Source organism: Calypte anna, chromosome 2 (genome assembly GCF_003957555.1).
Source record: "Calypte anna isolate BGI_N300 chromosome 2, bCalAnn1_v1.p, whole genome shotgun sequence".
NCBI lineage: Eukaryota > Metazoa > Chordata > Aves > Apodiformes > Trochilidae > Calypte > Calypte anna.
In genome coordinates, this window is record NC_044245.1 from 146219262 (window position 1) to 146363440 (window position 144179).

The 144179-nt window shown below is 43.4% G+C and overlaps 1 protein-coding gene across 1 annotated transcript; it reads right to left on the reverse strand.

Moving 5' to 3' along the window:
- Nucleotides 1-27168: 27168 nt before the first annotated feature.
- KCNK9 (potassium two pore domain channel subfamily K member 9) lies at nt 27169-111855 on the reverse strand. Its single transcript, XM_008505304.2, has 2 exons — nt 111270-111855; nt 27169-28010 (listed from the first exon to the last, which is right to left on the reverse strand). Exons 1-2 carry the CDS (start codon nt 111853-111855, stop codon nt 27169-27171), a joined length of 1428 nt encoding a protein of 475 aa, XP_008503526.2.
- Nucleotides 111856-144179: the final 32324 nt, after the last annotated feature.

Sequence of the window (144179 nt, forward strand, 5' to 3'; positions counted from 1 at the left end):
TGGCCTTTTTCTGTAGAAAAAGCAGTAGCTTTTGCCTTGATTTTAAACATCATGACTGTTTTTAAGGGAATGAATCTCAAAAAAACCTCCAGAAGCAGCAATTCTCTGCAGTAACCATGTCACTCCCACTTTCATAGCAGTTCTCCATCCCTGTTTATAAACCTGCTCTGGCCCTGAGTGGTGATCACCTGGCAGAAGAGTCCAGTTATACCCTGACCTACCGCACAGAGCAACCTTTTCTTGTACCACTGGATTTCCAGATCAGGTTTGTGTTTGTAGAACCAGGATGCTGCTGTATCAGGGGCTAAAAAAAAAAAAAGGTTCATCTGCCTTGCTCCTCTCTCCATCCTGACAGAGCACAGAGATGCTGGGTTGTCCACCAAGGATAGTGTGTTTCCTTGGGAAGGCCCCCCCTCAGTTGCACTTGCTTTGAGATGTAAGGAGATGCTCTCTGGGCCCTGGTACATCCTTCCACACCCCATCTAACCACACACCCCATCACCCTGTGTACTGAGTCTTACACACCTCTCCCTGCATAAGGAGATGACCCCCCCATCCAGTTTTTAAGATCTCAGGAGCTCTGCCTCCCTGGGGGTTATTGCTCAGGTGAATTAACCTCTCTTCCAGGACATTGAGCTTACTACACTTTTAGTGAGTTGCCCATCCCCTGAGGACCATGGGAATTAGTTTTACTTTTCTGCAGTGGTGTGGACCTTTGCTGGGGCTAATCCTCTGCTTTACACTGATCTGTGTCTCTCTGAATAGGCTTTGATGGATTAAGGACATAACTGTTCCTCACACTATCAGTAACCTTCTTAACTCTGGCATCAAGGAAAATACCAAGACACTCAGGGAAAGATCTAAAAGCCTGACAGCATAAACTTCCATAATCAGGCCCAATAAGCTCAACTACTTTGTTTTCCTGGAACCAATATCTTCTACAAAACTGCATTATGAAAAAAAAGCAGGACTGTTTCTGTGGAAGGTGCTGCACTTGCTGATGCTGGCTCTCTGGCAAATTGAAATAAATGAACTCTTGCCTTTCCAAACCCAGACTGATCATGGGCTACAACTGTAACCTCAGCAGCTGGGCTCTGGGCTAAACAATTCTTCCAGGGAGATGACCATCTTCCCAGGGCACAGTCTTTGTCTGTTCCTGCCATACGAACCTGTGGTCTATGTCTCTGAAGTGTTACTTAGAGCCCTTGCAAAATCAGTGGTCTCAGCATGAAGCTCCTGGGGCTGCTGAACATCAGAGACCTTCTGGTTTAATGGTGGCCATGAGAAGATTCTCCTTTCTCCCAAGTACCATCCTGACAGACATCCTGTGGGTTGTGAGGAGATGTAAACATCCATTCCCTTGGGATTTTCTGGGAACTGAGCACAGCTGGAGTATCTCAGCAATTTCATTTTAAGGACTGGCATGCCAAAAGGATGAAAAGACTTGGTATTAGCCCATTATGTCTAAATAACTTTATTTCGAACTGGGCTGAGATAAGAGCAAATAGTAGTAATACCTGATAGAGTATGCAGTGTAGGAATATATAATACAGCTCACAGAGATGTTTCTATAAATATGCTATTTTATAGTCTAGCAGGTTTCAACATTTCTTTCACACTCTGTGATTCAGCTAATAAGCTGAAAGATGCTTCTCAGCCTTCTTATTCGAGGACACAACCCATTCACCATCTGGCTGCCTCACAAAAGGCAACCCATGCATAGAGCCCTTCACTCTTTTATAATTTAGATTTCTTCAGATCCAATGATTTCTTACTCAATCAAGAAGAGTGTTGCAGCATCCTATCCCTATGGCCTGGCCTGGCCTTGCAAGCATTTGAAAGAGTAATGTCTTTTGGATATAGCCTACTGCAATTTCTGTTTGCCCAGACGGTCAATAAAGATACTTAATGAATATTCCTGTGGTCAGGGGATAAATTATTAAGTCACTATAAAAGAAAATGATCTTCCTCACTGCAAGGGCTATAGTCAAATGCCAGAGTGAAGCCTCATTATTCATCTTCACATTCCACAGAGACATGTAAATTGACAGCCACATTTTACTCAGCTAAATAAATGGTACTGCTGCCTGTGGCCTGTTGCTGGAGTTTGATCAAGGCTATGCTGGGATGGTGAGGAATTTGTGATTAAATGATCCATGATTTCTCGTGTTGAGGGAAATATCAGCAAAACCATTCTAGTCCCACCCTGCCCCTAATTATGCAGCACCCCACTAGGTGAGGTTCTTTAGGGCAAATATGAGAATGCCATTAGAAAAAAAATGGGTCTGAAGAGGGACTCAGCTCTGCAGTGTAACTGGACGGAGACATTCAGTTCTTTGAAGACTGAGTGCAGAGCATCCCCTTACTGGTTCTGTGGGCATGACTCCCTCTTTGGCACGATTTACCAGTGGATATCCTTTTATATCTCCTCATTTAAGAGTATTTTTTAAAGTCTTGGATTTTACTTTCTTTCCCAGTTTCAAAAGCTCATTTGTCTAATTTGTCAAGAGGAGTTTGGTCATGGCCATGTCCATTCAGGTTTTGAATACCTCCAAGGACAGAGACTCCACAAACTCTCTGGGTGACCAATTCCAGTCCCTCCACCCCCACCTCCACCCAATCTCCACTCTTCAAATACAAGTGGGTTTTTTCTTTCTTACTTTCAAAAGGAATTTCCTCTTTTTCAGTTTCTGTCATTTCTTTTTTGTCCTACCACTGGACACTACATCTCAGACATTGCAATATTGCTCCCTGTTCTGTAATTCATCCCATGAGATATTTATCCACTTGGATAAGATCTGCCTGAATCTTCTCTTCTTGAGGCTGAGTTGTCCCAGCTCTCTCACCTTCTTCTCCTATGTCAGATGCTCCAATACCTGAACCATCTTTGTGGCCCTTCACTGGATTCCCTCCACCATAACCCTGTCCTTCTTGTCCTAAGGAGCCCAACACCAGGCACAGCACTCCTGATGGGTCTCACCAGTGCTGGGAAGAGATGAAGATTCATCTCCCTTGATCTGCTAGCAACACTCCACCTCCTAACACACAGCCCAGGAGGGCTTTTTTTGTCACAAGGGCACATTGCCAGCTCCTGTGCAACTTGTTGTACACCAGGACCTCTTTTTCTGCAAAGCTGCTTTCCAGCTATTTGCTCCCAAGCCTTTACAGTGTCTGGGATTATTTCTTCCCAGGAGTAGGACATGGCATTTCCCTTTGATGAACTTCATGAAGTCAATCCATTTTTCCATCCTGTTGAGGTCCCTCTTAAAGATAACACAAGCTTCTGGTCTCACAATTTTGTACTCTCTACATAATATAGGACACCCAGAAATCTCACACAGGGCATCTCAGTTCTATTCTTAGAGCCAGAAGAGTGTAAATTAGGTGTCACAGAAAGTAACTTCAGGGATCTAAGTTCCTTTTTAGTTTTGTGTCTGAGAGCTTCTCTCCCTGTCATATCACATTATCCTCCACTGCTCACTGAAAAGGCCATATTTAAATATCACAGCCTTGTTACATACACTTTATTTTAGCCTCCCTGTGTGTTGATATTATTAGTATTGATTTTCTGAGATTTTGCAGCAGAGGAGGTGAAGGGATCACTCTGCCTTACGCTCTCTGCACAGTGCTCAACTCACACGTCATTGCTTCTGCAAATATAAAAGCTCCATCCCAGTTCTCCACACACCACAAAAAATGACTAACAATGAACCTTGAAAACAAGCCACCTTACAGCTCATGTCTTTTTTTTTAAAAAATTTGCTCAGATTTGAATTTGTCTTGTTGGCTCGACTTTGCTGACTGAGATTTGTCTCTGCAAGGTGGCAGAGACATCCTGCTCCTTCCCCTACAGCTGATCAGAGAAGGACAGCATGATTGTGGATGAACATTTCTGTGAATCTAGGGCACATTTCTCTCCCTCCTCTGCCCTTTGCAGGACCTCCACTAGAAGGACCTCATTAGGAATTCTTGTTCTCTGCAGCTTGCAGCCATCTGCTGCTAAAGCTTGTTGAAAGACTTTCTTTTCAAATGGTTCCTGAACAGTTGGTGCTGTCTGGTGTTTGAGGTACTCCTGGAGGATGGTCAGTGTTCAAACAGGATCTGTCTTGCCACTTTCAGTCATGGTTTTTTGCTAAAGAATAATCGGCCTCAGGATCTGGCTGGATCCTGGCTGATGTCAGCTGAATCTATTAAATTACTTTCCCAGAGCTGGAACTAGACTTGTGCACCTTCTAAATTTCTTCTCATCTAAAGTGGTCTCAACCAAATGATTTGCAGAGCTCATACATCCTCAGTGTCATGAATCACTGCCCACTCATATGTTTTTTTTCTTTTGCACTACAGAAGGTGTTTTTCCTGCATTAAGAGGTGAGGCTGTGCCAAGTGGGTTTCTGTCTCACTTTTCTGATGGGTTATTGTGCAAGCCAAGTACCTTGTTTTTGACTCTTTGAGTGTTGGACCCATGGGGATGCTTTAGCCCTTCCTGTGATGGGATAAAACACCTCTAGGACCTGAAAGTCCAGCTAGGGCCTCCCTCTCTCTCTGGGAAGGTAGGCACAGCTTTTACATAAACTCTTCACTATAATTAATGCTATTTGGTTCAGGATCCACTTCCAGCAGAGAGCATTCACAGCCCTATATGTCAACCTTAGATAAAACCACTGAGAAGGTGGAGAACATCACAACCATCTTTCTTTCAGGATTACCTAAAGAGGCAAGAAAGCTCAGTGATCAGTCACTGTTCAAAGTAACTATTTCACTGCTGAGACTGATGGGAGAGGTATTGCACAGGACCTCTGTTAACAGAAGCAGTCACAAGATGACAGATGAAAGGGCTGGAAAAGAAGGTGAACCAAAAGAAATACTGATAGTAAGACCCTTAGAGAAATAAGGACAAATCTGTGTTGCAGTGAAATCTTGACCATTTGAAATCTCGGCCACACTCAAAAATGGTGAAAAAACAGATATTTATCAGTACAACCCATTTAAAACAGAACTTTCAGGTTTACCACGTGAAGACAGGGATAAAAAAAGAGATCTCATTTGCTTTCCCAAGCCACAGTCAATATCCTTCTCTTACCCTCTTCCTTTCTGATGATAATGATACTTGGGCTATGCATTTTATTTGAAGGGCTGTCTTGGTTCTGGCTGTTGTGGTCTCCAGTTACTGAAGTAAATAGTAAATACAGAGCTCAGTGAAAGGTACTTCAGCCAAGAACACTAAAACTGAGGAGAAATGATCACTGAGGAAATTTAGTTTACCTGTTCACTATAAGCAAAATCTATGAAATTGCAGAATGCAACAGAAGAAGCATCATTTCAGTTACCTCCAGTACAGACTAGACTGAAAACACAGTGCAATAGGAAAAAACAAAAACAATGAGGCCTGAAGTGCCTGTGACAGAAAATCATAAAAAACCAAACCAATTTATGTGAGAAGCAGGACTTGATCATCTAATATCTGAATAAAGAAGAGGCAACTTGAAAGTTAGGTCAAGCTGCTAAAGAGCTTTTCCAGTCAGGCTTTGTTTATTTCAAGGTTAGTACTGGGGCGAACTGTCCCAGGGTTTATCCATTCTCACTGTGATTCTGTTTTCCCTGGTACCTCATGCTTCAGCTCGTTTCTGTTGCTGCTCATCCTTTGTCTCCACAGCTCCAAGTAGAGTCTTCCCCATCTTCTCTGTAATCACCCATATGATGTGGGAATAGTCCCATCTTTCTAGTGCTGGTACAATTCTACTGAAAAACAATTGAGCTGCAGTAGGCTAAACCAAAGAGACAAATCTAGCTCATCCTTCTGTGGATTCAGAGAGTGCTGAAATTTTCTCATCCACAGTGTAACACTTCTTCAACATCCCTGCATCATTTCCTGACTTGGTTATGGTTTGTTTTGGTTTTCTTTCACATGTAGATCTCAGAATTGCCTTTCATGATGCAGAGAAAAAAAACTCTCTAATACCTCACACTCCAGCATCTACTCTTGGCACCTCACTGGGCTATTACCATGGAAACAGGGAAAGTTTGAAATAAAAGTGAATACTATCGCTTTTCTTATTTTTCAGTAGGGACTTCAAAACTTACTGCTGTAGAAAACAAGCCGTGTACCATCTGCCTATTGAAAATTGACTGCAAATGTTTCTTTTCTTTCTTCTGGAGTTCTAAATCACTGCCTCAGAGTTTCCCTCAGAAGCATCCTCAGAGGTGGTGTGTGAGTTCAAGTAACTTCCTGTCCAAAAGTTAAATAGGTGAGAAATATCATTGCCCTTCAGCCATGGATGTCAGAGATAAAGAGCAGACTGAACCCAAATAGAAAGCAACATGTACTGGAGACAAGCAGAGCCATGAATTCAGCTGCTGGAAGAAAATCTAGGCTGTATAAGTCACACAACCTCCCAGCTATATTTTGGAAAAGGTTATTTTTTACATACGATAGGAGTGTGTAAAAGAGGCTACACAAACTCACCAGCATCATTTTTTTTTCCCTCTGTGGTCACTTCCTCTGTGAATCAATTGAGTCAAGCACCACTGAACTGGAGAGTCGAGTCCTCTGTTTGCAGAGGCAGCAGCATGAGCCTCCCAGCTGATGTGACTGTGATTTATTCAGGTTGCCTTCTAATAAGGGGCACCAGAGCATGGCTTTCAATAAAGTCAATGGAGATAAGTAGTTACAACTTCTCAGTCAGGTACCTGGAGGAGCCAAAGGGGCTATGTATGGTACCATTTCTCCCTGCTGATTGCTGAGGTCTATAAAGGATCTGTCTCCAATTATTCCACAGCAGAGAGACATAAGCCAATCTTCAGAGATGGCTACAGGGCAGCTCATTTCTTTTCATGTCCTCAGTCTCCCTCGTTGTAGTGAGGTGTTCACTGAGGAAAACTTTTGGCATTTGAATGCTGCTTTTAGGACTCAGACACTTGCCTGTCAACAACCTGTCTCTCTGAGGTGGGTAAGTTCTCTCTGCACTAGTGCCAGGGTTGTGGCACACAGCAAAATTCCCCCTGACTTGAGGAGATTGCTCAGACCCACCACTGAGATACTGGCAGCTTCCCAGGGAACAGGCACAGTGTGGAAACACTAATGAGTGCAGTTGGTTTTTGGCCCCAGCTTTTCCCAGCTCTTCCCCAAGTCAGTAGTCCAAGAGCTTGCATTTCTTCAAGGATTTCCACTGAGTAAGGAGTCAGGTTGGCAAGTGAAGGCTGACTTGCTACTGTCCTGCTTTACAGGGTCTCCTCTTCATCTAGGAGCAGAGGGAACAATCCAGCTCCCTTTGCCTTGCACTCTGCTCAGCATACACCACCACTTCACAAGCAACTCATTGGGCTGCAACCATTGCAGGGCCATCCATCTCCTGCATGACCTCACTTTCCCCTGAGATGTCAAGTGGCAGAGCTTGGTCTGGTAGCAGTTGCAGCCAGATTTTGTTTTCTGTTGCTGTTTCTCTGGTAATCAGGCAGCTACACTAATAATCATGTCCTTACAACCCCAGCTCCTGCTTATCACAGCCTTCTTTGAGAGCAAAAGCACACTGCGCTCTGTTCACTCAGCCATCCATCACTTCACCGTCCTAAATGATTAATGTCTGCCTACCCAAGCCTGCACACAGCTCTCCCCGGGAGGCAGTGAAGCTTCACATATGATGTTTTGGACCCAGTGGAAGATGAGTATGAATGTGTAATCATTAGCAGGGAAGTCCAGGGTGCTACAAAAACATCGGCGAGAGAAAGCGCTTTGCGGGAGATTTATTTTAAGAGTGCTAAGATTTATGCTTCATTTAAGATTCCTCCTCATTCATGGGCATCAGGTCAAATCTTACATTGTGCCTGTCTGGGGTAACAGATCTATTGTCTCTGGAGAAGTATTGTTGATATTGAGTGATGATGTTTAAATAGCTGTTGTGTCACTGCTGTTGTATCTATGGGAAAAGTCTTGATTCCAGGTGCCTACGTCGTGTTGTACTGATTCAAACACAGATTTACAGTCTAGTTCAGGCTGAGGGGGACCTCAGGAGGTCTCTGGCCAACAGTAAGGTCAGACTGGGTTGTTTAGGCCTTTTTCCACTTCACAGAATCACAGAATGTTTTAGGTTGGAAGAGACCTCCAAGTCCAACCACTGACCAACACCATCATCTAACTACTAAACCATGTCCTTAAGGACCAGGTCCAAACACCTTTTAAATACCTCCAGGGATGGTGACTCAGCCACTGTCCTGGGCCATTCCAGTGCCAGCACTTGGGTGCTGTGGTGGGTTAAACTTGACCAAGAGACAAAATCCCACTCAGATGCTCTCTCACTCCCACTCCTCAATGGAACAAATAAGAGCAAAAATAAGAGCGAAAATCTTGAGGATCGAGATAAAGACAGGAATATTCTATACCATTTACTGTCATGGGAAAAACAGACACCAACCAAGGAAATTTAATTTATTGCAAATTAAAATTAATTTGGATTCTGAGAAACTAAAATAACAACTTCCCTCCTTACTTTCGCCCCCTTTCCACCCTCACCCCTTCCCTCCTGGATCCTCTTCCCCAGGGTATGATAAACATTTCCCCTGAACCCTGTGTCTCTACACAAGGTGCTTTATGAGCAAACTTTCACTTTTCTGAGTGCCTTTACATTAACACAACTAAGATCCTCCCCAGCCATTACATCTTAGGACACTGAGGAGCCAACAGAAGAGTGGACACTGGGGAATTTTACTGGAGTTTTGCACATGCAGTCATAAGGAAAGGTATTGCATAAGAAGAAAATAAAATCAATAGATAGTTTTAATTACATTAGAAACTCTCACTTTTCTGAGTGCCTTTACATTAACACAACTAAGGTCCTCCCCTATTTCATAAGAAGAAAATAAAATTATTTTATAGTTTTAATTACATTACAAACTTCCACTTTTCTGAGTGCCTTTACATTAACACAGCTAAGATCCTCCCCGGCCATTACATCGTAGGACACAGAAGTCCAACAGAAGAGTGGACACTGGGGAATTTTACTGGAGTTTTGCACATGCAGTCATAAGGAAAGGTATTGCATAAGAAGAAAGTAAAATGAGCAGATAGTTTTAATTCCATGAGCAACTTCTTGTGATGTGGCAGGTTAGCCCTGTCTACAAGTCTAAATTCCACCCAGCTGCTCATTCATTCTCCTTCAACAAGGCAGGAGAAAATGGGATGAGAAACCTCATGACTCAGGAGAGAGAGCTCACTTACCAGTAACTGTCATGGGAAAACCAGATGCCAACCAAACCGAGGAAATTTAGTTTATTGCAAATGTCAGTGAATTTGGATTCTGAGAAACAAAAATAACAATTTCCCTCTGTACTTTTGCCCCCTTCCTGTCCTCACCCCTTCCCTCCCGGCTCCTCTCCCCCAGGGCCGCAGGGCTGGGCTGGGGGTTGCGCTCAGTCCATCCCAGCCCCTCTCGGCCGCTCCTCCCTCCTCACACCTCTCCCTGCTCCAGCGCCGGCCCTTCCCCGGGCTGCAGTCCTTCAGGGACAGCCTGCTCCCGCCTGGGCTCTCCACGGCCGCAGCTCCTGCAGGAAATATCCCCCTGCTGCGGCCTGGGGCCCTCCCCGGGCTGCAGGGTGGGTCTCTGCTCCAGCGGGGGCTCTCCAGGGCTGCAGGGGATCCCTGCTCCGAGACTGCAGCACCTCCTGCCCTCCTATTCCACCTCAGGAATGGACACATAAAACAGGGACTGCTCTGGACAATTCCTCTCCCAACCCGTTTGATCCCTGCGATGCCTTCCTTACATGTGCTTTCCCTTCTTGGATTTGGAATTTTGATCTCCACAAACAGCCCTCGGGTGGTGTTTGCTTCCTCTCTGACACAGCAGCAGCAGTAGGGAGCTGCTTGTGACTGCCTGGTGTACTGGGGCAGGAAAATATAGGGGTTATTTTTCTCCATTGATTCATGGTAACAGTCCCCGGGGATATATTAAGGTGTTGGATTACAAACACTCTGAGGAAGCAATTTCCCTCAGTGTTTTCTTTGTACAATCTGAATGGCCCCCTTTTTACTTGGCTATGAGCAGAATTACAGTCAAAATAATATGTAATCACGAATATAGCCCCAAAGTAAGAATAAGAGGCATTTTTTCGCAGTCTGTTTGGGTCTGCCATGAAGAGCTGGGTGTTCAAAACAACCTTGGAATCAGAGACTACCTCAAGTTGGAAGGGACCCAATAAGGATCATTAAGTCCAACTCCCTGCTTCTTGCAGGACTGCCCAAAACTAAATTAGATGACTAAGAGCATTGTCCAGATACTCCTTGAATTCTGACAGGCTTTCTGCCACAAACACATCCCTGGGGAGCCTATTCCAGTGCCTGACCACCCTCCCAGTGAAGAACCTTTTAGTAATGTCCATTTCAAACTTCCCCTGACATAGTTTCGTTCCATTTCCTTGTGTCCTATCAGTACTCACCAAAGAAAGGAGATCAGCACTTCCCCCTCCAACAGCCCTTAGTTCTGCTGGTTCCTCAAAATTGTCTTTATTTGGGCATCCCAAACCTGTTAGGACCTGGCAGCACTTGAAATGGAAAGAGTTCCTCATCCTGACCAAAATGGGGTTTAACCTGGCTTCCCTATGTGAAGGTTTTGACTGGATCTGGGAGGACACCAGTTTCCTACAGAGACTTAACTGGGGTGGAGCAGGTCAGATAGCTCCCTAATAAATATCCAATAGAATAAATGTCTCTGTGTATGTGTCCAGAAACATAGACTCCACAACAGACTGCAACCTCCACACAGCAGGGCTGGGGGCTGAGGAGAGACCTGAGACCAGGTTTTACAACTCACCTGATATGTGACAGCTTGTTAAGACACTAACTTTGTGATGGATGGTAACTCTTGTGCTATCTGGTTGACTGTGAAGTCTGTAAAGCTCATGAAACTCTCCAGACCATTTCTTTCTTCAGCTGTTCCACTAAAGGCCCATTTTAGGCCTTAGATCATTTTCAAGGAGCCTGGAGAAGTAATGACAAAACTGATGCTACAAGGAACTAGGTGATTACTCAGTGGTGAGACCTTTGATCTTGATATCAACATGGCATGGACTTAAATGATAAAAAAGCAGGCCAAAATAATCTTGAAGTTACCCAACTGTAATTGCCACAGACTCTTTGGGATTCCACTTACCAAGTGAGTTCCCAGCACTCTTCTTTTTACTAAAACAGCACCTGGTCGCCTCTGTTCTCCTTGATGGTGGAACTGTCAGACTTGTTTGACTTGTTTGCATCTGAGAGTCCTGATGAGATGACATCTTGCAAAGCTACATTGGCCTGCAGGCTGCAGCAAAGAGGTGAAGGATGTCCACAGGACAACAAACATGGCATGATTTCCCTTCCATATTTCTCCCTTGGGAAAGCAGACACTAATCATTGCCCGTAACAGCACTGGGTGATTAATTCAAGTGATTTAGCACCTGGGGATTCACCTTCACACAGAGATCGATGGTTTGGATATTTCCTACGTTATTATCCCTACAGCAATTACCTCCCACAGATACTTGGCTCTTGTGCTAATGAGCCAGAAGCTATTAGCATCTACACCCACTGTCTACAGATTTTACAGTTGCTGGAGGACTCTTCTTGGTGACCACATCTCCTGTGTAGGCAAATATACAACAGTGATCAGAACCCCCTTTTCTACAGACATTTTTGTAAAAAAAAAACAAGTAAATTTTATTAGCATTAGGCCCAGACAGACAGACCCAGAGGAAGAACAAGCGAAGTGTTACAAGTTGCATCAATTTGCCGGTCTGACTGAAATGAGCGAAGTTCAGCCCCTGTGTGGGCTATGCCTAGCTTAAACCTCTTACGGCAATGCTGCAAAATTGAGGTAAACTCTCTTATTCAATCTGACTAGTTGAATAATTCAGGCTCTATTAATTGCTGCTCTAAACTTTCTCTTCTTTTTCACCACATCCATAGGCAGCTAAGTCCCAACTCAGTGATGTCAGCTTTTATACTACCACCCAACATTTTGGTTTATACCATCCCACCAAAATATAAGTAAATCCATCAGTCCAAACATTCCTCTTGTTTACAGTAATATAAATTCAGTGATCTGACATCAGTTTTTTTCTGAAATGCAGAGTCCATACCATGATAGTCAGAGCCCGTGTGCATCATGGGAAGAGAATACACAGAATATACAAGCTGGGATCACTTGTACTGTGCAGTGTTTCACAATAACAACCTGAGTCTGGAATGGAGGGAGATTTCCATCTTGATCCATCTCTACTCCTTGTTTTTTTTTGTCTCTTGGGAAAATTATTTCAACTCACAACGCTGAAGAAAGGGACAACATTCCCAATGAAATATGAAGAGTAGCAAGGGTGATCGATGTTTTAGCAGCCTCCTTTTTATACATGTAGGGTTTCTACATTTTATGAAGTAGAAATGAAGAAAGAAAAGCACAGCAATAGCACTAAATGTGAGAAGCATCGAGGCATAACTTATAGTTTGAGATCAAGGTCACTCACATTGTGAGTTGGCCTCTTTTCCTCTCACTTCTGTGTACAACACATCAAACCTCTGCCCTAAAACTCCACAGATTTGTCAGCATCTTGTAGTTTGTCTCTGCACCTTACTGCTCAAACTGCAGATGGTAACACTTATCAGACACAACAGTGAAATGCAAGATAAAAGCTGTTGCTTATGATGCACCGTGCAGCACAGGACACCAAAGGATGGTGCAAAATGTTCTTCCTTTCCTAAAAAGTCAGCTGCTAGATTGTGTCTAGAGGACACCAGATTAAGTTGATTATGGAATATCACTGAGGAGATGTTCTTCTTTCCCTTTGGCATAAGCAATCATAGAAATGGTTTGTGTCAGAAGGGACCTTAAAGATCATCCAGTTCCAACCCCCCTGCCATGGACAGGGACAACTCCCACCAGACCAGGTTGACCCAGGCCCCATCCAACCTGGCTTTGAACACTTCCATGAAGGGATCAAGTGTCTCCTGTTCATAGATCCTCTCCAGCAGGTCAATGCAAAGGCAAACAGGGTCAGGGTCTGGTCTGAAATTCCCTGTGATCAAAAAGTACTGTGCTTTCCTTTTATTCAAACCTATGTCTAATGTCACTGCAGTGGCTTGTTCCTTGTTCATTTGTGTGAAACTGGAGTCTGTTGTGACACAAGGCCACTCATGTATGAGATATGTAGATGCAATGTGGCTATCAAAGGGTTTTTTCCTCTCAGCCTTAACTAGGAAGCAGAAGAGAAAGATTAATCTCCAGGTAGAGTTGCTATAATTTAAGGTGCTATAGGTCAGTAGTTTCTGCCACTAGCATTAGATTAGATTACATTACCCTATTAAAAAAGAAGTGACACAGTCCCACCCCAGCCAGACCTGGCAGAAAGAATCACAGAGCTAAGACAGGGCAGCTCTTCTGAATCCATACCAAGTGTTAAAGCCAAGGTTTCCATTAATAGCCACTAAGTAAGTGGTACAATACACTCACTTCATATATAGGAACATATTCTTCCTTTGCTTCAGCAGGCAAAATTTCCCAGCAGTAAAATGCTGGAGCCAAGGATAGTCTGAATATAAGCAGCAACTCATCTTTTATACCTCCTTCAGTGGCTGAACTTGGACTGATGCACTGATTGCAGGACTTCCAGCACTTTTTTTCCCTGCCTTTTAATCAAGTAAGTGGGTTTTTTTCCCTGACTCTGAAGATCCTAGAAATATTCCTTTAAAAAAAAAACCCAACAAAAAAGAAACAAAGCAAAACCCACAGCTCCTTCCTTCCTGTCCCTTCCTTTCCCTTCCTTCCCTTCCTCCTTCCTTCCTTCCTTCCTCCTTCCTTCCTTCCTTCCTTCCTTCCTTCCTTCCTCCTTCCTTCCTCCTTCCTTCCTTCCTTCCTTCCTTCCTTCCTTCCTTCCTTCCTTCCTTCCTTCCTTCCTTCCTTCCTTCCTTCCTTCCTTCCTTCCTTCCTTCCTTCCTTCCTTCCTTCCTTCCTTTCCTTCCTTCCTTCCTTCCTTCCTTCCTTCCTTCCTTCCTTCCTTCCTTCCTTCTCCTTCCTTCCTTCCTTCCTTCCTTCCTTCCTTCCTTCCTTCCTTCCTTCCTCCTTCCTTCCTTCCTTCCTTCCTTCCTTCCTTCCTTCCTTCCTTCCTTCCTTCCTTCCTTCCTTTCCTTCCTTCCTTTTTCTTCCTTTTTCTTCCTTTTTCTTCCTTCCCCTTCTTTGCTTCTTTCCTTCTTTCTTCAGAAATACAAATATTTCCTTGTCTCAGTTATAAATGTTTCAGTTTCTGTTTAATTGGGTATTACTTTGTCCTGGGAGAGTGAGAAAGCACAACAGGGAAGAGCTCATTTACCTTTTCTCTTCTGCTCATTATTTTGTTCACTTCCAGTACAATTCTCTTATTTGTCCCCTCTCAACAATCACTGTTCCTACAGTGGAGAAGCTGAACTGAAGACATTGCCTTAGGTGAGAAAGATGCAGAGATCTGGTCACAGCATGATTACAGACACAAACTGGTTTTCAGTGACTAGAATACTTTGTTTGCTGTCAACTGAGCAAGCAGCTGATGTGGACTGAGCAGGCTTTTGTGTTTTGCAGCAGGATGCTTCATTTATTTTGTTCTCTGAGACAGGCAGCAGCAAAACCCTGAAAAATCAAGGGATCTGTGAATTTGGTTCAACTCTATGAATGTATTTATATGATTACAGATGAAAGATTGGAGGGTTTTTCCTGCATTTTTTCCCTCATTTCCTGAAGTCTAGCATTCCTGTGGTTGTTAAGTGAAGTTCAACACACAAGCTCCTCTTCAAATTCTCCTGGGCCACTGCACTACCTGGAGCCCTTTAAAACAGGGTCTTCTAATTTACATTACTGATTGCTTCATTAATTACTCTAAAAGGGTTTTTTGTTTGCAAAAGGGATGGATGGGGTTCAGCAACACTTTGGCTTGTCTGTGCATGCTACATAAATTGAGATGATAAATATGCTGACAAATACCACTCCAAAAAGGAAGGAATTGTTGATCTTAGTTGCTAATAGAGATGTTATCTCATGCAGCGCAGAACACACATGTGAGATTGCTCAGGTATATTTATCTCTATTGTTAAAGCTGTTTTTCTCATTTCTGTGCCACAATAACTCCTCTTCATGATCAGAAAATGAATTTCATGTGTTTTTTGTTATTTATTTAATGTATGCCAGGCACTAAATATAGGGTGTATACAAGACAACACAAGAGATGTGGTCTCTTCCCTCATTTGTGAGTCTCATAAACAGAAAAAACAAATGAAGGCTCTGACAACAAACTAATCACTTGATACAACAGAGAACTGTGACTTCCACCAAGTAATTCCTGCATTAAGGCAATGGCTGCTTCCTGTAACAGTGCACAAGGTTGGTCTTTGTTTCACCACTTCATGTCATGGCAAATGTTATGCAGCCAGTTTTTTATTCTAATGGTTAATTATTCTCATTGGTCATGGAGACATTTTCTTTCACCAAGGCTGATGGAAGGAAAATAGAAAACCTCACATTTTTTGTCACTCTGCAGCTGGGATCAGCTTCTGGCCATAGCATCGACAGGAAAAAAAAAAAAAAAAAAAAAGAAAAAAGAAAAAAAAGAGTGGATTCTTTCTCTTCCTGTTGGTAAGATGTTCCTCATCTATGAACTGTTAACTCTGGAAACTTTTAGAATGCTTCCATGAGTAGCAGTCTGTTGAAAACACATCACAGGGACAAAGTGAAATCCTGGACCTGACTTCATTTGTGACTTACCTGGATGGCAACAGGGATGCAAGTTCCCCACTGCTCCACCCCCGAATGAGAAATGGTGCTTGTGGCCTACAGCAACACCAACAGTGAAAACTGGTGTTGAAATCCACTTCCCCTTATTTTTTAGGAAGCACTAGATTAATAGTCTTGTGAGTGAAGTGCTGACCTTCTCAAGTCAGAAGTTGTGCTGTCCACTGTGGTATCCTGAGCTCTTGCCCTTCAGGTCCACGAAGTTAAGGAGGGGGTGGGGATGGATTAACCACTGCTAACTCCAGTCCACCATACAATGACTCTGTTCTAATGTCTCATTTACACACTTTCCTTTTACTTATTCTGTACTGTAGTCTTCTGGGGGCAGCATGGTTGGGTATTTGATGAAGGCTCATACTTCACTCTGCACGTACTTTTGTCAAAAAAGCTTTTATTGCAATGCAAAATATCTTCTGTATATGACATCTTTCTCCCACCCCCCCCCCCAGCTCCCTTTAAATTTAATGAGTAATCCTTTCTGGGTTTGTACATTGTGATTCTTGTGTGTATGTATGAATATATATACATATCTATATAGCTGTCAATCTATAGATATTATATTAATACAATCATATATAAATCCGGACCTATATCATTTTATATATATATACACATATCACTAGATGTATGTGTGTGCATATACATATATATATACATTACATATACACTATATACACGTATATGCACAAACATACATATCATATAATCATAAACATCTGTTGGTCATCAAGGGACTTTTCTTTAACAAAATAAGTTCCATCAGTGGATTTTACTTCTGTAGTGCAATTTTACAGGAAGTTAACATTTCCACATTCAATATAAAAGAAACAATGTACATTTGAAAACGTGCCATAGGATTTTTAATGAAAAAATTAGAAAAGTGCATTATTTTACAACACTACAGTAAATGATTCTTTTTTTTTTTTCTCTGTAAAGACATTGTAAAATATATACAGGGTTGCTTAGTGCATTCATTACAAAAGAAAGATGCAATCCCTTGCATAAATTACATATTGTACAGGGGTTCGCTGTCTACTTGGACTTGTAAACATTTGTGTGATACAGTTTTCATTCTTCATGTAAGCTGCAATACATCTCATTTTCATTTGACTGTTGTTGCATTCTGACTCCAGTACGGCATTCTAAGGCCATGTGTGAAGGCATCCTCTCCCATTACAGAGAAGGCCATAAAAAGAAATGAAAACACAAGAGAGTCTTTTAATTTGGTTCTTCATAATCAAGTTATCACTGGTTTAACAAATCACATCTTGATGTTTATGACCTGCTCTTTCTCCTTTGCTAGGACCAGCTCAACAAATATGTTGAAGTTAGAGGTCTGAAATGAGCAGAGAAAACAGCTTCCAGGAGGTCAATTCCCAGTGCAGTCCCCACAGCCAAGCAGCTCCTCTTTCTAGATGACCATTGCTCTCAATGCTTTGAGTGCTGCACAGAAAATGTATCAACCAGGCTGGAAATTTAGAGAGTTTTGCTTTGTCTCAGGCTGTTGAGGGCCTTTAGAATGCCGTCCATACACCACTGGTAAGTCCACAGATGCACATTCAAAGAAGTACAAAAATGCACCAAAAAGTGTCAAGAGATCCAAAAGAGACAGAGCATCAGCACACACTCACAAACACACACAGACACACACGCTTCTGTCTGAGCAGGAAGGCTCAGTCTCCAAAGTAGGATTCACAATTGAATTTTCAACATGTATGTGTGTTTGAAAGAGATCCAAGAATTTCCATATAAACTCCTTAGGTCCCAAATTGAACACTTTTATCCCTGTTTCTCATTGATGAACAGTTTGTTGAAGTAAGAAATTGCACCTTGAAGAGACAGTATCCACATTCTTTTGGCCTACTGGAAACAAAGTTAAGCCTCCCCTCCCATTCCTCATTGACCTATCCAGCTCCAAATAACTTCCTTTGCCATCATTCCACTAAGATCAAAACTTTTAGTCAATACTCCTCAATGGCAACAAACAGCCACACAAATCTTAACAAGTCAAGGGAAAAGGAAAAAGAAGATGTTGGGGTTTTTTTCTTCCACAGTTCACTCCTGACCTTGCAGAAAAGGAACAGATGGATTATTGGTTGTAGAGCATATTATAGGAAATTTACATTCTGTAAAAGAAAGACATTAGGTTGGCATTCTAAAGAATGAGCCAGTCTCATAATATCTTCTCATTAGTTAGTTGTTAAAGGGTTTGTAGTAGACAGGGATCTTTCTGAAGCACACACTGGTTCTTTTTTCATCCAGGGTCATCCCAAAAGTATTTACACCCAAACTAACTTTGTGTGGATTGGACAAATTTGTTGAAGTCCAAAAGAGCAGTGCTCAGAGAGGCACCCAGAAAATGACTGAATAAAGCCAACTGCTACATTAATAGTTCTAAACCTGTTGTAACCTGGATGTTGTGATCCATCTCATGTTATGCAGGTTGTGTTCTTGTTCTCCAAGATGGGAATATTATTCTTGCACTAAAAACTTACACTGAAAGTATCTCCTAAAATGTAAATGCATCTGAGCAGTCAAAAAGGAGGTAAACTGGCATGAGAAGATCACTAACTTGTGTTGAGCATGCCAGATGTCTTGGTCAGTGAAGACCACATTGAGCTCTGCTGTACTGATCTTCCCAGGAGAATAAAAAGGGCACAGTACCAATGATGGAGATGAATTTCCTACTGCTGGCTCTCCATGCTGGGAATAGAAAAGCTAAGCTAAAAAGCATCAATGTGGCATCCATATTTTCTGAAAAATGTGTGTGACAGTAAGGAATTCTTCAAAGAAAAGACAAGTTACATGGAAAGATAACTCAACTGGGGCTTAGATGCTGAAGAACAGGAAAGGAATATACAGTGAAGTTAGAAAACCAACAACCACAACTGAATGTGCATTGCTAAGAGGATCTCACATGTGGTTTTGATCCCATGTGGCATTTGGCCAATCTTTTGGCAAAATGACAGCTGCCAGAGCAACCAGAAGAAATCTGAAGGTCACCATCACCATTCAGAAGGGGATCTCATATGAGGAGCTTCAAATCAGAGAGATCAGAGAAATGGGCTGGGGACTTTAAAGGAAACATTAGAAGAAATGGCTACAGAGCTATCTAAAGGCCCTACAACCAAAGTTCCTTGTCTTGGTTACTAATGAGAATGCTGCCCTGAGCTGTGCAAATTAGAAATCAGCCCTGTCCTCTATCATCCTCACCCAGAGTCCAAGAAGAAATTCATTCTTTTGCTCTGCCTTTTTAAATCTTGCTTAGAGAGGGTCTGGTAGAAGGATATGTCAGAGCATCAGTGTCCTCATCAATCCAGATTAGGATGCAGAAACTGAAGTGCATCTTCCCCACTCCCCATGTGGTCCAGCCATGTTTGGACACATATCCATCAACACTCCTTCCTAGAAGCATAATAAATCTCACAGCACAGCTAAGACACTTTGGCCATTTCATCAAATGAGTACTTGAGCCATTCCCTATCCTGAAACTCAGCCCCTTTCTCATCCATCTGCATCATCCCATCTCTCTAAGGCTCCACATTAGTTCTTTTCTCTACAGCTGAGACAAAATTCTGGCCCAAATTCTATCTCCACAAAGACATTTCAGCACTTAATTAGTTCAGTGGGAATTAAGAGCCCCACTGCTCTCAATATTGAATCTGAGCTGAAACCCTTTGCCAAGATACTTCCATGACCAGCTCCAGCCAACGTGCCAAGATGATGTTTGTCAATAGAACAGCCATGGCATGACCCCCATGTCAGCAGTGATATTACCAAACAGGCCTTTTGGAATTCGTTTTATAGATTTTTAATTTCAGACTCTGGGAGGCCAAAATCATTTACACTCTCTACTTCAGCTAATCTAATTAAATACTGTTATCAGATTAATTAGACTTTTAACAATAATTATGATTAAGGACCTGAATAGCCAAGCTGGAGGCAGAGCCACCAAATGTCACTTCTCTAAAGGTCAGTTTTGATTATGTAGAAACTGTCCAAACACAGTCAATGTGAAGAGGTTTCTTTGCTATATTTTGACCTCCTGAACCCAACAGAAGCAGCTCAGCATTTCTCATTCATTTCTGTGGCAAATTCTGGGGAGAAGCTATCAATGATGGGCAAGGATACCACAACCCAGGTCTTCCTGAGCCACAGTATGAATTTGCTGCAGGCAATAAGGATGGAGTAACTGATCTTGTCCAAGAAATAGTAGAGAGAAGATGTTTTTGAAAACATAATTTTCCCAGCTTCCTGTTTGACACCAACATTGGAAGGGTGGTCCCACCAAAGACAAGGTACTCCACTGTGAACCACTCTTCCCACAGCTCCTACCACTCCTGCTTAGGATGATGCTGGCAGGGACTGGCAAGCAGACTAAAGCCAGAAGACCCATGGCTCTTCCTTAATTTGAAGCTGTGCCACAGACCTCAGCAAGGAGCTACAGACAATGAGCCAAACCACTCTGTTTCTTTTCCTGCTCACATCATTCCTGCTGCCCTTTCTCCTGGTGGCCTTCTCCCAGACACTCCCACTCCCAAATTCTTCCTGCAGGCTAAAGGACTGCATCCCAGACAAGGGAGAAGTGGAACTCCCCCCTGCAGGTTTACACACTTTGCATTTCTTATTTGATTCCTTGCATTCCTTGTTTTTAATCAATCTGTAGATTTCTTTTGTCAGTACTAATTAGAGTGGGAGATTTCTTTCCCCAGGGTGCAGTTGTGTAGCAAAATGCTTTTCATTAAGAGATGAGGGGGGTGAGTACAGAGTGTGGTGATCTTGGGTCTGAACATCCACCTAGGAAATGGCAAGCTAATGTCTGGGTAGGAAAGGAGGGAGGGAATATGGAGAAAGATGAAGAGCTGCTTCTTGGGAAATGGATCTCTTTTCTAGCCTCAACTGTACTGCTCTGGATACAGCAATTACTGAAAGCTGCTCCGTAGACTAGAGAAACCCTGAATCAAAGCCAGGCCAGTGGTATCAGAATTCATGCATGAAGAAGATGCATTATAGAGCACAGTTTCAATTATTATATTTGCCAGCCCTGTGTACAAATTAGCCAGTTATGATAAATGTTATCATGCTGTTGTTTGCTCTGCATTTCTCAAAGTGAACTTAAAGGCAACACAGCCTGGAACTGTAGATATTAATTACCAATAAAATTGCAGCATTAACCTTTCTTTTTCCCTACACAAAATCTGTTGTGGCTGTTACTGTATGGCAGCACTCTTTAGATGGCCAGAAGCAAGGTGAAGGAGGGCTCTGAGATATTTTTTAATTACAAGATACACAGAAGGAGAGACAACTGAAGGCTAAAGGCTCCAGTTATAGTATTTCCAGCCTAAAATTAGCAGGGAGGTTAGGATGAATAGATTCCCTAATGCAAACTACAGTTGCATAAACGATAGAGATTACCTGTTGCCTTTAGATCTTTCTGCTCTTCATTAAGTGTAGGAAAAGTTGTTCATGGAAAGCACTAGTTGGAGATACCAATATTTTATCTAGCAGTAAATAGGAAAAGGCTCACAGCCCAGTGTCAGTAAAGGAATTTAAATCAGGACCCCTTGTGTCACAGCCAGATCAGTTAGGTAATCAGATTAAAAATCACTGGGAGAAAAAACATAGCTTTAGAGTGCTTTGATTTCTCTGTAGCTTCCCAGCTCACAGCAGTATAAAACCACCAGCTTCAGAAAACAGTCCAGCAAGAGTCAGCTCAGCAGCTGCAACATCCACCCAGGTTAAGTGCAAAGCCAGCCATAGATACTTTTTCCAGCATACAAGGAGAAACTCTGTGGAGCTCCCAGAGTGACAGGGATGCAAAAGCTTCAGTTTGAAGCTTTTTGTTGGACTTTCCCTCCCTAAGGAATACCAGTGTGTACATGACCTGGGAATCTGTGCAATGGGCAATGTAGTTTGACTGTGAATCAGACTGGGCCTCTTCAGGGGAAAAAAAAAAAAAAAAAAGTAATAATCACCAAGCAATTTCCAGTTAAATGAAAGACTTGGCCTATTCTGGACAAGCTTTAGTAAAGTGTCTGTTGGCTTTAGAGGAAGGTCCTATCTCTCCAGCCTTTAGAGAAGGAGCTTGCTTATATTCTACTGATCCATTGCACTTGGGAGCACCTGTAAAGGAAACAGCATCACTAATATAAGATATCACAGGGACCAGCACTGCTCAGGATCAGCTGACTGAATATAAACTTTTTTTTCAATGAAGACAACAGCAAAAGCCTGACTGGAGAAACACGAACCCCATGTCTTATCTGCATTAACCACTGAAACACTCTGTTGAAGACCTTCAATGGGAAGAGGACATATCCCAGACTGATTCTATCCAGACCAAAGCACAACAGATCTTCAGCATCACCACACAGGGATTTCAGCTGAAAACAACCCTTTTCCTGCTGTTGAGAACAATTTATTTATTTACATCTTTCTTTTGCCTCTGAGCTCAGATTAACTAGGGTAAGAGTCCCTGAGCACCTTCCACCTGTATTCAGTTTCTCCACATACAATTCCACTAGTCCATTTGTTTTGATTTTGGTTCATCCTTTTCATATGCTTTATATTGCTGAAGTTCCCAAAATAAGGTTTAATGTCAAAGTTAGATGACAGGCAGGTTAGTCAGAAAGGCAGTATTTCCTTTTCAATTCTGCAAGTGTTATGCACTTCTAGTTAATGAAAGTAGTGGAGGTGTGATTGTCGTTGTAATTTGGGCAATATTCCAATCATTAATATAATCATTAATAGTGTTTTGTTGATACATGCATCAAAAATCCCTGAACATGGTGTAATGGAAACACTTCAACACATCTCTCTGGCCTTGCTTCCTCATAAAGTTTCTAAATTACTGTCTTAATTAGCTGCTAATATTAACAGGATTATTACAGAAAGCTAAATTAAGTTATAAACTTCAAATGAAAACTGTGTCCACACCAGCTCTTGCCCTCTGGTCTTCACAATCTAAATCTTTCTGGAACGTTTTCATTCTCCATCTTGGGTCATTGAATGCTCTTTTTAAAGTTTTTATCAACAAATTATGCCTTTTTTTCATAACAAAATCTTTCAAATCTGTCAGAGAAAACGAGAAATTACCTTGCTCAGGTTTGATTCACAATAATGTTGATTACTGCCCTGGTATTTCTTTGATTGAAGCACTAGGAACTACCAAGACAATCTACTGTAGATTAACTTGGTCACTTCCCTCTTTTCTTCTTTTTAATGTTGTGGATTTTGTGCTTATGACCTGTTTTAAGGGAGTCCAACCAAAAGTCTGTTGTTGAAGGTCACTGCACACCTTCTCCATTCATTAACAGCCAAGAAGCTGTCTTGGACACTTGGAGTAATATCCAAACATCTCTTCTACCTTACGTTGTACTGAAGACAAAGCAGAGTGGTGCCTGCATTGTTCTATGAATTTTCCTCTTTCATTTCCATATCACAGCATGCTCAGTCAAAGCTATTTTGGTGCTTCACTGATCAAACTGGTTTTTTGGTTTTTTTTTTTCTCTGTTTGATGATGATGTGAAATATGATAGGATAATAGGGTTGTTATGTAATCAAAGTTGACAGCAGGGAGTAAATTTGCGGGGGTTTTTTGATGAAGAGCATGTTCATGTGACATAAATAGACTAATCTGATTTATTATTATTATTTCTAATGCTTAATAATAGGGAAGGGCAGGGGAATTGAGACTCTGGGGAACCTGCAGAGTGGTAGCAGATGTCTGTGTGCTACAGAAACACGGGTTACATATTTTGAGTATTAGGATGTCATGTCACAAGCAGCATCACTACTACCTGCTTCTATATGAACTTCAAAAGAGCTGGTAGCAAGCAGGACAGATTGAGCTGAAGGAAATAATGTCTTAAGCAGAATAAAACTAACAATATACTAAAGAAAAGCAGTGTCATGGGAGGAGAGGCAGTATTAATGTAGGACAATAAGAAGTCAGCCACAGAGAAGACGAAAATGAGCTCACCTTTCACTGACTGACTTTTCATGTGTAACTGAAAAGCTGGGATTAACTTTGGACAAAAGGTTCCCTTTCACAACACTGCCTGTTCCAATTCCAGACAGCCCAAGCCATTACTCACTCCTCAGTCAAGAACTAAAAAAACAAGAAAAGGTAGAAGCAGAATATTTGCCTGGTGTACTGATGGGTGCACGCTGAGGGTTTTTGTGTCTGTGGCTGCTCACAAAGCAAAGTCCTGCAAGAGCTCCTGCAAATTTCTGAACATGTGCAGGCTGGCAAAGGAAATATCTTGTGCCTCTAAAATCTCACATATAACAAAAATATAGATTGGACGGAATTGCAGGTTTTTCAGGCAGAAAATAAACATATTTTAAAATGCTAAGGAATGCAGATTCCAGCAAAACACTTCCCACATACACAGTTTTTAGACTTAAAAGTATCACTATGGCCAGTTACTTTGGCTCCTTCAGAAGAGCATAGATAGATTGCTTCAACTGCATCCATAAACTCTGAGCTAAAGCAGAGATTTGGTAAAGCCATTGAGTTTAAATGCAGAGACACAATATGGCAGATAAACCATGACATGCTGAGATTAGTTGCTCCCCTGGTTAGATACCCCATGTATTAAAATATTTTCTTAATTTATAGTTCCAGAGGGAAGATGCAGTAACAAATCAGCTACAGTATGTAAAAGCTTTGAATTTCTGGAGTTTAACATGATTTATATGATATTTAAAGATTATTTTTATATGAACCATAATTTTCCACTTTTCTTAAAGGGAATATAATGGCAAATACTAATCAATGTTTTATACAATGTAACCTTTTTCATCAAACTGTTTAATTTTTTTTCTAGAATTCCTGTTAAAAAGTTCTCCTTTGCTAGACAGGCAGAATTTCACTTGAGTTCTGTAAAAGCCCAAACTTGTCCTGCTTTTCTCCAGTGTCAAACATACCCAGCAGCTGCACATAATATAGGTGTGCATATCCCAGGCATACTTTTTCTTATCTTCTTAGCAGGAAAAGAAACCTACATTTATTTGCACTTCTGGGATGCCACAAGCAAAGGGCAGGAAAGTGAATTTGGACATTAGTGTGCTCCCTGTGGGATACACTCATGGAAAGCAGCTTCTAGATGGCAGCCACTGAGGTGGTTTAACACATTCTGGAACTATTTTTCTAGGTGTTCTTGTTCCAATACTTCTGCCCTCAGCATTTGCCTTAGGACATAGTACCAGCACATCCTTAATGCATCCAGCATGCTCCCCTGCTGTGCTGGAGGATGTTATCCCCACATTAGACTGAAAAATTCCATCCTCATCCATCCTTATTAAGTGTCCTGAATTATTTCTGCTCTAATCTTAATGGAGGTTTTCATGCCAAAGCAGTTTATAATCCCAAAGGAATCTGCATAGGGGAGTCAAAGTCATGGATACTCACTTTTCATTTATTGTTGAAACACAGATATGGAAATTAGGAGAACATGAACATATTGATACAGCTAATAATTTAAAGCCAGGGAGAAGAGAACAGAGGAGGAATGATATTCCTTATTTCTCCCTATTAAAGCTTTTTATAGATGCCCCTTTGAAAGGATATCAACATCCATCAGCACACAGAGCTCAGAGCTGGAGCTTGTACAAAAAACACACCATTGAGTTTAAGGGGAAAAAAAAAAAAAAGGATTATTGCTTTTACACTGAGAGCACAAAATGGCAGAATCAGATGGAGGAGATTAGTGCCAAAAAAAGACAGGGTTTGTATGGCAAGTTAACACGGAAGGCAGTTTAAAAGATAGGATTAAATGAGAGACAAAGGTGCAGCTTTATAGAACTCTCAGTCCTACCCTTGTCAAATCAAAGATAAATCTCCCAAAAGCACTAAATCCCATGTAATCATTGCAAATTCCTATTGTCTTGAAAGGGAGCTGGATTAGGCCTCTAATGCAGTTCTCTAAAGTCTGTTTGGTTCAGATGTACAACTGAGAGATGGACACTCTCCAAGGAACAACTCTACAACGTGGTCTCCACAGCCTCCACTACAACTTGCCCACACAAATCACCCCCAAACTGGAGTAAAACTGCTTTTGCCCACCAATGCTAAATGCATTTTGCCTTTCTGCCTATCAAAAAAAGCAATATCACAGCTAATCTCACAAGTTCCCAGTGAGCCAAACACAAGATACTGTCCCTTGAATTCTTCCTGAGACCAACAAAGGCTTTCCATTATTTACAAATCAAAAGCATTTAGAGACAATCATCTTTATTTTTTTATTTAAAACAAGGAATGCTCTGCCACTATTATATAAGAAAAAAATATACATCCACCTATTTATACCCATCCTAATCCAAGCATTCCAAAAAATAGAATTCTTATTCATGCAGGTAATTGCTGCACAAAATAATAATAATAATAATAATAATAATAATAATAATAATAATAATAATAATAATTTTATAAATAAAATTAAAATAACAAAATACACTCTTTCGTTCCAACAATTTTCCCAATTTCTCTTAAAATTCCACTTTCAAATTGTTGGAACACTGAAAATGAGAAAAGTAAAAATGGTTAAATCAATTGGATTATTTGCTTTTGATTACTGATTCCATTGTTAGTTTTTTCTTGTGTTTTTATTACGCATACCAGTTTTACAAAGTGCATGCTTGATTTTATTTTTTAAATTTTGAACTGGCAAGCTAAAATGATCCATCTTTTCCTGCCTTTTTATTATTTTTTTTCCTTTTTTTTTTTTTTTTTGTAATGTTAATACAATCTAAAATCTAGCATTAAAAAATTCACCATGGTACACCTGGTATATTGACTGCTTATGGCGCATGCTCGTCTTGGCAAAAAAAAGAAACTGGCTCCCCTTCCCCCCCTTCCCCCTCCCTTGTTTTTTTGGAAGCAATCAAAAAGTTAAAAGCAGGCTGGAACACAATTGCTTCGAGGGAAAAAAACCCAAAAAATAAAATAAAATAATACCTGATGCTGTAATTTTTGTCACATGGCACTAGTTGAGGAACGGCACACTCGCAGGCAGCCTCTCACACCCAACACACACCCAAGCACGCACGCCCGTGAGGAAAAAGAGTTTATTAGGTCAGGAGTGCCAGTGGCACATGAAGGCTCCCAGCTGTGTGTGCAACTTTGGATTTGGTACCCACTTCACGTCACCTTGAATCCTCTGACATCCACCGAGGGGGTAATGTAAGGCATACTTTGCTGGAACGGCAAGAATCCATGCTTCATGCTCGAGAGCTGAGTCTCAGAGGAGGGCTGACTTTCTCTGCTCCCTTTGGCCTCGCTCTGTCTCACTCAAGGAAGGAAAGGAAAAAAAAAACCAAAAAAACAAAAAAACCCAACCCCACGGAGAAGTACTGGGGGGAAAACAAGGAAAGCAAAAGAAGACAAATCCCTTTAAATGGACTTTCGCCTTCTCATCAGCCTGTGGTTATCTGTAAAGCTGTGCAACCCAGGTGAGATGGAGCTGACGGGAGATGGGAAAAGGCTGTTTTTCAATGTGCTTGGCGAGATCTCCTCTATCTTGTAAGAGATGGAGTGAAAGTACTGGGGGTTCAGCTTCGAGCTGAAGGAATTTTGGTGGGACACCACCCGGCTGGTGTACTCGTGGGACCTGTAACACATGCAGGAACAAACTGACTGGAGGTCTGTTACTTCGGCCTTGTACCGTGGCCGACCGTGCTGGGAGTCCTCTTGGATGTGGATAATCATGCTGTTGCGGTTCCCTGCCAGGGATGCCCTTTCCTCAGCATCCCGCCTCTCGTCCTCGCTGTTCATGGTTAAGAACCTGAGAACAACCAGATTTAGAAATGCCCCAATGACTGTCAACCCCACTAGAATGTACATAAAGCTAAAAGCCACGTAGAGAGGCTTCTTTTGAAGGGCCCCTTTGGTCTGCAGGGCCACGTAGTCTCCAAACCCTATCGTAGTCAATGTTATAAAGCAGTAATAGTAAGCATGGAAGAAGCTCCACTCTTCATACTGGGAAAAGGCTGCTGCTCCAATGCAGAGTGTTCCCATGCAGGAGAAGAAACCCACAGTGACCATGTTTTCCATGGAGACCTCGGTGCTCCTCATCCCACAGCACTTTTTGATGCGTTTCAGGAGGTACTTGACAAAGGTGTTCATGCGCTCACCCAAGCTCTGGAACATGACGAGTGTCAGTGGGATTCCTAGGACTGCATAGAACATGCAGAAGGCCTTCCCTGCATCCGTCCCTGGGGCAGCGTGTCCATAACCTGGGAGAGGGAATGAAAAAACAGGAAAGTCAGCAAGGCAGGTAGGTGATGACCACAGCTCCCCCTCCATGCAAGCCACATGAATCACACAGATTCTGATGCTGCAGCCTGACCCCAGGTTACAGGAACACTGCAGACACACAGTCTTCCTATCTCCTTGTCCAAGTCCTACATCTGAAGTAAGTAAGACACAGAGGAACCAAGTGTACACACAGGAGTGGGAAAGTTGAAAAAAACCTGGCAATCCATCTGAACTCAAACAACTGCACAGACTCCTCAACACGATTATCACATTCATTCACTAAAAAAATTTCACATCCCTCCTGCATCACATGCAATAGTGGAGACTTGGGGGATACATTGATTTTTCCACAGTATTTTTCAGAAGAGTTTGTGTTGCCCTGTTCTAAAACCAGAGAACTCTGAGGGCATGCAGATTTTGTCTCCTAGCAATATAGAGTTAACAACATTGATAGATGCACCAACCAAAAAATTCCTTTCCAAATACTTTCTTTCTGAACAAACCTTTCTCTTAGACACCCTCTGAAAGACACTAACTGCTGGAACACCACAGGGATTTAAGCACTTAAGTCTTGCTCTATCTTTAATTATTGAAGGCTAAACAACTTACCAGTTTCTTTCATAGTTTTTACAGATTATAAAGCTGGTTTGGCAAAGGCAATTTTGCCAGGGTATTGAACTAATCAAAGTCAGAGGATGTAGTATGTTTCACAGCATAGTTCACAGACACTAAAATCATGGCTAAACCTTTACTCAAAATCAAATCATAGTGTGTGTAAGGTGTCTGTTTTGAAATTATAATTTCACTTTTCCACATCAAACTGCTTGCATTTTTTACAGCTATGAGTCTAAGTGATAGTATTGAAGTCTCCAAAATGGGATGGGGTAATGGGTGTGCACTGACCACAATGGGTGCCACTATCTAGACTCACCTCAAGTCAATGAATTGAAATATACACTTCCCAAGTGGAGTTTATCTAATCTCCACCTAGGTGTCTAAAACAGGTCAGTTACTTGTTCCCAAGAGACACCTATTTCCCTAAAGTCATGACACAGATCTCAGGGCAAAACACAGTTCAAGATTAATATACCTAACTTATGGTATCTACATGTGTGCTAGGTGTCCAACCTCCCATTATAACGTCAACGAAGATCTAATAAAAGCAGCCAGTAGTGAGTTACTCAGCTGACCATCCCAAATCTACCTTATGGTGGGGTTAATGACAGTAGTGATGACTGTTCCACTGCCTCTATCCATCAGGTCCTCATCAGACTGACTTGACATCTGTTGGCTACAGAAGATTTTAGGTACCTGCTGCACAGGTAGACAACTACATGCAAACATCTGAATGCAGGCATCTTAATCATGAGAAGAGTTCCACCTTGCTTGACTATCTCTTCTGTAGATGTCTGCACCGTCTGGACACAGAGGGTTTAAAAAAGCTTTCCAGAAAGAGGCATCTAGCATCATCTGAGACCCCTGAGATACCAGGATATCCACAGAGGGCTGGCAGATGAAACACAGGGCATAGAGCAGACCCATACTCTTACAGAAGATCAGAAGCTGGAAGCAAGACAGTACCTAAGATGGTTCTGAGGTAGATCAGAAGAGCACGAGCATTCTTTGCAGACCATTCCTGTTGTACTGCCTCAGCTTGCCCATCACATTTAGACTCAGGTTATGGACCTGCTGCTCTGAATTAAAATTTTTCTTAACCTGTTGACACTGTTCACCACCTCAACCTCCTGTGGAAATAGATTCCAGAAGTTCACTATCTGCTGTGTTAAAAGGTAATATACAATTTCAAGCAGATCTCCTTGTTTCAGCTAAAGCCCACTACCTCTATTATTAAAGTTCTATGTCTAGGTTACCCATCACCTGCATGACTTCTCCCTTCTGACAGCTCCTTACTTTAGGTGACCCTACCCTGGCAGGGGGGTTGGACTCAATGGTCTCTCAAGGTCCCTTCCAACCCCTGACATTCTGTGATTCTGTGACTTCAGCTAAACTTGTCTTGACCTCTGCCCTCAGTTGTCTCTCCTGTCTGAACTGGAGCCACAACCTTTTTAGGTCCTATAACAGAAATCACATTCCTTTGAACATTTCAGTGTCTTTCTCTGGACCCTCTCTAGCTGTACCAAATCATTTTGAGTTGCAGAGACCAGAACTCTGCATAGCCCTCAGGACATGCATGCACCAGAGTATGCAGCTTTACTAGAAAAAAAAATATGAATATGAGGCAACCTTCAAAATGAAAAACAACAGCAGGCAGCAAAATAAAATGAGAAAACTAGCAAGAATGCCTTCCAAAAAGCAACAGGTATTTCCTAGGCTCAGTTGCTAATTGTTGGCAGATGGATGGGATGCAAAAACCAGTTTACAAAAGAAGCACATAACTCAAAATAGAAAGTTCTTCTCAGGTTACAAAACAAAGAGATCCTCCTGAGGTACTGGGCCAGGTAGCCTGTTAATCATAAAAAGCCATTTCCAAATTACCTGGAAAGGGAAGTGTCTTCAACAGATTGATGCTGGGTTTGTTCCACCTGACTGTCCCTCAATAAAGGCTGTAATTGCCTCTCATTACTAAGATCAGCTTTTGAACTACGGGGGTGTTAATTAAACCAGGGACATCTTTCCATTTTATAGCTTTAGTTACAGCTGATAAAGAGAAGGGAAGCTTCAGAAAATCTGATTTTCCAGATGGTTGCAGAAATGGCAGTTGGTGGAAACAGCTTTCACTTTGGGTTCTAAAGAAAATGGGTGGGGTGAAAAAAGATTTCTTTTGATATCACTATATCCCTCTCACTAAAGATATCCACAGAGATGGTTTAGGGAGATTAAAAAACATTACTGTTATATGCTTACACACTATATCACAACTGAGTTTCTAAGATTTGTCACAGACTTTGTAGTTAATTTGAGGCTCACAGCTCTTCCATAAGACAGGAATATATCCCTACCTCTGTTTTTAACAGGCAGGAAAGCACAGGCTTTGGCAGGCTGTAATTTTTCTGCAGTTCACATCAGTAGACAGAATATCCAGAAATTCTAATTCCATTCTGTCCCATGTCATACCCACTTTCCGCAATATCAGATAAATGTCTTTTACTGCACTTTACACATTTTTCCATGGGGTAAAAAAAGGATTTTATTCATAAAGCTGGAATAAGACTTTAAAAATAGATTCCTGTATAGGGGATGTATTTCTGCAGTACAACATGGCTTTCAGGACTAGGCACCTTAGTCATTGCCTTCAGCACTCTGAAATGAGGGGTTTCAAAATACACCAAGGAAAGATTTTAACTCTCCCATTACTTCAGCATTACAGAAAATATCCAGTAATACCCAGAGCAATGCATGAAAAGAAAATTCCAGCCCTGAATGTTCTCTGAAATTCAGTAAATCTCAAATTTAAAACAAACCACTGTCTTCCTAACTTCAGAGACTGCCTCTGGGAAATATGTGAAGGTCAGCAATAGCCAGAGGAAGAGGGGCACAGAGATCATTAATGCCAGGAAATAGCCTTCCACAGTGCTCAGGCTCCAATTAGTTGGGTCTTACTTGTGTCAAGTAAAGGCAGAAGCAGAAGCAAGTGCCTTGGTAGAAGACTTCAGCTACCAAAACCCAGCCTAACCTGAATGTCACTGCCCTTTGCCAGAGTATAAAGAGATGAATCTGTGTGAACCATAAGGAACACAAGGCATAAAGAGGAATAAAGGAATAAATAGAAGAATGAAAGGTTATGTAAGCTATGGACATTTTTCTCTCTTAGAAGGTGAGGAAGCAAGATAAAACAGAAGATCTTAAACTTATATATAGCGAATGTACCCCTTGACAAGCCATGGGGCTGACATATCAGTGGGAAGGATATAGAAGCTTCACTGGACCACATCTATGCTACCTACACTACTTTAGTATCCTAACCAGTTTGTTGTGGTCCCTTAATACATCAATATGACCACAGCAGGCAGGTTTGTCTGACATTCAGTGAGATACACTTCGAGTGATCAAGGGCAGTCTAAATAATTTTCACTTTGATTACTACACTCTCTCTCTTTGATAATACTTCCCAGATGCTTAAGCTTTTAAGACAGAGCTCATCTGGATTGGCACCAAAACCAGTTTGGCATGAAGAAATGTCATGTCTCTGAGTGTTGCTCCAATTCTGGACTTTTCAAAAGTATTAAGCATATCCATGTTCTAGCTTTAGGTGAGTGAAAGATGATGTTTCTTTCGCAGACACTGAGAAATAGGAATTATTTACAAAATTCATGTTCTCTCACCGTCAAGAAGTATCTTCTACCCAGCAAGTATAGTTAGTTGGCAAACAGGATGATATTGTATAAGTAAAAAACTTTTCTAATTAGCAAAATTTTCTACCTGGCTACCTGTACCTGTGCAAAGCATTCAACACTGTCCTGCACAACATTCTGATCTCCTCCAATGCATCACAAAAGCCACCTCCTCCTGGAAGGGCTGGGTTACAGACATCAAGCAGAACTGCAGGGAGGTAGAGGCAAGGGAGGCAAAGGGTCATAAGGGCTGATGCCAAAGGAGTAGTACTCTGTAGAAGTCTTCCCTGCCTTGGATTTTTCCAGGCTTTGTTCATTCTTCAGGGAAAAACTCTCAAAGACCATGTGCATCTATATGTAACTCTAGGAAAAAAAGGGACTACTATTTACTTGTTTGCCAGAGTGTAGCTATTAAAGTCTGGGGAAAACCCACTCAGCCTCCTTCAAAGCTTATTTTTCCATGGTGTATTTGAGATGAGACACAGAGATAAACTCCTCACGACAATCTATGTGAGGACCATTTGGGAGGACAACTCAAAAAGCTTTTTCTTTCTTCTGAAGGGACATAGTGCTGCCCCACAGGCTCACCATAGTGTGCAGCTGAACACAGTGTATAGCTACCCCAAATCTAACTGACCACAAGCAGATGGCTGGGGAAGAGTGTAGAAATGAGTATATTTATATGTGACATTTCCCCCAAGTTTTCATGTAATCAGCTTCATCCCTTCATCAGGAATTTCTGAAGCCAGATGTGGTTTCACTGGCTTTAGTAGCACATAATAGGTTTTTTCTCCATAAGCTTGGCCACTATCCCTTGAAGGCACATAAACTTTTAGCACTTGCAGCATCCTGTGGCAAGAAGGTCCATGGGCTCTTTTAAAAAAATTACCATCACTTCTTTACTTTTCTCTCATTACTGTCATCTGATGTCCTCACTTCCTCTATGGAAAAGACCAGGAACAATCATTCCCTGTTTCCCTTCTTTGTGTTGCTCATGATTTTATGGACATGTTATCAACAAAAATGCTGTGCCTGCATTCAGGCCCCAAGCAAGTATCTTTGGCACCATATGGCCTCACGTGGACAGACCAGCTTGCTTTGATCTACATCAGTGATCTTTGTGCCACACTCAGCTGCAGGGTTCAGACAGGCCCATAAAGTCTGTCTTATCCTCCAACACAAATTCTCTTGAATAACATTTTTCTTCTAGGGCAAAAAGTGTCTCAATAAACAATTTAATTCTATTACAATGATGCAGACTGCCCAGAATAAGTAAATCCATAACAAAAAAACCCCACACATGGGAAAACCCCCTGAATACTACATAGTGACCACCTCCTATACTGCAAGGCAGTATCTACTGTAGCAAACTAAACTGGAGCAAGGGATGGATTCCACCAGTCCATGATTATACATATTCTTAAATCATTTGCACAGTTCCAATTGTGGCTTTAGAATCATAGAATGGTTTGGGTTGGAAGGGACCTTAAAGATCATCCAGTACCAACACCTCCCGCTAGACCAGGTTGCTCCAATCTTGTCCTTGAATGCTTACAGGGAGGAGACATCAACAGCTCCTCTGGGAAACCTGTGCTAGCACTTCAGCACCCTCATAGTGAAGAACTTCTTCCTAATATCTACTCTGCATCTCCCCTTTCAGCTTGAAACCATTCCCCCTTAGCCTATCACACCATAACTTTACAAAAAGTCCATCCCCAGCTTTCTTGTATACCCTTTAGGTAATGGAAGGTGCTCTAAGGTCTCCACAGAGCCATCTCTTCAGGCAGAACCACCCCAGCTCTCTCAGCCTGTATGCAATGGAGCACCACATCAGAGGTGTTCCAGCCCTCTGATTATCTTCATGGCCCTACCCTGGACCAACCAGCACTGTCCTATGCCTTGTCCACCTATGAAAGTTAACACTAGCCAAGGACCACTGCAGCTAAGGACCACTCTGAGTGTTGTTACTGGCATTCTCCATGCCACGTCTGATGCCCTTTTCATGTCTTATACAGGTCCTGCTCTACTTAAGTGGAAGAGGTGGAGCATGTGTGACATGAAGCAAAGGGTGTTTGGGCTCTGTTAGAGACTGAGAGAGATTTTTCTCCAGATGTGCATTGGTACCAGGTCAAAAATATGGTCACTATTAAAAATAAAAATTACACATGGCACTGGAAAGTTATTTATAGGTTGTGTCCAGGCCAGCGTGGAGCTGCAGAGTGGCAAAGCCTCATTCACATTCAATATACAAGAGGTTTAAGATGTCTTGAATATCGAAACAACTGTGTTATTCATGAGAGACTCTTTGTTTCTCTCAGGAGTAGGTTTCTCCCCTCCCATTCATCATCCCTGTGATGGACATTTAGGCCTGGTTGCATCAGACAACTTCTGGAAAGAAATTAACTACTCCATCCTGTGACTCAAACCTCTCTTACTCATGCTGGTGGCAGCCCTGGCCATGAGATAATGAAAAGAAGATAACAGCACCTGTTCCTGAGATGAGCAAGCATAATTCAGATTAAAACATCTTCCTGATGTCACACACTTCACTTCAGAGGTTCATTGACGTCAGAGAGACTGCCACAAAGAACCGGCAGGCACAGGCACTGCGCTGGATCTTCTGCTCAAGCTTTCAGCAAAGAGAAGAAACAACGTGGCCTTCGCCAAGCAGATGAAAGAGTTTTCAGTACGGGATCAGGGAGATACTTCATCTAACTGGTAGTAACTCATTTACCAGGACAAAAGCATTCCCCTGTAAGGAAATCAAGAGCACAACACGGTTGCTATTGTGCCTCCTGGCACACTGACCACAGCATCACTGACCACTGCCTCTTCTCTCTCCCAGATGTCTGGGTTCTCCATTAATCCTGCTGCCTTTCTCCCCAGACATCTCCAGCACTCCCTTTTTATTTCATTCCCTCGTTATTCAAACTCACTGCAGGACACACTGACTGAATGATTTCTCTTTGCACAGATTCCCTTTCTATCCTCAAAGACGTCGTCCCCTTCCATCCTTAAGAGATGGTCTCCAGTGTCAGCTGAGAGCATGGCACAGTGCTAAAGGAACAGATAGTGATGAGGGCTGAGATCACCCTAAGTTGTGACAACAAGGACAGTGTGAAAGAAAGAAGGACATGCCAACACTCAGGTGTAGCCTCAAATCTGAAATCCCTCCACAAATTTGGCACAGCCTCTCGCCTTGGTTGGGCTATGACTGCTTCCACATCCTGGCTCTGGCAGAGGTAAGGCCATGCTACCTTGGAACTTAGACTCATTGCTTTGTATTGTATCGAGACCTGCAAAAAACCTGAGCAACAGGGGTGCAGGAGGCTTTCCTCACTTTATTTTCACCACTATGAACACAGAGATCTCTTCTTGGGCTTAGAACCCAGATTTTAAAATGTTCAAGGAAAACAGCTTCAGAAGTGGCTCTTACCAGGGAGGCAGGAATATAGAGATAGGCAGTGTCCAAGGAAAGAAGGAGGGGAAGCCAAATCTTCTCACAGGTGGGAGGCCAGCCCTGACCCATGTGCATCTTGAGTCAAGACAGAAAACTGCCCTGGCCTCAGAAATGACCCCTGGCATGGAACACTGAGTCCACTCCCTGTCAGCAAACTCAATGTATGACAACCCAGAAGTAGAGCTGAGGGCTACATCCTAAATAACTGTTAAGACTGAAAATTACTGCTGAGCCAACCCAGTGCCACTCATACCTCCACCACATTTCCTCACTCCCTCCATTGGTCTGTCCTGCAGCCAGCACACAGTACCTTCTGCCTTGTGAAACCTGAACCTCTTGCTCTGGGACACTACTGATAATATTTTCTTTCCATAGCTTCTCTTCCAACCACACCAGGTTACTGTGACTACTAGCAGGGTGAATTCCTTGTGTTGCCCAAACTCCCTGTTGGCATCAATTCCCTCCCCTGGGCATTACCAGATGTTGCTGAACCATGTTCCATTGGAGGACACAACTACAGAAGAACTGCTACATCTAGTATGGTTGGCCAGCTGCTGAAGAAACACAAATCCAAACTCTTACAGCCATGGTAGAGCAAGATCAGAGGCCATCAGCTGTTACACCCTTCTGAGCAGTCCTCCTGTGGGCCCACCTTGGAAAGAAAACATGTTTCTGACACAAATTTAAATAACAATGGCCCAAAGGCAGCAAACTTCAACTTTGTGAAATACATCCATGCACTACCACCCTCGCTTCTGAATCAGGGCAAGACTTAGGACTTCAGGTTAGGCTGGTTTCATCTGGAGATCACATGCAATGTGGTCAAGACATTTCCCTTAAGAAGCTGACCTACTTAAGGAGACTTCTCTTGGATTCTTAGAGGACTGAGGGAAATCCCAGTCCCAGTTAAGCTCTTAGTAAAGACTTTTCCATGCAACATGGGGGAGAACTGTTTCAGATTGGTCTTTCCTTCTTCCTCCTGCCTGGACTTGACCATCAGCATGTACACAGATGTACAAGAATGGTCTTTCTTCTGTGCTATTGGATAAATCAGTTCATTGGGCAGAGCAGTCAAGGCACTCATCAGAGATATGAACTCAGGCAGCTTCCACCTTCCCACAGCTGAAGAGACCTGGTAGCTTCTCTGATTCCCCTGGAAAAGGTCCTGTATTCCTCCTGAACTTATATCCCAATGGGACACAGCTCCCTGCTTTTGAGATATATTCTTTTGCCTAAGGAGGAAGCAGAGGTTTGGTCTCAACATTTAGGAGAAAGGATTGTCAGTCACTGGAACAGGCTGCCCAGAGGAGTGGTGGAGACACCATCCCTGGAGGTATTTCAGAGACATGTAGATGTGGTGCTGAGGGACATGGTTTAGTGGTGGACTTGGCAGTGTTAGAATAATAATTGGACTTGATCTTAAAGGTCTTTTCCAACAAAAAGGATTCTATGATTTTATGATTTGGTCCTCTCAGATACCCACTGTGTTACTGCATGAAGGAATGGGTTTACAAATTTAAACCAAGACATAAGAAACTCTTCTTTTCTGAATACTTTTGCTTTTTATTCTCATTTCCTGATAAGGATGAGCCACCTATATCTGTTTCTCTGCCCATCTGTCTTTCCTCCCCAGTAGCTTTGAAGCTGCTCACCAATTTCCACCACTTAGAAGAAGCTGTAATGTGAACTTGATAGTAATCTGTTCTGCTGGGCCTGCCATCTGGCCAATCTGTGAAAATACATAAAAGGGCCAAAAAAACAACACACATAGAGTGCAGACTCAGCAGCAATGTGATCAACTCTTTCTCTGGCCAATTACAGGAAAGAAACAGGAACTGAGGGGCTTGCAAGGTGGAGTGAGATGTAGGGACATGGGAGAGAACTGCAGGAATAGGATTATAAGGCAGCCTGTGATGAAATCCCTATCTGCCTGTGAGGATAAGGATGCAGATCAGGGTTCAAGAGGACTGGGAGATGTTTTGGAGTTCATAGGAAAAACAGGCTTGCCTACTGCTGCTGCTCAAGGAACTACTCTTTTCCAGCAAAATACAAAATTTGGAAAATATTGCTTTAAAAAATGAAGTATTTCAGAGTTCTATGATTGCATTTGCTCTTTTTTTTCCTCTGGCATATAAACCTTTTCCATTTTTATCAGTGTAAAATTTAGACTATTTCATTATAGTCTGGGATTTCATTAAAAAAGTAAACAAGGGAAAATGGAAATTTTCAAGTAGACACATGAAATCACTGACAGTCTTCCTGCTCATCTATATGACACAGAACACCTGATTGTCTCAAACCACCTTGTGTTGAACTTAGGCAGTCTCTACTGTCACTGCCTAAATAAGAGATGCCCACAATCACTGCCTACAAATAAGGTGACAGAACACCTGAGGTAGTTACCACCTGGTGTATCATCCCCTCTCCAGGAAAACTGCCAGATAATTTTGTCCAGACATCACAACATTATCTCTGCTCATCTCTGTGACGTCCTCTGCTCCAGAAAAGAGACTGAGAAAAAGGGAGAGATTCCTCTCCAGCTCTGTGAGGATGCATTGAAAAAAGCAGCAATTTGGGCCATGTTTCTGGTATACCATAGACCAACTCCTCCCCAGATCATCAGTAATTCTTGCTCTGGATTTCCAGCTGGGTGGGAGTTAACAGTTCCCTGGACTGCAGCTGATCCTGGGCACCTTTCTGAAGAAATCAGCAGCAGGCACAACCCCAGGAGAGTGTGTGCACCACAGGGATGCAGCAAGACAGACCATCCAACAAGCTGGGTTCTTGTAACATCAAGAAAAAGATCCCTCCAAAGTCCAGGGACAAGAAGGTGGACTGTAAGTCTCAAAGTTCATACAGCTTGGGAACTTTGTGGTAAGCACCAAATGATCAGGTTTTCTGGAGCCTGCACATCACCAGCTCAGAATAAAATACTTGCATCTGGACCATCTTTGTATCTCTTTGGCACTGACATACCTGACTGCACAAAATCCTCTAGCAATTCTGAGTAAACATTTCCCCTTGCTCTCTACTTCTGACTTTTTTGCATGTCTTTCCTCCCCTTCTTCCTGTCCATTTTGTTCTCTGAAACAGTCAGAGGACTGACCTGAGGCTCACATCACATCTAGTCCCTGGATAAATCATGCCCAGAACAAGTTCTCAATCTGAGGAAAATCGTAGCAACCACTGGGAAAAGACTTATCAGGTCATGTTATCCATTCCTGAGGGCCAGCATATTTTGTTTGTTGCCAGATTGTTCCCTACAACATATTCTCCAGGGCTTTGTCCAGTTTTGTTTAAATGATTGAAATAACATGATTTCTGCTCTCTCCCTTAGGAAATTATTCCCCCATCTAGCAGATCCAGCTATTAGGAAGGGGTTTTTGATACAAAGCCTGTATTTTTCTATGCTGCCTTTTATCACAGTGTTCTTTTATAGCCTTCAATCCAACACACCCCATTTCTCTCCACCATCACTTGCTCCTTTATGCTTCTTGGAGACAGTCACAGCTTCATCCCTTAGTCAACATTAGCTATAAACAGAGCCCTTTGGCACAGAGTCCTGCAGCAAAAAAAGGCAGTGGGTGCTTTACAACATATACCTACATTCAGATTTTAAATGTTGTTTCAGAAGCATCTTCCCTTTTACTGTGTTTTTTTGAGATACCTCTTGCTCTTCAGAAACTTTCAGGTTCTTTGCTAGAGCTGTGCAGAGTTCTTCAAGATGCAGGACGATAGCATCAGGGTTATCAGTTCCCTGGATGGCAAAATATCCTCTTTTTAGGTCTGACTGGATGATAACATTAACTCCTCATTGTACAGCATACTTCCTGATGCTGTAATTTCTTTTTATCCCCAAGGCTTTTTCTACTGCATGTATATGACTGCAATAAGCATTGCTTTCCCCCAGGCTCCTCTGTAATTGGCCTTCTTGGGTAAGCAAGGTCTCCAGTGGTGATTCCTCCCCTCCACTCTGCTCTTGTGAGGCTCCTCTGTATTAATGTGTCCAGTTCTGGAGCCCCCAACACAAGAAGGACCTGATGCTCCTGGACTGAGTCCAGAGGAGGTCACAAAGATGATCAGAAGGCTGAAGAAGCACCTATGCTATGGAGACAGAGCTGGGTTTGTTCAGCCTAGAGAAGGTTCCTCCAAGACCTTTTAGTACCTTCCAGTACCTGAAGGGGCTACAGGAAAGCTGGAGACTTTTTTTGTATCATGCTGTGATAGGATGAGGGATAATGGTTTCAAATTGAAAGAAAGGAGATTTAGATTAGATATTAGGAAGAAATTTTCTCCTGTGAGGATGGTGAGACACTGGCACAGGTTGCCCAGAGAAGCTGTGGCTGCCCCATCCTTGGAAGTGTTGAAGTCCAGGTTGTATGTAGCGTGGAGCAACCTGGTCTAGTGGAAGATGTCCCTGACCATGGCAGGGGGGCTGGAGTTAGATATCTTTAAGGTTCCTTCCAACTCAAACCATTCTATGATTCTATAATTCTAATTTTTTTTTCTGGAATTTTGGTTGCTCTTGGTTTTTTGGCAATGATCTGAGATCTCTCCATGAAGAGGGAAGATGAAGGACTCACCACCTGCAGACCTGACAGGGTGACCCAATCATCACTATGGGAAATTAGGGAAAAATACATCAGGAAGAAAGGTAGGGACTCATGTCTTAACAGGAGGCCAAGAATGAAGGGGTTTCTTCTTCCTTTACTATGCTGTGATGACAGAAAAGGGGCGTGAGAAATTTCTGCCTTCTCTTTGTTCGAAGGTTTAGTTATTTTCAATCTAAAATCACATCAAGTCTGAGCCTTCATGGGGTTAACAGGATTCTGCTCTCAGATTAATGAAAGCCTGAGACAGCTCTAGGTCATGGCTTGAGAAGCTGGATCTCAACAAAACCCCCTGCTAAACAAACATTACCAAAGGCCAGCAGACAGCAGAGAGGCTTGAATCATCAATGACGTAGTTACCATGTCCTTTGAACTTGTGATATCATTGGCCACTGAGCTCTGTTTGCAAATCAGATTTTTTTTTTTTATTTCTGTTGTTCTTATTCCCAAAACTGGCTTATGCTTGAAAATACAATCAAAAAGAGATTTGTTATTTATATTCCTTTACAATTTTTGAGTGTGCTCTGTCCATTGTCTTGCAAAACCTGAGATAATGCAACCAAAAATTCTGTGAAGTAAGAAGCTGAATTTTGATTGAGAAAGCATTTTTAGACGTTGAAACCAGGGAATTTAATGGAAATATATTGCCCAACTCTAGTGTCCTGTTGAGTTTTCTACTGAGTCAATACTGACTTTGAGGTACATTTATCCTTGCACTTTGAAGACAGAAGAGCTGAGTTAAAATGTGAAGGTCAAAGTTTTGCAACATGGTTCAAGGTTGTCTAGGGGAAGATTTGCTGGAATTGCAGTATCAGGGTAATTACACCACTGGAGGTGGACCAGTCTAACCCACTGGCATTTTCAAATTAAGCTACTTCATCCTTTTTTTTGTTTTTTCTTTTTTCCTTTTTCTTTTTTCCTGACAGCAAAACGTATCTCAAATAATCAAGCACAGACAAGGAGCAGGCTGTCAGTACCTCTTCCCACCAAGATGAAACCAGGAGGGTTTCTCATGGGATGCTCATGGGATGGGATTCTCATGAACAGCAGAAACTGTACAAGGTAAGTGAGGTGTTTTAGGAACCCAAGCCTAAGGGATATTCAGCTCAGAACTTGAGCTCACACACATTGAAAATCTCCCTCCTGAAAAGCTGGTTGCTCACCTCAGTAAGGGCTTCCATGTCCACTCATTGAGCTGAAAGGCTGTCCCTAAACACAGTGCTCTTACAGCTAGAAGTCTTCAATTTACAAACTCAATTCATTCATGGCCTGTTTATTCTCATAAAAATTAAGTCCTTCACTCAAGGATCACAGAATCAGCTGGGTTGGAAAGGACCTCTGAGATCATCAAGTCCAACCCTTAATCCACTACCAGTGGGGTTCTCAGACTGAGAGACTCTCAGACTGAGTGCCACATCCAGTCTCTTCTTAAAAAACTCCAGGGATGAAGAATCCACCACCTCCCTGGGCAGCCCATTCCAATGCCTCGTCACCCTTTCTGTAAAGCATTTCTTCCTACTGCTATCCTGTTGCATTAGACAGCTTCAACTTTACTGCTTTTGCATCTTTCCAGCCTGAATTCAATTTTCTTTTATATTAACAACTCAAATTTAGATGCAGAAATACAGAAATCCAATGCTCCATTTGCACCGACTTTGAATAGTATTCTGTGCAATTTTAGGTAGGTCTTGTAGACAGCACTGACATTAGACTTGAAACAAAGTACTGCACCTCAAACCTACCTATCTTTGGTTCACAGTATGAAAAAAACATTGAACCTTATTTTGCCTCACTCTGATAGAAACAAAGTACTTTCCTGGTGACAACAGACTCACAAAATAAGTTAAGTAGACACAAGTTCATGGCTTAGCTGGAGACAAGTGTTTGAGCTGAGCTCCATGTTAGCATTAGACAGATGGATGCTAAAAAGAAACTTTCCTGATACTGCAAGCATCTCTCCAACAACCTTCCAAAAGCAGGAGGGGGTTACCTGTGAGCTGCTGAGTCCTGAAGCTGACAGGCATATATCCCAACTAGTTACTCTAAAAGTAGCTTGGTTTAATCTCCTCAACACATTTCATGTTCCCAACAAATCCTTTTGCTGAGACCATTATGAGGTCTTTGCCCTCCCCTTATTTGTTTGTTGTTCAGAGACATCCACCTTTTCCTTTTCAGCCCTGATAAGCACATGGAGCAGCAAGATTGCAGGAGGCAGCAGAGTGAGACACCACCTAATGGACCTGACCAGGCATAATCAGAGCAATCCATCACTTCAGTTTTCTACTCTCAGCCAACAGGAACAGTCAAACAGAGCAGGAAGAACTGGGAAGCCACTTAACAAAACTTCTTTAGACCTCTACCCCTGGCCATTTCTCTTTTGCTGGATAGGAAACTGTCAGTTTTCATTTTTTAATATCATAACCAAGTGTTTTTCATTTAATTTCATCTCCAAACTCTTCCATTAAATGTAGCTCAAGAAATCACACTGACAAAATAATTCATGTGGTGTTTCTGAGCAGTCTCAACCATCATTTGCACAGTTTTTATACATGAGAACCTCCACAGTGATCCAAGACCCCACAGTGACAGGGGCTACATAAATTGCAGAATAACTTGAGGTGGTCCCTGATTATTCACAGTTCTCCTCTGACACTGAAACACATTTCTGCTCTGACACCGAAAATTATCACCTACACTTTCCAGATGTGGAAATCAGGGAGGTAGAGTGCCTAGTCATGAAGGATACAGATCAGAATAAGAGTCTGATATCCCCCCCTATTTAAAAAGTACCAAGTAATGAGCAAAATTGTCAGTCTGTTCAACAAGGTCAAAAACCCAGCAGAAGGGTTATTCAAACCTGCCTTGGACAAAACCTTGGCTAACATCCTCCTGATCTATTCCTGGAGTGATTTAAATCCCAGTTTCAGCTTCCCTTGCAAGTTTTGAAACATATAAATTAGGAGCAGCACTGCTGAAAGTCCAGTAGGGTTCCTGTCCATAAATCATAATGATCTCCATTGCACTCCCCCTCCCATGCATGCCCTACACTGCATTTCCAGTGTAGCCATCATCTCACAAGGCTTAGCTTGGGACTGGTGTTGGAGACACATGGTCAATTATGGACTCTCAGTAAGGATCTTAACAGAGTTTTGTGGAAGTCAAGTTTCCTCAACTGCACATTTCTGAGAATCAACATGTGTATCATCACAGGGTGGGTTGACCTTGGCTGGCAACCAAGTCACTCTTTGACTTCCTCTCCATCAACAGGCCAGGGGGAAGTAGGAGGATGGGAAAACTTAAGTTAAGAACAGTGAGATTGCTCAATAGTTACCATCATGGGCAAAACAGACTCATTTTGGGGAAGATTAATTTATTACCAATTAATAAGAGAGTAGGACAGTGAGGAACAAAGGCAAAACTAAAATCCCCTTTCCCCCTGCCTCCCTTCTTCCCAGGTTCAACTTCTCCTTCATTCCCAACTCTTCCATCTCCCTCTCCCTTTTTCATTCAGCATAGGGTGGTGGGGAACAGGATTTGTTGTCCATAGCACTTTGTCTCTGCTGCTCCTTCCTCTTGGCACTCTTCACTTGCTCCAGCGTGGGGTTCCTCCCACAGTCCATCATGAACTCCTCCAACATAGGTCCTTCCCAGAGGATGAAATTCTTCAAGAACTTTTGTAGCATGGGTCATTTTTACAGGGTAGAATCCTTCAGAAACAGACTGCTCCAGTGTGAATCCCTCATGGCCCACAGATCCTGCCAGAAAACCTGTTTCAGAATGAGCTCCTCTCCATGGGACACCATTTCTGCCAGGAGTCTGCTCTTGAGAGGGCTTTCTGAGAGTGGCAGTCTATTCTGGTGTAGGGCCCTCCACATGCTGCAGTGTGGATATCTGCTCTGGCATGGTCCTCCATGGGCTACAAGGGGACAACTTGCTTCACCATGATTCTCCAGAAGCTTTTCTGGTGCCTAAAGCACCTCAACCACCTTCTTTGGCCATCAGTGGCTCCATCTTGGAGCCAAGTGGAGCTGGCTCTTTCCAACACGGGGACAGCTTCTGGTGTCTTCTCACAGAAGCCACCACTGCAGCCCCTGGCTACCAAAACCTCACCAAGTAAACCCAATACAGATCAAGACCTATTTTTCATTTGATTGCTTGGTTGCTTGTAAGTAACAACTCCTCTTCCAGACTTGCTACCTCATTTGCTGATGGGTCTCACTGGCTTTGCAAATCTATGAGCAGTCTGATGGAGCTATTGTCAGCAGCTTCCAGTGCTCACCAAGGCTAAAGCTGTTCCTGAAGACCTCCTGACTTCTGAGATGTGAAGCAGCAGCAGAATTATAAACCTGGCAATGTGTTTTTCTTCTCCACAGGGGACTAGATCTCAGCTTGAAAGGACCTGTCTCAGGGAGAAGACTCCAGTAAGCATCAGCACATCTACTGGGTAACCAAGTTGCTTTTTTCACTAGATAGATAGGTGGTATGTGGTCTACTGACAGAGGAGTTGAAAAGACCCTTAAAAATAAAAAGAAATAATATTCTGTGACTACACTGAATAGGCACTGGCCTATTTCTCCCATAATTTTTTTCTATTTCTTTTCCATACCATTTCTCTTCTTGTTGTCCATATCCATTCCTCTTCTTCCCCTGCTCCATGTATATGTCATTCCCATGCTTTCCTCATGCCTTCACCCAGCTTGTTTTCCTCTGCTGTTTTCTTTGGTCCTATTTCCTTCTTCTCTCTTGTCCACTTCCATTCTCATCTGCTCCTTCTGCATTCTCTGTCTTGACTCTGGCAAACACTCGACTCCGTAGGGAATGCACAACAGTTAAAAGAACTTCATAGTCTGTAACTGCCCTGTACAACAGTTGTACTTTGCCTACTCTAAACCACCAGCCTTAGCTTTGCAGTCAAAATTAATTCCAGTATGGTGTATCCTTGGCAAAGCTAGTGTTCCTTAGTTTTCAGATGAACACAACTAAAATACAGGGTGAGAAAGTTGGGGTTGCTCAGCCTGGAGAAGAAAAGGCTCTGAGGAGACCTTATAGTGGCTTTCCAGTACCCAGAGGGGCTATAGGAAAGCTGAGGAGGGACTTTTTACAGTGCATGGAGTGATGGGACAAGAGGGAATGGCTTGAAACAGGCATAGAGGAGTTTTAGGCTAGACATTAGGAAGAAATTATTTAGTGTGAGGGTTGTGAGACACTGGTACAGGTTGCCCAGGGAGGTTGTGGCTGCCCCAGAAGTGTTCAAAGCCAGGTTAAATGGGGCTTGGAGCAACTTGGTCCAGTAGAAGGTGTCCCTGCCCTAGGCAAAGAGGTTGGAACTAGATGATCTTTCATATCCCTTCCAACCCAAACCATTCTATGATGGCAGCCAGGCCACGGGGAAGCATATGGAGAAACAGCAAATGATTAAGGTCTCTACCAGCTTTCCAGATTCTGGATTTACTCAGAAGGAAACTTTTGCCACACCAGTGAAAAGTTTAACTCGGTGGGGACTCCAGAGCATGCTCACAGCTTGCAGTCTTTCCTAATTAAACACCTACACATAGATCATAATCAGAGCTGCTCCCTCACCCCAGGGCTGGGCTTGTATAAGTCAGCAGAATGCCCCAAAGGAGCTACTTTGATTTATGTTGGCTAAAAATCCAGCCCCAGAGCCTCTGTGAGTACAATAGGATGTGTTACCCTGACTGGTGAGTATCTGCCCTTCAAGAAGCCTTGTTCACACACAGGTTTTCACCATGCAGATAGGTTCTTGCCCATATGTCATCAGTAACCCAAGTCTCACCTCTTCTCCAAATTAGCATTAGTGATGGGCAATTTTTTATACCTGGTTATCCACAAGCTCTGTCCTGCTGGGGTGATCTCCCCCCCCATCAGGAAAACTGCCCAAAGGAAACAAAATCAAGCAGATTTGCAGAGCATACCCTACTTCATCATCACAGCAGTTACTGTGATCACCAGTCACATCATCACCCCAGATCACCGCATTTGGCATGATTTTGGAAGAAAGCTCTAAGACACAGAACTGTTTTGACTCACTATTTTTTTTCTTACTTTTTTTCTTTTTCCAGCCTGTGATGTGGTTTGCTCACATAAATTGGAAAAGTGAAAAATTTGTCCAGCCCCCTTTAAACATCTATGACATGTCAAAACCTTAGGTATCAATATTCCCATTAGGAAGCCAACGATTCTAATGATATTCTTTAGAGGAAGGGATTTAAGAGATGTAGGTTTAGGGTAAGATCAGTACTCCTTTGGAGTCTGTCAAGGCCAAGTGTCTTAAGAACTACAATGATTACACTATGATAACACAGTTTCTGGGAACTGGGGTAAACTTTTAACAACTCACTCAAGTTTTATGTTTGAAACAGCTCAGTTCTGTCTCTCCACCCACCTGCAGCCAAAGGAACAGACTGGCTTAATCTACTGCTGTTAAGAAACAGACACTGGCCTTCAGTTTATCTCCATCAAGAGAAAAAAATACCCAAACACCTCAAATGAAAGGCCTTGATAGATTTTTCCTGTGCAAATATGAGATGGAGATTTGACAGTAAAAGACATTTCATTTGTCTTATTAGGGGCTGACTACTGTGGAAGGTGTTCTATCAATTAGGTTGATCTTGGACTCCTGAATTATTGATAGGGAGAGCTGGATTATACTCTCAAATGCTTTTAGCTTAATTGCCCAACTCATCATTGCTTCATTTTCCTTTTCCTATGTATATATATTTTTTTCTTGTTTTGTTTTTTAGTTACAGCAGCTTGCCAGAGGCTGACCGTGTTCCTTTGCTGCTGCTGCCAGTGCTACTGATACTGATCCAGGGAGCAAGGGTGGAAGCCTTGGCCTGGCAGAGTCCTTAGGGTGCAGCTGGCAGGCAATGTCCAGCTGGTACCAGCATCCCCCAGAGACCAAATGAGGCTCAAGGGGGGTGAACAGCAGCTTCCTGCATGAGAGGAAGCATGGGTGATCAGGGGTGCCCTTCTCCCATGTACATTTTGTAGCTCTCAGTCCCCTCCCATGCCTTTCTCTTCACACAGCTGCTCCTCCTCACTTTGTGGCCCCTTTCCTTTTCTCCCCTTGCATGCAGAAATGCAACACAGCCCAGGTCTGGAGTTTATCCTGGCCAGTGTACCATCTCCACCCTGATTACCATGGATACCTCCAAATCTTCTTAACTTTCTCCTCCTCAGTACATTCCAGCCTCTTCTCATACCCCCCTCATCACCATGTCTCAGCTCTTACACCCTCTCCTGTATTTTATAGTATCACAGAATGGTTTGGGCTAGAAGGGACCTCCAAAGGTCATCTAGTTCCAACCCCCCTGACACAGGCAGGAACATCTTCCACTAGACCAGGTTGCTCAAGGCTCATCTAACCTGGCCTTGAACACTTCCAGGGATGGGGCAGCCACAGTTTCTTTGGGCAACCTGTGCCAGTGTCTCACCACCTGCACAGTAAAGAATTCATCCCTAGTGTCTAACCTAAATCTGCCCTTTTCCAGTTTAAAGCCATTTCTCCTTGTCCCATCACTCCATGTCCTTGCAAGAAGTCCCTTCCCAGCTTTCCTGTAGGTCCCCTTCAGTACTAGAAAGCCCAGAGATATTTCCCAGACTGAACCCATCATCTCCTTCCTCCACTTGGAGTAGACAGTTCAACATAAAAATCATCAGGATTTGGGAACAGAAGCAAACAGTTCAATGTGGCTGGCAGAGATAGCAAGTGTCATTATGTGCAGGGTTTGGAGTAATCCAGTGTGTACACAAACCCTGAGCTGCACTGATCCTGACTCTTTGGCTCTCACTGATGTACCAGGACACTGGGACATTACCAGAGACAGGTTCACTGTATAATAAGATAAGATGGGAAAGGGTATGAAAAAGAGATGAAATGAGCAGAGGGAAAAGGTAAAAAGAGAAAGGAAGATATGATGGAAGATAAAGGGGAGAGAACAGGTGAAAAGATAAAAATACGAGGATAAGGTTCCCAGGGAGAATGGCAGGTACACAGCATGAATAAGAATTCCTGGTGCCAGATGTGAAACCAAATGATATTTCTGTGATAATAGGAATGTGATGTGATCAGAGGAAATGATCTGAGAGAGAAATCAAAGTTGTAATAGTAAAACTGAGGTGCAAGTGAATAACACAGTAGCTCATAAGGATTTTTAAAATGTGATCGTGCACGTAACAGGATCCATCTGAATACATTTCATTTTCTAGGAAGCTATTTCAGATCTCTACCATTGGATCCAGACATAAGAAGAGATCTCTGGGGAATTATTAGGATGATAAATAATACTGGGAAAAGTGTCAGTTTGCAATTTTCCGGATGATAAGTGGGAATTACTGTTACCAGCAATACCTGAACTCCTGTCTTCCTGGATTTAATAGGCAATAGATTCCACCATCACCTCCCTCCCACCTCAGAAATAGTCATCAGAGAAACAAAGAGCAATTTTATTTTGTACCTGGTTTAGAAGAACAGTGAGGACACTATGGAGAAGTGTTTGATTGAGTGCTTACCAGTACTGCTTAAATTAAAAATAAGGATAAGCAAAAGCAGGTATCCAAGTCCTTAATTTCCAAAGGACACCGGGGAAAAAATAAAGGGATTATTAAATGAATCACTTGGTATGAAGAACACAGGTATGATAAAAAAACCAGCTTGAAATTTCTTCATGACAAATGCACAAAGAAGATCAGGTTACAATAATGCTTATTGCAATAGGTCTTACATCTTACTCTAAGATTACAATAGTACTTTTAGCTAGGGAAGAACTTACAGGGACATTTTCATGACAAGGGAGAAGGACAGATCCATGTCTGCTATGTTTCTGTATGTAAGGGTAAGATGAGAAATGCTTAAGGAACATTACAAAAAAAAAATAGAAGAGGTTTTTCTGGATGTGTAAGGAAAGAGGGCAGCAAGGGAGTGAGGGGAGGATGAGGATGAGACACACATTAGAAGAACATTGCTTTGATTTTCAGCAGAAAGGTTACTTAATGCTCAGGCAAAGTCCAGATAGAGACTGATAACTGGAATACAGAACTGGTAAGAAGCCCTGAACAAGTCCCCACACCCTCAAATGTAGAAACCAAATATCTCTATAGCAAAATAAATAAATAAATAAATAAATAAATAAAATTGCAGGTGTGTTTTTTGTTGCTCTCCACTGAGATTAATTAATATGCCCCACAGGGAATCCCTTTTGAAAATGAGGAATGCTGAGGGAGTAAACAAGAAATGACAGCACATTATGTGGGATGAGAGAAGATGGGCCCAGAAAGAGTTCATGGCTGTGTTTGATCACTGTGGTTCAAGAGATGTCTGTGGCAGCTCATGAGTAAGAAAAGCCTTTAGTACAGCAATGGGAAATTGAAGAAAAAGTGAAGGAGCAGGTGAGGCAGGGGCAGATGTCTCAGCATGGGATGGTGGCTGGGAAATTGGCAGAAGCTCCCAAGTCAAATCCTTGCTGGAAAGTGGTCCCATCCCTGTTAGCACACATGGAGCTCCTCATAATGGGGCTGATCATAATTTAATATTTCTATTCCTGGGACAGAAGCAGGGTGCCAGGGATGGGATTAGCCAGATAGTAAGCCATGAACAAATAGAATCATAGAATGGTTCAGGTTGGAAGGGACCTTTAAAGGTCTTATTGTCCAAACCCCTGCAGTGAGCAGGGACATCTTCAACTAGGTCAGGTTTGCTCAGAGCCCTGTACAATCTGACATTGAATCTTTCCAGGGATGGGGCATCTGCCACCTCTCTGGACAACCTGTGCTTGTGTTTCATCACCCTTATCCTAAAAAAAATTCTGCCTTACATCCAGTCAAAATTTTCCCTCTTTTACTTTAAAACCATTACCCCTTGTCCTATTACAACAGGCTCTACTAAAATGTCTGTCCCCATTTCATCCATAATAAAGCAGGCCTGTAGGTGATGCCACAAAAAAAAAAAAAAAAAGTGGGAGCACTCAAGTGGGAGCACTGGAAAGGTTTGCACAGCCACCAAGCAGGTCTGTAATTACCAGAGCCAAGTGTCTTTGGAGGCAAGGGCTTCCAGCCCCTTTCCAGAGGGCTGGGAAAGAGATGAAATGAAAGGACTATGTTATCCTTGAAAGGCTTCAGTCTCCCCAGACACCAAGCATGGACCTGGCCCCCATTCCCCCATGCAACCCTGGCCCATTCCCACCTCTCCAGCATCCCAAGGTACTGAGTGTGTCCCTGCCTGCAAGGCCAATCCCACCTGCTGATGTGGAGGAGATCCAGAGCTGCCTTCCAACAGGTCAGTGCAAGCAGAGACAAACTGTACAGAAACAAGGAGACACTTTGCCTGCACTGAAGCATCCTGGAGAATGATTTCATTCACAATAAATTTCCTTTCTCACCAGTGGTGATCGCAAGGGACTGGGCTGCTCTTGCATTTAATTCCCCTGACTGACATTAGTCCCAATTTACTGCCTTTTAAGCACAGAACTGAGTCCAAATTTCCTTTGCTACTGCTTCGCTGTCTCCTCCTATTTAAATTCTTCTCTGCCTAAGTTTGCCATGGTGCCTGGATGCCTCCTGAGAGATTCAGTTCTATACTGCAGTGACCTTGGCCACTCCTTTGGGCCAAGAATGTGCAGTCTCTTGGCCACCAAGACACTTCCCCACTCTCCAGAAAGAGGTGCCAGAGAGCCCCAGTGAGCTGAACCTGCTGAAAACATCTGGATGGTCGCAGTTTTAGAGCAAAGTAGGAGATCCATGCTGTGGCAACACCACCAGATCTATGCTCTCATTGCTCTTTCGTGGCCTCCTTCCAGACCAAAAGCGGGTGAGACCCTGGTGCATGCCCAGATCTCGTAGCCCAGCATGCTCCCAAGTCCATGCCTTTGCCAAAGAACGAAGTTCATATCCCAGGGATCAGAACATTCTCTGCATTCTGGTTTTGAGGTCCTCAGACTTCAGTTCAGCGGGGTAGAGATGTTTGTGAGTTTAAAGACATTTGAAATTATTTTGGCAACGGTTTATTAAGACAGTAACAAAGATGAACCTGAATGAATAAATGCAAGTTTGGGTTAAAAAAGACCCAAAACATACAGCTTCTATTTTTAAAAAGATGAATTTTAAAGAAAATTAAACCACTTTCTCTACAGCATCTTCAAGTGTTCAGTTTCCCCCACCCCTGGAAGTGTTCCTGACGAGTCTGGATGGCACTTCGAGCAACCTCCTCTAGTGTGAGGTGTCCCTGCCCATGCAGGAATGTTGGAACTGGGTTATCTTTAAAGTCCTTTCCATCCCAAACCATTCTATGATTCTATGACCTTTCAGAAGTGACTATAATTCCCATTTTACCGGTTTGGGGTTGAATTATTTTGTAAACCAGGAAAATCCACACAGAAGCACAAATCTTTTTAGCCCTTTACATGCAAACTGAAGCCCTGATCTTGCCACAGTGTTGCAGGAAGGACCAATAACAGATCCCTCTGCAATTAGCAGAAGCATTAATAAAGCAATTGGCTGTCACCACACGGCAGTGTAGCACCCAACACCACCAGGCCTCAGTATGGGTGCAGTATTAGCACCTCAGACCCTCCTATCCACTCACTCACCCTGATAACCCACAGAGAGGTAGCCTGATACAGAAGCAAACCCCTGAGCATTGTACTCAAAATGTCAGTGCAGCCGTGCAGAAGCAGTTTTCTTATAAGAAGCTACTGCCAAGCATTTTCCAACACATTTCTTCATATTATTTAAGCTATTATGACCATGACTGAAGGCATTTCCTGGGGACCAGAGAATAGCTGAAAGTACCAGGCACGCAGCCCATTAACCCCAGGGCTGTTGTTACCTGCCAGCTTGAGCATCACAGCATGCAAGTCCCTCTACAACCCCAGTCAGGGTCTCCAGCTGCTCCCACAGTATATATAAATACTAAAAAAGCTCATTTTGCACAAGCAAACATGGACAAAATGAGGAAAAAAGTTTTCAGCAAGAGAACTCTCTGGCCTTTGTGGCTGAAATGAGAGGTACCCAATAGACTGGGATAGAGGAAAAGGTACCACAAGTCCTAAATACTCCAGGCAAGGTCCAGGTTTCCTTCCTACACCAATCCTCAGCCCTCTCCCAGCCTTGTTCATCACCCTCCCAGGATGCCAGGGGAAGCAGATTCCTGCCAGGAACAGGAGCCATCTGGGCCTGCACTGTGCTGTGCTCCTTCAGCTCGAGTCCCTGTCACTGCCATGCCTGGATGAGAAAGCTGAGTTTGATAAAGTCCCAAGGGCTGAGATGAGGTGTCCTGCAGTCAGCCTTAGATTTTATGCTTGCCCTCAAACCAGGAGGGTGGAAATATCAGACAAGTGAAACTATTACCTGCAACTGCTCAATGAAGCTTTTATGATATCTCGTCTCCCTCAGAGTGGTGCTTAGTATACTCTGGGGTGTTGAGATAAATTCATTCCCATTTCCAACTCCCTTTTATTAATGATCCATCTCCCAGCTGCTATACCCACATGCTCTCTTCTTTCCACAAGCAGAGCCTCCCTCCCCAGGCCTTCCTTCACAAAATTGCCTCCCATTGACACCCAACTGACTGCTCTGAGCTTCCTTAGCACTCATGGGGTAGGAGCTCAGCTTTTCAGATCAGCCCTTCAGCTTCTCCATCACCTCAAACAACATTGTACCTACTTGTGCTGGAGCACCTAGTGTCACCCATAAACACTACTTTCAGCCCCCTTTTCAACAGAGACATGGTTTATTATCCCCTAAGTAGCCCTTTACAGTTCCCCTTCTCCATCAGCACTGGGTAATGGTTTCCCAGGGACCATAATACTTAGCAGCACAGTAATTGAATGATATTATTAACAGCAGCAGCATCTGTGTTGTCTGTTTAATTATCTGGAGAGCAAATGAGGCCCTAAGAGTCATTAGTCTGATCCTTTATTGTTTTCCTAATGATCTGCAGCTTCTCTTATTTGATTATTGGCTAAGGATCCCCTTTACCAAAAAATGCACTTTTAATAAAATAATAACAAAACAACTCTCTATAATCCTAAATGACATGTATTTCTTCTCTCAAGCTGCAGGTTAGATTAACTGTAAACTTCTACTCTAAATGCTACAAACACACTATTTGAAAAGAAAGGAAAGAGGAGTCACTAGGCTACATTTCAAGGAAAGAAAGAACAAAGCCACATAAACATGGTATTGCTGCAAAGCTGCAAAGCAAAGCTCACCCTGGTATCAATCATGGGAGCTCTCTGGGGGTTGAAGGAGGCAGGACCACCTTTAAGGGAAGAGCTGATAACCCAGCAGTGCTGATCCCTGCCTTTCATTCTGCTTTTGCAGTGAGAAAGGGACGGGGAGAAAACCAAGATGTTCTCTTCATCCCTAATTGGGCTGGATTTATGGGCAGTCCAACAGCAGCAGTTCCTGTATCTCCACCTGGGAGCTCCTTGCACAGCAGGGACAGGCACTCTGCAGCAGCCCAAGCCCACTGTGCATGCAGCCATGCAACCCCATCCTCACCCAGAGGCAGGAGTTGGATGTGGAGTCATCACTCCCTCCATAGCCATTTAGCAGCCGTCCTGGTCGGCTGAGGTTCATTGCCTGACAGCTGGTTATTGGCTTCTCTGCAAGGGGCAGATGGCAATTTCCACGAAGATGATCCCAACTGCAGTTATTGAGCTTCTCAGGAAGCAAAAGCAATTGGCATTAACCAATTTAGAAAAAAAAAAAAAAAATCTCAGACAAGAAGAAGGTCTTGCTGTTAGCATGCCTAAGATATTAGAGCCTTCAAAGCCTGGAAGTTAAGTTAAGCAGTCAAATATCAGATATAATCATATACAGATGTGGAAACGTACCAACATAAATTATATATCCTCTTCAATGGCCAATCCTGGAAGTTTTACCTCCATATAGCTTTTCTTTAGGCTTATCTTGTGGAGCTGGTTGAACTCCTGGTGTTCTAGCCATGACACCTCCAACCATCACCCTGCAGCAGGTACCTGGGCTGCCATCTCTATGCATGTCAAAGCCTGTCCAGTGCCTTTAGATGGCCTTGGAGGCACTGTCCCTTCAGATACTAATCTGGAGACCACTGTTATCAGACTTTGGTTTAGGTAAGAGAGATAACACCTCCTTCATTGACATCAATCACAACTGCACAGAGATTGCCAGGAATTTGTTCAGGTTTAGAGGTTGATACTTGGGTAGTACTTTTTTACTGACATTTGTGGGTCTGATAATCATCATGGGGACTTTGAACACTAACTCCTTCCTGGCTGCTCTGTTCCAAGTCCCAAATGCATCTCACTATATAACATCATCAGTACCAAGGGGTGAAAGCACATGAACATGACAGATTAGGACCAATGCTCTGAGAGCAACTATGGAAGAAGAGCTGACTGAAAGTTACAGAGTCATAGAATCATACAATGGTTTGGGTTGCAAGGAACCTTTGAAGACCATCTAGTTCCAACCCACCTGCCATGCACAGGAACATCTCCCACTAGACCAGGTTGCTCCAAGCCTCATCCAACCTGGAACACTTCCAGGGATGGGGCAGCCACAGTTTCTCTGGGCAACCTGTGTCAGTGTCTCACCACACTCATAGTAAAGAAGTTCTTCCTTCATGATCTCAATACAAAATCCTCCAGGAATCATTGCCTACTTATCTGAATTGTGATTAAAGAGAAAAATAAACCCATTTTATTCTTTAATGGCCTCGTTCAGTTCAGTAGTATGTTTTATCAGCCAGCTTCTGCTTGCACATATTAATTAAATATGGAATGAAGAATGAGAAGAACTAGATCCTAGGGCTTTAAAAAGATTGGGAAAATGACTCTGTCTTGTATGTGATGTTAAGAATAAACAGGAAAATCAAATGATCAAGGAAAGAAAATAAAATGTAATGATTCTTGTCACCACTGGACTTCTCTGTCTCAGGACAAATTCACAATTTGATCCCAAATTTGCAGACTTTAAAAGGTTTTGGTTCTCTGGACATTTCTTCAGAGCTTTTCACTAGATCAGCTTCTCAGCTAGAAATCAGCTCCTTAGCAATTACAGATGTCTTTAGGTCAGAGTTGTTCACCTGGAAATTCTACACGTCCAACTGGAGGAGAAGCCTATTTGTAACCCCTGGTTTGCTGCCACTTCCTTCCTCCCTGAATCCTGGTGCAACAGCTGTTGGCAGCCTCCTGCTCAGTGCAGGATGAAAAATAAATGAATGAACGTGTGAACTTTGTGGCTTTCTGTAAAAATTGAGTATGGCAGCTCCTTGACACTGGGCGTTAAAATAGGCACATTACTGAGTCAAAAAACTGCTGTTTCCTGGATGAAATTACCAGTCTGATGGCTGAAAGGACCTCAGACATCATTCCCTTTGGGTCTGGAGAGCCCTCTGCAGCTTCAAATATTTTTAAAAAGCATTTCAAGAGGTCTCAAAAGTTATGCTGGAAATCTGACAGGTACAATCTTTCTTGTGATTCAGTAGAAGATACCCCCCCCCTCCAAGAAACAGCTTCTCAGCAGCACTTTGGTACAGCAGGTAAAAGGACCAGTGGAAATTGGAAAATAAAAAAAGATAGGAGCTTCAGAGATGGCATGCTTCAGAGAAAAGCCTAAATGATAAGAAATAATAACTTTTTTTTCAGGCCAGCTGTCAAACAACTAAATGACTGCAGAGAATCTTGGCATTCCAAGTCTTCTCCTTACTGCCTTTGTAAATTTGGAATAGTGGTGTCTGTCCATCAATAAGTGAAAATGGTTGTGAGATCTCTGAACAGCAAGCACTGGACATAAAAATGTTTCAATAAACCCTGCTGATTTGTCATTTTTTCCATAAGAGCCTTCCTTGGGATAGATGCTTGGGAATCCATCTCACTGGGATTCTCCCAGTTCTTCTGTTATTATTTATAGGCAAAATACTCACGGGTCCTCACAATCAGGCTTCACATGCATTCAGATCTCAACAAGACCTGCTCAAACATCAAATCCTTTCCCCAGATGCCCACTGCCTTCACATCCCTTCTGTGAACTTTCCTTGTTACAAAATGCCAGCCAAGAGCCACACATCTCCATGGGAGGTTATTCTCTAAACTAACATCTAACTGCGAATTTTTACTGTACTCAACCTGGATTTTAACCTTCCATGATCTTCCCCATCACTGCTACATGTTATTGCCCTTTGACTAAGCCAAATCATTCCCCTCTTTCTTTGCTTTTTAAAATCCATGAAACTTTTGTAGGTAGGTAGCACAAGCCTGTTTACTCATCCCTTGGACAAAGTCTGCAGATTTAACCCTCCAAACCCTCCATTAGTGTTTTGCACTGCCTTCCCACTGCTGTTTGTGCATTTCATGCTAATTTACTTTTTTTTTTTTTTGGTAATAGTATAACAACATCTGAATATTTGCCCTCACTGAAGCCATGAGTAGGGGCCTCTCCTTTGTTAATAGGAACGACATGTTCAGTCTCTTCTGCTGCTTTACGGGAAGTGTTACATGTTTTAGGTCATGGCATGAAGCCATCTACTCATTTCCTAGCACCTACAGCATCTCTGGAGGTCATGGAAAGAGTCCAGGAGAATTCACACTCATGTACAATCTCTAAGTTCTTTCACATCTTTCCAGTTGCATTCTGCAGATGTAAAGACTGAAGCATCTTTTAAAAATCAGAAAGAAATGACAGGGAAGAAATCCAGCTCTGCGGGAGGGATCTAAGACAGGCTCCTAGGAAGGTCTGTTCCATGAAAGCCCCAGATTTCTACTAAATATTAAAACAGGTGGCCATGCCATACACTGCAGAAGGGCCTGGACATTGCCAACAGGCAGTGTTGGGAACTCTAAATTTTGGCTCCTGGTCTCTGCTCTCCACGTGAAACCACTGAGCAAAACTACATAATCCACTTAAGCATGAGTCTTATTTTTTGATCACTGGATGTAAGAAGATGGCAATATCAACAGCCTCATTGTCTGTATTTGAAAGGTGCCTCAGGGAAGAGCTGCCAAGCTTGTTTTTAAAGGGTGTTGCTTGCTGCCTTTGTTTGAAGTGGCTGCAATTAAAATGAGGAGAGAGCAATCCCCAACCAAGAAATCCATCAGACAATGCAAATGCTATACTGGAACCTGCAGGCCCTTACCCAGCCAGAGGCTGAATTTTAGGTAACTGGTTTCCAGAAAACTTTTTTTTTTTTTTTTTTTTTTTTGGCCACAATTACTATTACAGTGGCTTTTGTAGTCAAACAAAAAAAAATACAAAACCAAAAAACAATATTCAGTTTATGCAGCAGATCTTCTCTGGTACATCTGTGGGAAGGGGAACCACTAGGAAACAACTGATGCAGACCAGGGCTGAAGACATCCACATTCCTCCCTAATGGTGGCTATGCCATGGGGTGTCACCTCCCAGTCCTCCTGTCACCAGAGCTCTGACTGACTGACAGAATAGGAACAATGCTCCTTGCATTTTCGTGTGTTTTAGCTACAAAGACTGACTCAGGGTAGAGAAGCTCAGACTATGGCCTGCTACAGCTGATGATGCTCATCTGGAGGCTCCTGAGATGGCATGAAGTCAGTGAACCTCCTATTTGTCCTTCCACAGAGAAATGACTGACAAGGGATCCCAGGTATGTTTTAATGGATGGTCATGACCTCTGTTTCCTCCCGATATGTTTTGGATACCAAGTTTTGCCACCACTGGCTCCCATTCTGTCCATTTTCTCCCACTTGCCACTTTCTCCCTCATCTGTCCCTCCTTTTTCCCTTCCCCCTTCCACAGCAAACTGTGCTTCTAGAGAGATTTCTGTGTGCAGGAGACAACCATGAGTCACTCTGAATTGTCTTAGGTCATTGTGAGAAAGGTTTCATCCCCTCCACGATGCTGATGAGCTGTGGCAGAAGACTGGCCAGCTCCAAAGATCAGTGCCAGCTCTTGTGACCCTGGGCTCTACTGGCACCAGGGATGTGCTAGAAAACCCAGAAACTCCCCAAATGCAGAACACTGACTCAGACACTTTGGCATGAGCCCTACTGGCAAGTGCTTCCTTTTGAGAAGGTAATTGATCTATTTTCCCAATATGGGTCTGCCACACACCAGAGGTATTTATAGATTCATTGAATCAGTTTGGTTGGAAAAGATTCTTAAGATCATCAAGCCCAAGCACACTGCCAAGACCCCCACTAAACCATGTCCCTCAGCACCATATCTACACAGCTTCTAAATACCTCCAGGGATGGTGAGTCCACCACAGCCCTGGGCAGACTGTTCCAGCCCCTGAGAAACCTTTCATTGAAGAATTTTTTCCTAATATACAATCTAAACCTCCCCTTGCACAACTTGAGGCCATTTCCTCTTCTCAAATTGCTTTTTCCTTGGCATAAGAGACCAACCCCCACCTCATTACAACGTCCTTTCAGGTAGTTGTAGAGAGCTAGGTCTCCTTTCAGCCTCCTTTTCTCCAGGCTAAGCAGCCCCAGTTCCCTCAGCTGCTCTTCATAAGATTTGTGCTCCAGACTCCTCACCAGCTTGGCTGCCTTTCTTTGGTCATGCTTTTTAAAGGGGCCACCATTCTGCTAGACAATCCCAGTGAGCAGTTTTCTCTACCCAATAGGCCACCAACTCCTTCTTTTACAATACTTTTTGCTATAAATCAGACAGTCTTAACTTTTGCTTTAGCCTGCTGGAGTCCTTGGTGCAGCTCTCCTCATCTTCCCTCCATTTCCAGCAAGGAAGATCAGGAGAGATCAGGATGGAGAAGGAGAGGGGACAGCTATGGCCCTACCTCCCCTATCAGCTCCTAAAAAGCTCTTCTAAGTCTGCGATAGGCAGAGGCAAGAATGACAGCTTTACAGCTACACACATTGCATACATGGCTTTCTATAGGAACCATCCTTAGCACCAGCATCTCTCTCACAACCCAGACCTGACTGTCTTTGCAATAAGCTCAAAGACTTCAGCAAAATATTCCACTCCCCGTTTGACCACCCCCGTCCTTCAGCAGCTCCAAAGCAGAGAAAAAGACTGTGTTGTAAAGGGGGTATGTTGGGAAGCTGTGTGGGGAGGTCCCAGATGATTGGAAGTTGGGGAATGTCACACCAATCCACAAAAAGGGACGAAAGGAGGACCCAGAAAACTCCAGGGCTGTCAGCCTGACCTCAGTTCCTGGCGGGATCATAAAGCAGATCATCCTGGGGGTGATCACACAGCTCCTACAGGATGGACAGGGGATCAGACCTAGCCAGCACGGGGTTAGGAAGGGCAGGTCCTGTCTGACCAACCTGAGCTCCTTTTATCATCAGGTGACTGCCTGGGGGATGAGAGGAAGGCTGTAGATGGATGGAGTCTACCTGGACTTCAGCAAGGCCTTTGACACCATCTCCCATAGGATTCTCATGGAAAAGCTGTCAGTCCAGGGCTCAGACAGGAGCACTCTGTGCTGGGTTAGGAACTGCCTGGAGGCCCCCAGAGAGTGGTGCTGAACGGTGCTGATCCAATCGGTGTCCCTCAGGGATCAGTGCTGGGCCCAGTTCTGTTTAATATCTTCATAGATGATTTAGATGAGGGGATTGAGTCCACAATTAGCAAATTCACAGATGACATCAAGTTGTGGGGGAGTGTGGATCTGCTGGAAGGCAGGAAGGCTCTGCAGAGGGACCTGGACAGACTGGAGAGTTGGGCTGATTCCAATGGGATGAGGTTCAACACAGCCAAGTGCCGGGTCCTGCACTTTGGCCACAACAACCCCATGGGGAGCTCCAGGCTGGGCACAGAGTGGCTGAGAGCAGCCAGGCAGAAAGGGACCTGGGAGTTTGGGTCGACAGGAAGCTGAACATGAGCCAGCAGTGTGCCCAGGTGGCCAAGAAGGCCAATGGCATCCTGGCCTGGATCAGGAACAATGTGGCCAGCAGGTCCAGGGAAGGGATTCTGCCCCTGTACTCAGCCCTGGGGAGGCCACAGCTTGAGTCCTGTGTCCAGTTCTGGGCCCCTCAGTTCAGGAAGGAGATTGAGGTGCTGGGGCAGGTCCAGAGAAGAGCAAGGAGGCTGTGAAGGGATCCAGCACAAGTCCTGTGAGGGAGGGCTGAGGGAGCTGGGGGTGTTCAGCCTGGAGAAGAGGAGGCTCAGAGGAGACCTCCTCACTCTCTACAACTCCCTGAAAGGAGGTTGGAGCCGGGAGGGTTGGGCTCTTCTCCCAAGTAACTACCAGTAAGACAAGAGGGCATGGACTTAAGCTCTGCCAGGGGAGGTTTAGGTTGGATATTGGGAAGAAATTCTTTCTAAAGAGGGTGATCAGGCATTGGAATGGGCTGCCCAGGGAAGTAGTGGATTCTCCATTCCTGGAGGTTTTTAAGAAGATACTGGATGTGGTACTCAGTGCCATGGCCTGGGAACCACAGTGGTAGTGGATCAAGGGTTGGACTTGATGATCTCAGAGGTCCTTTCCAACGTGGATGATTCTATGATTCTGTGATTCTTTGTTGGGAAAGCATCAATAGAAACCAAAAGAGCCTGTGGCAGTCAGGAGCTGAACCACAACCTGAGAGCTCTGCTGGTGTTTTAATCACACAACCATCTCCTTCTGCTCAGCCACAGCCTAATTGTCTACTAAGCTGGTTGTTCTTGCTTTTTGCCCATGGCCTGACTCCACACGACTGTCTCTTGCACAAAGCAACACGTCTCAGCTCTCAGCTTGCGTTCTGATTGCCTCTTCCATGCTGGTTTTTAAGCTGCTCTCAGTGACTGCTGATCTTGTTCAGCTTTACCAAATCACTTTGTGATGCTGAGTGCTCTTTGCTTGGTAACCTCATAGCCATCTCAGTAGGAATAAACCCAATTTCTTAATCTTTGCTGATATATAAATTATGTTTTTATAGACCGAATGGAATGAACCCCATTGTCAGGTACCAGCCACCAGGTTCTCTATAGTAGAATGAATGTCTCCCCAGTAAAAAGCAACCAGTTTGCACGTAAAGTCCCCCAAAAACTTAGCTGTATGGTATCATAGGGTAGATTGGGATTTCTAGACTTTCCCTCCACAGGAAAAGCATCAATCACCTCTCTCCAGCTCTACCTGATCTGCACCACATAACACACCAAGGACAACCATGGGGCAACCCTCAGTGCTCAGCACTCTTGCCAAAACCTGCCAAATGTTGGTATTAACAGCCACAGAGGGCCAAGGACTATATGCCATCACTATTTCTCAGTTGTATAGCAACAGCCCCCAAAGGCCATGGGCATAAACCAAGACCCTTTAGGGGGTCTGGGGTTTGGTAGGTGTTAGAGCACGGTGTACTTTGGATTAATACCCATCAGTTGTGACTGGCACATACCAAGAGATGCTGGCAGATGAGACAACAGAAATCACTCCTGTTTTCAAAGCAGGAAATATCTTTTTTCCTGCTTTAAGAAAAGTTCAGCGAACTAAATCAGTCACACTGTGTGTACAGAACTCTTATCACAGTCAGGCTTAAAGATCTAAGAAGGGTTTGCAGAGCACTATCATTGACTGGAGGCTAAGTAGAGCACTAAATTTGCCCTGGCTAACACCTTCCCAACATGTGTTTTTTGACTTTGATAAATGTTGTTACATGTCTGCAGGGAAGCAGAGACACAGTATTCACATAACAGCACAGAATTACATGTCATGGAAACAGGGTCAAGCCCTGTAAACTGGATGATTTCTCCTAAAACCTATGAAAGGCAAAATTTTGCACAAAAAAGAAAAAAGAAAAAGGAAAAAAAAAAAAAAAGGCAGAGCTGTCTCAGTGCCATGCTTCTAGTAGTACCATTATTTGATGGTTCAAAGAAAGTCTTCGAAAAAACACCTCCATAATTGGGTAATCAGTATTTTACCTGGCAGAGATGTCATCTTTCTTGACCTATGTTGAAAACATTTAATGTTCTGAAATTCCTAACCAGAATTATTATTGCTGCCCTCCAAATTAGTCAGCTACAACCCTAAAAAGCTGGCCTCATCCACTGAGCCACTTTGCATACTCATCAAAGGAGGTAACAGGAGGTAACAGACTGATTTCAGCACCTACCATGACAGGAGAGTAACATTTAATTTCCCTGGCCCCTGATGAGCCAGATTCCTTCCCCTGTCATATCATCTGCAATAAATAACCCATCAATCTTTTCATCAGGTGCCTGGCTGCAGAGTTGCTCAGTTTAACACATGCACTTCACTATCCTCATTGTATTGCTTGACAGTGGCCCACATTTAATCTGTATTTCTACTGAAAATATCACTCAGAAAAAAAAAAAAAAAAAAAAAAAAAAGAGGCACATCTCTGGCCATCTCCCTTTGCCACCACCACCAGCGTCTCATCTCCTGGCAGCAAACCCAAAAATCTTGTCCTGGATAATCCCTTTTCTTCTCCCTGTCATCTCTGTATCTCTGCATTGCCCTGCCCTTCTTAATAACCATTTACATTGCTGCCCCTCTGTGTTAATTTTTTGGGTATTAGTCTGAATAGCCTCTCTTTACTGACTGAATGAGGACATGAGGCAAAACAAAGCAAATTTATATTTCAGGAGCTGAAAGGAACATCCCCACTGTGCATCCACCAACTGACTGTAGGAAGTGAGATGTTGGACTTCCTCTGAAGCAGGGAAGGTACCACTTTATCACTGGCACTTATCAATAGAAACTTAGCAGTGCTGAGGGCAGTGCAGGTCCCCTGCCAAGAAACACACTGAGTTTGCCTCCAAACACATTATAAATTTTATATTAAAATTAAATATGACTTGATCACCTTCAAGCTTGCAACAGGCAAGGAGAAACTCGTGGCTGGCAAGCTCTGTGTGCCATAGACACCCTCAATAGATTACACTCCACTGAAGGAGGAGATGGCAAAGCACCTAAATTTCCTTGCAAGCATCAGATGCATCCACCAGCCCCTCAAGCCCTCCCAGGAGGGAGCAAGGAGGCTGGGGAGGAGTGGGGAAATGTGCTCTCTTTTTTGGAATGAGTAGATTAGTGAAGCACGACTTACCAAGCAGGAGAAATGTATCACTGAGACAAATCTATTACCTCTGCACTCTCCCTGAGACTGAAGGAGCCAGCACCAGGAGCAGCTGTTAACACCAATATGTTTTCCACCTTTACCTTGGGTAACCTTGTGATCCTCACAAGCTGGTGCTTGGAGAGAAGAGAGGATGTCAAGGCTAGGACCAGTCTGTTGTGCTCTGAGTGACTGATCAGACACTTCCAGTTTGCTCCAAGTAGGAATTTGGTGATAAAAAATCCTAACAATATCTAATAACAATATCTATCTAATATCTAATCTAATATCTAATTACAATATCTAATATCCTAACAAAATCCTGTCCCTTCCATCTGAATACACTATAATATTATTTATCATATTGGGTAAAAAAAAGAAAGAAGTTCTTGTAGTGAGCAGGCATCAGAGGGATTTTGGGATAGAAAAGGATATGACAATATCACTTTGGAGTGCACCATAAATATATCTTCACCCAGGATGGGTAGGCAGATCAGTGCAGCACTCCACACAAAACTACATCACTCTACAAGACAGTGACTCACCAACTTCTCCACTTCTGATAATCAGTCCAACCAGGCTTTCATTACAGTGAGGAAGATAAGCCAGAGAAAGGAACCATCTCCAAGCTGGATAGAAAACATGTCCTTGCTGTCAAAGCAGAAAGCTGAGACATAAAGGTCCAGATCCTACCTGCCTTGGTCATTTTCTGATGGGCAGTGTGGATGCTCTTCAAAGGACAGCACTTGTAGCCAAGGCATCCAGTGCTGGGCTCCCCATTATAAGAGAGACATGGACACACTGGAGGAAGTAGCCAGGTGGGGGTTGGGCTCTTTTACCAAACGACTTTCAACAAGACAAGAGGGCATGGACTTAAGTTGTGCCAGGGGAAGTTTAGGTTAGATATTAGAAAGAATTTCTTTACGGAAAGAGTGATCCGTCATTGGAATGGGCTGCCCACTGAAGTGGTGGATTCTCCATCCCTGGAGATATTTAAAAAAAGACTGGATGTGGCACTCAGTGCCATGGTCTAGCAACCGCAACGGTGGTTCAAGGGTTGGACTCAATGATCTCTGAGGTCCCTTCCAACCCAGCCAATTCTATGATTCTATGATTCTATGATTCTAAGTCCAGGAAAGGGCCATGAAGATAAGTAAGGCATGGGAGTCTCAGTCACAAAAGAAGAGGCTAAGATCTGGGACTGTTCAGCCTAGAGAAGAGAAGGTTCAGGAGGACCTTATGCCTGTGTATAAATATCTGTGAGGAGAATGTAAAGAAAACAGACTCTTCTCTGTGTTACTCACTGACAGGACAATGGTGACACAGAGAAAATGTCATTGAAATATAAAGGACTTTTTTACAGTGAGAGTAGCCAACAATTGAGCAGACTTCTCAAAGAGGTTGTGGACCTTCCTTCCTTGGAGACATCCAACCCCCAGCTGGACATGGCCCTCAGCAAACCCACTTCTGATGACACTGCTTGAGCTGGGAACAAGATGATCTCCAGAGATCCCTTCAGAACTCCATGACTCTTTGATGCCTTGAGTCTCACCTCAGTTTAAGGTTACTGATATCACCTGTATCGTGGCTTTAGCTGTTTAAAAGCAGATACATGTTTAAATACCCGATGGGCCTCACTGAATGTAAAATCCAGACTATTTACTCAGGTTTCTGTAAGTTTCAAAGCCCATGTCTAGCCATATGCCACTGAAGACATTAGCTGCACAAGTCAGGTGTTCAAAGCTCATATTATTTCTCTTAAAAAATATAAATTTAACATATGAATCAAAGGCCTCAGTGAAAACCCACTAGTTCCTGTAGGGATGTCTCTAGAGGCAATCCATTTGGCAAAGACCCCCTCTCAGAGCACTCTCTCTCCCCACCATATTACAAAGAGTCAAAGAGTCCATATGAAAGCTTTCTATAGTGCCCATGACCAAAGGAACCAGGCATTGTTCAGGTATAAATATACAAAGCAACACCCTTGGTGAATATCCCAGATGGAACTGATTTTCTGGTGTAATTATAGGATGTTCCCTGCATAAGATGGCTGATAGGTAGACTGAAGCCTCCCAAGACAACCTGTATGCCCTCAATTTATTGCCCACTTGGATTTGATCCCTCTTGTATACTCTCTGATAGAACTTTTCAGTTTTTTGGCTCCACAATAGGAAGTTATTGCTTGTTTTCCATTTAGTGTCCTTTCTCTTTTATCTAATGATCACCAGCATCAATTTGTAGAACTGGAGCTGGCTCCTCTGCTCCTTGCACTATTTTACATTGCTTCTAAATTCAGGTTTGAGCAGGAGTGCAACAGGCAAAGCCAAGCATTTAATCCTCATCCTTTACAGACAACTCCATCCAATTTCCCCGAATTCATTATTTGGTTTTGGTTGTGATTTTTTTTTTTAATAATTTCCCTTAAGGCAAACATCATTATTTTGTCTCTCCATGAACCTAGACAGGTAATTGCATCTCTGAAGAGCCCAGGATAAATGTGCATTCTGCAGGTCTAATGCTTGTTATCATTTTCCTTTCCTCTTCCCATGATCTACCTCTTGCTTAGAAGGAAGAGACACAGAAGCCAGTCAGAGGTTTTCTATTGATTTCAAAGGCCACTGGGTTAGGCCTCCATTTCACAATAAACTCCAACTATTCACCTGCTCAGGCTGCCAAGCAAAATCCCATCATTCTTTCCCTATTTGTCTTTTCCACCCTTTTTCCCCAGGCTGGGAAATTATTGCAATTAGCCTCCAGGACACCAGGCAACCAGCCCCTTCCCCAGCAGCTTTTCCTCCTCAGAACCAGCATTGACCCCAGGGCTCAGAAGGCTCCTCAGGAGAAACTACACCATGTAAACTAAGGGGAAAGCTACAACTAGGCCTGTTCATGAGCATTTGCTGGCTTAATCCCACCATCCTGGAAGATGCCAGCCATGGTGAGTGCTTTTTGTATTATTTCTGCTTTCTCTAAAATCTCCCTTGGATGCAGAGCTCTGTACTCAGCCACCTTGAACCAAAGTGTGGGGCATTTTATGGCAATCAGACAATAAACCTGGAATAAATGTAGCTCATGTAGATCTGACATTCCACACCAGATGAAGACACATCTTAGGTTTCAGGGTGCTCTTTAAAATAACTGGTCTACTTCATATCTGGGGAAATGATGCCTCTCTGATGAGCTGGAGAGCCATTAGGGTAACACTGATGATTACAAGAACACTGATAAATTGTGATGTAACCCTTCCACCATCCCATAAGGACATCTCCAAGAAATTAGCACTGGTTATTATTTTTTTTAAATCCTCTGAAGATTGTTTCCTTCTATTTTATTTTTTTCTCCAATAGGACATTTTTTCTCTCTTACCCAGTTACACCTTCCACTAAATGGAGAAGGAACATTTGACCAGACACAAGTATGTAACACAAAAACTGCCACTCTGTGCCCTGGTCCATGCTCTTCAACCAAAGAACTGGACAACTCACACCCAGGGAAGGAGAGAGCTGTGCACAGCAGCACCTATCACTTGCTCTGGAAGTTAGGTAGTTGATTTCAAAGGAGCAGCACTTCTACGTGCAGAACAGCTATTTAAGGATGTTCACAGATGCTTTACAGTTGTCTACAAGCTCTGGTGAGCTCAACTCATGGTAAGTAAAGCACCTGGGTTTCCAGGTGGGAGGATTCTAATCTAAACCTGATTTCAATATATTACAGCAATCTATATAAAATTTGAAGAACAGTGCTCTGTAAGAGAGCATGTATAGAACAAAGGTTAGAGGATGGGATAGGAAGAATGTGTCAGCAGATGTCTGCCTTCTGCAATTCTAAGCCCCCAGCAATACTTAACCCACAACTTTCATCCAGAGAGTAATTGTCTCTTGCATCCTATGGGGCCAATTTTGGGTCTTCCTCAGGTAGAGGGTAATTTTCAGTCAAAGTATCCCACTAACTCTGCATAGCTGAAGTTCCTCTTCATCACAGGCAGGGTGAGAGCAGGAAGAGAGCAGGCCCAGGTGGAGAACCCACAAGAACCCCAGGGACTGCAATCCTCCAGCAAGGGAACAGATTTGCAAGAGGACAGGGAATGAACGAGGATGAAGAACAGAGAAGGACAGGGATGGAGTGTCTGCACACTCCACAGCACAGAGAAGTAAACAAAAATGAAGCAGCAGCAAATTGAAAACAAAAGAGCAGCTGTTGTTTAACTGCAGCAAACTGCTACAAAATCAGCTGGGTTATCCTAAAGGATAAGGGGAATAAATCCTGATACACGAACGCTGAAGGGAGCAGTTCCATCTGACAACATTTCCAAAGGCAAATCCAGTTCCAGATCTCCATGCTCCCAACCAAAAGCTTCTCCCTGCCTGCCTTCATTCATCCACTTTTCTGCTGCCATATACACCACAGGTCATCTCTCCAGCACCCATGATTCTAGAAGGCTAAGTAAAGGAGTATGTTAAAAAAAAATGTCAACCACACCAAGAGACTTCACCACAAGCTACTTACCTTCCCTACCCTTAAACATAGTGGTGTGATTTTCTTAAGCTTCCTTTCACTTTTCTATGGCTTATTTATCAATGGCTCCCAGTTCCAGTGACCCAAGATGACCAAGACATCCACCCAACCCTGGACAGGCTAGAATGGCAGTAAGTTCCCTGTGTTTGGATGTTCAGCAACAGCTCTGTGTTCGGATGTTCATTTCCCTTTCTCTCCTTGCTTCTGAATGCTGTCCATCAGCTCTTCAGAGGGACTTTTTCTTCACATCACCATGAAAGATGCTTAAACTTCAGTAGGGACATAGAGGGAAGCTCAAACTCACATTTCTGGCTCTGTAACATGAGGCCATATCCCTCCTACCTACATACTCTTCATGCAAGTGTGAACTATACTACATAGAGCAAGACTTAAAATCTAATGCTGCATCCCCATGTAAAGATGTCACTGCTATCTATGGGTCAGCCTTGAAAACTGAGAAGAAAAAAGCACAATCATGCTCATGCTGGGTATTTAGTGCAACCATGCTGCAAGAGCAGGAAGTTTGCAGCCTTGGCAATGGGCTTATGGCACAGCACACTGGGACATGCTCTCAGTTCCTGGTGAAACACATTCCTGAAAGGAATAAAGGTTAATTGCACACCTTCTTACTTCTGACTTAACAAAAATAAGTTCTTAAAATAACTACTGTGCCAAGTGGTCAGGGCATCCAATGGGAAAGGTATGGATACAAGCACTAGGAACTCCTGAGTGTAACTCTGTCTTCCTGAAGATGGGACTGAGTGTTCCCAACTGCAGCACTCAAGAACTTGCCCAGTGGGCACATCAGTGGGGAACAGCATGAAATCATGCCTCCCCAAGCATTGGGGCAGCTGCCATGTTGGTGCACACAGGAATTTTGACCATGCAGTTACCATATCATCTTCAGAGCCACAAGCATCTGCGTTTTATCCTGGGCATTTCGAGCCCTGATGATATCCATTTTGCTCCCTTAGTCATCCCTTGGTGCAGCTCTAAGGAAACAAGCTGTGCTTTTTTACATCCAGATTGGCAGGAGAAAAGAATAGAGGGACAGTAAGGAAAGATTGACATTAGTTGAAAGCATGTTCCTGGCTTTGAGGGCATGAGCACAGGTTGCACGTGTGTAACTGCCCCCGTCTCCCCATCGTGGCTCATTTTATGTTCACTCTCAGAGTTTAAGCACTTCAAGGCAGACATCTCCATCCAGATGCCTCCTGATATCCCTACACCAACTCCACACAGTGCCTACACAACAGATGATGCTCATGAATCTAGTCCTAGGCTAATTCAGTGGCTCTATCCCCAGTTAGCAAAAAAATCCAAGTGCAGGGCAATGTATTTGAATTGTACCTCCGCTGGTTTTTTGATTTTACTCAACTTCTTGCAGTTTTGAGCTGTTCACAGACCAGGGGTGTGATCAAAGTCCCTGATCAAGGTCTTTCTGGAATGCTCTGCAATGAGTACAAAAATCATTGGCTTGCTCCTGTGGCTTGTTCCTGGCTTGTTCCTGTGGCTGTCTCAGAAAGACCCCACAGATGCAGCAGCCTGGACTGAAAGGTGCAGTTTCAAAATGCCCCATCTTCCCATGACCTATCATCCATGAATCACTGACATGGCTGTTAAAGCTTATCAAGACAGTGCATGCCCAGGGAAGGGTCTGAGCCACACATCCCTACAAACATGTAAATCTGCACACAAAATCCATCTCAATGTGATTAGGGCTGAACAGCACCGAGTGCTTTCAGCCAGACCCTTCCATTTTTTTTCCTAAGGTTTTCAGATCTAACAGAACATTTCCAAAGGGGATTTATTAAAAGGAGAGGCCCATGCCTTTTAAAAATATAGTGTAGGGACATTAGAAAGTCCCTATCATTACTAAAGCTCAGCAGTAAGAGATTTATCTATTGGAAAGAAAATAAGGTGTTTGGTTCATTTTAGAAATCTCCCATGATTAAGGATTACTATTTCTAGCACATTGCTATTATGAATTTGTGTAATAGCCTTGAAGTGAGGCTCCTTCCCCACAGAGCACCCCAGTAAAACCTGCCCTGCCCATTGCACACGTGCAAATGCTGGCACAAAGCAATGAGGCAGAGTGACAAACAGGCAGGAGAGGAGAAGTCAGCCCTGATGGTCAAGCTCCTGCTTTACACCCAGAGCTGGGATGCAGGAAAGTCAGTCAGTTGCTGGCATTTAATTTCTTCATGGTGTGGCCAGGACTTTTTCTGTGCCTCAGCTCTTTGGTGGTAATTGAAAGATGAAGAACTTCCCTGACTTCTCAAGCAAAGGGGAGACATGATCTCTGTGTCACATTTGATCAGTGTCTTAAGCACTTGTTTGGGATCCAGCTAGACCTTCCTCATCCTATTTGCTACTTTCTCAGTTGACAGCAATTGCAACAGCCCTGCAGAGAAAGGATATGAGCCAAGAGGACAGCAGATGACTTCTCAGAACCAGCTGGAGGACTCCAATTAGCAAAAGGCTGGGGCAGCAAACACCATTATGGGCAAAACAGACATACCAGGTGCCTCTGGTGTTCACATCTTATGATGCACATCCAGTGCTTCAGGAAAAAAAGAATAGACAGAACATGTTCAGCCCTCAAGCAACCCATCCCAATCCCTGGCACAGGGTACTGACATCTCACTCACATTCATATCCATCTTACAGCTGCCTAGAGCTTGGTGTCTCTCCCATGCCAGCAGCACCTCAGCCTGTGTCAGCACACCCAGGGCTGGTGGGTCACAGGAGATTTCTCAAGGAGTTCTTCATCTTTGGAGGGATTTCACTTTGAGCCCCTTCATGAACATGAAGTCTCAAAGACCTCACCTGCAGTACTGTATCTGGTTCTGAGGCTCCCAACACAAGAAAGACATGGAGCTGTTGAAGTAAGTGGCCATGAAGATCATCAGAGAGCTGGAGAACCTTTGCTATGAAGACAGGCTGAGAGAGCTGGGGTTCTTCAGCCTGGAGAAGAGAAGGCTCCAGGGAACCTTAGAGCACCTTCCAATACCGGAAGGGGTACAGGAAAACTGAAAGCTGGGGAGGGACTTCTTACAAAGACATGGAGTGATAGGATGAGGATTAACTGTTTCAAGCTGAAAGAAGGTGGTTTTAGGTTATAGAATAGGAAGAAATTCTTTAATGTGAGGAAGGTGAGACACTGGCTCAGGTTGCCCAGAGAAGCTGTGAATGCTTCATCCCTGGAAGTGTTCAAGGCCAAGTTGGATGGGGCTTGGAGCAACCTGGTCTAGTAGTGGAAGGTGGCACTGCCCATGGCAAGGGGTCCAACCCCTAGATGATCTTAAAGTTCCATTCCAACCCAAACCATTCTTTGATTCTAGTAAAACTGATCTGGAGCTTTGCTGTCCAAGAGCTGTAATGAACAGGTCTGCCAGTGTTTCATTCCTTGGGTTCAAATGACCTCAGAAACAGAGCCTAAGAGTGAATCAAAATTGCTGAGTCTCTTCCAGTCATGCATAGACAAAGCCTTCAACCCCTGCCCAAGTTCTTTCAGATTGGCCCAGCACACCACACACTGGGCACAGCCTGACCTAGAGCCCAAAACTTCCACAAAACCTGGTCCATGTGCCATTTGGAAGGAGATGAGCCACATTACAATTGTTGTCTGCAAAAGATTTTGTCTATAGCAGCCTTTGTGAACAGAGTGATATTTTTATGGTATCCTTTTCCATTCCCAGTTTGACACCAATATGCACCTGCAATGTTCTCAGCCAAGGATATTTTATTTCCTTTAGAGTACTAAAGTACTACATCCTCGAAGTACTAGATCCTTCACTAAAGAAAAAAACAACAACATATATATATATATGCATATATTACAAAAATTTACAGCTGCCCCAAGAAATACTTCCCCCACCGAGATTTGCAAACTGAAAATAGTTCTCATGCAGCCTCTGAGCACTCCTCTTCGAAACAAAGTGCCTTTAGCTTTCTTTGTACATCTCTGTACTCATCAGTTCACATAAAGGATTAAAAAAAAAAACAAAAAAAGAAAATGAAAAAAAGGAGAGTGGCAGACTAACTCTTTCCTATGAGTATTAAACCTGTAAAACACATCAGCTCTAACTTTTTCATCTTCTTTCTGTATGAGTTAAACCCCATCCCTTCCCCTTCTCACCATACAGGGGAACTGCATGCTGCTGATCACTCATTTTGTTCCTATTTGAGCTACCAACAAAAGGGTGAGCAGGACTGAATACAGCAGGTGGTATAGATGAAGCATTAGTTCATCAAGTTATTATTAGCTACATCATTATTATTAGGCACAGCTTCCTCCTCCCATTCCTTAACTCAGCTGAGCAGCCTTTTCACCACTGCAAGCCCCTGCTGCGGACTGCACGGATCTCATCTTTCAGCTGTTGGCAATGATGTCCCAAGGTCTGGAGTGTTCAAACAGATGCAAAAATTACCTGCATGTACAAAGCAGCCCCTCTGAGCAGCACTGACATTGGCTTGGCTATACTGAATAAATGTTGACCATTTTTGAGGTTTATTAGGCCTTTCTAGAGCTGCTTTTATTCCTCGGTAGTCTTCATGAACCTGATTCTGTGCAGACCTTGCTATTAACCTCTTCCCATGCTGAGAATTGAACTCTTAGCCCTTCTTTCTCTGTCCCACCTCTTCACCACTTGCTGAAGCTCTGTTTCTGCCTTCCTTCTCCCTCTACAGTCACCAAATCCCATTACCAGCTTTTTGCATGGCACTTTTCCACAACCATCTTGAAAAATCTAGATTAATTGTATTTACCAGTCATCCTTTAGCTGCTCTGCTCTTACTATTACCAAAGAAATTGAGGGGTTATTAACATTAGAAACATAATGGATTATTTGCACTTGAGTGCTGCAGTCTTCACAGATTAGGTGTCAATATGCTAAGCTCTGTCTACACCAAGTGAAAGTCCCCACCTCTGTCTGTTCATGATCTTAGATGCAGGAATGCCAGCAAAAGGAACAATTCTTGCCTCAGCTCAAGAAGATGTAGATGAAAAATTGGAGGATTTTACCCTTAAAATTTCCAGAGTTGTGCTACATTCAACTTCCACTTACCCTGGTGTTTTATTGGCTGTTTTTTACTTAATTTCTCAGTTACTCTTTCAGCAACTGAAATAAGACTGAGACGTCTCTAATTCTTTGGATCACCCAGAGTTCCTATTAAGTAGATGGATATGATGGCTTCTCTCCAGACAAATTATTAATCACAGATAGCATTTATTATGAATAAAGTCCCATTTTGGTTAGCAGAATGTTTGGAAACCATCCTGATTTTCTTTAAATGTATTGATTATTTATAAGCACTTGGCAAATAGACCTTAAGCTATTTGGAAACAATTTTCTTGACTCTTTACTTTTAATGGTTGGTTCCTGGTTGGTTCCCTATGTCCATGATCTCTGGTAATGGCTTTATCAGAGAAACCACACACTACAATGTAAAGTCATTTATGAATGATACATTGATTTATCATCACTGGGCTTGGGAAACTGGAAGATGCTCTTCCAAATCCTTTGGGACCCTCAGTATGTTTGCAAACAGCATGAAGTGAAATAAGCAAAACATAGTGAAGTCAAGACCTCAATCCCCCCAAAAAAGACCTTTATTTTAATTGTGTTGCTATTCTGTTTCTCCACCTGGTTCTGATGGTAAAAAGCATGGCTGTGTATCTCCCATGTAATACTGGATTACTTAGCTCTTTCAAAACACCTGGCTTGTCCACACTGTCCTGATCTGTGCCTTTGGTCTGGATCCTGCTCCCTGGGAACAAAATCTGTGTTCAGCCAACTTCAGCAGCGTATGGTAGGGACGAGATGTGTCCATGATGTGCTCCTCACTGCCCTGCAACTTTACAATCCCATTTGTTCTGTTCCAATGCCATGTTGATTCTGGCTCCCTCTTTCAGTCTCTGTTTTGCCCCCCTCCCTATAATTATCATATTGGCAAAGTAGAAGCAAAGAAAAAACTCTCCAAAATAGGATCCTGGATTACCTGCAACATCAGTGTCAGGATAGTCTTTCAGTTGCTTTGATGTGATGCACTCACAGGAGAGACATTATATGTCAGAAATATTCTGGCTCACAGGCACAGAGCTTTGCCTGTGGGAATAGTTCAGTGGTACTCAGACATTAAAACTCAGAAGAGGAAAGGGATTTCCTCCCACACACCTCTTCTCACCCTGCTGTCCAAACCCTTTCCAATTCAGTATGAACACAGCTTTGGAGGGAAGATTGATGAAAACAAGTAATTCACCTCCTCTGCAGCCTGTTCATTGCCCATGATCCCTTTCACCTTGACAATCTAATATTTAGAGCCATTGTAACTAGCCTATCACTAGGAAGAAGGAGATGAATCAACTGTTTATTAACCCAAGCAGGAAATGAATTTGAAAATTATGCATCACTTGGAAACCCACAAAGCTTTATGAGACTGGTCACCTCCACATGAATGGAGACAGTAGGAGGGATTCCCACCTCTACAGAAAGGGGATCTACAGTTTCTGGATACCTGGCTACAAAACTATAATTCTGAAGTGGGAATGCTGTATTTCACATCCATTTTCATATATGTATTCACCAATAAACTGAAGAGCATATCACTGCTATCAATTTATTGTCATCATAAATTTTGTGTCTGTAGAATGGGAAAAAAAACCCCAACAGCTGGGGACTTTCTTTATCTTAGTAAAAATGCTGATGTGCAGGCTCCCTCAAGTACTTTCTTCAGGCAAACCACAAGAGCTGAAGGGAGAGGGGAAGAGAAAGAGATATGGAAGAAGGGGAAATACTTGGGTCTTGTTCATGTTCTTCACTGCCCCACTAAATCCAAAAAACTTTCAGGGTCTGATTTATTGCCATGTAATATACTCGAGGTTTTTTCCTTACTTCCAGCAGTAAAATCTTTGAGGTCTGTGGTCCTGTAATGCAATGGAAGCCATGCAACCTGTGCTTTTATTTGCCAACCTCAATCAGCATGTGCTAGGAGACTTTCCAGCTGGATGTTTCACATCTATCTGATTTATGCTCCAAGTAGATAGTCCATAGGGGGTTTTAACTGAAGGAGGGGAGATTTAGGTTAGATATTAGGAATAAATAATTTCCTGTGAAGGTGGTGAGACACTGGGACAGGTTGCCCATAGAAGTTGTGGCTGTCCCCTCCCTGGAAATGTTCAAGACCAGGCTGGATGGGGCTTGGAGCACCCTGGCCTAGTGGGAGGTGTCCCTGCCCATGCAGGGGGTTAAATAAATAAAAAATAAAAATAATTTGGTGTGTAATTCAGCCAGAGCATGAACATGCTTTAAGGACATGTCACCTCCAGTCCCTCCTGGGGCCACAGATAGGAGCAGGTCCATCCTCTCTTCCTGTAACCACTCCCTTCATCACCTTCATCAGTAGATGTGGCTGCTGTTTGGTTAACCACCCCCTGGATGAGGCTGAACTGCAGACCAGAGCTAGGCTCTCCTTGCCAACAGGACCTCCAGCAGACAGCACATTTGGGGCTCCTGCCATTCCCCCCACTGCCGAGTGCCAAAGCTCCAGCCACAGGACACAGAGCAGGATACAGGAGCTGGCCCGGGCACTACTCAGTAACATCAGAAGCTGGAGGAAACAAATGGTTGGAACTGGATGATCTCTCAATCCAAACCATTCTGTGCTTTTATAATTCTATGACCACTACCAGGGCTGGAGACCACTCAAAACACCTCATCTGGCTTGGATTGTATCCTTTGCACCCATTTAGCCCTCTGCCAGACAGCATATCTAAAATCTCCAGTGCTAGTGCCTTGCACACCAGCTAGAGACCACCCCGTTTTCCGTGCTGCTGAGTGTTGAATGCCAGCTGATGGACTCCAAAGCATCAGCTGGATTTCAGGTTTTTTGCCATGGCTCAATGGTACTCAAGGGAGACGTATGGATTAAATGCCTTTTATATGGTGGAGGGGGCTGCATCTCAGAGAGGTAGAAACAGTTTGTGTCTCTAAGAGGACATGAAAAGGTGGGACCAGAGATGTGATACAAGAGAATCCCATTACCACTGTGTTTGTTCTAAGGGAGCAAAAAAGGGCTCCCTAAAGGCTAAGCTTTAAAGACCCTTCTCAAATTTTACTCTTTACTTACACAGTCTTTAAACTGGAAATCCAAGTAGGCATGTATGCATTCATCTCTCCTCATCTCACCCTCTCTCTGATTTTGTATGAACAAGTTTAAACCAGATGAGGCTTAAAACATCCTGTTGTCACTGGGGTTACAGGTCACACAAGACAGTGGGTTCTTACAAGAGTGAAATATCACCCAGCATTTCACTGGAGGATTTCCAACATTTTACAAACACCAGGCTTTCAGACCTTCTGACACCAGTAAGACAGAGAGCTATTTGCTTTGGAGGGGGAGGAGAATGCTTACACAAATCTCATGGCAAATCAGGATCAGAATGGGGGGAAGACACAGCTGAGTCAATCTTTAGCCTGGTCTTCCAAGCAGTCTCTCCTCCTTGGGACTGAGATGTTGGGAGATGCCTCAGCTTTCCATTGGCCACATCACCCAGGGCTTAGCCAAGAACAAGGACTTAAATCTGTATCCTTGAAACAACAATTTTTACACACTTTAGGTGTTAGTATTCATCTAATCAAGTAGGGCTGATGAGCCTTCAGACAAAGAGAAGCAAGTTCAGAAGCTTTGTAAGGAAGAAAATGTACCAATGAAGATAAAAATTGTGAAGAAGTTATGAAGCCACTGCTATTCCAAAAAGAGCTCTGTATGACATGGAATGGGAGATTTTTAGGATCTTTTAGGACACACATATTTGTCATGAGCCCACAGTTCAACAAGTCCAGCACAGAGACCAAATAACCCTAACCTTCCCACCAACCTTCCAGTGAGGCCTCGGCTCTGTATTTTCAGAGCAAATGGATCAAAAATCCAGCCATATTCAGGATGACACTGAATGAGATGCAGAGATCAGCAGACCCTAGAAGAACACTGCAGGGGAAGCAGACCAGACCATCAGCACCCAGTCACGCTCTTCTGCAGAGGCTCAGCATCTACTGCTCGGCAATGGCATCGTGGGCTCAGAGGACTAAGATTACATTTTGCAATCTGAATGGGGCTTGAGATGTCAGCTTGTGAATTTTTCATGGCATCTATCAGCAATGCTTCAGTGGCCTGGCCTTTATTAACCTCTTGACCTAGAAGGGATTTTTGTCTTTACTGTTCCCCTCCCTCCCTCCCATCAAAACTCATTTCCCATTATTCTGCAGCACTACACGATGCCAGTAGTTCAGACCTCTCCAGAAGCCATCAGCAGGCTTGCAGATATTATTTAACCCCTGCTGGGTCATCTGCAACATTGCGTGGCATTTCAGTGGCACTTAAGGTGAGGCAGTCACGTTGTGCTGCTATTTTGGGTACTCTGCAAAGCTCCCAGCAAGCCCACTTGGGACAGAGGTGGAGAATTTGCAGATTCACTCTTTGGATAAGAATACTGCTGCTACCCAGACCCGAGTTGCTGCTGGCTTCCTCCTCCACCAAAATCCACTTATGGGAGCAAAAGGCAGTGAAATGTCTCTTTACAGAGCCTATACCCTGCACGTCCTTGTCTCATAGTCTGGGAAACTGAGATGTCTACCAGAGATTCCTCAAACAAAGAAATTAATGTGGTTATACAGCTGTGGTCCTTCACTGGAGTCTCTGCTGTATGTCCATATCTCATACTCTTTTACTCTTTCTTTTTACAACAGGATTGCCAAGACCAGCCAGGACTCTTGAGACCAGCCCATCAGATGCCAAATGAGTGACCAACCCTTTAGAAACCAAAATTATCTCCCACTGTAAACTACTCCTTCATCTCCCAGGTATACATCCCAAGGCCCACAGACTTTGCAGAACAATTTGGATGTAAGCCTGAGGATTTGGAAAATCTGATGCCCTTATCCTGTACCTTTAAGGGATTCAGGAATACTTGTGCTTTGCATTTACTGCTTGGTTAAAGTCACTTTGGTTTTGCTGCCTGAGACCTTGCTTTGTTGTGAGTACCAATTCTTGTGCAGATGCTTCCTTTAAATGTAAGGGCACCCAAGGCATTGGCAAGGCTATAATTCTGTCATCTGACATTTAGATCAAAATCAATCTTTCCATCTCTTCGCTCATTAAACAAAATAAGGCAGAAAAGTCCTCAGGTTCTCCAGGTGTCTAACCTCAGTGGAAGAAGGAAAGCTCACTAATATCCTTGCTTTCAAGAATACCAGCTAACATTTTCCCCTCCAGTCCTGGCAAGTTTCCATCTACCCAAGGAGACAATGGTATGAGTCTAATATCAAACCCATCCGTGGCACCAGCCACATGCAAGGCTGAACATATGGACCCATTTCTGTTTTTACACAAGCCCACATGAGGATGAACCTCACCAAGGTCACAGAAAGCCTTAGCTCCAGCAATAAGCTACTCACAGAGTTATTTGATGCACTACATAAATAACCAGGAAGAACAACAGCACAACAGGACCCCAGACCTCCTATGGGAAGAGGTGATTCCTTCCCAGTGCCAGTTCTGCATCAGGAAGGATGAGGCTTCCACAAGCTTCAGCCACAGGCACCATTCTGTGTATTTCTGCACTGGGCTTGGTTCAAGTTTTGGTAAGAATGGGGCTATCTCTGGTTTAAACTCCTCTCATTTTGATTTGTCAGAGAAATGCAAAACGATTTCAGACCCAGAACTGAGAGATGAAATCCCACAGCCACGAGGCAAAATTCAGTATCCCTGCCATGATATTTGCTTTCATTGTTATCTGTCCAGAGGGCTGGTAAAACACCACCAAAACCAATCCCCTCTGTGATCTGTGTCACTTTTTGTGCCCGTGTAAAGGATGGCAAAAGGTGAGAATCAGATTAGCATGCACTGATTTAGAAAGAATTCTCCCTCGACTGCACAAAAGATGGGATAATCAGCACACCTCAGATTTATTAGTGTCTCTGAAGGGTCTCTGATTTTGGCTGACCTTCCACTTCACATTCCCCTCTTTCCTGGAATCAGAAGGCCTCCAAGTATATTACCTATAACTCGCCTCACATCTATTTCCCTCTAATTCATGCCTAGTTCTGTGCTTTCCTGTAACCCCAGGTAGTTCAAGGTTGAATTTTGCAGTAATTCATTTCTAGTTTAAATAATTCTGGCATTTTTGTGTTGGTCTCAGGTCAGCTGTTTTCATTCATATGAATGAAAACATTTTCAGACCTTAACAAGAAGGGAGGATCTCTGGGAAAAAAAAAAAAAGTCTTTAGGAGACTGAAAATTTGGGAATACATTAATGAACTGAGCTGATGCCAGGAGAACTCTCTGCATTCCTGTTAAATCCAGGGACTGTGTAATAGGAAAAAACATCTCAGCCAGTATCTCTCAATAGTGAGTAACAAAAAGCAGTGCCTTACAAATTCCCAAAAGCTTCATTCACACCAGTATCCTGCAGTTCTGATCCTTACTCAGATACCCAACCCTTTTGCCTAAGGGCCCAAAAGAGAGATTTTTATTTTTTTTTTAAAGATATTCAGTCTTTCTTCCCTCATTCAACAAAATTCCAAAATAGATCCTAACCAAAACTATACTATTTTGCAGTACAAACCAAATTCTCATGCTTACAAACACTGGGAAACCAAAGGCATAGAATTATGAAATAGTTTGGGTTGGAAGGGACCTTTAAAGGTCATCTAATCCAACCTTCCCTGCAATAAGCAGGGATATCTTCAACTTGATCAGGTTGCTCAGAGTCCCATTCAACTTGAGCTTCAATATTTCCATGAGGCATCTACCACCTCCCTGGGCAACTTCTTCCAGTGTTTCACCACCCTCATTGTAAAAAATTTCTTCCTTTTATCCAGGCTGAATCTCATCTCTTTTAGTTTAAAACCATTACCCCTTGTCCTATTCCTATCAGCCTGGTAGGGTCTCTGACACAGATCCATCTCCAGAGGATCCCACAAAGCAGCAGTTAACTACCGGCTGCTGAGGCTTTCTTTGACAAACTTACAGCAAAAAAAAAAAAAAAAAAAAAAAAGTGCTGAAGATATTTTATAAAGCCATTCTAGGAGGTGTTTACTGTGCAGAAATCTGGGGGAATTCACTCCAAGTAACCAGCATAAGGTTAGTCTTTTAAGATCTGAAAATGTAATAATCCTTACAGGAATGGATCTTTGGGAGTATGGATGGGAAAGAAGTAAGGAGGCTGAAAACTTTCCCTGCAAGTCAAAACATGCTAGAATTTGAGTACTTATTAATTTAGCAGGAAAACTCTGGAATAAGACCCATGAGGGTCCTACAGCAGATCTCCAGTCTGCTCCAAAATTATTAAGTATGTAGAAAATTAATACACGTGTCATTCAGATTTTACTATGGGAAAAAATATTCTCTTTTGTCCCATCTCTTTCACATATCTGTTACTTCTTACATGATTATAAGGTACAATCTTGCTATGGCATTTCAACCAAGAGCCTGCAAATCTCACTATCTCTAGCTACAGAGTAGCAGTGATAAAAAGAGGCAGTTTAGTTGCTCTCTTTTTTCACATGCTGAACAGAGAATAAAATAGTTTATTTGCTCCAGCAGGGCTGACAGATCCCTTCTCTGCCCTGGACAGGGTTGGAGTCAGTCCTGGGTTCGTACAGCCAGTGGGGAAGGTGAGAATCAGGAGAATTTCTTTATGGCAGACCTTGCTCTCCATCAGAAAAAGACTGAATTCAGCTTCAAGCTTTCCCTCAGAGCTCAATTAAACCTTCACAGCTGAAGCAGCTGAACTGCCCCATTTGCTCCTGAGTGCAACTGACAATTTTCTTAATATCTTTTCAGCAACTGTTCTTGATAGAAGAGACCACGTTTGGTCTCAGACTACCAGGGAGGATCAGACATGGGCATAACCCCTCTTTTACACCAGCTGGGATGGAGGAGGTCCCACCCTATGGGTCATCTCACAGTGTCTGGAAAAAGATGGTATGGACAAGCCTGACTGTGTAGCGGGAAGAGCCTTTCTTGCTCCCGAGGCTTGACGAGCATACATCAGTGTAGCAGGAAGAGCCTTTCTTGCTCCTGAGGCTTGACGAGCTGCTGGCCTCTCCATTGCCTCGCACCAGAGAGTTAGCTTTCTCTCTGTGGGTGTGTGTCCCACCTTTATTGTCCCCCTGGTAATAGGGGGCCTGTCCTAACCATGCACATGTGGACTCACACCCACTCATTGGCAACTTGAGGCACCTGGTTTATCTTGTTTCTCTACATGACTGTGCTGGTTTCTCTGCTCAGAAGCCAAGCTGGACCTTTTCAGAGCAAACACCAAACTGAAAACTGGAAGATGGAGGTAGAAAGGAACATTTTGGAGGAGATGGCTAAAGTTTAAGATTTCTACTCGTACTATAAATAATGGAGTTGGTTGGGGGCCAGTCCCAGACCTGCCTTCAAACTTCTGTCCTCAGCTGTCCTGGACTCCATCAAATGAAGCACATCCAGCAGGTCAATGAAGGTGATTCCTCCCTTCTACTCTGCTCATGTAAGATCCCTCCTGGAGTACTGTGTCCAGTTCTGGATCCCCTAACATAAGAATGACATAGAGCTTTTCAAACAAGTCCAAACGGGGGCCAAGAAGATAATCAGAGGGCTGTGAAGACAGGCTGAAAAAGCTGGAGTTGTTCAGCCTGGAGAAGGCTCTGAGGAGACCTTAGAGTGGCCTTCCAGTAACATCAAATGGGGATGGGAAAGCTGGGGATGGAGATTATACAGGGGCATGTAGTGATAGGCAAGGGCTAATGGCTTTAAACTGGAAAAGAGTGGAATTAAATTAGATATTTGGAGTAAATTCTTTACCTGAGGGTGGTGGGACACTGGCACAGGTTTCCCAGAGAAGCTGTGGCTGCCCCATCCCTGGAATTGTTCAAAGCCAGGTTGGATGTGGCTTGGAGCAGCCTGGTCTAGTTGGAGGTGTCCCTACTCACACAGGAAAGGGTTAGAATGATTTTTAAGGTCCCTTCCAACCCAAACTATTCTATGATTCCATGAATCAAAGGACAATTAATCTCAGCTTTAGGCTGAAACAATCTCTGGACATGGCTGTCACTGCTTACAGCCACGCAGCTCCATCAGAGAAACAGGAGCTGGGCAAAGGATGGCAAAGCCACCTAGATAGAATAAAAGCTACTAATGTGCAATAAAAAGGTTGGCAGCCACTGAAGAGGAGAGGTGTTCTCATCTGGTAATTGAGCTTTGGCTGCAACTTCCAGCATTCCACCCATCCTGTCTTGCTAAACAGGGGCTCTGCTGCTGCACGTTCAATGGCTTCACTATGCAATTCCTAACAATATGCTGGGCTAATAATTCAATGGCTGATAAACCCAGCTCAGCAGGACCTTGGAGTGAATTATTCTGAACATTAGCTAATTTGCCAGTAGCAAATTCATCCAGCAAAAGAATGAATTATGGTGCACAACAGCATTTCATCAACTGGGTTAACATTTAGCACTTTTGGTACAGAACATAAACCAAAATAATCCTCAGCAAGCATTCAGAAAGGCAGGTGGTGGCTACTATTGGAGCTAGAGGAGAAAACTGAGGCAGAAAATTTAAGCCAGCTGCCTAGAATGAGCCAACAAAACAAAGGAGAGAAGGAGCAAAAGTGAGGATCTCCACCCCAAAACTACCCACCCCACTGATCCAGATTGTCAGAACAGCGACTGATCTTTCAGGGAGGGTTGTCTGACCCTCTAAACATTTCTAGAGAGAAAAGCAAAGCCAGGACAACACCAGTGGGGCTTCTGATTGGAAGTGATGATCCTTATGAGCCTCTTTCAGCTCAAGATATTCCACTACTATAATCTGTAATTCTATGATTCTGGGTCAGTGCAGGTACTTTTGGACTACTGAGCCCATGTGTGAGACTGGTTCATAGTGAGGGCTTGGGGTGGAGATTAGATCCTGACTGATAGATATTCCTGAAAGAGCAAACAGTAAGTATTGTTTCAATTTTAAACATCTGGTAATTTTCACCTGACATTTTAGTAGCACTTTCACTAGGAGAAAAAAAAAACAACAACCCAAAAAAACCCCCACCACCTTTGTTTGTCTTCATTAGGATTTATTGCTTCATTTCCTCTTCCCACCAAAAATCATTTTGCTGAAGATACTAAAAATAGTCTATTATGATTATGATAAAGTAGTGGCACTTATGAATAGTCGTGGTTATAGAGAAGGAGGCAGCTCTGTTCTGAAGAAATGTCAAAACAGACAATTTCAGATCAGCTCTGCTGCAGTTTATGTCTTATTGTAAGAGGTGCCAAAGCCTCTCTGATGTCCACCAATATTATTCTACTGCCCAGTAGCTGCAGGGACCTCAGGACACAACTCATCAGGGAAGCTGAACTGAGCATCAAATGGAGCTGCTGAAGAACACATTCCAGTCTTCAGCACTCAAGCCACAAAAAGACAAAAATCCCTACATAAATCCCATGCCTAAAATGTGCCTACTCTTTCCTCTCATGCTGATGGAGAATCTCCTGACAGCAACTTAGAGATTTACTATGGGTGACATGAGCAGCCACCACAAAACATCTTGTCACATGAAACATGCCAAGTATCCAGAGAGCATTTTTCACTGACAAGGTTACTCAGGGCTTCAGCTCAGACATCCCAAATGGTCTCACTTTGGTTATCACTCTGCCTCAAGCCTAGAATAAAAAGGTTTCCTAAAAGGTGAAAAAGCTTCTCACCAGAGATGAAAAAAAACCACTTCAAAAGCTACTCCCTGCCCATTACAAACAGTTGAGTGACTTGAATCACGTTGGGTGAATGATTTCAAGCTGATGCTCAAACAGGACAGATACTGCATAAAATAAAGAGGAAAATACAAAAAAATAAGCCTTAGTAAGTATATTGTCCATTGGAAAAATCTAGTCCAGGTGCCAAAACCAAATCCAATACAAGTTCCGTCTGCCTGTGCATGTCCCAGCTGAATACACAATAAATTTAAAAGGGGAAAAGACTGTGTCTGTGTAGTGTCAAGAAAAACAAATTGAAGCTGAGAAAGGTTGGTTAAAAACCCATCCTGAAATGGGAACTGAACGGGAAGCAAAATGAATTGGCATCCTCAGAGCTCCCCAACTCCATGTTGCTTTCAGTTCACTGACTCACTATGACTTGGCCAAGGCCTTGCTGACAACACAAAGTTTTCTGTCTTCTCCTTTTTCATCTTGGAGAAGTTAATGAGACCATCTAAATGTCACCATAATGTCAAAAAAACAGCATAACACAACCCTGGGAGATGAGTACTGACAAAGAATTTGAATCTCCTATAATCCCTTGCATGAAAACCATGTAATTTGAAGAACCTCTATGAAACACCAGTTTAATGTGTTTGTCTTCCCTCTCCTCTGCAGCACCCACTCACAAGGTTGACCAAACAGTCCCCACACAGCAGTCTAAATGATGCTCTTGTTCTCTGCAGCTCATTTTTCTTTATCACAATAACTCAACATTTGGGGGAGGAAAGGAAAAGGAGTGGGATGAGATAAGGAATCAATCCAAAATTCCCCTGCAAAATCAGAAGAAAAACACAACCTCAAACAAGCTCATCTCTCAAACCTGCAGAAATCCCAACAACTCAGGCAATAACACAAGTTACTTAAGAGTCATGAGATAACACTCCCACCAAAAAGTGGGAGTTTGGTCTGGCCAGGAATCCAGAGGCAATAGGAACATCCAGTATGAGGCTGCCCACACACCACACAAGCAAAACCCAAGTAACAACTTCATCCCTCAATGGACAATACACAGGTGTCCCTTCTGCCTTCTATACCCTCTCTCCAGTGATGGTTTCTACTATAACAGGTAGTTTAAAAGCAAAATGTTTGTACAACCCTTCACCATCCGCAAACCTCTTTAAGTCTCTCCTAAAAAGCTAACACTAAAAATAAAGAAGTTAAAATGCTATAAAATATCATTTGGAAGGGTTTTTTTTCACTTGTTTTTTCTGTGGGTTTTTTGTTTGCTTTTTTTGTTGTTGTTTTTTTGGAGGGGGGGAGCAGGGCTTGGTTTTTATTTTGTTGGGGGGGGATGTTGGGTTTTTTTTATCTTGTTTTGTTGTTATCCCAGTGTCCCCAAGAGACTTCACAACTGATTGATCAGAGAGTGGGGGGATTTTTCACATTGGATGCTTTGTCCCACAAACCAAACCCATCTGTAGGTGAGGGAAATGGCAGGGGGGGAGCACACTTGTACTGAAGGACAGAAATGCTTTACTTACCTACAGCTTTCCATGGGAGAAAAATAAAAGGAAAAGAAGGGGAAAAAAAAAGAAGAAGAGACTTTGAAGGCCGTCAGGGAGCCGAGTGCCAGCGTGCCTCTGGGGGGAGCTCGGAAACCATAGTTCGCCCCCCACGGGGCTGGATCCACCTCCCTGTCTGCTGTGCAATGAGGAGAGAGGGGGGAAATTTCCTTCTGTCTCCTTTGTGGAGGGATAAGCATCCTCCTCTGGTTGAAATTCAGTTTGGAAAGGCAGGTATCTGTTTTTATACTGTGTTTTGTCAGCCAAGTCAAGAATAAACAGAAAAACAAGGGATGAGCAAAGCTGTATCATGCCCTGCAATGTTGCTCTCAACAAGTGTCTCTTTGGGGTGCTACCTGTGTATGGGATTAAGCCCACCAAGGCCTGATCCCTGGCCAAGGCATCCCAGGCATTGCCACAAATACAAGTAGTGATGCTGAAGTGTGTCCGTTAAGTGAAGTTCACTTGTATGTGAAGTGTGATCTCTCAGTGCCTCGGGCACTTTGAACAGCTTCAGATTTAATTAATCTCAACATCTTCCAACTCAGTCACTCAGCACCCATCCCAGCAATCTCCATCAGTATCACCTCTGAGGACCAGAGCACTCCATTCGTATGCCTCACTGAAACACAGCTCTTAAAACACCCTCTTGATTAGAAAATATACACTAAGCAGCACCTCACTCCACAGGGGAAGAGAATCTGTGACCTTCCTGTCCCAACTCCCCATGCTGGTTTGATTTTGAGTTTGCAGCTGTGTTGGCCTTTGAAGCTGAGCTTGGGAAAAGCCACATTTCTGAGGACCAGATGTAAATATGAAGCTAGCTGATCCAGCATGTTGCTCCTCCACTTCAGCTTAAGTTATAGATGTGGCTCTCAGTTCCAGAAATCCCCAGTTCAACACAGAATTCACTGAGTAGTTGCACCTCTCTTGCATTCATCGGGGAAGGCAAAATTTAGAACTAAATTCGCTGACAAAATGGAATTAAAATTTCTTGTGGGAAAAAAAAAAAAAAAAAAAAAAAAGAGGAGGAAAAGCTCTCCTGTGATTGCTGCTCCACAGGCCCAGGAAGGGAGAATAACCAAAAAAATAAGGAAAGCTAAAGAAAAGCATAAGAAGTTATTTCAATGTTGGAAAGAACTGACTAAAAAGGAAAGAGTAAACCTGTCAAATATATAGTTTGACAAAATATAGCCTATGGTGACTTTGTAATAGTCTGTAAATACTGGAAGGATATGAACACTTTACAGAAGGCAGAAAGATTAGCAAGAATTAAAGGAATCTATGAAACTAAAAATGCAGGCTACAAATGAGGAACTCACTCCAAATCCTGGGCCTATACATCAAGAGAACACCCTGTAAAGTGATCTTTTCCAGAAAAAAAAATAAAAATTATTTAATGCAGAAGTAGTCTCCCGAAACCATCTGACACCTGTGAGGGTTCAGCTGAAATCAGTGTAGGAACCTGCAGGCTCCTGATGCTAACTGCTTAACATAGCATGTTTGCAAATTGTAACTCTGCTGTTACAACTGATAATGTGAAAATTTTTAGCAGCTCTACACCAAGGGAGGAAAAAAAATCACTCCAGCTAAAAAAAAGAAGCATCTCTGCTCCACTCCTTGGTGACAGATCCCTTGTTGAAGATTTTTCCATTCTTTCCTTCTAATGGATGGATCCCCCCATCCCTTGCTCTTGTTCTGATGATCCTCTGGCAGTGCAAGTGCTGGAAAAACCAGCACATGGGGGTCTGAAAACCATCATCAGCTTTACAGAAAAAGACCTGGGGGTTCTGGTGAACAACAAGTTGAGTGATATTCAGTGGTGTGCCTTTGCAGCAACAAGGGCCAACCACACCACGTTCCATCAGTAAGATCATAACTATCAGGCTGAGAGAAGTAAGAGTAGCACATCCAGAAATGAGACAAACTGCAGAGAGAAATGCCAGTGTAATATTAGGATAAAAATTTACACAGCAAACACCAGAACAGGGTGTAAGAAAATGTGCTATCTTCAGCTGCTTAAAAAACTGCCTTGGTTTATGATTAAAATGCACCTGGTAAGACTCTGAACCCAGGACTGAGTCTCCTTTGAGGAAAGGATTGAACTGAGGACCGTCGCTTCCAAGCTAAGTCATTCTGTGCTTCTGTGTAAGGAGCTCACTTGAAACAAAATTTGGAGCAAAATCAGGAGCAAGATCCCTCAGAAGTGCAAAATGGATTTAGAGCTGCATCAGAAACAACTCACAGGAATCATTCTCCTTCTGCCCCTCCCCATAACTCTGGTGAAGACCCAATTGGCCCAGACATCCACCCAAAATCCCAAAGATTCAAATTATAAACTATTGACACTCTGGCATGCTCCTATTTGTAAACCACTCTCTGAGATGCTACCTTCAGGAAAGCACATTCAGACCTACAAATTCTATGATGTACAAGTGGGCAGCTCACATGATATTCCAAAAAGAGGGAAAATTACAAACACACACTTGCTTTTCTTCTTCTTCACCACAAAACGAGCACAGGTACGTGAGCTTTTCACCACAGTGAACTTTAAATCTTCTGATTTTGTTTAGAAGGATTGGTTTTTATTATTCTTAGCACCTCAGGGTCACTGCAATGGGGAATGAACTGGTATCTAAACCAGTTCTTGTATCACCCATAAAGCTGTTTCCCATGAGCTGGTTGCAGGATATTACTGGAGGGAGAAAGCACCGTGTGATTCCCAGAACCCAGCTGAGTTTATAGGGTTGGCAGTAGGAAATAGGAAAAAAAAAACACCATTTACTTGAAAATCAAGCAAACCCATTCTAGAAGTCACTGATGGGGAATAAACTTGGAGTCCCAAGATGCCTTTTATAGAAGCACTTTACCATGGATAAACACACTTTGGAACGAGGCATTTTTCCAACTCTGTCTTCTTTGTGTTGATGTTACAGTTCTACCAGGAATAAGGAGCTTCTTACAGCAATTTTTTTCTTTTTTTTTTTTTTTTTTTTTGTCAGTTAGATAAGAACCAGCTTTTGCAAAGTGCCCTCATCCCTGCCTCACCAGGGACATTTCTGAGGTCCTTACTGCTTGAAAACCAACTGAGATTAAACGACTCCATATCATAACCCAGTCCCAACCCATCAGAGAGACGAACTGTCAGGCTCATTCGGGTCGGCTGAGTCACAACATCCTTGCTTTTGTCTTTGAGATGAATGTCAGGGATAAAAGAAAAAGCACTACACTTATGTTATTCCTGCTCACAGGATATTGGAAAATGTATTAGATGGCTTCAAATTTTCTGCAGCACAACTCTGAAGATTTTCATAATCAAGTTCTTACTTCAACAGCCCAGAGTATGTTCTGGGGGAGCCCTCGTCTATCCATCAAATCCCATCCCCAATGTCCAGGGGCCCCTGTAACTACATCCATGGCTTTTAAAAACCCATACAATTTTCTTAGGCTGCTCACACAGTTGCCAAACGCACAAGTGATCAAAACAGCTACTTCTTCAAGCAGCCATAATGCTGTGATGGATACCTGGATTACACTCTGGGGCTTCCCAGTACTAAAAACTCTTCCAGAGTGTGGAGCAGTCACCCTCCTGCTTACAACACATACCTGAAGAGAATGTCTGAGGACAGACCTGTCCCCATCACTTGAGCCAAACAAGATGTTCACTCTTCTCTCTTCCTCTCTGCCTGCATAGATTTTACCAAAAGATGAGAGCTCAGGCTGCACTTCTGGGGTTCCCATAGCCTTTGCAGGGATATATTAAGGAGCCCCCGACTTACTTTAGGAACAAAAGTGATTGCACTGGGATTATGCTCAACTTCAGTGCTGTTGAGAATGTTGCTGCTTTTCCTGGGAGACATACAGGACACCCAGTTGGAATTCCTTGCAGCAATGAGGAAAGCTACTGAATATACAGTAATTCTCCTGGTTTTTTAATGAAAATTGCCAATTCATCCCTTTTTCCGCTGCTTGGGAATGCACCATTCAGAATCATAAAATCATAGTCATAGAATCATAGAATCATTAAGGTTGGAAAAGACCTCTAAGATGAAGTCCAACTACCAACCTGACATCACCAGCCAACTAAACCATGTCCTCACGTTCACATGTTCTACGTTCACATGTTTTTTGAACACCTTCAGGAATGGTGACTCCACCACTTCCCTGGGCAGACTGTTCCTATGCCTGACCACTTTTTCTAGAAATAAATTTTTCATAATATCGAATCTGAGCCACACCTGGTGCAACTTGAGGCCATTTCTCTCATCAACAACTGTGTAGAACCTCCACCTCCCTACAATCTCCTTTCAGGTAGCTGTAGAGAACGAGAAGGTCTCCCCTCAGCCTTTTCTTCTCCAAACCAAACAATCCCAATTCCCTCAGCTGTTCCTCCTAGGACCTGAGCTCCAGACCCTTCACCAGTTTTATTGCCCTTCTCTGGACATGCTCCAACACCTCAATGTCTTCCTTGTAGTGAGGGGCCCCAAACTGAACACAGTACTCCAGGTGTGACCCCACATACAGGGGGACCACTCCTGCCCTAGCCTTGCTGGCCACACTGTTGCTGATACAAGCCATGATGATGTTGGCCACCTGGGCACACTGCTGGCTCACCTGGCTGTCAGTTACCCTTCCCAGGTCGTTTTCCACCATTTTCCATTCACCACAACTCTCAGGGCTCAGCCATCCAGTTTTTAATCCAGTGAAGAGTATACCCATCTATGCCATGAGCCTCCAGCTTCTCTAGGAGAATGCTGTGGGAGAGCATCAATGGCTCTACTGAAGTCCAGGAGGACAATATCCGCAGCCCTTCCATCATCCACTAGGTCACTACCTGGTCACAGAAGGAGATTATGTTGGTCAAGGAGGACCTGCCTTTCATAAACCCATGCTGGCTTGGCCTCATCCCTTGGTTGTCCTGCACTTGTCCTGTAAGCTCACTCGAGATGAACCTCTCTAATTTTTCCCAGTATTGAGGTCAGATAGACAAGCTTGTAGCTCCCTGGATCCTACTTCCAGCCCTTCTTCAGGTGGGTGTCACCTCCAAGTCTCCAGTCATCTGGGACCTCCCCTGTTAACTAGAACTGTTGATAAATGATGGAGAGTGGCTTGGCAAGCTCCTCTGCCAGCACCTTTCCCATGTCCTTCATGACTCCTGTAACTAATCCATTCCATAAAAAGTCTCTTTTCCCTCTCTCCTTTGCCTTTCTCTAGTGCAGCTGGCACAGAGAAAAGCAGCACAGGCAGCAGCACACCCAAGAAGCCCAGAGCCTGTGCCAAAGCAGTGCAGAAGTTAACACAGCCCTGAGATGCCAGTCAGTTCTGTCACCTCCAGACAAAAAGTGACAAGGGACCAAACCACCGAGATATTTCCATTCCACTTTTGCATTTGCCCTGGGCGCTGCTGATTTTTCACAGACTCACATAGATTGTTCTCTCCTTTATCAGCAGCAGGACTCATCTTTCCCAGCTAGCCTACCTGGCGTGCCTTTTCCAACAATAACACCACTAAAGCAATTAACATTTCCTTTTAAGATTGGGAGTCAAGGTAAAAGCACTCAGCCTGCAGAGTGCCGCTTTCATCGGAAAGGGCTGGTGTGCTCTTCAAGGGGCAGAGAAGGATCATTAAACAGCTAAAAACACTCAGGCAGAGCAACAGCTTTGTAAGAAATAACTCGCACAGTCAGGTTTGGAAGGCAGCACATAAACAAGACCAGATTGAGGGTCCTGGCAATGGGCATCCTAAGAACAGACGAGCTGGAGAGGAAATAGTAACCTCCAGGTGGCACAAAATAACCTTCTCTTTCTGAGCTGCTGAATTGGTTGAAAGTCCTGAAGTTTTTTTGCCTACAACAAAACAGACCCACAATATAGAAATGTGAAGAAGTGCTGTCCTACTACATCCCAGACAATATCCATGCTCCAGGTACATCTGGTACATTGGACCCAGGAGAGGTGCATGTCAGGATGCCTGCCCTGTGACAGAGGACGTGCCATGTTCCTAGCGCAGGAGAACACCGTGCCTTCCAGTTGGCCTCTTTTCAGCACGCTGAAAAGATGAAAAAGATGCTGCCACATGCCAGGCAAAACCAGTCACGGGGATGGCTCAAAGTGTCTGACACATGGGGATGGCAGGGAACAATGTGCACAGAATTGGATGGACGGGAGGAGACAGCAAGATGACAGCCAACCCTACCCTCCATGGGCAGGGCTTACAGGCCAGCAGCAGGTCTTGGCACCAGCCCAGAAGGGCCTCAACTGGAAATGAGAAACCATCTCTGCAGAAGGTGCTAAGACAGGTGGCATCATATGAGGAAGAGCTGAAGAGCTTGGCATGAGCCCTGGAGGGGGGGGGCTGGGAGAGGGGGTGGCTTTGAGTGATCTGAAACCTGGCTGCCAGAAGTTGGACTGAGATCCACCAACTCATTCCACACAGCTCCCCAAACAGACACACTTCCTTTTCTTAGAAGCACAGATGCCTATATATATTTAAATCACTGCTCTAGTCAGGAGTTGTACTAGATGCAAATTTTGAAACTGGGGGGAGAGGGGAAGCGGTGAAGATTCCGGTATGTAATTTTCTCTTTTTTGGCTTATTAGATTATACCCTTGTTTAAGAACTAACTGTTCTTTTACTTGGTGTCCTTTTGGCAACCATCTCTACCTAGCAATACGTGGGTGTGTGCACTCCCCCAAGTTTACTTGTACTTGCATAGCAAGTTCAAATGAAATACAGCTCAGAAATTGTACTCCCGCAGTCCAGGAGCGGGAGTATTTAGAGCAATTAATCACTTAAATGAAGTCAACGGCAATGACTGGCACTGTAGAAGAAGAGAAAAAAAAAATGTTAACTCAGAGCACTACTGAAACGTGCTTTAAATACACAATCAGCAGAGGAAGGAGCACGTCTGCCTTAGCACTACGGTGACGGCAGCTTGGAGTTGGGCTGCTCACAATCAAAATTCTTCTTCGGGGCGACGAGGCCAGGAGAGTGGATTCAGCTGGTTTCTCCTTCCCCGAGGTAATTTTCCTCTCTTCAGTCACACAAGTAATAAGGACAATATTTAGTACTCCCTGAGTGTGGTTTAACCTAAAGAACAGCTCCGGGGAAAGTTTACGTGGCCCTGTCCCCACTTTACAGATTGAAAGCTGATGCATCAGTATACCTGCCACACCTTTGTCGCAGGACATTCCTGCTTTGGAGGTCTCTGTTTTCAAGACATCCAGAGCTGGAAGGTGTCCACAAATCCAGTCATTAAGCAGCACCTGGTCTTGGAAAATCAGACTTGCAGACTATTGATTGCGACTTGGATTCAATGCCATAGGTCTGACCATTTCTACTTGGGCACTGTCCAGTCCTGCTGAGGCACCACAGTTTCCATAGCCAAATACCTCCACAGGTCAGAATGTTCCCCACAGCATTTTACAACTCTCACACCAGTGTTTTTACCCCAGATTTTGCTGAGAAATGCTGATGACCACTGAAAAGAGCTGTGCTAATGATGAGCTTGACACTAGGATGCTAAAATTAGTGCAGAGAGCACACAAAACCTGTAGGTTCAGACAACACTGTGTTGGGATGCTTGAACCCTGCCTATTTTGTATCTCTGAGCTGTGGGAACCTCAGATGTTGTGCTAGACCATGTTACAGATACCTGTGCAGTGCTCATAGCCTGGGAACATATGGCAGTGCTTACTTCTGGAGGATTAAAATTAAAATCTGTACCTTCAGACTATCAGAAAGGACAGTGTCCCACATCCAGATCCCTACAGATCCTAGTTGTTGACTACAACCATGCAAGTCGAAGAGAAAGCCCTCAGACAAGCCCAATTTCTACTGGGATCTCAGGGCAGGTCACTCAAGATACAAATGCTCTACACCTGCAGACTACCACTTTCCATGAACTTCACCTTTCCCCCTCTATTGGCTTCTTCTTTTCCCACCACATCTTCAAGCTTTTAATGACCACACAGTCCTGCTCCATCTTCCTCAGCTCCTACTTCTCATCACCCACTTTGCCATCTGCAATGCCACTCGTGCCAGCTGTGACTAGCATTTTCTGGCTTCTCCAAAAAATGTCTCCAGGCATTGTTTCTTGGACACAAAAGGTGTCCCTGAACTACTATATGAGGCCAGAATTTTTCTTGGAATAAATTCTTCAGTTAGTCAGTGATGGTGGCAACCGAAAGCAATTAAAAGAACCTAATTGTTATTATTTTCATTACTTCTTCTCGTTCAAACCTATTACTTGTTGCACTCGTTTGTGTTTTGTTTCAAAGCAGCAGAGATTTCTCCAAGGCAGTGACTTACTCCTGTGTTACACACATATTCATCAAGCTCTTGTCAGTATCAACAGAGCTGGTACCTCATGCATGAGTCAGCTTGCAGAAAGAGCAGTTCTAACTTCTGGGCACAAGAAGACCAGAACCTACTGCAGATTTCATTAATACTTCACTTGGTCTCTTACTCCCTCAGGACTAACAGGGGAAGAAAGGCTTCCAAGGGAAGTTTGTGTGACAGGTAGCTGAAAAGGTGGGAAAGTGGCTTACCAGAGGACTCAGAGGTACCAGGCACCTGTACCTTTTTTTTTTTTGTCCTGAAAGGCATAATTTTCACATGTTCTTCAACGACTCCACACCCCGACCAACCTGTTTTCTAAACCCATAGTTGGCAGGGATGAGCTTGCTTGGCTTGGAAACTAGCCTGCAAAGTGCAAAAGCTACTTTTGAAAATAGAGCTTTAGTTCTGTGGTCTTGCGGAGACTTTTTTTGAAATTTCATGCTGGTACAGAGCCCAGTGCAGCAGGGCTTGGGTCCAAGGACAGTACCAATCATCAGGACTGGCTCTAAGTTTCAGTCAGCGGCAAATCAGAAGAAAACCACCATCAAATCCAATTGCATATATTTCTGCTATTGTCACTGCCAAGTGGTGAGCCACACAATCCAGCACATAGTAATTCACCTTCTTCCCAGGTGGATCTTACCACATCAGCAGCAACCCACTTACAAAGGCTAAATCTAGCAGAGTTACAGCTGCTGTAGGTTGTGATTTTGTAGCAGATGTAGACTGGCTTCAGAAGATGACAGCACAAAGCATAAGGCTGAATGTAAGGTAGGCACTTCCACTGGATTCCCCATATCAGTGGCCCCCAATCTTTTTGGAGTAACCCTCAGTGATGCCAGATATGGTGTCTCTGCCTCACCTCTACCATCCCATGCTAAACTCTAGCTCATTGCATCACCATCTCCCTACCCTTTCCTGGAACTACTGTATCCCTATTACTTTGATGGACCAAAGCATGGCCTCTGCTGCCTGCCACTGGCAACAGCCCTGGTGTTGAAGAGGTCTCACCCCTTATGCTCAGCTGAAATGAGAGATGGGTGAGAAGGAGGTAGGATTATGTATGCAGCAGCTGAGGGGATTTTGCCTACTCAGCCCTGACATAACCCCTGCTGCTGCTGTTGTCATGGTCAGGGTCATGGTCACCAGCCAAACTGCAACTGCTGGCCCCTGACTCCAATTCCTGTTGCTCCAGGACCAAAGGAAAACCAGCAGCCAAAGCTGCACCATCTCCACCTCTCAAGTGCTGCCACCTCTCCATCAGGCCACAGACTCTCCTCCTGACACCTGGAGGAGACAAGCCAGAGCCTTGTGAATATGCTCACTTCCACTCCTTCCAAACGCTAAGTTGCTCCTACACTGATCATTACCAGCTCCTCTGCCCCAAACTTATCCAACATTCTCAACAAAGTTTCCCAAATAAATGCTTTGAAATCTCAGTATACTGGTATCTTCTAACAAAAATATTCCATCCCAAGACTTCCAACCAGCTTTAGAAAAAGAGTTTAACTGCTCTCAAAATGCATGTGCTGCTTTCCAGCTGGATACACAGAGCAGGTTGATTTTGGCACATGTGCTCCATCATCTGTCTCCTTGCTAAGTTATGTATTTGGGATTATTAGTAAGTGAACCCAGTAACCAATCTATTCTCCCTGGCCCCTGCCTGACCTCCATTTCTTTTAATCCTCTGCTTTTCTCCAAGAAAAGAAAAAAGTGCAAATTTTCCCATACTCCAGTTTCTGGCTGTGAGCTTGCTGGCCCCTTCCTAGGGTGCTCTGCAGTAAATAAAGTTTGCACAGTGACATGAAGATCGGAGGATGCTTTGCAGGTGCCCAGAGATCTCTGTTTGAGCAAAGGTTGGTCCTTCATTAGATCAGCCCACGAGTAAAATGAAAGTGTGGTGACATGAGTGAACACCCTACTAGAAGCAAAGACAAGACTGCAGGCTCACTGATGAGTCACAAACTCTGTCTGTTCCAGTGCTCTGATTACATTGCTCATCCAAAAAAAAGCCTCCTTTGGAGCCATTAAGTCAGAATCTGTTCTCCCCTAGCTGTAAATCCCTCATAACTCAGTGAAGTCAATTGATTCATATTGGTGTAAGCAAAATCAGGAGCAGTCCACTTGCAGAGCCTTTGATCTTTCTGACTCTCTCTGAAGACAAGCTCTGAGAATGCCATTAAAGAGACAAGAAACCCAGGCCCCCAGGTCTCACAGACGCTGCAGGCACTCTGAGCAGCCAGATCAACATCAAGGACTGCAGTTGGGAGGTGAAGGGGAAGCCAGAGGAGAAACAAAAGCCTTGTGTCAACCCTTCAAGATGAAAGGCTGGGAACTTCCCAGAGGGCCTATGGACACTTGTAAAAGGGTTGGATCACATCACATCACAAGGTTTCATACAAAAGAAAACAAATTGTCCATCTGTCTGTCTATCGATTTATGTTTCAGGCAATGTCATCTAACAGAAAAGCCCCCACAGCGAAGCACATCACATTTGTGATCTCCTGTAGCTCTTCAGAAGACTCAGTGAGTGTACACACCTTTTTTCCACACAGAGAACTAAACCACTAGGAAGCTAAAGACCATGAGATCCAAACATTTCTGTTTCAGGAAATCATCTGAATGAAGGATTCCAAGCAATGGTCCATTTTGTCCTAATAGATGTTGTCAATTTCTTCCTCATCTTCAAAGCCTCTACCAATGTGCTATGCAGGAAAATATTTCAGCCTCTCCATGGCAAAGAGTTCTGCAAGTGGAATGGAAGCAAAAGCCACTGTTCAAAAGACACAGGATGTCCCCTATAATATTACATGTATTAGGCAAGAAACCAAAGAATGGTCCTGGGTCACAGGGGCATTTTCTGCTTTAAACTCCAAAACAGATTCTACTGAGACAGGTGATGACATGGTCTTCCAGTTGGGAAGAACATCAACCACCTGCTTAGTCCACAGTCCTATCTCTTGCTCCCTGGCTCAATGGGGATATCAAGTTCTCAGTGGAAGAGGATAAGAGATGCTGCCTTCAGCAGCCAAGAGCAGCTTGGCTTGAACAAATTCAATATAGAACCCTGCAAGAATAGCTTGAATATTACTGATTGCATTGGAAGATGTGAAGAATAAAGGAAGAAGGCCACGAGGCATAGACTGGAAAGCATAAGGACATTCCTCTGTCTAGGATTCCCTCCAAGCAGAAGAGCAGCTGAGGAAAATAAAGCTTTCAGAATGCAGAAAGCTAAGAGGCTGTCACCTCTTGGATGTCCTGAACCTAACGCTTGTTCCTGCAAAGTAATTTTTTAAGTCAGTGGAGATGACTCAGGAAAAAAGAGCTTCTGAGGAGTTGTTTCTAGTAATGTTGTAACATCTATGAATATCTATCCATTTTGGGTAAATATTATCACTTGTTTCACTGACTTAATGCTCGTTGGAGATTCAGAATGGGAAAACTTCTTCTGACATTTAACATCAATCCCCATCAGGACTTCTGTCCCAGACCCTGCATTTAATATACAACCTCTAAGTTCTGAAATGAGGTTCCCTGGGTTATAGATTTCCCACAGCACTGAAATGTGCACAGTGTGATAGAGACAAAGACAGAGACATCTGTAATGGCTAACATGGAACAGTATTGATTTTGTTGGTTATATGATGTTTATTTACTTTTTTAAGCCCTGTTTGAGAACATTTTCTGTTCCTTTCAAGCTATTGCCACATTTTCCATTTGCTCCAGGAGCTAATATTGATGCTACACCGTGTGTGTGAATTTGTTGGGTGAGTAGGAGGAGAGGCTTCCTTCAAAACACAGGCTCAGGAGACCAGATTCTGCACACATTCATCTCAATTTAAAGCCAACAAATACACCAAAACAACCAAGTTCCACAGGATTTACAGAGAATCAAAATATTCCCCAGTCTGTGAGGTTCCACCATTTTTGTCTGTTGGGAAAGATATAGGTCATCTCTCCTACTCCTTGTAATGGAAGGGGGTGGGAACACAATACCACATGGGAACAATCAAGCAGATTTATGGTGAATTGCTGTATGAAGAGGATTAACAGGGTGGTGGGAAGGGAATGAATCAGCCAGTCCCAGTAAGACAAAGAAATTTTTCAGACACTACCCTGGATCTCACCCACGCAGATACAGATCTTTTCTTGGCCCCTGTGAGACAGCACCTCTTCCTCTCAAAAAATCTGGTGTTGTAATATCATGAAAACCTATAAAAATTACTCTGTCATGAGCAAATCACCTGATCCTATGCTCAACCAGTGAGGTACAGCCAGTCCACTGGTGCCAAGCCAAGCCCAAGGCATCCAGAAATGCTTCTGCCAAGCCCAGACCTACACTGAAGTCCAGAAATTATGGAACTCAACCAAAGTCTGGGCAGCTGAACATCCAGAATTAGGGAAGAATTCAACCAAGCCATGGAAGATGAAGATCTGTATGGTCATGATCTCAGAGTTATTTCAAGAAAGTGCCAGGGGAGGTTTAGGTTAGATATTAGAAAGAATTTCTTCACGGAGAGGGTGATTAGGCTATGGAATGGACTGCCCGGTGAGGTGGTAGATTCTCCGTCCCTGGAAACACTTAAAAAAAGACTGGATGTGGCACTCAGTGCCATGGTCTAGCAACTGCTCCGGTGGGTCAAGGGTTGGACTAGATGATCTCTGAGGTCCCTTCCAACCCGGCTAATTCTATGATTCTAATTCTATGATTCTATGAAAGTCATGTATCTATCTCACTGTTATGGTGTAAAGACACAGGCTTGAAGCTCATGGAAGGAGAAGGATGTTTTGAAAAACAAAGATGGAGGCAATACAAAGGCTTAGAGGCCTCACCCAGAAAAAAAAAAAAAAAAAAAAAAAAAAAAAAAGTGCATTTGGCCTTAAAATCTGTGTAGTAAATTATCTGTTCTCCCCTTGGTGCAGGCAAGTAATTCCTCTCACTTTAATGGACAATTTTATGGCTGCTAATAACATTTGTAGCTAAGATAATGACAAGGATAATCAAATCCCATGCTTGAGGGCATAAACTGATTGCTGCGGGGGTTAGCAACGAAATCACCATATATTGCACAGGTGTATTATGGGATAGATTTCCTTCCTCCAAAGCAGAGAGGCATTGGTGTCTGCCAAGACAACAGACTGGATGATTGTCTGTGCTATGGAAATTGGTGGTTTGTATGCATGGGATTTAGGGAAAGAGGACAAACCTCTTTGTTTCATCAGGACAGAATTTGTAACCCAAAATGCAAAACAAGTGGGGGTTGCAAGATGCATATTTATTAATGCCTGTTCTAGCTGAACAGCTCTCTTAAAGACAAGTTCATCCCTGGCAGTAATAAGGTCCACTACAAGATAGCAAATGTTCCTGCACATTTAGCACAGCACTCAGAAACATCCATAGGGTGTTATAATCCCAGAAGCTGAGGGCTGGGAGGAACATCAATAAATAATATAAATTATTTCAGAATGCTTAAATCTTAAACCCATCACTTAGAGGCTCTTCAACCCATATCAGCTCCTGCCCAGCTGCTATCAACCACCCACTCCTAGGAATACCTGGTTTGGAGAGACCTCAGGAGGTAATCTGGTCCATTCAGATCTGAGGCAGAATAAAGTATGCAGAGCCCATGTGGTGGACAATTGTTTAACCCATTCAGATAAATATCCTACTACTGGTACTTTGGAGGTTCCCTGTTACACCTGTGTTCACAGCTGACAATGATCCTACATCTGTCATGCTGAAGAGTACACCTTGGGTAGATGTGCAGGAAAAACTTATCCCTGTCCTCTTTACAACAATCTTTCACATATTTGAAGACTTATTAGTATCAACTTCACACATTTCCAGATTAAAGAATCTCTGCCCACACTGAATACAGGTCAGGTTTTCTCTTGGCATTTTGATTTCTTTCCCCTCTTAACACTTTGATTTTTCTGATCCTTTCTCAAAACACTATGTGCCAAAAACTGGACTCAATACCAACAACACAGAAGAGCTACCTTGTATGAATTACATCCAACATGTTCTGAACACCTCACACCATGGAACCATATTCAGTCTGCAATCCACTTCATCAGCACAACCTTGCAGTACTTTCATCCAGTCAGTTCACACCATTTTCTATACATGCATTTAATGTTTCCTTTGCAGTGTAATACTTTGCACTTGCCTTTATTGAATTGCATCATATTGATTTCAGCCGATTTCTCCAATTTATCAAAATCATTTTGTATTCTGCTCCTGCCCTCCGAAGTGCAAGCCACACCTCTCAGAATTCTATGAGCACTCTCATTCTATCAGCCAAGTCATTAATGGGAAAATTACAACAAACCACAAGACAGCCCCTTGTAAGACTGTACATGCTATGTTCATCTACAAAAAACTACAGATAATTTCACTTTTTTTTTTTTTTTTTTTTCTCCTGTTGTGAAATTACCTCATGTCAGATTTAGCAAGGGGCAGCTGGGTTTGTATTTTATGCCCTTTTTACAACCACCTGCAGACTGTGTTTGCTTTTCACACAAGTGGTAAGTCCAGCCACAGGGTGTGTGTATCCAGACCATGCCCCCACCTGTGGCAATTCCAGTCTATGTTTTTCTACTGTGAGTATAAGAACCCCATGCTATTAGAATGCCCCATACCTAATAAATATAAATATCTAATGATCCCCGACTATGAGCTAGACCAACTACTCTACTGAAAAAAAAAAAAACAAAAACAAAAACAACCCAGAGAAATCCAATGTGAATTACTCAAGAAATAATTGGGTTTGTCCCAGTTTGTCCCTCATGATCCCCTGGGTACTTTCACGTTGATTATTTTCCAGCTTGGTCAACTATCTTTCTGAGTATCAAATTTAGGCTGACTGAGCATTAACTCCCCATGTTCTCTCCTGTCCCTTTTTTAAAGATAGGCAGCATGTTTGTTTTTCCCTGCAACAGCCACTGGTAGAGCTGTTCAAACAGCAGCCATAAAAAACTGGTGACAGTGCTGACAGTGAACAGTTGCTGCTTAGAGAAAAGGTTTGATTCTTATCCAGATACTCAGCTGGAGACAAAACTGTAGGATGCAATGATAATCCCCCAAGGAAATGGGAACCTCCAGCAAAAAAAGGACAAGATGAACTCAAACAGATCCCAAGAAAGATCCAAAACAAACTTCAAACAGCCTGTGTCTATACAGAACCATTAAAAATAAGGCAGGAGGAGACTATTCCATACCTTGCTACAAGGAAGGACAGCATACACAGGTCACTCTTGACAGATGCTTGTCTATCCTGTTCTTCAAGACCTAGCAAAGAGCCCACATCCTCCCCAGGCAATGTGTTTCAGTGTTTCACCAATATCATTGCTAGAAAGATTATTTTTTTTTCTCTGAGGCCACTCTAATGCTTCCTTGCTGTTGTTTAACAGCTTTTCTTATTCCCCATATCCCACTCAGGTTCTTCGGGAACAGATCATGCTTTTGATCTGAGTTACGAAGCACCCCAGGCTGCATTCTTTTCAAAGAGGTCATGGAAATATTTTGCAACAGCTCATCACCCAACCTGTGGTCAGGTTTCAGCCAGTCATCCAAATCAGGACCACATGCTCAAGAGCCAGCAAGTTCCACTGTGATATCCATCACTAAATCCTCAGAGCCAAGCCTGCATCCCACACACCTGCCTCTTCAGCACCATGAGCCTGCGCTGCATCTTGAAGAAAAACCTCCTGAAACCTTTTTTTTTAAAAAAAAAAATGATCTATGTCATACCAAAACACCAGCAGCTGACCTACCTACATCATAAGAGCATCGACCTCAAACATCATAAAAGAAGAGCAACTTAGGTTTTATGAAAAATTATCTCTGGTGCCAGTCCAACATGTCAAACCAGAGCTGGATGCAACCCACACAGACTGAGCTATCACAAGCATAGGAGTGGTACAGAAGCTTCCAAATCAAAAATATAATAAGGGGGGGATAGTGGAGAAAGAAAGAAATCTGAAGCCATGCTGAATCATACCTAGAGCTTCTCAGGCTTCAGAATAATCTCTTGGATATGTAGTACAATCATGAAATTACTTGTAACACTGTTGATTTGCCTCTGTGGATCTACATCTATAGGCATCAGCTTTTGTTGTTTCCTCTGACTGGCAGAGTACACTCATGTTGCTACTAAGTCCTAATTGTTTTGGAAAGTGCCTTTTACTTCTAGGTAGGATGTGTTTAAGAGCAAATCATGAGTTTAAATCTTTGTTGCTAAAAAAAATTGGATGGTTATTTATTTGTTCATCAGCAAAAACCCCAGAAAAGAATGTAGAAGCTGCCAGGGCACCACTACAGAATGAATAGCTACCATCTCTTTCCTCTTCTTGTGATGTTCATTCCCATATGAAACAGTGAAGGAAGGGAGAAAATCTGAGAAACAGTTTGAAAAAATCACTGAATTGTTAATATATTAATTGAAAGGTCAACTGAAGACTTCCAGTCAAATCACTGGGATTTCCAGGTACTTCTGATGGCACAAATCCAGTGCTACTGTTTTAACCATCAGTTGCCTAGAACTAGCTCTATCTCATTTCTAGTACACCTAAGTAATATTGAAAAAAAGTCTGCTCTGGTAACTCATACACAGTGTACAGGAGCAAACAAGCAGCAGATCTTTCATGGAGGATGTGGCAGAGTAATGGTGGGTAGATTCCTTCAAATGTTGGGAGAGATTTCCCAAATATTGACCTCCAGAATTCTATGTCCCAAAATATGCTTTTTTCCCCTCTTTGACAGTCTAGGGCAACCCAGTTTTCTTGACAGCCTAGTATATGTAATAATCCTGGATAATGCTGAAAGGGCATCCTTCTCTTTTCTAGTAAGCAGAAAATAGCATATGCTTTATCCTGTAAAAAATTCTGCTGAAACTCCAGGAGAACCATTGGGAGCTCAAAAAGTCTCTCAAAGTCCAAAGCCCAGAAAAAAGATGTGGGGGAGCACTGAGACTTAAGGCACCTCAGCAGGTATGAGGTGTTTCTCTGAAGCAAGGCTGTAGCTGAGAGTTCAATGTTCAATCATCTTTATTTCATGAACAGTTTCAAAACATTTCAGATGAAGTATCTTACACAGCACAGCCTGCACACAGAGCCTTATGGTCAGGGCTCCACATCTTTCCACCTGCTGAAACTCATTTTCTTCAGGTCCCCTACTTTCCAGAGTAAAGTTACCCTGAGTACCAAACTGCAGATTTTTCAAAATTCTTAGTAATAATATTATTTTCACTGGGTAAAGTCAGACTTGTTTCAACATACAGTCCAAACTATTAACATCTAACAGTTGGACTCAATGATCTTAGAGGTCTTTTCCAACCTAGATGATTCTACCATTAGAACAGCAACTGCTCATTGGTTGAAATAACAGAGGTCTAGAGCTTTGAAAGAGTATCTGACACCTTTTTCCTAACATGCCTGGTCCTGAAAAGTTTCAGATGGGTGTTAAATGCAGAAAAGTGACAGCTCCAAACTCCAGGTGGGTTTGTTGCAATGGCTCATTTCTGATACAGTTCCCAGTGTCATGGCCTGTGATAGTTTAAATATACGAGGAAGACACCTTCTCCAGGGGACATCAAAAGAAAAGAGGTTGAAAGAAATAAAATATTCCATCTGCACCCAAAATATCTCTCTAATGAATTAATTGTAGTGTACATCAGAAATTGCTGACAGTGCCAATTGCCTTGGGAGGAGATCCCTTTTATTTCTACCTTCCCTTCAATATATCCAGAATATCCCAAAATTGGGAATCTACAAACATTTCCTCCTAGCTAATCTCCTGCACTGCACAATGAGAAAGTTGCTGCCAGTTTCGTTCATCAATCAGTGCCTTGAAGCTCTTAGTGAAATGTTTGCATCTGAGAAGGCTCAAAGAAAGGGGATGGAGCCTCTTCCCTGATGGGAGAGCAAGGAGACACTGAACCTGCCCTCAGACACCTTTTAGCCCCACTACCTGCCTCTGCTTTTCTCTGAAGATTTTCTTTCCTGCTGGTGCAGGGAACTGGAAGGTCAATATAGCTTATTCCCTTCTAATCATCCTACCAAGTAACAGATACACCAGGCCTTAATAGAGATATGGCTTTCACTGACATGCCCTAATCATCTCCATAATGAATGCAGTTAAAAAAAAAAAAGAAAAAGGATACCTAAGCCTTTACCCAGCTGAGGACTGCATGAGCCTCTTGTGGCAATTGGCCAGATACTTGAAAAAAAAATTGTCACTTCATTCCTCAGGAAGGAAAAAAGCTAGGAAACATAGGAGGTTCTGCCACCAAAACAGAAAAGAAGTTGCTCACACTGAAAGAAAGCAAAATTAAAAAAAAAAAACAAACAAAAAACCAAACCACAACCCACCACTGAAAGAAATACCTAACATTCTTCCTCAATATTTCTCTTTGCTTAAAGTTTAAGGTATGCAGTAAGCATGTTGTTTAGCCTTTCACTTTCAACTAAATATATATATATAAATGTCAAATATCAATGTCAATATGTCAAAATCAACACAAGCTCCAGCTCCACGAACTTTGTTTGCTTCATTATTAAAAGTAAATAAACCGCTACTACAAATATTTTCCAGGAACTGGCTTACTATAGAACAGAACTTTTTGCATTGCAGAATTCATGTCAAATGATGGCCTGATCCAAAACTACTGGGACTCAAAATATCATCTCTATTATATATTCCCTCCAACATACTTTGGATTGGGCTTTAAAATCTGGGGGGGGTTTGGCCTAACATTCCCTAATCCATAAATCTATTAGTGTTAATCAAAGAAAATTCCATAGCTTCATCAGCAACATCAACCTCAGTTGTTTGTAGTCAAGGCACAGGCACCTGGTAGGGTTTGGTGACTTGTGGGAAGGACTGGATCCATATATTTGAACTTGAAGTCAGAAGATTCCATAGACTACAATCCAGAGATGATAACTTCAAACTCATTTGCATCACAGCACTCTACTTCTGTGGAATTTCAGAAGTGATGTCTTCTGATATCCACAAGCCCAAAAGAGAGGAATAGGCTTGCTACACATGGCAAACATCTGTTGCAAGTCCTCAGTAACCTGTTAGTTCAACTTAAAAGTGGCAAAGACTCTCACTGATTACTTCTGCATCACCAGCAAAAGTCCTTCCTAGCACCTGTTACAGGGGAAGGAGATATTTCAAATGGCCTTTATCTGGATCCAGTCAAAGATCTTGAGAAAAATCCATAGAAACTCAGTACCTAAAAACCTAAAGGACTTTGACAGAAGATGCATAACAATAACAAACAATTAACCAGAACTGTGTGATCCTTCATGTACTAAAGCTCCAGGTTCTATTATTATTTCATGTCAGGAGATCTAAACTGCAGGAGCTGGCCAATATCACCTTGAATTGATTACGAAACTTGATTTTTGGTTCATCTTCACTGTTTAATCTGGTTAAAAACTAGTGCCATGTGGTCTGAAAGAGTGAGAAGCGAGTAGTTTGGCAATCAGAAACAGTTCCCAACCTGAACCTTCAGAAAGTCATTTTATCTTCTTTTCTCTAAATTGAGGATAATTTTTAAACAGAGGTTTTGTGAAGATGAGTCACCTCATGTCAGTACAGCATTCTGAATATAAAGTGCTGTGCAACTCCAGCTCAAAGCCAGAAGTGAAGGGATACACCCTGGAACTGAAGGAACCAAGCACCTCAGATCAGATTCCCTTCAAGGGAAGACAGCAGCACTCCAGTCCTGGATGGACCAGCAGTGTCTGTCCCAAAACCTGTGATGTCCAAAAGTCCAACTCTCCATTCATCAGTTTTACTTTAGATCAATCAGAAGGGTTTCTGTTCTTATGGTGAAAGCAGGCCCATAACTAACAGCTAAACTTATTCTTAATCTCAAACACCTCCTCTCCCTCCCAGTTCTGACCTGTAAAATTCTACTTGCCATCCTTGTATCATCAGCAGGATCCTTTATTCTGCTGCTAACTGCTTTCCCAAAAGACTCACCAGCACCTCTAATTTATAGCTTTCTCAGTGGGTAAACACAGATTTTCCTATGCTGACACATGCAAAGATAAACAAGTGGTTTTACCGAAGAGAAAAAATAAATAAATCAATAAGCAAAGATCATATAGTGGAGAAACTGGAATTTCAAAGATCTTTGGCATTCTTTCTCACAAAAAACAAGTTGCCCAGGAATTATTAGAACTCAGGGCGTGGAAAAAGGAAGATTCAGAAAATCATAGAACATATGGCTGATAAAGACTTCAAGAGGTCAGCCAGTCCATCTTCCTCCCCAAAGGCAGAAGCAGCTGTAACTTAACTATTCCTGGCAGATTTTTGTCTCAGCCCTTTTTAAAATGCTCCAATGATGGAGATTCCACAGTCCCCTTAGGCAATCTCTTGCAGCACAAAACCACCCTGACAGCTAGAAAGAGTTCCTTCATGCCTAATCTAAATCTGTAAGGTGTAAATCACCTGAGTTACAGAGAGAAGTTACAAATAGTTAGGAGGAAATCAAAGGGCACCGATTCCCCCCCCAAAAAACCAGACTGCAAGACACTGATTTCTTAGACTTGGTTACAGTAAGAAATCTGCTGAGTGGCTGGAGGCTTCTCGATGCTTCCCTCAAACTGTTTTCAGCCTCTTACTGGATATTGCATTTGCACTGCCAGGAAGCCATGCAGAGGGAAGTTGTGGCATCAGCCTGAGCTGTATTTTTTCCTTGCTTATCAGTGATTTTTAAAAAGCTTTTGCTAATGGGCCTCTGGCAGGAATGTGAAGTATCATTGTAAAACCAGTTTCAAAAGAACTCAGGAACTGCTTCTATGAACTGTGAGCAAAGCAGCCACAAAGTGTCCTCTGCCTTAGCAGAAAATTTATTTGGGTATTTTTTTTTTAAGATTATAGTGTGAAAAGATCTTACAGAATATTTCAGTGATGCAGAGGAACGAAATCTTACGCACATTTCATCTTCATGCTGCTCCCTGAAGCTGACCTCTTCCTTGCCTACGAGATACCACCAACAGATATTACAAGCCCTGGTCATCCAGTATTCTCCACAGAAGGCTCAAATAATATGAATGAAAGATTTATTACTTCAGTGCATCTACAAGCATTCATATCACCAGAAGATCTTGCTTTCTACTTTCACCTGGGTTTATTAATAATAGAGTGTCTTTAATCTACTCTGTGCTTGTTTGCTTTTTATATAGAAGGTATGACCTTCATGGCCCTAGCAAGTCATGAATGCAGCAGTTAACTGACCAAAGCATTATTGTGTTTGTTCTCTGTCTTTCCCTTTTCATCTCTTGTCTTCTTCCTTTCTTTTCCCTGAAAACTGTCCATCTGTCATGACTCCCCACTCAAAGCTTTTCAGTGGACTGCTTCTAAACATTACCATCCTTCAAAAACATAGAGGAGACCCCAGAGTCTGGCCTGAAAGGAAAGGTAATACTAACAAAATAATTAAAACACATTAAACACTTAATTAAAACACATTAAAACACTTAAGTCTCTTCCTAATCTAAATTAAAGACCTCACAACACCACCAGCTTGGTATTTTTGTACCCATTTTATAGAAGGGTAAAGTGATGCAGAGAAAGGACATGGAGACTTAACTACTATGCTGAAATGGATTTAATCATGTTTACTTAGTTAATTAATGCCCATTCAAGTTTCCTGTCAGGCCACCATCGGCCAGTAGGACACAATTTGGATGGAATCAGTTTTTGAGTGTAGAGCTACTCAGTTGCCAAACAGCTGATCATAGATGGATATTCCATTCACTATTGCAGGTATTGCACCACATTCTTAAAAAATGTCATGTCTGAGTTCACCAGGATAGTTCAGTCACTCCTTGTAGTAGCTTTGAGATTGGAAACTAAGGCCTAAAAGCTAGAAAAAGAGACTCACAACTCACAGCACACACTGTCTGTATTTTGCTCCCCTTGCAGTTCTCTCTCATAACAAAAAAAAAAAAAAATTTAAAAAAAATTTAAAAATCCTCAATCTGTTTGTTGTTTCAGTTCATTTTAGGGTGACATAAACAGCTTTCAGTTCTTTACATTCTGTACAAGCCTCCAGAAATATTCAGTGTTTACTAGAGCCTGGCAGTGTTAAATCAAGTATGACTATCACCCTTTAAGGCCTAAATGATGGAGCGATATCCATACCAATAACACATTTTGACAGTGTTGACACTTGCTTACATAGAAGCAGTTTACTCACTCCTATAAACTTGTAGAAAAGGGCATTAAAACTTAGTAGAAATCCTAGGAGTTACTTTTTATTTTCTAAAGGTGGTGTTTTCACCCATTCTACCCAGCCTCTTTGTGAACTCTGTCCTTACTCTACAGCATATCTCATAAGAGACAAAAAAGCTGTCTCATAAGAGACAAAAACTTGACTAAATTGTTCTCAGTCATCAATCGGGCTGTGTAACTGGGAATGGACAGGAAATTATACTAGCAAACTCTGAAGTGAAAACAATCCAAAATAAACTCAGCAACTGGTGAGAGTCAAGAACAGCTTATTAGTTCATTTCGATCAACTTAAAGCTCGATCATCTAAAAACTTCCAAGAAAAAAACAAACAAACAAAACAAAACACAAAGAAAAAAACATTGGGGAAACAGACAAAAAAAAAAACCAAACCAGTTTCTATTTATTTGAATAGCCCTCTCTTCTTTGTTTAGTACTCAGCTTAACATGTGAGCAACAACCCTCTTACTAACCCCTAAAACGCTGTAAATGAGACAAAAACCGAGAGCTGCCCAAGCCCCAGCGCTTCACCTTGCAGGGGAGGCTTCCAGTTTTCCATCCTCCCTTCCAAACAGGTCTTGAACGATGTGTTTGCAAAGGAAACAGCAACCCACGGAGGTTGCCTGGCGGGAGGGAAACCAGACCCGGCAGGGGTGGGGAACCGGACCCGGCTGGAGGTTCCGTTCCGGTCCCCGCTGTCTCCGGGCTCCGCCGGAGCTGTCCCTTCAGCACCACCGCCCGCCCCGCCCCGGACCCGCCAGCCCCTGCCCGGGCTACCGAGCGCTGCTGGCTCATGGTCCACCGGAGGTGATAAAGAGTTTCTGATTAAATTTAAAGCCCCGGTAGTTGAAATCAAGGCAGGGAAGAGGTGATGGTTTCAGACGTGTTGCTAACACGGCGCTATGGAGGAGAACAATTAAATTAGACGTAGCCTGCTAGCGCGTTGCTGGAGTTCGCGGTGGGCTGATTCCCAGCACTCTTCCCTGAGAAGGAGTTTTGTGGAGATGGATGCAACACTCTAGATTAGGAAACGAAGGGTTTTATTCACTCTGTTTTAAAAACCAGCCTGCAATGGGGAGTTTAAATACACTCCTGCAGGAGCACCTACTGACTACAGCCTGTTCAGTGGTGCACACGCTGCTGCATGTGCTTCGTGGGGTCTGTCAGGAAGGTTTCAGAGGGTGAAGGAAATGGGAGAGTGTACGCAGAGTCAAAGTAAAGAAAAACCATGGCAAAGATTATTATGAACGTTTAAGATCACTGCCTTGTGCAAGAAACATAGAGAAGAAATCTTCTCTGCCTACAAACTTAGATATAGAAAGTCATTTTTCCCCCTTTAAAACAAATTCTTTTAGGATAAGTAAGAAATTTTAAAAAAACAAACCTTCCATGCTCACTTTTAAAGACCACTGGTAGATCAGATAGCATGCTACTCTAGGGCTGAAGAGATGACAAACAAAACAGAAGTGCGTTTGGCAAGACGCAGATAGTAACTATTAATAAACTTTTGAAAGACAGATCCCATATCCTCCTGGAGCAGGGGTTTCCAAACGAACAATCATTAAAGAATATCTGTTTTCTGCAGCATTATTTATTATCACTCTTCCTCACAGTGGTTCCCAGTTGCTATAGACATTTTAAATTTAAACAAGTCTAACATCCCAAAGCACCTCTGCCTACAGAAACACGCTCAGTGGTGTACTCCTTCCTGTGTAAAATATGATCAAAGCAGCAAACTACTGTAAAACCACCTCAGGCTCAGTCAGTGACAGGTAGAATAAGAACACAGAGAGTACTGCAACCACCTCTAAGGCAGGAGTGCAGAGCACTGTGAGTACACAGGAGTGTGGAAGCCTTATACTCCAGAGAGGCACAAAAGTCCTGTGCTCACTGAGAAGAAATAAATGACTAGAAACAGATCAAGGAAGACAGAATCGGTGACCAAAGAAGGGAGGAGAGTTCTGATATTGTAACCAACAACAGCAAATCTAAGTCACAAGCCAAAGTTACATACCTTATATTCTACAGTGTAGGAATATATGCATCTTATATACATATATATTAACAGAAAAAAGAGAGATTATACCTTAAAAATCTTATCTTTGTAAAGGCAAACAGGTTTTATCATGTCAGATGGCCGTTCAAATGAAATCTTTTACTGCCTCAGCTATAACACAGTCAAATACTAATGTAGGTAAACACTGCACAAAGGGCAGCAAGCAGCACATTCTGCTGAGAACTGTCAGTATCTTCAGGTGGCAATGTGCAAAATTCTTGTAACAAGCCCTAATTGATAAAAAAATGAGTCCTTCTGTATGAATAAGAGACCTGTTCTTTCATGTCCTATTCAATACAAGGCACTATCAAGCTGCCAACGGGGAAGGTCCTTCCAGATCTCCCCAGATGTTACAGGGGAAGATCTTAGATGTGCTGGGAGAAGGACGTATCAACCACCTCAGTAAATCCACCCTATTGAACACAAAACCAGGAAGAACAAACTTGCTCAGCAAGACACAGCCAGAGTTGTGGCACAGTTCTGCACTCACTCAGCAGCCTCCTGTTATCGTGGCATTCATTTTTTCCAGCAGGGAAGGAAACTTTACACAAAACACTCTGCTTCAGCTGTGGGAAGCAGACAAGTACAAAATGACAGCCTGTGGCTCTGTCCATTGGCTGTCCCTCGATTGTCCTGGGAAATGTGGGGAGCTCAGCAGCACAGATGGGCATCACTTTGCCTATCAGACCACGCACCCACAAAGAGGAGGCACACTGTGCCTCTGTTGGTACTCTGTTGGAGACTGTGACCTGTTGGTACATCAGATACTCCAGATGTAATAAAAACTTTTGGAACACATTGGGAATGCTCAGGAGAGGCCCAGCAATGGGACCACAGCTGTGTAAAGCTCCACCACAGCCCTTGCCAACGCCAAAACAAAGTTTGGGAAAGCGTGGCTACACTTGGCCACATCAAGGGCTCTACCAGCTGATCCAGTTCCCATGTCCTCATCGTTTTCATCCTCATCCAACTGCCTTTTGACTAAGTTTTTTCCCGACACCTCTAAAGCAAAGGTGCAAAGGTCATCCTTCCTGAGAGGAACGCCAGAAGAGTGTCACCCTGCCTCTTCCCCCCTCTTCTTGCCACCCAAGCAACAGATCAGTGGTAGCCACCTGGCCAGTCCCAATCCCCATATCAGGTTAGTCTCACTCCTCTCCAGTCCTGCCCAGGGGACACAGGCACCATCATCTCCAGAAGAGGTGCAGGACACCACCAAGTCCAACAAGTGCCCGTGAAGAACACTGAATTACATAATACAGGAGGGAAGCCAGAAAACTCATTTGCCACTTAACCCTTTGCATTCCATGCCCCCCCTGACCCTCTCCCTTTCACCCATTGAGGGGGGGGGGGGAGGCAGATTTTGCCCCAGCCCCGGCCCTGGCCCCTGAGGCCTCCCCGAGGTGAGACACTCACCAATGGTCGTGATGACCGTGATGGCGAAGTAGAAGGAGCCAGCGAATTTCCACTGGACGCCGGCCCGGTGCGGTTCAGACTGCATGATCACCAATTCCAGCTGCCGGTAGTCCTCGCTGGTGATGTTGTACTTTCCTTTGAGCCGAATCTCCTCGGCTTTGAGTTTCTCCTCCTCCCGCATCTCGTTGTCGGACTCCAGGGCATCAAAGACGGCAGCCCCGACCAGCAGGTAGGTGAACGTGCAGATGATGAGGGACAGGGTCCGCACGTTCTGCCTCTTCATGGCAGCCAGCAAGGGGCGAGTGAGGGGACCATGTCCCCCCCTGGCTGCCCGGGGATCCGACAGGCCGCAGCAACCGCAGCAGGGGGGCAGGGGCCGGGGGGGCTGGCGGCCCCCGCCGCCGCCGCTGCCGCTGCTCCGGGGCAGCTTGTGCTGCGGCGGCGGCCGCTCTCCGCCCGCCTGCTCGGACTCCTGGGAGGAGGAGAGACACAGAAGGCTGCTGGAGCGTCGGGACCAGGTGCCCTGAAGCCGGGAAACTCTGCGCAGGACCTGCCCAAACCAAGCCGTCCCAGTGCGCAGGGCCATCCAGGGCACCCCCGCTCCTCCCCAGCACCGAGGCCAGGGGCAGGGGGTCCCCGCCCCGGCCCGGAGTCCTGCGGCGGGCGGGTCCCCCCTGCAAAGTTGTCGCGGAGGCGAGGGGAAGGGTCCCCCGCAGCCCGGGCGGGGCGCGGCGGGGAGGCGGAGGCCACCGCCGTCCCCAAGTTTCTTCAGGCGGCGCGGCGGAGCCCGGAGGGGACGGGCGGCGGCAGCGCGCCCATCGGCGGAGGGTCGCGCAGAAGGGGCGAGGGGCGGCGGAGGACGTCGGCGGCCCGACCCGCTCCGGCCCCGTCTGCTTGGGGGAGCGTCGGCCGGGCGGGTCGGTACGGGCTGGGCGCTTTATTCCTTCCGCCGCGGTGCGAGGCGGGCGGCAGGGAGCCGGGCTGCTGCAGGTGGCCGCTGCACGGATAGCGGAGCGGCGTCCGGCGCGGAGAGGGCGGCGGCGGTGTCAGGCGGCGGGCGGGGAGTTGGGGGCAGCATCCCCGGGCGCGCCGGGCCGCGCCGCCGCTCCGGCGGGAGGCGGGAGTGCCGGGCCGCCGGCGTAGCCCTGGCGGCGGGGAGCCAGAACCGAGCGGGAGGAGCGGCGCGGAGCCGCCCCGGCCGGCGGGCGGGGGAGGCGGGAGGGCAGCGAGGAGGCGCCCGCCGGGCGAGCCGGCAGCCGCGGAGCACCTGCTCCGGGGCTGCGGTGGGGCGGGACGGCGGCGGGCGCTGCCTGTGGCCTCGGGCTGCCGGGAGGAGAGGAAAAAAAGCCGGTGGCTTCCCTCCGGGGAGACAGCGGACCGGAAAGCGCGGGGAGGGGGGCTCGGCTCCAAGGTGGACACCAAGCCAGAGATTAGGAGAAAAATTCAAAAGGAAAAAATAAGAAAAAAAGAGAATTAAAAAAAAAAAAAAGCTACTTTCACTGCTGCTCCCCCGGCGCTCGGAGCTGGGGCTGCTTTATTTAGGATGATTTTAGAACAAAGCCGTTAAGAAAAAGAGCAACCGTCCTCCTCCTCCTCCTCCTCCTTCTCCCAAGCTCTTGACATCATCTCGGGGAAAATCGAGCCCGCACCCCTCAGCCATCGCCTGCGCGTGTGTGAGAGCGTGTGGTTGGTGTGGTGTATGTGTGTGTGCGTGTCTCTGCGTGTCTACTCCGGCGCTGGCTCGGGAGGCGGGAGTTCGCCCCGGCCCGCCGCGGGGAGCGGGTTAACCCCGTCGCCGCCGCCCTGTCAGGGCGAAGCCGCGGAGCTCCCCCCCGGCGCTGTTCTTTCCCGCCTCCCCCGGGCTTGGCCACGCCCCGGCCGCCAAGCGGGGCCGGGCGGTGGCTGCGGTGCAGAGGGGTTTGGTGTCCCCTCAGCGACAACCCGGAGCGGGTCGGACGCGGCGGCTACCGGCTGTTGGCGCCCTCCAAACCGAGCAGCGGGTAACGGCCAGGGCAGGTGGGCAGCCCCGCCATAAAGGTGGGGCGAGCGGGGACTGCGGGACGAAGGGAGCGGCCGGCTGGCGGGTACGGCCGGGGAGGGTGGCAGATCGGAAGCCGACGCCCGGGGGACAGCGGCACCGCGGCTGCACGCAGAGGACTTCCCCACACAGTGCAGCCCCACGTACCACCGCCCCACACACTACAGCCCCACACGCTACAGCCTCACACACCGCAGCCCCACGCACCACAGCCCCTCACACCACAGCCCCACACACCAAAGCCTCACTACACACCACAGCCTCACACACTACAGCCCCGCACAGCACAGCCCCACACACTGCAGCTCCGTGCACCACAGCTCCGCACACGCACCACAGCTTCGCGTCATGCCCTCACCACTCCACAAAAACGCTACAGTTCCACTCACACACTACCATCCACCCTCCCGCCCCAGGACACACTGACCCACATGCACCACGGGTCCCCAAACACAGCCCCAAGCACCACAGCTCCACCTCAGTCTCCAGCCAAACACACCACATCTTCACTCACTCCCAAGCCCACAACATAACGCACAAACTGCACACACACACACAAAAAAAAAAACCCAAAAACCATCCTCCACATATTGCCCCCATCCCAGACACACCACACAGCCCCTTCCCCAACTACAGCATCACCTCCCTGAGCACAGGCACACACTGGCTCCTCACACACAACACCACATGCAACACCACATCCCCACCGGTGCAGAGGAGCCAGCTCCATTCCAGCTCCATTCCACACAGCCCCACGATTCCTGAGCCACCACCCCACTGGGGCAGGAGGCTGCAATCCCCAGGACTGCTCCGGGACCACCGTGAACTTGAAGCCCTCTCCATGCACCCTGCCCAGCTCCTCCTGGCACAGCTCTCCCTCACTTTGCCATCAGATTTTCAGCAGAAGGTGTTGCCACAGAAGCCTGGTGCAGCTTTCGTGTGCACCCTGAGACACACCTGTCCCTTCTGGTGTCACCTTGTGCACAGTAACTGTAGGCCTCCTTCACGACTAGATCTTTGATTTTCAGTCTTACTCAGTTACGCGTGACCTGCTTATAAGTCACTGAATGGTTTGGGTTGGAAGGGACATTCAAGATCACCTTGTTGCAAGCCCCATCCTACCAGACCTTGAACAATTCCAGGGATGGGACATCCACAGCCTTTCTAGGCAACCTGTGCCAATATCTCACCACGCTCACAGTAAAGAAGTTCTTCCTAATGTCCAATCTAAATACACCCTCTTCCAGTTTAAAGCCATTCCCCCTTGTCCTATCACTCCATGTCCTTGCAAAAAGTCCCTCCCCTGCTTTCCTGTAGCACCTTCAGATACTGGAGGTCTCCCTGGAGTCTTCTCCAGGCTGAACAACCCTAACTCCCTCCGCCTGTCTCTATAGCAGAAGTGCTCCAGTCCTCTGAGCATCTTCATGGCCTCTCCTGGACTTGCTCCATCAGCTCCATGTCCTTATTGTGTTAGGGACCACAGAACTGGACATGGTGCTGCAGATGGGATCTCTCAAGAGGGGAGTAGAGGGGAAGAATCACCTCCCTCGATCACTTCATGTCCCTTTGACATCTCTGAGCTTCAGAAAAGTCTGTCCTGTTTTCAGAGGGGATAAAACTAATTGTCCTCTTAGCACCTAGAATAGCATTGTGATTTGCATTTAGTATGGGATTTGGTATGAGAATAAAACTGATAATATACTGATATTTTATTTGTTGCTATGAAATCAAGGACTTTTCAGCTTCCCATGATTTTCTAGTGTGCAGGTCCACACCAGCATGTCCAAACTGCCAGTCATTATATCGTTCCCTACCATGCAAGACTATGTTCAGTTTATAGATGAGTGTTGACTGGGAAGTTATCTCTCTTCTGGGATTGTGGTTTCAGGGTTTCTCTCCTCCAGGATCATTAGCCAGGGGCAGTGGGAATTCGTCAGAGGGTGGTGAGCAGTTGCTCTGTGCATCACTTATTTATATATGCATTTTTATTTTATTTAAATTATTAAATTGTTTTTTTCTCAACCTGTGAGTCTTTATCTTTCTGATTCTGTCCCCCACTCCCCAAGGGTGGGGGTGGGAGGGGGGGAGTAAGTGAATGGCTGTGTAGTATTTAGCTGCCTGTTGGGTTAAAACACAACAAGATTTTTCTCAAATTCTAGGATCTCAGGGTTTGTTACTGTCATTCTCCATCCCTAAAAGCATCTCCACCTATCTCACTCCTGACTACACATTGTCTAAAGCCCTTGGGTGCCCTTCCTGGGATAGAGGGAGGCAATTTGGAACACAGTGCATTGCAAATGGATCAAATCTGTGTGAAAAGGCTGAAAGGTGCACCTCAGGCATAGCAGACAAAGCAGGTCACAAAGCTCTTTGTGAAACTCTTGGATGCAGAGAGGAGGTGGAATCCATTTCATTAATTCAGCAAACAAGATTTCACTCAGGGCAAATTCAGGATCACACCCCCTGAGAGTTACCAGAACCATTACAGCACCACATGTAGCGGGAAGGTCTCCCCTGCCAAACAAAGCCTGGATAGAACAGCAACAGGAGGAAGGAGCAGAGAGAAGGAAAAAAGAGGAAATATCTGGTTTTGATCAACTCCTTAAAATAGAAGTCTGATTACTACTGCCCATTTCTGATTCCCCAAGGGAGAGAAGGAGAAGAAGAAGAATCTATAAATAGTTTGCAACACAGTGAATCGTATAAGCAAAGTTGCTGGGAAGGATCAATAGCATGATTCAAGGAGGGCTCCAAATTACATCTCAGGAGAGGGAGGTGCTGAATGGAATTGATAAATGAATTGCAAATGCTGTGTGTTATGTGTATCTAATTAACAGAGGGTTACTGGGATCAATAATAACTAAGGAGCAGGTCTAAAAATAGCTCTCAGGCAGGGCCTGCAACCTGCAGGGAACAGCTTGGATGGAAATGTCCCTTGGAGTAATTAACCTTTAGCTGGAATGTGGTGGTTGGCATGGGGTCATAAGGGAGCTTGTGGGTAGCTGGGAAGGATGAGGTTTCCATGGGCCTTCAGGGCACAAAACAGCATGACAGTCATGGAGAGTACAGGCACTGCCATGAGATTGTAGCTTTTCTCTGATCAGGCTGCAGTGTCAAGCTGTAGATGGGTGTAGTGCTTTCAGGAGAAACATCAGAGTATTGGCATTTTGCTAGGGTTATGGAATGGGAAATATTTGTAGTTCTGTACACTTGCAAAGGTTTCAACATTGCTTAAAGTCACAATCACTTTTTAAACATCTATTTATGTTTGCAAGAACTTGGTATTTTCTTTTTTGCTGACATTGTTGCCAAGAAAGTAACCCACTCTGTGAGGAGCAGTCTTTGGTCACCCAGACTTACCATCACAAGTTCAAATTTGAACCACAGAGCAAATAATGTCCAAAGAGAAGTGTCCTTCAGTTGTTCCTCTATAGGAGAGCAGTCAGGCAAACTTCAGGGAGAAGGATTGATGCTGGACAAGTTGATCTATGGCTCAGCTCGTGGGTTCTGTCAGGGTGCCAGGCTGAGCTGGCATCACCCAAGTGAGAGGCAGAGACACAGACACCCAGGAACAGAAAGTTCATTGTCAGCCTGAGTGCAGGATTGGGAGCCAGGGATGTATGGCATGACTGAAAGAAAAAAGAAACCGTAAAGAAAAATCTAGAAAATATCTTTTCATAAAACTGGGATGGAAATGATTGGAGGAGTAAGGGATGAGTGAAGAGCTTTTCTCTCTTTAACAGAGATGGAAGTGGCTAAAATGTTCTTTCCTGGTCAAAATTTTCCCGATAAGGTCAAAACCCCAGTTTTTTATTCTTTGGAAAAGTGACTGATGGAGAGGCTGGACAATTGTAAGCAGAGCTACTGAAGGATCAACCCTTGGTTAGTCACCAAATGAAAGGTTAGCTCAAAGTGTCAACAGATCTCTTTGTTCCTTTCAGTTTAGTCTGACTTGAAGGGGAACAAGCAGGCTGGAAGATAGCCCTGAGCTGTGGAGTGGTTGCCCTGGCTGCTGACAGCTGTGCTAACCCAACATTTCACTTACTCCCTTTACAACAAGGTATAAAGAGTTAGAAGTCTTCCACATTCAAGGTAAGAGTGTGTGGGTGCTGTTGTGTTATAGCAGCTGTTTTACCTTGAGTTTACTCTGCAACAATATCAAGAGCTAGCTGCAAGGGCACCTGGCTTTGAGTTACTTTCATAAACCTCTCCAGTCACTCCTGTTGACCTGAAAGGGATCTAATTCTCTCTCTCTCTGCCAGAAAGGTTGAGAATTGCCAATCCATGAGCCATCTTCCAGCTGAACTAGAGGAGTCAAACAAACCAGATAAAAAAAAAGAAAACAAACCAGAAAAATTACTAAAAATCATGATTAGAACTGGAAAGAAAAGGAGCTAACCTATTTCTTTTTCTACACAGGTTATCAAGAAGCCATTTTCTTTCTCTTGAAACAGTGACACAAAGATGGTCAGAACAGCAGCAGCTCTACATCAGGGCCCAGGTTAATTTATCCCAAAATTCTATTCTCCACAGAGGCTGGAGCAGACATGAGGGAGAAATGCAAAGCAAAAAGTATGTGTGATTCTTTTTCACCTCTTTCAATTTCAGACTATTTTAATTTAGGGGATTTTCTGAGCCTCAGTTACTTGCTCTATTTAGTGATCTATAACAGATCTTTCTCCCAGGCATTTGTCCACTTTCTTCCTGAATCCACCTAAATTTTTTGCATCCCCTAAGGGATCTAACAGATCTAACAGATCTGATATTCAGATCCACTCCCTTTTATCTGTTCAGACCAGGATTTCTTCAATCATCCTTAGCTCCCATACTGGAAGAGAGAGCAAACTGTACAGTTTCTTCATGCCACTCATGGTCCATTGCAGACTTTGAAGTTCAAGAAGTTATCTCTATTTTTAATCACTCTCCAGAGGCAGGGGCATGGCATGACAGCTCTGTGTGTCCTCTCCATCTGTCTGCCACAGCAATAAGATGCTCCATGAGTACAGCAATGCTAAGGTGTAGCCCTGCCTCACCTATAAAGTGTCTCTGGCCCCTTGGGGGATTTGTTTGAATTACTACAATAAAAGTACCAGAGGATGCAGTGTTCTCTCCAGGGTTGCATGCCCTAAGGAAGCAGGAGATACATATCAACACCTGGTAGGTGTTAAAATTTGCTATAGGCAGTCTCATGGAAGGTGGTACACACAGGGAGTGGTTGTAGCCACACTGTTTACATGAGAAGGGTGCTTCAGATCTGTAGCAATTTCCACGCCCTGTGAGACTGGCAATGCATAAAAACACTGCAGTTTCAGTGATTAGGAATAGCAGAGGTCCCACGAAAAAATCTTCCCTGCAAATCCAAAAACTCTTTCATGAAATGATCCAGACATGAATGAAGACTCCTTCACAGCGCAGCTGCAGCACCGAGGGAAATGTTGCCTTTATGAAGAGCTGGGAAGTAGCTCAGTTTAAATGCCTGAGTTTGAGCCTACCAGAGCCATATCTCTCAGCTCTGGTTGCCTCTGGCTCAGGCTGCTTTCAGGACAAGCTATTCTCACGACAAGCACTGGAGACTGGATTGCAGGGAGCCAAACTTCCCTTTAGCTCACAAGCTGTCTGCACATCTGTTGCTTCTGCCAGCTGTGTGCATTTGCACAGTCACTGAGCTGTTTGTGGATGACAGACTTGGCTGACTGCAAGAGGAAGATGAGCTTGGGTTACTGGGTGAATACACCTGTGTCCTTAGAGCAGTAGCTCAGGAAAATGATGGAGGAGGGAACCTTCCCTGTGCAGCTCTCATTTGATTCTTTGTACCTTTTCCCATTGATGTTCAAAGCAGTGCAGTTTCTATTGGACACACTCAGGCAGGTCTCAAATGATTCAAACCTTCCCTTCCTCAAGCAGTGTTTATGCAGAAGAAGGTAGAGCAGATGACAGAGACAACTGGTGCTTTAGTTCATGCCTCCATCGCCCCTCTGCCTGCAACATGACAGTCCTCTTGAAAGTAATCAGCAGTGACAGAAAACATGCATGAAGAGTCTCATTGATTTAGGGAGAGAGTTCTTGTGTGAAGCAAGTTCACACGTGGGAGAAAAAAAAAGAACAGGATCAGACCTACGCTTCATATTTTTCCCACACTGATTTCTTTTTACAGGGAATTCACCAATATTAAATCAACCTAGGTGGCAGGAATGTGAGCATCTGGTGCACCCTAAATAGTTCCTTCTGTTCTATTTTTACATTCATGTATCATTTTTATTCTGCAGAGCTTCTGCATGGTGGAAAGGTTGAGTTCACTTCTCGGTATATAAGCCAAAGGTCTCTTCCAGAACTGCTGTGAAGGATTTGGAAGATGTTTCACTCAAACACAGAGTTTATATATAGGCACAAAAAGCTTTCATTAAACATGAGCTGCTAAGGGGACAGCATCAGTCGTTGATGGTAATGTATGCACATCCTGTAGGCACAGGCTGCCTTGCAGAAGTTAATCCAAGCAAAACTGTTGTTCTAATGCCTTTGCTACTCAATGGACACAACCTAAGCTTTCTGAGCCAATATGATGTCCAGATACCTTTGTAGATCACCAAATGCTCACACTGTGACTGTCACTTTCATTTAGTCTGTCTGAGGACTCAATGTAATATTTGATACATATGTTAGAAACTGCCTCATGCACCAAAACTGCCACTGTCTTCTTTGCAAGGAAAACCCTGTCAAAGTAGAGAGGAAGATCCCTGTACTGGTACTGCCTTCCCCATCATCATCAAAGGTAACTGAGATGCAAAGATCCAGAGGGCTGGGAGAGGCATCTTTCTGTAGCAATGGGTACTATATTTTGATGCAAGAAATTCTGAATGAATTTGTGGACCTGTGCATTTTTGTTAAAATCACCACTGAAAAAGGAAATTAATTCCTTAGGAGGCTTGCTGGCTAGTGCAATAAACTACACATGTCACAAATAGAATGCCACTGTAAAGGGAAAACAGAAGCTATCATGAATATTTGCTGTGGAATTGTCTTTTCCAAAAGGGACTCCATACTGCTTGGAACATTTAAAATAAGGCTGAATAAATTGTGCTGATTTACCTTACTTCTCTGTGTTGACTGCTTGAGCAGCAGGACCTAGCTTTTATCTCCTTTGAATAAGTGGTTGATATTTATATGCCCTTTCTATCTGGAAGAAATTGAGTGGCATCTTCCACAATTTCCTTTTTGTGTGTGTTTGTGTTTGAGGACACATGAATATTCTCACCCTTCAGGTACACCTGTAATTTTCAGAGCACATTTTGTACTAACATACTTTTTCTGGCTTCTGTTCCCATCCATTATGACCTGACCACTTCCCAGTAATGGAAAAACTTTTTCCAACCAATATTTTTCTCCTACATATACCATTTTTCACATAGGGAACAGACAGATTTATCAAAGCCATAGAGAAAGCCTGTGGCAGGTGGCATATCCAACTGCAGCTTTAGTCTAAAGATTTTAAAAAGAAAGATCAGCATGCTGTGGGGTATCTGCAGCTCTGCCACTTGCATCTCTTACAGACCTGGCTCAGTGGTCCAAAGCCTGAATGCTCCAATTTCATCCCTGGATACTCCAGTTGTGGATGAAACTTTGAAGTCTACTTAGAACACAGTAGGATAAAGCCTCCCAATCTGTTGTGGAAGTGGAAGAGCAGCATCTTCCCTCTTCTCCAGAGACATGCTGGAAGTGCCAGCTTTATCTCACCCAAATCAGGCAGTGGTTGGTCTAACTAGTAATTAAGAAACTGATGCTAACTTTTGTCATTACTGTATCTGACTGTTGAAAGAGAAGAAGTAGCTTAAACTCCAGCTAATTTGATTCAATTTAGCTGTGCCAGAGTTTCTTTCTTGCAGCTGTTTTCCAAAATAAATTCTAACCTGTGTATACACACAAGGCTAACCTGTTTCTTTGAAAGGAAGATTATAGTTTTACTGTAGATCAAGCAGGATATAAAGTCTGGAGAAAACCTTTCTTGAGAAACTCTAGGGAGTCAGGGCAAAAGCAGTAGCTTCTCATGGAGAGAATTTCACTCCACCTCATATTACTTAGTCTGAAACTGGAGGGGGGATGGAAAATGAACCTTTTATAACTTCCTAGCTCTAAAATCAACTTCAGTGCTCAGGACAGCTTGTAAACACACAATATGCTATAAAAAAGATTGATGCTGAGGTAGGGGAGGTGCACATTTTCCTGCTGTTGAAGTCAAATAAAGCTTTTAAATAGCTTCCATTTTCAGGAGTGCATGAATGGCTATAGTGTTAAGAACTTTCTTTTGGCTGAAGATGGAGGATTTGATTCTCAGCTCTGTCACAAACATTTAAATGGGGAGTAACCCACTGAGAACTGACCCAGTGTACACTTGCCATGGGAAAAAAGTAGGACAAAGACTTGTGTAAAAAAAAATCTAAGGAGGACATAAATCATGATGATTTACACTTTGGGGCCAGGAGTTGAGGGTCCTTTTAAAACCACAATTGATTGATGAAGCCTCACAACATGCCTGTGATTCAGTAAGTACTATAATCAGTTTGCAGATGGTTGCTCTGAAGCACTGCATTGTTATATGGTTCCAAGCCCAAGCAATGAATTAGTGGCAGAGCACAAACCAAATGCATCTTGCTATATCCTCAGCTCTCATAAAGCAGGGCTTTGACACAGCATTTCTGCCTTGTTGCTCAGTACAGGCCAGTCTGACTATTATAACTGAATAAAGTTATGATAACACCTAAATAAAGTGGGAATTTCTGATGTTTTGTCTCAGCTATCAAAACTGACAACTTAGCATTGTCACTATGCTTCTGCCTTTATACCTGGGTGGTATAAAAGGGGGGCCTACAAGGAAGCTGAGGAGGTATTTTTTAGAAGGGTGTGTAGCAATAGGACAAGGGGTAATGGCTTTAAACTGTAGGAGGGGAGCTTTAAGTTAGATATTAGAAAGAAATTCTTCACTTTGAGGTTGGTGAGACACTGGCATAGGTTGCCCAGAGAAGCTGTGGCTGCTACATCTCTGGAAAGGTTTCAAGGCCAGGTTGGATGGGGCTTGGAGCAACCTCTAGTGGGAGGTGTCCCTGTCCATGGCAGAGGGGTTGCAACTAGAAAATCTTTAAGGTCCCTTCCAACTCAAACCATTCTGTGATTCTGTGTCACACATCATCACTTCAAGACCCATGGCTTTGCTTAGCAATCCACATTCCATTGCAGCTATTAAGATAGAATTTGAAAAAAAATATGATTACTAGTAAGTTTAGAGATTCCTGACTGCTCTACAGGTTCAGTGAGGACATTTTGAAGGACAACCAGATTCAACTGCTACTGAGGGTTCACAATATACATGGGCAAGACAGAAAAGGTCAGTGATAAGAGCAAAATGCACAAAAAGAGTGAAGATTATGGCAGTGTTGGTTGTTATACAGGGGATCTAACCAAATTGTGGGGGTTAAGCAAACTGGAAAGAAGGTTTGCTGGACTGAGGAAGGAGGTGGCTAGAGAAACTAGGAGCTGAGAATGTGGCACTAAGAGGGAGATGATTGGTGCTATCAGTCATTTGGTACTGAGTAGAAAAAAAATGCGTTCAGAACTACAGAAAATGTTTATCAATGTCCACTTCAGCTGTGTCTGCAGCTTTTCCAGCTATCTGGAGACTCTGGCTGAATCCTATTGGCATTTTTTTCTTGAAGAAAACTAAGTAGAGGAGAGAAGAGATAGCACCCACATTTCAGTTTCCCTGGGGGGGGGGGGAGGTGGGCAGATAATCTGTCATGCAGTATTCAAAATCTAGGGGATTCTTGAGGAAGGTACATTATGTTCAGTGAAGTTACCACTGTCCTGGCACAATAAAGGGAACTCTCAGACCTGAACTCTATTTCCAGCAGGCATTGTGCCTTGAAGATTTCTTAGCACATCTTTTGCTAAGGCTTTCTTCTTGGACACTGCTGCAGAGTCGTTTGCCCGAGTTTGTGTGTCAGGTTGATGCTGTGATGGAGAAAAAGAGCCAGGGCTCTGCCAACTCCTCAGTTTTCCGATCCCAGACTCCAGGAGCGCAGCTGGAGAATCCTTGTGTGTACTGATAGCTGAGGGGCATTGGCCCTAACACACCTTCCAAACAGCCCTTCCCAACATTCTCCGGAAAAGACTGCTCAGGACACACTGTGCAGCAGGGAATATTGCTGTTAGGGTAGACTTTCCTCAGGATTAATTTTATGTCTACAGTAGATGCGTTTCCTTACTGCTAAACTACAGTGGCAAAGCATCTTTGCAACTATTCCTGGATGCCTTGCTGCAAAGCAAAGCTCTGCACAAACTTGGGAGCTTTTTCTCATCAGCAAAGCAAGGTGTCTGATTGCAAGCACCAGTCTTTAGCTGTATAACCCCCCTGCTTTTAGGCCTTGGTGCCAGGGTAGCCAGTGATGGCTGATACCTCCTCAAACCTCCACAAACCCTCAGCCAGCAAAAAGCTGGTAGTCAGGGTTGACCAAGGAATGTGGCTGGAGATGGCCCTGGTTCTACAGCACATGTGCTCAGGGCACAGCTGAGCTCTTCCCTGCTCAACAGGGCAAGAATTACAGGTCAAGAGCCTTCAAGAAAATGGCAAATGGTATTTTGGGTCAGCTGAGTCAGGCAAAGGGATTGGGGAAGAAGGGGGATGGGACTTCGTGGTTTTGCTTGAAGATCATGTCTTGGCAAGGATAATATTCCTAGAAGATTGAAAAGTCCAGCTGGTCAGATTGAAGAGTCCTGAAAAAACCTGTTTTGGGCAGATCAAAAAGGAAGAAATCTGAGCTCTGGCTATGAAGCTACTTGATGGATTCATAAGACTACTTACTATCAATATCATCCTCTTAGCAACTCTATGAATGGCAGGACATATGATTGAATGTTTTTCAACTAAATGTTGTGAAACAAACCACACTCCATTTCCTGCTGCAGGTTTCTTTCAACAGTTAATGTCAGGTGTGCAGGACAAAACAGGGGCTGAGGTCCACCACTTCTCATCTCCTGTATCTCAGGTGTACCTGGAGCTGCCTTGCCACAAGCTACACAAGATTGAATTCATCACACTTCCCAAAACACTGCTAAGAGAAGACTGATATGCTACTAATAGTTGAGGCTTCTTATAGCAGCCTCATCTGTTATCACATCCTCCACCACCATCCAACTACTCCCACCTCACATTTACTCTGGCTCTCGTGCTCTGTTTATCTTGTTCTTCCTCTCCAAACTCCACACCTATATCCATGCTTTTTTCTTTCCAGGATTCAGTTTGCCTGCTGGCCCCCAATGCCAACAGCTCATGCAAGCCCTCAGTAAAATTCAGTTCTACCATGACAAGAGCCAAAAGCTCTGAATGCCCTTCATGGGATGCCACCTCAGGTCTGTGTTCCTAGTTTTGCATGGGTCACTCTATGTCATGGTCCAACTCTCAGCACTCCTTTGTGTAGTGGAACAAAGCAATCAGATGCCTCTGATTACCGAGAAGTGGGTGTGAGCCGGTATCAAATCCACCTGTGCCTAATTAGGGCAGGCCCCCTATTGAGCATGTGCAAGACCAGGGGGCCAATAAAAGGTGAAACTCACAGCCACAGACTAGCTCACTCTCAAGCACTGTATTACCTTTATTACGCCACTAGTGCTCATCGCCTCCAAGGTGAGGCTCTCGTGGCGCAGCTGGTTAAGACCCAGTACTGCAATGCCGAAAGCCCCAGGTTTGAGACTCCACAGAGAGCCTCCCCTTGGAGGTGATGAGCGCTAGTGGCGCAATAAAGGTAATACAGTGTTCAGCAGTGAGCTAGTCTGTGGCTGTGAGTTTCACCTTTATTATTGGCCCCCTGGTCTTGCACCTGCTCAATAGGGGGCCTGCCCTAATTAGGCACAGGTGGATTTGATACCGGCTCACACCCACTTCTCGGTAATCAGAGGCATCTGATTGCTTTGTTCCACTACACCTTTGGGCCTCAGTTTCTTCACATATGGGAAGAAGAACCTCTAACATGATGCCATACCCAAACCTCAATCACTCAGGGCAGATGCTTCTCTGTGATTCTTGAGGTCTCATAAATCAAAGTTGGGGTTTGGAAGAAATGGGGGGATTCCCTGGGGCTTTGCTTGGGCAGAGACTGAGAATGAATGGAAAGACATTTAAGATTTAGTCCAAAGCATCTGTTATGAATTTATAAATAAATACATCCTAGCACATCTTGTGTGTTGAAGGGATGGCACAGGAGATCCAGGTCTGATCTGGAGCTGGGTCTGAGGGCCCTGAGGAGGAAGAATTTTATTCTACATAAGATCAGTATTAACTGACACACTGTCATGACGCTTCAGAGGAAAGAGGGGATGATTACAAAGGGAGAGCAGGGACCACAAAACAGCACTTTAATTTTTCAAAACCTTCCTGTAGCTTGGCAGAGCAAATGACAACAGAACTTAAACCAGCACTTTCCAATTTTCCATGCTTTATTTCCACATGATTCTTCTCTGGAGCTGCAATTAGGATATTTATTTCCCTGTCCTGTGCTTTTTCAGCACAGAACATCAAATGACTTGGTAGCAGATAGAAAAACATGATTCTTATCTCCATATAAGTATTGGATCATCCCTTGGCAGGTCTAGACCCAGGCATCTGTGCTGCTCATAGCTGCTGACATTACTCTGTTACCTAAATGCCTCACATTAATGGATTTCTCCTTGCATCACTTGAGTGAGGAGAAATTCAGTGCTGAATTACTATCCCAGTCTTACTGACTGAGAACTGCATCTTGGAGAAATTACAGCATTGACTGAGAGCATGCAGGAAATCTGTGCAAATCAGAAACCTCAATGAAAAACAGTGAGGACACAAAGGCTGTAAACAGGAGCCAAATCTGCCTCCCCATGTACCTCTATCTACCTGCAGGGACCAGATTACCCTGAGACCATTCCTGGCTAGGATTGCACAAACCACATTTCAAACCACTACACAAATAATCTCAAACCCATACTGAAATCTTCAGGTGACAGAAAGCAGAGAAAATATAGCTTCAAAGCTGCTAATGATGTCAATTCAAACCCACTGAGAATTTGGCCTAATCCATTCCCTGCATCCAATTACACAGACAAGAAACCACTGAAATTGTCAGATATTATATAGAGAATCATAGAATTGATTTGCTTGGAAAAGATCTCTAAGATCATCAAGTCCAACCATTACCCCAGCACTGCCAAGTGCTCCACTAAGTCAGATACCCAAGAACCACATGCACTCTTGGATTCCTCCAGGGATGGTGACCCCACCACTGCCCCAGGCAGCCTGTTCCAGTCCCTGACAACCCTTTCAGTGAAGTTTTTCCTTACACTCAGTCTAAGTCTGCCCTGGCACAACTTGAGGTTATTTCTTCTTGTCCTGTTGTTTATTACTTGGGAGAAGAATCCAGCCCCCACCTCACTGCAATCTCCTTCCAGTTGCAGTTGCAGAAAGCAAGATCTCCCCTAAACCTCCCTTTCTCCAGATTAAACAATCCCAGGCCTCCCAGCTTCTCCTTCTTGGACTTGTGCTCCAGACCCTTCATCAGCTTTGTTATCCTTCCCTGGACACACTTCAGCACCTCAGTGTCCTTCATGTAGTAAGGGACCCAGAACTGAACGCATTACTCAAGGTGTGACTTCACCAGTAATCCTGTTGGCCACACTATTGCTGATACAGGCCAGGATGCTGTTGACCTGGGCCACTTTTCCACCAGGAAGCTTTCCAGTCACTCTTCCCCAAGCCTGTAGCATTCCTGGGGTTGTTGCAACCCAAGTACAGGACTCAGCACTTTGCCTGGTTGGATCCTACATCACTGACTTTAGCCCAGCAATCCAGACTGCCCAGCTCCCTCTTTAGAGCCTTTCTACCCTCAAACTGAGCAACACTTCAGCCCATCTTAGTGTCACCTGCAAACTTAGTGACATCTTTAATATAAAATCAAAGCAGTATTCCAGACTTTTAAGATCTTAGGGAATTCCGCTCTACTGGCTTGGTAAGAACAAAAATTTTTAATGTGAAGCAGAGATCCTATTTTTACAGTGCTGCTGCTATTATATTTACTAGAAACAGGGAATTTCCTTTGGGAGAAAGCCTGTTCTCATGAGAAATTTCTTATGAAGAAACTTTCCTCCAGCTCTGTATTTCCATCAGGTATCAATTAGTATCTCCTGGTGAGGATAGTTATGAACAGCAACTAGAGAATGGCAGCACAAAGCCTCAGATCTTGAGATGATTTTGACCACTTCGATTCTGGGCAGTTGTGCATATCACTGCAATTATTCACTGCAGTGAATATCAAGTATTTTTTGATAAAGAAAATACTATTTAAAAAAAAAATCCTGGAAAATCTGTCTCGAGCACAAGGTACACAAAGCAGGAGTTGATCAACTTTAAAACACAGCCAGCCTTCCCATGGCACGGTGTCCATCCAAGTGCTGAATGAACACCAAAAAGGGAGTAACATCCCTGCAAAGTCAGGAAATATTCTTACACCCCCATTTCCAAACTGTAGCCCTGCAATGTTGGCCCTTGGTGACACCAGTGGTAACGCTGCAGCATCAGGAGTTCACTGGGGGAACTGAGATGGTTCATTTGAAGTCCACACGTGTAATCAATGGCTAAAACAAAAGAAGAACTCAGCCTGTGTAGGAGGAGATAGCTTGGAGCCAGAATGGTTTGCAGTTGCAGTGTTTTGGTAATTCTGCTCTGATTCTGGTATCAAAGGGATTGTGTAATCCCTCTTTTCTTTCTCTCTTGGAAACCTGTTTTCTGTTAACATTATTGTTAGCCTCTTGTAGTTGTTAGTTTCTCACAATGAAAGGATGGCTTTATTTATTATAAAAAGTAAGACAGTCTGTGTGCCTGCCTCTCTTCTTGTGGGAATTTGATCAAGTTTAGCTTTACAAATACAGAAATAATTCCATTCAGCAGAGAATCCAGAGATATTATTATGTGTGTGATATCCAATGTTCTGTTTCAGAAATGCAGAAAATAGAGTTTCCATTTTCTAGCACCAAGACTCTTCCTCCCTAACTAAAAAAGCACATGAAACCTTTTCACAAAACTTATCTTCTCCCTGCCTGAAAGCTTTTTCAGCCATCTCTGACTCCAGGTCATGTCCTTCTAGTGTCTTGTCAGCTTTCAGATTGTCTCACCTTTTCATTCCTATTTTCCTTTGCACTTGCTCATTATCTCTCTCTCCCTCATTCTCAGCAATCTAGGCTTTGGTTTAGGTAAATGTCAACTTTTCTCTCTGTTGGCATGAAATGATATTTTAACATTTATGCTCTTGTTTTGTCTCAACTCATAATTAAAATGATCAAATTAGCTCTTTCATTAAAGTTGATGGCCTGACTGCTAGCAAAACCCCTCTTTTACTCTAATTTAATATCAGAGTACAGCACAATGAAGGTGCCCAGCACTTAACATATGCCAGCATCAGTAGGACTAGATACAAGTTAGGTCTGAACCAAAACTGAAATAATTTGACACAAATGAGATGGAAAAGGATGTTTTGTGTCAGTTGCTGTTGCTTAAGTATCCGGGACCAAGTATTCCAATGCTTTCATTCAACAATATCACACAGGTTTTCTTAGCTTCTGTTCCAGGTGTCCAAATTCAGCACAGCTGCCACCTGGTATGAATCAATATTGCTTTAACCTACCTTCATACCCTTCTAGTCCAAGTGGTGGCCCTTGGTGTGTCTTGCTCCTGGTATTAGTTAAAACAGACTCAAGATTGCCAGTAGCCATCCCACCAGCCACAAATTGCCAGCAAGCAGCACAGCTCTGCCCGTGACCTCCTTTTCCCTCAGAGGACCTATCACAAGACCCTTAATATGAAAGCTGGATAGACCAGTTCATTTAAAATTACTGTACTGACTCAGTGCCAAGGAAAGGTCTATGAAGGTTATGGAAAAGCACTAAAAACAGCTGTAGTGTAATAAGAATGGGTCTGAACATTTCCTTGAAGGGCCAGGTTTGCACACACCGGAGAATAAAGGATTTGGTATTTAACAGTTGTTTTATCCTTTGCCTTTGCAAAAATGAAGCACTTGATACTGATGCAATCTTTGCCTTTTCAGAAAGAAGCCACTCCGTACTGATAACAATAGCTAAGCCAAGAGTGCTTTCTGAGGGATCTATTACCTTTTTCTATCTAACTGTGCCCCACAAGGAGTAAAGCTGATTGTACACAGACAAATCTGAATAGGTCTCTTCCACTACCTGAAAGGAGGTTGTAGGAAGGTGAATGTTGGTCTCTTCTCCCATGGAAGAAGTTATAGGACAAGAGGAAATGAACCAGGGGAGGTTTAGTTTTCATATTAGGAAAAAATTGTTCTCCAAAGGGATTGTCAGGAGCTGGAACAGGCTTCCCAGGGAAGTAGTTGAGTCACCATCACTGGAGGTATTAAAAGACTTGTAGACATGGTGGACATGGAAGTGTTAGGCTTACAGTTGAATTCAATGATCTTAAAGGTAATTTTCCAACTTAAATGACCCTGTAATTCTATGAATATTATTTACTATACTGGGGTCTTACTGTTCCCAGCGAGGGAAAGAGGAGCTGGGCCAGAGAGCTGAGAAGCCCCTTGGAGAGCTAAACTTGGTGTTAAGGGGGATGGAAGACCACCACTTACATGCTCTAAACCCACTATTCAGCCTTATTTGCAAACCTTGTCCCTCAGGACTCCAGCATCAGCAAGCAGGTGGTGTGTAACAGTCAGGTGCTCTGAACCACTGGTACCAGAAAGACCATAATACTCTGTGTATCCCCAATGCCTACACTAATCTCATCTGAAAAATCCTCCATGGCAATTATAATCTCTGCAGTGTAAACTACACTGAATTTATCCTACTGGTGTATTGTGTGTGGTGTGGCCTGTGGAGCAGATTTACTTCCCCCAGAACAAATGAAGTTCCAGTGGGACACGGTGGGTATTTTTTCTATATGGGAATCTCTTTCATGCCATGGAAGCATTGGCAAAATTGCAGAAATTCCTGCATATTTGAGACAGGTTATGTGAGCACTGCATGCACACCCAGAAGTGGCAGCCAGGGTGAGGTCTGAGTGTGCTGGAGGGGAGAGGAGAACTTTGCTGCAATGAGAAACATACACAGACATAGGGACTATCCAGTTCATGAAATATGTCTCTGTTTACTTCCTTTACTTTTATGTAAACTCAGATACATCTGTGCTGATAATTTTTGCTGTTAAAAGCTAGAGTAATATACCAGTTATTATTTTAGTAGCTCACTTTTGGACATAACCTGATACAAACAAATATTGCTTCCAGTGTTATTAGAGTCGGAGACTTACAGTAACTCCTAGTGGGTGCTTATAGAAAGGATGGAGCCAGATTCTTTTCAGGGGTGCACAGTGAATAAACAAGAAGGAACAAACACAGGCTGCAGTGAGGGATATTTCAGCTATTTGCAAGGAAATATTTTTCACAATGAGCATAACTAAGCACTGGAACAGGTTATCCAGAGAGGCTGTGAATCTCCAGCCTCAGACATATTAAACTCAGCTGGAGGGGACCTCAAGCAACCTGACCCAACTTTGAAATTAGCCTTGCTTGGAGGAGGAGGTGGAACTACAGACTTCCAGAGACCTTTTCCAAACTATAGGAATCCCTGATTCTAAAATATATCTGTAAGACATTTTCATTGCTCACATTCCTTGGGCAGAGCAATAATCTGCACTTTAAATGGCATGAAAGATGGATCTGAAGGCTTCCTTACTTGAGTTTATGGGTTTCTTCAGCTCATGAATTGAAGAGCTACCAGGCTCTGCAGGAATGAGAACTTTTGGAAGGGAACATGTAATGCACTTCAAAAAGCTTAAAAGAACAGAAAAATATGATTGAGTCAGACATCAGGCAGACTTAGAATTAATTTTTACAGCTTTTTTTTTCCAGAAAGCTTTACTCTGAGAATTCCTGCTATCCAATGAGGGAAAAGAAACAATTCATCTAACAGATATGGAGTCAAAGCTGCTTGACCACCAACATTCATAGGAAAAAGTTCATGATGATAGATGGAGACACAATGATAGAAATTATTCAGCCCATAGTTTTCAACAAATAGCCTATTCATGGACAGTTTGCAAACAAAACCAATTTAAAATATAAAAGTAAGGTAACATTTATCAGAGAAATTATTTATGGTAAATTACTCTCCCAACTCTGCCTGTAGTTTATACTTCATTAATGTTACTTCACCTCGCAGCTTGGAGAAAGGAAGACAAATATATTGGCCAGGCTGCTGTATTAACTGTCACTCAACCAAAGAGCAAATCATTTTACTTGCAAACCCTGTAAGCAAATCATTTTAAGCAATCTTCAAGAACATGCACATTGACTTCACTCTCATGTAACACAGGTAACTCTTGGCATTTCTGCAAATCCAGCTGGCAGGGTTTAATTTAATGTTTGATTTATCACCACTTTTATGGTGGAAATACTTTTTTTTTTGTTTTTTTCTTCCTCTAAAGAAAAAGCTGAATTATTTAGTTTAAACATACACCAACATCTGCAGTGCTGTCATTGGGCCATTAAGCTCAAAATAACTCCTAAATTCAGACCAAAACTATAAACAAGTCTGGTTTTGTATTTTAAATGCACCTGTTCTGTGTAAGCCACAATTTCACAAGGTGTTTAAGTCTTACAAATGTTCTTCCTTAGCCTTCCCTGAAAACTTGCTTAGTGATTCCAAAAAAGCATGAAGCTGTGCTCTGGGACACAGAGGACATACTGTGAACTAGAAGAGAGTTGAAAAAAAAAAAAAAAGCAACACCCCCAAAAACTGAAGAAGGTTTTCTCATTGGGCGTGTGAATCAGACAAACACCTGGATGTGAATGTCTTCACATCCTTCCTCCATGTGAACTTCTCTGAAAAGCTTGTCCAGAAAAGCTGTGGCTGTCCCCTCTCTGGATGTTCAAGGCCAGGTTGGATGGGCTTGGAGCACCTGGTAGAAGGTGTCTCTGACCATGGCAGGAGGGTTGGAACTGGATGATTTTTAAGGTCTCTTCTAACTTGAACCATTCTATGATCCTATGGTTTTGTGGTGGATTTGGAAGTCCTGGCTTAACATCTGGACTTCATGATCTTAAAGGCCTTTTCCAGCCAAAGTGACTCTATTTCCTTTCAATTGAATTTCCTTTCAGGATGCTGATTATTCATGGGCTTGGTCACACTATTGAACAGGGATGGGACTACCTATTATCTGCACATCAGGATCTTGGATATGACTTTAGCTGAACTCTAAAAATTGTGGCAAGATACTAATCTGTTGGACTGTGTATTCACAGTCTTGCCATTAGAAGAATTCTGAAGAGCTCCCAGTGCACTTGGAGTTATGATTTCAACCTCAAAGAGAAGTAAACTGTGCTCTGAGACCATGCCTGGTGTTCCAGAACTGCATTTCCCATCACTGGAACATCATTGTCCTCTGCTAGTTTTTTCTGTTCCATGTTCAGGTTCAGCTTCTCTTTCTCACAGACAGTTGCATGCACAAACCCACTTCTTTCCATGAAGCAACATTTTTCCAGGTGGGAAACAAATTTCTTTCAGTTCATTATGCTATCCTATATCCTGATAGTGGCTAGAAGTCTATTCCTAAGAAAAAGAAAGAATGGAGTCAGTGTGTGCTGATGCTTGCCCAGCTTCTGTAAATAATCAGTCAGGAATTCCTGACCCAGACAATATGTGTTTGCATTTAATAGCCTATAACAGATATTTTCTATGAATTCTGCCTGGACCCATGTAACCTTTAGCATCTAAAACATCCCATGGGAAGAACTTTCACAGCCTAATAATTCATTATTATAGCAAACACATTCCTGTTTGCTATGGGTCTGCAATCTGCAGCCTGCTAGTTTCATTGTTATTCCCTAGTCCCTATGTTGAAAGAGGACATGAAGAAAACTCTCCTTGTTAGTCTTCTCCATACCCATCAGGTTTTTAAAGGCCTCTTTAAAATTCCTGCTTTACTGTTTCCTTTTGAGGGAGAAGTCTTTTAATTATCCCTCAGTTATCCTTTGCTGTGCCCACCTTTCCGTGCCTTTTGGTTCCAATGTGCCTTTTTGAGATAGATGGGAACTGACTCCATAATCATCAGGATGTGAGCAGTGTGGAGTAACACAGGGACGATGAAGCTCTTACTTTTGTGTTGTCAGCTCCTTTTTCCAACACCTGATTTGTAATTTTGACCCCATCAGAGCAGCACAATTAGTTTTTCATGCAAAGTATTATTCTACCCTCCAAACTACGTTCCCAAACTGATAATAAACAATTGTTTTGTTCAAACATCTCCTAATATACACAGGCATCTCCTGTCTAAGCCCCACAAAATTTCCTTCATTTAATTCACCTGATCTTGACCCAGTGGTTATTCTTGCATGATGAGTAGATGCTGTCTCCTGGACGAGGATTTCTGCCTTTGTTTGCCAGAGTTCTGTAGCTAGTGGAACATTTGTTTGCATAGAAAAGATCTGAGAGGCTCCAGAGGGTTTTAAAACTGCTGGCACATTGTACTGGAAAGGATGAGGCACCACCTGCAAAACCTGTACAGAAATGTTCACCTGTGGAAGCCAGAAACTTTCACTCTTGATTTCTACAGCTCATGCAGATAAATCAGGTGATTGAACACCTTCCCCCATGCAGACATCCACTCCTCAGAAGTGCAATTGCAACATCTGAAGTGAAATGAAATATGGATTGATGGTTCTGTTGCTGGGGAAATTTTTCATGGTTCATAATAGGCAGGGCACAGACCAACATCATCCGTGGACATCATCCAGAAAAACAGAAGATATGCAAGCTCCCAGCTGGAGGTATGGCTGGGTGAAGTTTGCTCCTCTGACTGCCTCCTTGTCCACTGGTGGCAATGGGAACAAGAACATACATGAAATTTGAAAATCTATAGTTTTTTACAGAAAGTAAACCAAACAAACAATAAAAAAGCTTCCCAGACTCAGTGAGCAGGATGGAGCTCTGAGTGTTCTTGCACTGAGCTACATCTCCTGCCATTTTCTTCAGCTGCTCTATTTCAGCATCCTGGGTTTTGACATGCTGGTAAAAAGAACATGTGGCATAAACAACGATGGATTCACTGAACCACAAAGCAGGGTGAGCACCTGAGAGCCCCATCAGTTGCAGGCTGCCTGTTAATGTGGATGCCACCACCTTCCTCCTCTCCTTTCTGAGCCCTTTAGTCTATGGAAAATTATCTTTTTATCATACCTTTAAAGACAGAATCCTTGAAAGATTACATCTTAAATTTATTTCAAGCAGACATTTCAATATTTTGCAAAGGCATGGTATGTATAAGACTCACCTAACCTTAGTCCTGCATGTGAAAAAAAAAAAAAAAAAAAAAAAAGGCTTTACCCAAGATTAATCAAAAATGGACAGACCAAAAGTGGAGCAAGAAATCTTCCTGATCTTGAGTATCTTTTTGTACTGTTCCTCAACTCCAATTTATGCTGGAACATACAGAGGTTATGATAAAACAGCCATTCTGGGTACAAATTTGCCTAAAAGTTTGGCCACCGACCACGGAAAGTGGGGCTGTCCTGCAGATGGCTCCAGCACAGACCATACTGATTTATGCTGGCACTGGTAGTTTCATGATCAGAAAATAGGCAAAGTAAATTCTCCAACTGCAGATTTGTGAAATTGAGATGCTTTTTCTCTTCATACTTTCTCAATACTTCATTTATATCCTTATTATGGATATCAGTATTGAACCATAGTGTCACAGAGATTGCAGACCAGCCTTCCAGGTCTTTCAGTAGAAAGGTTTCTCTTCTTTTAAAACATCTCCATAAAATATTTCAGAATGCTAGACTTTTCTGTCTACATTTGCTGAATATAGAAATGAATCTGGTGAGCTCAGAGAATACTGGAGGAAAGTATGTCTGCCAAACCACTGAGCTGGCAAAGATTTTGCTGAGGACTTCACTAACTTACAGCTGGCCAAAGGCCTATTATTTATCTAATTTACTGACAAAAGCATTATTTTCCTTCTTCAGGCACCACGCTGAAGGATACTGTAATGTATTTGGGCTGCAGCCCTATGAAAGAGTGCAAAGTTTTTTACTTGCTCATCCTATGTCTTCCATAAAACTCTTGACAACAGTTTTCCACTTATTATAAAAGCAAACTGTTCTGATAAATATAAATATTCATTTAACTGGTTTACTGTGTTCCTTTACAGGATGTTGTATGCTTGAGATTTCCACTGTGATCTGACAAAAAAAAAAAAAAAAAAAAAAAAGTAGTATAGAAATTCTGTGAACTGAGTTTAGCTGGATATTAGCCAGTCAGTCCAAAGAAACTGAAGTCCTGAAAAACACAGACAAGTACCTCAGCCAACTATTTAGAGTTCTTTCTTCTTTTCTGAGCCCACATCTTCTGTCCACAAAAGCACCCTCATCACTTCTAACCTTTGGAAAGGTAAAGTAAGGGAGCAGCATACATCACCTCTGCTAAAGTTGTTCCGCATTGCAATGAAACATTAAAAAAAAACCCAAAACCCCCAAACTAGATTCACCCAGCACAGAGACAAAAATGAAAATGAATCACCAACTGAGTGATGAACATATTCTGCTGGAAGGGAAAGAGTTTGAGCCTTCAACTCCTCTTCAAGATGATATATTTTATATATTGGTGTGATGGACACTTCACCTCACATCCCAAGGCTTCCACCACTCCAACACTGAGCTCATTACCTGCCAATCAGACTATCAGATTAGTACACACACTTTTTTGGATGCCACCTCTGGTTTCCATGGAAACTATTTTAAGCCTCATCTTCTCTCAATTAGAACTTTTTATAATTTCTCCACCCTTATGAAATCGTTTGTGGTTCCCATGGTAATCACTGAAAATTTGTTACCTCTCAAGTGCTGCTTCTTAATCAGAGGCTTTACCAACAGCAGTGTCCTGTTGGAGCAGTAAAAGGCAAGACAATCTTCTAATCTTTTTGAGAGGACTGTGTCCAATCTCATCCATAAGATCCCATACCACAAATCCATACTGAGCCTCCCAACTCTGCCATCAAGGTCCCAGTCACTGTAGAGTTCATTATATTCACAGAGCACACTCCAACCTCCCCATTTTATTGATTACAAAGATCATGCAGGCAAATTTACACCAATTTTGCCTTCATAGATAGAGTTGTCTCAACAAAGCAAGTAAGAAAATCCAGGTGTCCTTTGCTGAATCAAGCTCCTGGATAGTTCCCTTTGCACTGGATCACAGGACTGTTCACTACACATCTGTGACCCATGTATACACATCTTGTGTTCAGATGTTTAAAACAAAATATAGCCAATTTTTTTATAGATATATATACACACTACACACACAAACTACATTACAATCCACTTTATACACTTTCCTTCAAGCCCAGACAATAATTTCCATCCAAACTATGCCAGTCCAGGATAACATGCCCTACTCCCTTCCCAGACATAGCAGGCTTGCTCTGACACCAAATGCAGTGGTGTAGCTGATCTCAGCCCATTCTCTCAAAAATCAGCCCATCTTGTGCCTCCTTTGTGGCAGTACTACCTCTTGTCCTGCTTTGATCCTGCTATCAATATTATTCCTCTCTCCTTTCTGACTCAGCTCCAGCATTTCAGCAACTTCTGTGTTCATCCATCTGCAACGCAACTGGGCACCTCCTCACTGAGACACTGATTGTGCCTTCCTCTTAGAGCTGATTCTGGAGTTCTTCCTGTACTGACTGACACAAAACAAATTATCTGTGTTTCAAATTTCCATTTAACACAAAATAGAGATATGTGCACATATCTTCTGGATGTATAAGACATTTCTTGATGTGGTAAAATCCCATCCTCTCCACTCCTAGTGAAGCCAAGACTTCACCCAAGGGTCTCAGTTTATGAGAGGACAACTGTAAGCAGCTGAATTTTCAGCCAGCAAGTGCTGCATTCAGTTCCCTCTTCTCTTTGGAATAATACATTTCTCTTGGAAAGATACCTACTGATGATGTTAAAAAGTAAAGGGAAAGAATGCTATTTTTCCTCTGCAGAACTGGCCATAGTAGTTAGTTACTAGAGATACACTTTTTTTTTCCTGTGTTTCCAGTACAATGTGCTACATGGCAAACATCACTCTCATGGAAATTTCCATCTTGTGCATCTCTGTATGTTCAACTATCTTTTCCTCCTGCTCCCTCAACACAACATATCATCCCCCTCCCCTCATGACAGCTCAGAAGGATTTTTATTTTTTTTAAAGGAAGAATCTTACTTTATCTTTCAAATGTGAAATTTCTTTCTCAAAGTGAAATTAATTTGGGGTTTGGCCTGGTGTGATATGATCTTGGATGTGACAAGATGAATACCATTATGTACTGGAGATGAAGTGAGTGTCTCTCCTCTATAAAAGGGGAATGCCATCTGCAGCACTGCAGAAAGGGTTTATTGATGGAGAAATTGATAGATATTTTACAACAACCTCATGTAGAATTGCTATATTTTGTTCATCAGATCAGATTATCTGCCATACCTACAGAGGGCTCCCAGTCTATTCATATCTCATGACAGGAGATGCTCTTTCTGCTTCACCAGAAGACGAATTTTCAGGCTGGGATACTTGCTGCTTACCACAAATCTTCTTCAACCTCCAGTTCTCTCTGTGGTTGGCTACAGAGATTTCCCATCATAGGGAACTGTAATTATCTATGTCTATATAGCTGGGAGGTTTTAGGAGCTGTTCATTAGTGCTAAGCAGGGTATAATTTTATTTTGAAGCTGTATATAGGATTTAAAACAACAGAGTTTAAGAATTTAAGAAAAAGTTCTGTAACCTTATATTCAAAAAAAGAAGGCATCTTGAAGCATTTACCATTTTGGTGTGTTAAAAGGTTAAAGGAATACCTGATCACCATGCAAAAATGATGCAGGATCCATTTGATAAATATAGGAGACCAAAGACCATCAAAAATTAGTTATATGTCGAAAAGCCAAAGTAAAGTCACAGCTTTCAAGGGCCTTGGTGAACAGGGACTCAGAAAGGAAACAAATTGCTGCAGAGGTTTGTTAGCAGCTTTGTTAGACACAGAGAGTAACCCCAGCTTGAACATAAAGTAAGAATAATAAATAAAACAGAATTCTTTTGGTACTGCTCCAGGAATTCAGTAACTCATCACAAAGAATAATTCTTTCTCTGCAAAACATCAAACTGCAAGTGGATTTCAGCTGAATCATAGAATCATTAAGCTTGGAAAAGGCCTGTAAGATCATCAAGTCAAACTGTCAATCAAATGCCACCATGCCAACAAACCCATGTCTTCAAGTGCCACATCTACATATTTCATGAACACCTCCAGGGATCATGACTCCATCACTGCCCTGAGCAGCCTGTTCTAATTGTTGACAACACTTTCAGTAAAAAAATTTTTTCCTAATATCCAAACTAAACTTCCCCTGACACAACTTGAGGCCATTTTCTCTTGTCTCTTGTAGTTACCAGCTACTGAAGTTGCCCCACTTCCCTGCAGCCTCCTTTCAGATATTACGGGAGAGTGAAAAGAGTAGGAGTTGATTCCTGCAGTAAGAATACAAACATGAAAAACAAGAATCAAAGCCCAAAATTATAAGTTTCAAACCCCTTGTGGGCCTTTCCCTGTTCCCTACACATAAGCACTTGACCTTAGCATCATATTCACTGAGCTTTATGCAGCTGAAAAGCTCCTTAACAGATGTTCTGCACAAGTGACTTTATTTACATCTGGGTCAGTGAGGTCAGAATCTCATCCAAAACCTTCAGCTTTTTGTGTTGGACAGCAAAAATGTTCACACTCTAACTAAATCTGTCTTATAAATCACCTTGACAGTCCTCATAATTCAACATAATAGCATTCTTTGCAGAAAGAATTGTCTCTCATCTGATGCAAGGGGATGGAAAAGATAACTTAGGAGAGTTTTATGTCTATGAAAAATTCAATTTTTTGCCCTTTCCTTAGCCCTTTCTGACTCCACCCCTTCAGAAACTGTTATATCTTGAGCACTAAGGAGATTTCTCTTCCTGAGCTCCCCAGATCTCTTTTCTAGTCAAGATCCTGCAGCATTCTCCTAGTTAACATATTCCCTCTCTTTCTTCTTTACTCCAAAGCTCATTATTCTACATATCTATGCACCAAACTGAATTTGTCATCTTTTTGCCCAATTATTGAAATGATCTAGGACCTTTTGTCTAACTGCATTGTTCTTTGTTATTCACCTCTTCTCACCAGCAGCTGTCACCCAGAAATCTTGCTTTCAATACTATCCAAGTCATGTCTATAAATAACACAGCATTTTAAAAGCCATGGTACAACATTCATAGCAAAATGCTTTCTCACTTGAGATGTGGAAAATAAACAGTTTGTGTAAGTTTTACACATCTCAGTCTGATGCCTTCCAGTAGCTCTCTGCTACCTGCAGCCTTCAGATGTAAAAGGCACATATTGAAGCTGCCAATGCAAACACTAATTTATGAGCTAACTATCTCATAGGGCCATAAATCAAAGGAATATTTTACACCCAACTGGACTCCCTGGGTTGGAAAATAACCTTAGGAGTACATTGTTAGCTGGGAGACTTCGTAATTAGGCAGATCCTTTCTGCTGACTTGATTGGCAGGGAACAGAGGAGATGTGACTTTCTTCAGGGCTTAAATTTCCCACCTAGCTGGAGAGAGCCCCTTTCTGGCTGCACAAAATGTCAGAAAGGAATGTTTCTCAAAAAAATTACTCAATATCACCAGTTTGGTCTACTTTGATTGGACTGTATTTAGCCACCCACCAACACCAGATGAGCACAGAATCACTGCACTGCTCTTTAAGGGTATGAAGAGGTGAGCACAAACTTTGGTCAAACAGTAGCAGTAAGCCACTAGAAAAGGTAATTAAATCAAAAGTAAAACTTCTGCCATTACAACTTCTTAGTTTGTTCCCTTCTCCTCTGACCTATAGATGAACAGAAAGTCCTTCTAACATGTTCATCCCTATTTCCTGCTCCAAAAATTCCCTTCCACAAGTGGGTCAAGTGGGTCGGTGAGTCAGTTGGTACAGCTACATCAAAAGATAATTTAGCTCCCAGTTCAATTCTTGATCCTAGGGTCCCTAGGTTGTTCATGAAACATAAATAGAGGTTCACTCCAAGCCAGGGCTTTCTGAGATGAGGACCACAAGATCCTGTCTTCCCACAGAGTAATTGTCAGCAGCTACAAGGAAGCTGAGAACTCAGCATATTTCCAGCAACCCACTTCTGGAAGCTTATCTGGTTCCAGTTTCATGAGAATTCTGGAGATTCTCCTTGACCTGAAGACCTTTATCAAATCTCACAAAAAACTTGACCAATCACAAGAAGCTCATCGAAGTGATAAATTTTCTGGGTGTTTTCTGGGTGGAAAGAAATCTATCAGGGTGAAAGCATTTGAATTTGAAAACAGAAGACACAACTTCCTAATGTCTTTTCAAAAGAACTTCATTTACAGTCTTGAAAGACATACTCCAGCAATAGTCCCAGACCACTGGAACCTTTAGAACTCCCATGTAATATATTTTCCAGTGTCTATTATGGTAAAACTTCGAGTATTTCCCAGATCTAAGTGGAGACCATCACTTTTCTACTAGTGCATTCAAGATGGACATACTGGATTTGTGTATATTAGAGTTTCAGTTAGATCAGGATTTTCTTTGGAAGTGAAATTCTCATCATACTTGCTTCACTTTCTTTCATAAAATGGAATTGCACATGAAATGTATTTCACTTTGGATTAAACTGAACCAAAATCCCTGTCAGGAAAGCACAAAGATTAGATGTGGATGTGAGGACTGTGAGGGGTCTTGTGAATTTTGTGAAAGACATGCAAGAGGAATTAGGGAAGCATGTTGCTGGTGAAAAAAACAAAGCAAACAAACAAATAGCAGGCTGGGTAGTGAGTCCTCTCTTGGCAGGCAGAGCAACACACATACAAACACCAGATAACTCACCACAAATTCTGAGCTCTTCATCCCTCCTCTTATACTTTGCTCTGCTTGAACTGAGCATCATACTTAAATCAGGATGCAAGGTCTTCCAGTGTAGAATCCATGTGGTTAATGTTCCTTCCATGAAACTCTTCAGGTTGTTATTTGCAGGTTTACAAATAATCTTCTCCCATACCTGTGAAACCTGAGAGCAGGCAACATCTGCAGTAGAGAAGAATATATGCTGGGGTCACATCCTTCACTTGGGGTGACCATAAGTGAGATCTTTAAGGAGCTGCATGAATCCATTTTAGTTCTGATTTATCCTCAAGCTTCCAAGTATATGATGCCAATAGTGAAAAAGACCTTTAAATAAAATACATCAACAGATATTTTCCATTCCTTCCTTTACTCCCTACACAAACTCCTCAAATCCCTGATTATCATTTCCATTGTTATCAGTAGCATTATTAGAATGATGAACGTTACAGAGCTACTGATGAATCTGGTGAGATGCTGGCAGTGCCATGTCCAGAACCAGCCAGGGCTACTGAATCATCAAGCCTGTCCATGCATTTTGGTTTTTTTTTTAAGTAAAGGTGTGGAGATACTGGAAGGATTTGCAGACCCCAATATCTGCATCAGCATCCATTCCGAACTGAGGATTTCTTCCCTTCCAGTGCTCCTAATGGAAAATGGAAGCAGGAGCAAAGCCCTACCCTTTTCTTCTCCCTCCTCCCTTCTGCACTTAGGGCTGGTAGAACACGCAGCAGAGACATGCTGTATCCCATTAAGGGTTGTAGAAGTAAACAGACTCTTCAACAACACCAGGAATTGTCATGTTCTCAAGTGCAGCAGCTAACAAACACCTGAAAAGTTGCTGGATGAGCAGTTCACAGAGGCTGCAACAGAGGCCACCAGTCTGGTCTGGTTTCCCACTGGCTGTCACCAGGGATTTCTGCTCCAGGGCTCTCACTACACTGTAGATGCTGCTCACTGAGAGTTCAGCTCCCATGGCACTGAAATGCAGCCAGATGACAACTGTGAGACCAGGAGAGCACAAGGCATATATCAAGAGAGCAGGGAATTTGTTGATTGTGTATCTGCACCCTCAGTTTCTCAAAGAATTACAGAACTGCCCAATCTTTACTGCCCTCCTCAGCTGGCTGTTAGGTGGACGAACTGCCTGAGGTTCAACAAGGCCAAGTGCAAGGTGTTGCACAGGGGTTGTGGCGATTCCAAGCAGGTTGAGCAGAGAATGAATTGAGAACAGCCCTGAGGAGAAGGACTTGGGGGTGTTAGTTTGGTGATAAGCTCAACACAAGCCAGTGATGTGCGCTTGCAGCCCAGAGAACAAACCATGTCCTGGGCTGCATCCAAATAAGCAGAGACATCCAGTCAAGGGAGGTGATTCTCCACCTCTGTTCTACTCTTGTGAGACTCCACCTGGAGTTCTGTGTCCAGTTCTGAAGTCCCCAACACAAGAAAGACATGGAGCTGTTGTAGTGTATCCAGAGGAGGCCACAAAGATGATCAGAGGGCTGGAGCAGCTCTGCCATGGAGACAGTCTGAAAGAGTTGGGGTTGTTCAGTCTGGAGAACACAAGGCTCCAGGAAGACATCATAACATCCTTTCAGTGCCTGAAGGGGCTACAGGAAAGATGAAAAGGGACTTCTTATGTGCATGGAGGGATAAGACAACGGGTAACAGTTTCAAAGTGTAAGAGGGGAGATATAGGTTAGTTACTAGGAAGAAATTATTCAGGCCGGGTTGGATGAGTCTTGGAGCAACCTGGTCTAGTGGGTTCTCTAGTAGCATTGGGTTTTTTCCTACTCGTACCTCACTGCATCTGGCTAGCTCCACACTTTTATAGCTCTAAAATTTCTTCCTTCTTTTTTTTTTTTCTTTTCCATACCATTAGAGAAGTTGGAATAGGCCTGTAGCCCCAGTAGCTTCTTTTAATTTGGGAAGATGTAAAAAATTTCACCCAGAAATGATTCTAAACAAACATTCAGTCAAGTAGTTTCTCCCTCTAAATATTTCACTCTGACAGGTTCCCAGGGCATGGTACTGCTTAGTCCCTGCAGTACTGGACTAACCAGTTACTGCAGACAAATTTCATCTGAACTAATTGTCCTACATGTACATTTAAGCTCCTGAGTTTTTAGCCACTCAGGGAGTGCTCATGGTGTTCCCAGAGAGAACTCAGAGACCAAAGAGATGGTGAAATATTTCATATCCTGAGCTCCACTGGCCATATAGATCAGCTCTGCACCACCTACAAAAGACCCGTGGCCTTCCCAGCTGGCAATGCAGGTGTCTGCATTGTAGATTAACACATTCAACCATGTGTATTCTAGGTTATTGCACACCCAGTCCCCTCAACATGAAAGAAAAGAATGATTTGGGTTGGAAAAGACCTTGCAGATCATCTAGTTCCAACCTCCTGTCATGGACAGGGAGACCTTTACACTAGACCAGGTTGCTCCAGTCCTGATCTAACCTGGCCTCGAGCATTTCCCAAGAAAAAGGAATATAATGAGGGGTCTGAGCACACTCAGGGTGAGTGGCATCTTTATAAAATGTAGCATGCAGACTCCAATATATCCTTTCTGAGTATGTGCAAACAGATACTGCAGCAGATCTAACTAGAATTAATGGGGATTTATTTTTAATGGGATCAGCAAAAGGCACATCCCTGGCATAAAGGGAACATGATGTCTGCTGTGGAACATCTGGATGCTTGACTTCCCTAGAAATCTCAGGACCTGGGCAAAACAAGCAGGTTTTCCATTTCCCTGTTACATCTTGAAACCAAATATTTTTTTCTCCAATTCAGCATAGATTTTTGAGG

Coding starts and splice junctions, on each gene's coding strand:
- KCNK9 (XM_008505304.2), bottom strand. CDS start 111,855: ATGGCCCTGCGCACTGGGACGGCTTGGTTTGGGCAGGTCCTGCGCAGA. Junction 28,011..111,269: donor CACGGTCATCACGACCATTG/GTGAGTGTCTCA, acceptor TCCCTCTCCCAG/GTTATGGACACGCTGCCCCA.